At 40.3% G+C, this 144,179-nt stretch overlaps 6 protein-coding genes, 4 long non-coding RNA genes and 1 pseudogene across 13 annotated transcripts; 7 read left to right on the plus strand and 4 right to left on the minus strand.

The window, feature by feature from the left end:
• Positions 1-7,348: 7,348 nt before the first annotated feature.
• On the plus strand, positions 7,349-9,895 carry LOC134223716 (DCN1-like protein 3; annotated as a pseudogene).
• Positions 9,896-9,929: 34 nt separating this feature from the next.
• LOC134223717 (uncharacterized) lies at positions 9,930-11,641 on the plus strand. Its single transcript, XR_009982683.1, has 3 exons — positions 9,930-9,981; positions 10,040-10,824; positions 10,888-11,641. It is a non-coding gene; the product is annotated as an uncharacterized LOC134223717 (long non-coding RNA).
• Positions 11,642-27,529: 15,888 nt separating this feature from the next.
• On the plus strand, positions 27,530-46,818 carry LOC134226602 (WD repeat-containing protein 19). The gene is made up of 11 exons (XM_062707478.1): positions 27,530-27,703; positions 27,816-27,973; positions 41,925-42,677; positions 42,733-43,213; positions 43,272-43,400; positions 43,458-44,034; positions 44,344-44,626; positions 44,687-45,936; positions 46,000-46,286; positions 46,352-46,428; positions 46,487-46,818. Exons 1-11 carry the CDS (start codon positions 27,689-27,691, stop codon positions 46,596-46,598), a joined length of 4,122 nt encoding a protein of 1,373 aa, XP_062563462.1. The 5' UTR covers positions 27,530-27,688; the 3' UTR covers positions 46,599-46,818.
• Positions 46,819-58,720: 11,902 nt separating this feature from the next.
• Positions 58,721-61,247, minus strand: LOC134223719 (origin recognition complex subunit 3). Its single transcript, XM_062702908.1, has 5 exons — positions 61,119-61,247; positions 60,450-61,057; positions 60,121-60,394; positions 58,931-60,027; positions 58,721-58,873 (listed from the first exon to the last, which is right to left on the minus strand). The coding sequence occupies exons 1-5, from the start codon at positions 61,143-61,145 to the stop codon at positions 58,777-58,779; spliced, it is 2,103 nt and encodes a 700-aa protein (XP_062558892.1). The 5' UTR covers positions 61,146-61,247; the 3' UTR covers positions 58,721-58,776.
• Positions 61,248-72,052: 10,805 nt separating this feature from the next.
• Positions 72,053-74,170, plus strand: LOC134223721 (uncharacterized). Its single transcript, XM_062702912.1, has 2 exons — positions 72,053-72,543; positions 72,908-74,170. The coding sequence occupies exons 1-2, from the start codon at positions 72,422-72,424 to the stop codon at positions 73,632-73,634; spliced, it is 849 nt and encodes a 282-aa protein (XP_062558896.1). The 5' UTR covers positions 72,053-72,421; the 3' UTR covers positions 73,635-74,170.
• A 1,218-nt stretch (positions 74,171-75,388) lies between these two features.
• On the plus strand, positions 75,389-77,234 carry LOC134223720 (uncharacterized protein K02A2.6-like). Of its 2 annotated transcripts, none has more exons than XM_062702909.1 (2): positions 75,389-76,850; positions 76,942-77,234. In XM_062702909.1, exons 1-2 carry the CDS (start codon positions 75,419-75,421, stop codon positions 77,136-77,138), a joined length of 1,629 nt encoding a protein of 542 aa, XP_062558893.1. In that variant the 5' UTR covers positions 75,389-75,418; the 3' UTR covers positions 77,139-77,234. The 2 variants fall into 2 exon arrangements, with proteins under 2 accessions (XP_062558893.1, XP_062558895.1); XM_062702911.1 differs by having other exon boundaries at positions 75,389-76,823.
• An 809-nt stretch (positions 77,235-78,043) lies between these two features.
• Positions 78,044-79,102, plus strand: LOC134223722 (uncharacterized). The gene is made up of 4 exons (XR_009982685.1): positions 78,044-78,100; positions 78,166-78,575; positions 78,641-78,698; positions 78,770-79,102. It is a non-coding gene; the product is annotated as an uncharacterized LOC134223722 (long non-coding RNA).
• Positions 79,103-81,809: 2,707 nt separating this feature from the next.
• On the minus strand, positions 81,810-83,316 carry LOC134223723 (uncharacterized). Its single transcript, XR_009982686.1, has 4 exons — positions 83,188-83,316; positions 82,409-83,099; positions 82,113-82,318; positions 81,810-82,045 (listed from the first exon to the last, which is right to left on the minus strand). It is a non-coding gene; the product is annotated as an uncharacterized LOC134223723 (long non-coding RNA).
• Positions 83,317-84,487: 1,171 nt separating this feature from the next.
• On the plus strand, positions 84,488-107,096 carry LOC134226604 (pyruvate dehydrogenase E1 component subunit beta, mitochondrial). 3 transcript variants are annotated; one of them, XM_062707481.1, is made up of 6 exons: positions 84,488-84,620; positions 84,737-85,027; positions 85,794-86,142; positions 86,204-86,548; positions 86,626-86,706; positions 106,240-107,096. In XM_062707481.1, the coding sequence occupies exons 2-6, from the start codon at positions 84,842-84,844 to the stop codon at positions 106,341-106,343; spliced, it is 1,065 nt and encodes a 354-aa protein (XP_062563465.1). In that variant the 5' UTR covers positions 84,488-84,620; positions 84,737-84,841; the 3' UTR covers positions 106,344-107,096. The 3 variants fall into 3 exon arrangements, 2 of the variants coding, with proteins under 2 accessions (XP_062563465.1, XP_062563464.1); XM_062707480.1 differs by having other exon boundaries at positions 84,509-84,620; positions 84,704-85,027; XR_009983515.1 differs by lacking the exon at positions 84,488-84,620 and having other exon boundaries at positions 84,627-85,027; positions 106,240-106,496; positions 106,553-107,096.
• Positions 95,411-96,212, minus strand: LOC134223724 (uncharacterized). Its single transcript, XR_009982687.1, has 3 exons — positions 96,100-96,212; positions 95,920-95,987; positions 95,411-95,854 (listed from the first exon to the last, which is right to left on the minus strand). It is a non-coding gene; the product is annotated as an uncharacterized LOC134223724 (long non-coding RNA).
• A 2,811-nt stretch (positions 107,097-109,907) lies between the features above and the next one.
• On the minus strand, positions 109,908-111,846 carry LOC134223725 (uncharacterized). Its single transcript, XM_062702913.1, has 2 exons — positions 111,164-111,846; positions 109,908-111,090 (listed from the first exon to the last, which is right to left on the minus strand). The coding sequence occupies exons 1-2, from the start codon at positions 111,554-111,556 to the stop codon at positions 110,236-110,238; spliced, it is 1,248 nt and encodes a 415-aa protein (XP_062558897.1). The 5' UTR covers positions 111,557-111,846; the 3' UTR covers positions 109,908-110,235.
• Positions 111,847-144,179: the final 32,333 nt, after the last annotated feature.

Here is a 144,179-nt window from a genome sequence, read left to right on the forward strand (position 1 = left end):
ATTGAGTTCATTGGCCTTTGCAGCTAGTTCATTCACGTACTTCTGTGCTCTTTGGTTGACCATTTCTAGAGAATCTCCTTCGATGACAGCCGAAAAATCATCTGCAAATTGAACCAATTCAGTTCCCTCTACGTCTATATCATGTAATGCCATTGTGTAGACGTTAAACAACGTCGGTGATAACACATCCCCCTGGGGTAGGCCATCATTTACCGTGCGTGTTACCGTTCCTGTTGTTGACTGTAGCTGTACTTGTCTATCGATAAGGAATGAATATATCCAGGCGCATATCTCTGGTGGCATACCGATGCTATGTAGAATTCCTTCTAGCGTGCTGGTTATAACTGAGTTGTATGCATTACTCAGATCTAGAAATATGATTGCAACGATTTTTTTGCTACGTTTGATGTTGGCTATTTTGTTCGTTATGTAGCTTAGAGCTGTAGCTGTAGATCGATGTTTCCGGAATCCGAAAGAGTTTTGGGGCAAGATTTCGTTGTTACTAAGGAATGTTTCAATTTCTCCTAGTACCGCTGTGTTGATCACTTTGAGTATACAGTTGAGCATTGCGATTGGCCTCAGATTATCGATGACGTCTGGGTCGCGTCCGGGTTTGGGTACCGGTACTATCTTGATCAGTTTCAGCGAATCATTTATTTTCCCTTTCTTCCACATATCATTCAACTCCGTTATAATCATATCACGTACATCCGTTTTGACGTTTCTGAGCATTTCGTATGTTATTCCATCCGTGCCGGGTGCTGATGGTTTTTTCCTCCGATCCAGTATTCGGTTCCAGTTTTCTGTGTCCAGGATGTTCTCTGTTATTGGTATTAGTTGTTGTGCTGGGTAGTTCTCCCCTCTCGGGAAGTGCTTATCTAGGAACTCTTCTGCTGATGCCCGATCCAATGGCGCAGTTGTGTTGCTGAATTTCCTTGTTTTTCCTGTAAGTGATCCGATTTTTCGCCACAAGAGTTTAGAACTAGTGCTAGGATCTATACTTGCCGCAAATTCCTGGAATTTACTCTTCATTAGCTCGTTTTTTTTGTTGTTGAATATGCATTCTTTTTCTTCATATCAACAAGGTCTTGCAATGCTCCTGTATGGTTGAACTTCTTCCTGGCTTCTTTCTTGTTCTTCCATGCCTCCTCTACTTGCACACTCCACCAGTATTTCGGTTGATATCTGTTTTCTGTTTGCAGGTCCTAATGATCTTCTTTGTCACGTCCTGTAGTTCCTTCAAGTTGGTTGCTTTTGTTGTATCCAGTGTGCGAATCTCTTGCAGTAGTTTCTTTTTGTTGATGATTTTGCCCTCGGTGATTCTTGCATTCGTGTCTATAGTTGTTTTTATCGCCATGTGTCTGCTACCGATCCCATAGTCCAAAACCAGTATTGTTGTTTGTTGGTAGATCGCTGGGGAACACAAAACCAGATCTATGGTTGACGGTCGCTTGTTTAGTTCCGCAGGGAAAAAAGTGGGTTTCTTATCGTTGAGAAGAATCACATTTTCATTTGTAATGATCTCGTGCAACGCTTCACCTTTGTTATCCGCGTGATGTTCATCCCAAAGCTTACTATGTGCGTTCATGTCTCCGCCAATCACGAAGTTTTTGAAGACACTGACCTTTCGAATAATATCCTGCATTCCGTTCTTGAATTCAGCGATGGTGGCTCCGTAGATGCGTAGATCGATATTACTGCCAAATCCAGGCCCGTCACCAATCTTCCTACTGCTTGTATATTCTTCGTATTCTTCAACTCGATGTGTTTGCTTCTCAGCGACCTGTGTAGAATCATCATGGCTCCTCCGTATCCGTCGTCTCGTGAGCTGTAGTAGTTGTTGTAGTTTGGTATCTTGTATTTGTCATTTTCTAACTCCTTCTTTGTCCAGCACTCGAAATTAATGCTATTTTATATTGTTCTTGTATTAACACTCGCGTTAGTTCATTTTTGTTTTTCGATATACTTTGTATGTTACATTGAAAAGTTTAACTGATTCCATAGGCTAATTATTTATTTTCAGACTCTTATCATAGCTTTTCCGTATTAGTGTTTTTGTGACAACTGACTGGCTTACCTGCGAGCAATCGTTGTTCAGATCCATCTCTGCGTTTTCGCTTCCTTGCAGCGTTTGTGCTGGTTGTTCCGTTTGTTGCTGCATCTGGTTGATCTTCCATTGTAGTTTCTCCAACTCGTTTACTCGGTAGCGGTTGAAAAGCGCCACTCCGTCCTCTTGCTGGTTTTTCCGTTTCTTGTTTTCGTTGTAGATAGGTATCATTTCTCCAATGTTGACTTCCTCTGATGTTCGTTTCGTGGTATGGGATGTTCTTGCTCTGTTTGTTTGCGGTTTAGTTCTTGTTTTGCTCAGACTTACTTCGGCGTACGTCTCCGGTAGAGTGGGGTAATCTTCAATGTTCTCCAGCACGTCGTATTGGTTCTCTGTGTAGATTGGGTACATTTCTCTGGCTTCCTGCATCGTCAGGTTGGTTTTTGATAGGATGATTTTTAGGTTGTTTTGTCGCTTCCTTTCCGGACAGGCAAAGTCTCCGGTTCGGTGGTTCCCTTCTGTTTTGCAGTGCAGGCACTTCACTGAGTTCTGGCATTCTTCAAAACCTTCTTCGTCGTGGGACAGAGTACAGCTTGTGCACCGTTGTCGTGATCTGCAATTCTGCGTGCGATGGTTGTACCTTAGGCATTTTTCACAGAAAACAGCCTTGCTTACGAATGGCTGTACCGTGTTTGTGCAACAGAAAATCCTTACTTCTTTCGGTATTTGGTTACTGCGGAAGGTAACCCCAATCCGAGTGGCCGGTATTTTCACTTGATTGTCATAGCGATGTAGTCTCGTCACTTCCAGTATTGGGACCGTGCTGCTAATGTTGTTCATGATTTCCTCCGGTGTCATCTCAACTGGTACTCCAGAAACCACTCCAGATACTGTTAGAAAATGCTTCGGAATGTACGACGTGTAATTTTTTGCTTCAGCGATTCGTCTGCCTGTAACAGATTGGCCGATTGGGCTGTCTTCATCAGTACCATCAACTTCCTGCGACCTAGTGGTTTGACGTTGATCACATTTTGCTTGTAGTCTGCTTTCTTGCACAGGATTTTTCCCAGCGATAGCTTGTTGATGTAGAGGTTTCCATCGTTGTTATTCGTGAGCTCTACCAACACTCGATAGGGCCCGCTGTCCGTGTTTTTGTATGTGTACACAGTTCTTGGTTTCGGACCGTTTTGATTGCTTCGTGTCCGGGAGGGGCATCGTTGGCCGGCATCCTTACTTCTTCTCCTGCACTTTACTCTAGGCACTCAAACTTTTCTTCACAAACTCTACCGATAAATATTTACTGTTATTTAGCGTTTTTTATCGAATTTTCACCGCGCTTCTAAAAATAGCGTGCTAACTCTTCAAGATGGCCGCGATCCTCGATCATGAGACCTCTGAGAAATTTTGATGATGAGTAATGTTTTGATTTTGTTTTCAAAAGTCAAACAAAAGTATCACCAAGGGATACGTTCACGAATTAAGCCTTGCCCTCTACACTGCTAAAAAAAGTTTACACACAAAAGACTGAAGTATGCTCTTTTGACTATAAAGTATTTATTTAATTATGACTTCAAAGTACGCTCTTTCGTGGGAGAATGGGACTACACACAAAAAGGAATAAATATTATGCATAATTATGACTATCTTATATTCACAAATGAATAACATTTATGCATAAAAACAGGAAAGTGTGTAAAACTTATTCTTTTTATGCGTCAAATTTTACTCCTTTTGTGGGTAGTCCCATTCTCCCGGAAAAGAGTGTATTTCTGCCCAAAAGAGCATACCCGGTAAAAATTGTTTACTCATTAATGGGTACTTTTTGTCTGCTATCTCTTTCTCCCTGCTGAAAAATTTACCCATTTTGGGAGAATAAGTGGATTTACTCATTTAAATGAGTAGATCCACTTATTCTCTCAAAATGGGTAAATTTTCAGCAGAAAAAGAGATAGCAAAGAAAAAGTACCCATTAATGAGTAAACGTGTTTCTCCGTGTACTTTCAGCTGTGCGTGTACACCTGGGAGCTGCGGCTGCGGACTCGTTCGATTCTTAAGAGCGGAGCAGAATGGATACGTTTGCGTGCGTTTTGACAGTTTTCCCATGGCAAAACTGTCAAAACGCACGCAAACGTATCCATTCTGCTCAGCTCTTTATGGGTCAAACACAATTGATACGTTTGCGTGCGTTTTGACAGTTTTCCTTTTCAAGATATTTTGCTTGACACCCGCTCAGTGTTCAATGTACACGCTACGATTTTCTCACATTGAATTATCATTATGTTTATCCTTTAAAATTAATTTCAAAGATTTCGTCGATTTACTGCATTGCATAAATTATTGTGCCGATCGTAAAATCAGAGCTGGCATTTCCTCACATACTGTGCACAATGAGGAGATTTTAATACACACCACAGAGAGTGACGCTGATACTCATCGTGTAACAAAGCCAACACGGTGAGTGAGGACGAAGACGAAGAGTGAGAGAATCATACCGGTGCGAGCTGGACCAGCACAAAGTTGTGCCACTTAGTGCAATATTCTTCTCTTCCTCTATGAAGCTCGCTAAAATTTTTTGGAACACAAACATACTTCGCTTTTGAAAATTAGTTAACTAACGTCTCAGTTAGAAAGGACGAGGTTTTAATAAAGTTTGGCGCTCCATGCTAAATTGGCGAATAAAGATTGAATAAAAAGATTAAGAAGAAGAAGAAGCTAAAAGATATTTGAAAGGAATGGCACGGGAAAGCAAACGGGTAAATTTTGAAAACGCTTCTCGAAAATTCTAGGAGCAATTTAGATAAATGCGGTTAGCAGTACGGGGATGAACTTTCCTTATATTGTATAAAAACACATAATTTTGAATTTTATGTGATATTGCACTGATGTCTAGAATTTGTGAGAAGAGTTTTATAAATTTCACCGAGTACTTTCCCGTGCCATTTTTTTTTCTAATATCTTTCGGCTTCTTCTTCTTCATGCAACCTTTATTCGCCTGGAGACGGAAGGGGAATTAAAACTGTTTATTTTTAGCTTGGCGTAAATCAAACATCTTTTCTAAAACTATTTTACACAGAATTGTGTGAAAACTTTCATACGGCCGTGAACATTATTCTGAATGTTGTAGACAGCAGGAGTACATTGGGCATGATGCTAACATAAAGAAAAAAATTAGCACTGAAATGAAATAATGGAACTTTATATAAGTTCAATGTTTTCTGTTTTTGTTCCGAATTTAGAACCTTTATATTTACCAAGATTACCTGACGGAAATTGTATTTAGAAATCGTCTCGTCAGTAACTTATTTTAAAGCAGGTGGGGCGGTAGTACAATTGCTTCTAAATAGTTTTGCCCACAGACATCCACAAAAGCCAGCAAAAACAAAAATATCTTATTACGCATAAATAGTATCAACAGCTACATTTAACTTTCTTTGGCAATGTTTATTTTTATTCTGTTTGATTCATCGTTTTGTCAAAACTCATTGAGGAACACGGTGTGTTTATTTCATCATTTATCCTCAACTCTTCGTGTCTGACAAATGCATTCGATGCAGAGTAGAAACACAAAGAGGACTCACTGCGTTGTGGAAGAGAAAGAATGAGCGATAAGCGAAACACACTCTCTGCGGTTTTTTTGAGGAGTGCAAAAGACACCCACATTTCGACTACTCTGAGGAGTATGCCAGCCCTGCGTAAAATTAAATCAAGCTGTTCACTTATTAAATCTTCTCGATAGGTTTGAAATGACACCAAATAATTCAGTTTCGTTAGAAATAAACTATCTTTGGTATGAGTTGATTTACACGTGTGATTTTTTGACAATCGTTTTGACTCTCCGCAGCTCCCAGCTCTACACTGCTAGAAAAAGTTTACACACAAAAGACTTTAAAGAAAATATCTCGAGCAACATATGATTAGGGCCGAAAAATGCTGAACCGAAAAAAATGAGGTTCAAGTTTTCTATGACTAATTTATTGCAGTTGGCACTGAGTTCGCCAAATGCACGAAGTTGCAGCAAACATGCAAAAGAGCTTGCATACAGTGTTACTGATTAATTTATCTTTCAAGAATATTATGTTATAATCGAAGTCATAATGATTTGTCATTTTATTTAAGCAATATATAATGAGCTCTTACTCCACATTTAAAATATTGTGATAGAAAGTTATTTTTTTTACAGGAAACTATGATAAAACTAATAAATAAAGTGCCAATGTTTGACATACTTCCCCTGAAAAGTAAGTAAAACATGTTAGCACCACTGTTCCGATGTACACACTTTTTTTTTTCCTCGTTTGTCGGGTGAAGATCACTGCGTCCAGATTTTAGGACTATTGTGATATCCCGGATAAAAATTTACAGTACCTTGTATGGTTTGAACCAATAGAATACTGTAGATTGTATGGGAAACAAAACAATCTACTGTACATTTATTGTAGATTGTTACCGGTGGAAAAACACATATATTGTATATACCTTAAAACCACAATAAACCCTAATGTTACCAATGCATTCTATAATATTTTTATTGTCCGCCAATGTTAATAAAAAGTTTGATCAAAATTTAAAATTATTCTATTTTGTTGATAAGAAAAACATGTTTGATGTTAAAAATTATATGATTTTTAAAATATATATTATATCGAAGCAACAGTTGAAAACCATAAAATAACAATAACTTTCATTTTTGACTTTTTTTTAATTTTCAGTATCATCATAGTATTATAAATCCTAAAATGTTACTATAGTTAATATTAGTTAATATTAATAATAATATTTTACAAATTAAAAAAAAAAATTTGATTTATCATTTTTACTCGAAAGATAACTAGTTCCATTTTAACGTGTAATCGTCAACCTATGACGTATCACTTCGAATCGCATTTGTGTGAATTTTTGTGTTTTTATTTTATGGTTACTGCTAAAATTAAAAACCAGAAAATCTTCCCGTTTGTGCTCTTTAAAGTAAAACGTACACCGTGGTCGGCACACACAGAAAAAAAAAATTGTGCTTTTAAGAAAATTGCACTGTCATTTCAAAAGTTACTCAGTTTTGGTAATTTTGAGTAGCGAAACTTTTATTTTCAAAATAAAACTTTTAATTTGAAAGTTTTTTTCTGAACGAAAAATTGTGATTTCCAAAGTCAAAATTTTTCATTTGACAGATAAAAAATATTTAAATAGTATCCAAATATTCCTGAAGTTTGGCAACACTTGCTAAAAATAATATCCATTTGGCAACTAATTGTCCACCATAATAATAGTTCCCGCTTCGGGAGAAAATTTATTTCGATCCACTCCATAGTTCGGTCTAGTTTTTTGCCTTATTCAAAACTGCAGTCCCATCAACACAGATTATACCGGTGTGCAGTTCCTCCCGGTGGAATTTCAATAATCGCATCCGCCGTAAGGACAAGGTAAATAAACTTGAAAAACAAAAAAATGACGTGATTGAAGACGGATTTCCCATTCGAGAATCTAATTATATCATATTTTTATTGTCTCTACAGTGAATTAAAACCCTCATCGGCACTTCAAGTCTCCGATCGTACATTGGAACGCATTGGAACTCCATTCATCGGTAAGACTATACTTCCGTAAGACTACACGACTGACGGGAAACTCTCATCAGGATAGTTCACTATATGTACATAACAGCACCACCGACTACATAAAAATGCCGGAGCGTGAAATTTGACACATTCCATCAAACCTGCTGCGAGGTGCCGAGTACCAGTGCTTCTATCTCGGTTTCTGTATTGGGATACAAAAACACACTTCTACGATATGAAGCTGGTTCGCAGGGGCGCCGGACATTATTCATTTGATAAGGTAAATAAAAACTAGAACGGATAGACGTCTGAATGTAAATATTATCAATGCAGTAGAAACCCAAAATGTACGATTAGCGCAGTTGGATTTTTCTCACAATCCGTACGCTAAACCTAACTTCGGAAGTGGTGCGCTCTTTTCATCTCATACAGCGTATCAATTCGGCTAATTCGGTTTTCTACTGAATTGATATTATATCCCTTAAAACTCTGTTATTGACTGTCTTAAGCAATCTGTTGCCGTAAACGGAACAAGGAACCACAAAGTATACTAATCATGATCGATCAAATTTGCTCTTATTCTTTCAGGTGGCACGGCCCCAACAAAACGGAAGCTGTCTGACGTGCTTCAAATCGCCAGCAAATGCGACGGCGAATAACGTGGAAGAGATTTCCGGGGTGGTAGCCGGACCGGAAACGGCTATCACCGACACGGAAGCGGCTGTTAACGGAACGGATTATTTACTAGCTACCAGCCCAATACGTTTGACCTCAATGGGTTCTGAAAGGAAAAGCGGGAGTTTAAAAAAAACGAATGGATTACTTAACGGGAACATAAACGCACTACCGGATCGTGGCAGTTTTCCAGGCAAAGATCTCGCGACGCAAATCTCCGACAACGATCTGAACAAGCTGTTCGAGGAGTACAAGTATGGCCAGGAGGACGCAATCTTATAAGAAGGCATCGAGCGGCTGTGCTATAATATAGGTTATAAGCCAGACAACTCCACCATCCTGGTGCTGGCGTGGCCTCTGGACGCATCCCAGATGTGTCAGTTCACCAAGTCGGATTTCATCCAGGGCCTGCAGAAGATAAACGACGCCGACATCGACGACATCAAGCTCCGGCTGGAGCAGATGGTGGAGAAGCTGAAAACCGACTCCGAGGACTTCAAGCATCTGTAAAGATTCACATTCCGGTTCGGTCTGTGGCGGTTGGTGTTCACTTTGTGGATACCTGTGATGTTACACAGTACGATGATACCGAAGCGTGGCCCAGTTTATTCGACGACTTTGTCAAGTACGAACAGGAACAGTTGAAGCTGGCCAGCTCAAAGAATTTGGAGGGTGGCGGAGTTGACGGCACCGATGGAGTAGAAACCAGCGTTAGGGTCCCGGAGTACGACAACAATAATTCATAGTTTCGCAGTTCGAGGACAGCGCCATCAGATGCAAATCCCCGCACACAAAAAATGCGTTTCAAAATCTTTATTGCCTTTTGCTGAATTTCGTAGTGCTCGCGCGTGCGTTTAATGATCTCATATTTTTTTTATGTTTTCACCAACCATAAGCTTTCTGCACTCATGTCCATTGCATTTCGAACACACTTAAATTACTTAGAAAGGTTATGTTTTAGATATTATTTAGAAGTCCCTACAAATGAACAAGAAGAGGTCATAGCAATGCACAGTATGATTAATATTATTATTTTTGTGTTTACTCATATAGATCGAACATTTCGACTACTTTAATGTTGAAGCAGCAGAAAGCATGCATTTTCTGCGTTTGTCTTGTGTACAGTAAATTTTTTTGCTAAATTCTGTAAGAAAACAAATTTCATATCAGCTCACTAATGTTGAAGACGATGATAGAGAAGATCGATACAGTATCGAGTATAAAAAATATGTACTTACTATGTAATCAGTTCATGCTTACTTGCTATTTATATTCAGGAGAAAAATCTTATAAATAAATGTTTCGAATGCTTGTTTATTATTCGTGCAGTTCCATTTAATTTCACTATACTTGAAATCAAGTATATTGAAATTAAATGGAACAGTGAATTCGTTTCATAAATAACATTTTTGATTGAAAAGAAAACTATGAACCTAAATATACGCATAACTTTCATTCTGAAAGCGACAATATTCAATCTGAATAGCAAAAAACACACTTAAATTTAAGAAGAAAACTTGTAATTTGCTCATCGTGGAACAACATTTTTTTGTTGGTAAATTTAACAGTCGATTACTTTCTACTGAAAATCACTAACTAAAATTCTTATTTTTACCAACGTTTCTCTTAATTTTACCAACGATTTTTTTTTGTGTGCAACCTCTTGGCCTCTTCCTACTCGACACACGGTACCTGGTGATATTACAGGTATGTTGCATGAAATTCGAAATATTCTCTGTAATCTTTTTTTAGCTCAATATTACAGCTTATCCTGCTGAAGCAATTCATAATTTGGGTATTGCTGTTCGAAACATTGTTGATGTGAACGATTTACCGATGGAGCAATCAGGCACACCATTTCCCGGATACGCCCGGTTCCCGGATCGCTCCACATGCGGAGCCGGGTATTCAGATGTCACCGGTTTCGGTCTCATCTGCCTTTGTTGACCACAACTGAGTGTGCATCCCATAACGATACAAGCTTTCACAGTTCCAGACAGCTGAAGGTGTCCGACATCCTTATACTTAAGCGCATGGTTCCACCAAAGCAAAACCCCAAACAACACATAGTTCAAATACTGCCACAAGCACTGCTTTCGAAAGTGGACAGCAGTCAGTCGCTAGTGGATTGAACCCCGTCCGGTTCTTCAACAACATCGTCGGTCATGCATACCTGATTTATAATGGGAAAACGCAAGGATCGTCTTCTGGCAGAAACACCCCATGTGACGCCATCATCCAGTTCCCGATCTCGATTTTCTGGGGCTTCATCCAAAATGACATCCTTCTTGGCTTCACTGAATCCCGGCCGATGGGAACACCAGTCGTCATCTTCTCCGTCGCACTATTTGAATTCATCCTTTGCGAAGGACGGTTCAAATGCATTGGCTAAGAGTCAGTCTAATTCTGACAACAGTAATTGCTGCCGTTAACCGAGAAAAGACAAGTCAGTGAATCGCATCACCTTCGTCAATCGTTACTCGACGGATGGCGTTGCGGCAACAAGTAGTGCGGAACATCCGGCTTGTTCGATTCTATCCAAGTAGACGGGTAAGTGAGGTACTACTTCCGTTATTATTTTTTGTTTACTCTATAAAGTTTTTGTTCTTACAGCGTTCATAAAAAGAGATAAAAAGCTAGATGAAAACCAGAGTAACTGCATGTCAGCTCTGAAAGAGCTTCAAGATACGATCGAAAGTGACTTCAAAGGCAGACGAAATGGCAAACCACTACGGTTTGATGCGTGTTATGTTGAGCTACAAAGTCTTTGCCAACCTTCCGCTGGATGCTAACTTCTCGTGCTATGTGACGCCGACCATTAACCGTGCATCGTTCATTGTATTTGTGCCAAAGTTAAATGGATGCGTTAGACAGTTGCAGCAGTTCCCAGTCAACGTGCATAACTTTTCAGCTGACTTTGGAAGCCATTCGAAAACAGTGTTCTTAAATTTTTCAATACGTACCAGCTGTAGATAAAGCCTTTCTCTCGAATGAAATAGTTCAGACATTAAGTGATTATGTGTATCTAGCAGTATCTAACTTTCAATGACACCCCGAGTGTGCACAAATCTACGTCAAAGAAAGGAAGGCACCGTTAAGATAGATTAATTAAATTAAATTAAAACTTAACTTAAGAAAAAAAATAAAATTAAATTGAAATTAAATTTAACATTTCATAAGACGAGTTAGTACTATCTCACCCATTTCCACCACTTGATTGTAACTTCAACATAAACGCCGTCTTCAGTGCCTCGTACTAAACTCAGTGTCTTTTCATGCACTATTCCTGCGCTATACAATTTATTAATTGAATTAAAATTAATAGGAATAAATCAAAATTAAACCAAAAGTGAAGAAGATTAAATTTGAATTAAATTCAAATTAAATTTACAGTGTGATTTTTTGTTCTATGATATATTTTATTATAGGAAAAAATCCACATTTCCTGTGAGATGCAAAAAATTATTTATACCATTACAAAATATCATTACATTTTATAATATGAATTCATATATTATAAAATGTAATGATGTTTTGTAAAGATGTTATTAAAATAAATTGTAAAATATTAGATTTTACTGAATTTCTATTGTAATAACAGAGAAAAATTTATTCTTAATCCGATTGTATTTCTATTGGAAAACAATAAAAAAAGTAAGGAAAAACATTTAAAACACACTGTTTTCTATTGTTTCATTCGTAGAAATCATCCCATTGAAGAACCGTAAAATCAATTGTTTTGCTCTGAATTTTGTATGGAAAATTTTCAAAAATTTTATTGTAAAGATACATAACAACCCCTATTTTTTATTGTAAAAGTCCCATTTACCATTGATTTTATCGTGCAAAACAATTCATTCTTATGCAATTTTATAGTAAAATTTCCATTACATTCAGTGGTAAATATTTTGTTCCAAATGGTGTAGTAACAGTAAAATTTATGATTCTTCAATGATATTTTTTATCCGGGATACCCTTTTGCTGTGAAATACGCAAGTTATCTCAGTAACATGTTTGTCACTGAGATACCTTGGTATCGACTGAACTCAAGACCATCTATTATTGATGAATAGAGATCCTGAGTTACAGTATGTGACTCCCCCATTCGGGCGAGACTAGCTTTATGAAGCCAACCACGTCCTTGGGGGATAAGATCCATATGTCAGCAGGCCCTAAAAAGGGCTTGCTGAGAATTTTTAACCTACATTGGGTAAATGCACTGCAATAGCAGAGGATGTGTTCTGATGTTTCTCTCTCCTCGTCACAGAAGCGGCAATTTGAGGTTCGGATTGCTCCGATCTTTTGTAGATGGTATCTGCTGGGGCAGTGTCCAGTTATTAGACCGGTGTGGATGTTGAGATCCCTTTTGTTGAGACCTAATAGTTGTTGGGTTTTCTTGGGGTTAATCGTTATGAGCCTTTTGGATTGGCTCGTATGGGGAAGTGCATTCCAGTTTGATGTGATTTGACTGACCATATATTTGTTCAGTTCCATTTTTACAGAGCAGTCTGAGATCCCGCAGAAGGGCTCAGGGCCAATGAACCTTTCATTAGATCCATTCCTGGCTAGCTCATCAGCAATCTCGTTTCCCTCTAGACCCGTATGTCCTGGGATCCAATATAGGTAGATTCTACTAGCTTTGAGTTACAAGTGTAGTTATTAAGCGACTTAAGTGCCGCTTGGCTGTCAGAGAAAATACATATTTTGCAAATCTATACTTTCTCCTCAGGCATAATAACACGCATTCTAATATTGCATATATTTCCGCCTGAAATACTGTGGGCCACTGTCCTAAGTGGACAGAAATTTTTGTTGTAGGGCCATAGATTCCGGATCCTGTCAGATTATTCATTTTCGAACCATCTGTGAAGAAATTTATAGAGCCTGTTGGAACGCTGGGTCCACCTCCTTCCCACTCCTGGCGGGAAGGAATGAACACATCGTAAGGTAAATCATAATTGACTACCGTTTCCATCCAGTCACTACAAATTCCTATTGCGGGATTTATGGTAAATTCATTTGTAGTGGAAGAATCATAGTAGGCAAATATTGAGATGTCAGATAGTGAGAACCAACACTTAATTATTGTAACACAGAACACTCAAAGACACCGAATAAAGCAGACGTTATACATGAATGCTCCCTTGTTACTTCAATTTCAGAAGTGGGATGAACCTGAAACTCTGAACCTGTAAAGTCGTAAAGATTTTTTTTATCTGGCGCAACAGAAGTTTTTTTCAAGACCAGAAATGTTTCAATCAGGCGTCATCCAAATGTTTCTGCACCCTGAGGATGTACGAAATTTAATTCCCGAGTTCAATCCAAAAATGACAACAACAGAAAAATGGTTACGGAAGATTGCAAGTTTAGGAAGTATGTACGGTTGGGATGAACGTGCTGCACTGCATTATGCAGTAATGCGATTAGGACCGGTTCCAAGAATATGGTTTGAAAGTATTGAAGAAAATATTACTGCATGGGCTGATTTCAAGCAACGTATAATACGAGCGTTTCCTACTAGAATAGAATAGATGAGGTGGATGTTCACATTGAGTTGATGAAGCGGACGAAGAAGCCGAATGAAAGTTATGAAAATTTCGTTTATGAAATCGTTTCCAAAGCAAGAATTGTTGACCTGAGCATAACAGTTATAATCAAGTATATAATTAATGGCTTATTGGACTTTAATTTGAGGATGGCTCTGAGTACTATGAAATTTGCTGATGTGGAATCCTTACTGGATGCAATCTTACGTTATGAAAACCAGATGCAGATGCGTTCATCGCTACAAGATTCAAGTAACAGAAGATGTTATCCATGCGGAAGTTTAAATCGTGCGACGCAGGACAGGCTTCAAAGTAGTCAACAAAATTCTCATTCTCGGGATGTTGGTTGGCAGCAATCGAATACTCGAAACGTTGCAGCGTGGTCATGCTTCGACGGAGGAATTATCAATGAAGAACAATGTTCTACACGAGTAACACAACACAATCACGGTAGGGTTAGTATAGAACAAGTATATTTCAACATTTTAATAAGAATTAATAATCATTTAATTAAATCAGATGCTTTATTTGATACAGGTAGTCCTATATGTTTAATCAAAAGTAGTTTTGTTTCAGATAAAATTCAATATCATAAAACATTTTCAAATTCATATGTAGGTTTAAATAATTCAAAACTGAATATTTTGGGTATTTTTGATTCAGAAATTGTAATTGATGATTATATTTATAATTTACAGTTCAAGATTGTGCCAGATTCCACAATGCGCCCGATGTGTATTTTGGGATCGGATTTCGTTAAGCGCAATAACTTGATAGTTGGGTATGACGATCGAACATTGCAATTTGCAGTCAAAAACCAATTAATTACAGAAGCTTCTTCGAAGTCGGTGACTTGTGCAGATTATCCACTGTTTGAAATTAACAATATAGAGGTAAGTACAGACACATTCTTGAAAACTGACGTGGATCTATTAGATATTGGTGATGACGGAACTTCATTAACGGATATACGAAGCATCAAATCTCTATTCCTTGATAAATATAACAACAGTCGTTTAACTCCATCTAATCTAGATTTATGTTACTCAATGAATATTGAACTAACAGATAAACGACCATTCAATTTTTCACCGCGACGTTTGTCACATAGCCAAAAATAGAAGTTGAATCTCAAATTGATAAATTATTGAAAGACGGTGTTATTAAAGAGAGTAATTCACCTTACGCTAGTCGAATAGTTTTAGTAAAGAAAAAGGATAAATCATGGAGAATTTGTGTGGATTACAGGGAATTGAACAAGATTACCGTTAAAGATAGATACCCTTTGCCGATAATTGAAGAACAATTGGAGAGTTTAAAGAATGAAAAATATTTTACTACATTGGATTTAAAGAACGGTTACCACCATCTTCATATTGATAAAAATTCACAAAAATTTACTGCTTTTGTAACACATGTAGGCCAGTTTGAATACACACGCGTTCCGTTTGGACTATGTAACGCCCCTCTGCGTTTATGAGATTTATAAATACAGTATTCAGCATCTTTTAAAAAAAGGCAAAATCAAAATTTATATGGACGATATATTAATCGCAACTGAAACAGTTGAAGAACACTTGGAAATTTTGAAAGAAGTTTTTCAAATTTTGAATAAAAATCATTTGCAACTACAATTGAGCAAATGTTCATTTCTTAAAACTAGAATTGAATATCTTGGATATAAAATTGATGAATCAGGTATTCGACCAAGTGATAGACACATTGAATATATTAAAAAATTTCCAGTTCCCAAAAACATCCATGATGTGAATAAATTCATTGGTTTGGCTAGTTACTTCAGAAAATTTATCGCAAATTTCTCAAATTCCTCTATATGATTTATTGAAAAGAGATAAAAAAGAATTTCATTTCAAAGAATCAGAATTCACAGCATTTGAAACTCTAAGAGACAAATTAATAGCTGACCCCGTTTTGAAAGTATATTCTCCTTATGCCAGAACAGAACTTCACACTGACGCCAGTTCTCATGGATTCGGTGGTGTTCTGATGCAAGAGCAAAAAGATGGAAAGTTGCATCCAATTATGTATTATAGTCAAAGAACAAATAGTCATGAAGCAAAATTACATTCATTTGAGTTGGAAACACTAGCAGTGGTCAACTCTATTAAGAGATTTCATATTTATTTTCAGGAATCAAGTTTACTATTGTTACTGATTGTATTGCTTTAAAAGAAACTTTAAAAAGAAAGATATTAATGTTAAAATAGCACGATGGGAGATTTTTCTATCAGAATATGATTACGACATAATACACAGAAATTCAATTCTCATGAAACACGCTGATGTTTTATCTAGAATTCCAGAATTATGTTTTATTGAGGATGAAAGTAATTCTTTTGAACGGGCTATAATTGCAAGTCAAGTTCAGGATTCTAATATAGAAGCAATTCGTCAACTGTTAGAAACAAGAGAACACAAAGATTTTGAATTAAGAAATGGAATTGTGTACAAGAAAACCAAACGAAGCCGCTTGTTGTTTTACGTTCCCAAAAATATGATTGATCAAGTTTTAAAAATGTATCATGACGATTTTGGGCACTTTGGCAGTGAAAAGGTATATGAAAATATAATCAAGTCTTATTGGTTTCCCAAAATGAAAGAAACAATATCAAAATATATAAAAAACTGTTTGAAGTGCATTGTATTTTCAAAGAAAAATTTCAGTAAAGATGGTCTTTTAAATCTAGACCAACATTTGAAAAAGGCGTAACAGCCAAAAATTATTCCTTCTGATTCCTTGTCCACATACATAGCTATATATGTGGACGAAGAATCAGAAGGAATAAATTTTGGCTGTTACGCCCTTTTCAAATGTTGGTCTAGAAATATAATAGATAAGGGGAGTGTACCATTTCATACTGTGCATATTGACCATTACAGACCTTAACGGTTTATCCAATTGTAAATATAAATATGTGTTTGTTGTTGTTGATGCTTTCTCTAAATATTTAAAATTATACCCTTGTAAAACTACAAATACAAGCGAAGTACTAAAGCATCTAAGGTTGTATTTTTCTAATTATTCATTACCTATTCAACTAGTCTCAGATCGCGGAAGCTGTTATACATCAAATAGTTTTGAAGAATTTTTAAATGACTTCAATATTAAACATATTCTTACAGCTACTGCTTGCCCTCAAGCTAATGGTCAGGTGGAGAGGTTCAACAGGATACTAACTCCAGTTTTAGCCAAATTAGTAGACTCGAATCCTAGCAAAGGTTTTACTCCTATTTTGCAAGATGCAGAAAATTTTATCAATAATTCTTTTTGTAGATCGATAGCTAATACTCCTTCACAAGTTTTATTCGGAATTAATCAACGTTACTCAGCTAATGTAGATATTGAAAATGTTTTAAATGCAAACACATAAATGCAAAGAGATTTGACAAAAATTCGCGAAAAAGCTATAGCGGTTAACAAAGCCGTTCAAATTTACAATAAAAAGCAATATGACTCTAAGTGTAAAACCACATCAGTTTATCAAGAAGGTGATCTTGTATATATACCACATCATTCGAATTCCGGTAGGTCGTCAAAACTGAAACCGCATTTCAAAGGACCTTATGTGGTTAAGAAGGTTCTCGCGAATAATCGTTATGTTATTAGTGACATAGATGAATACCAACTATCTCGTCTGCCATTCACGGGTATATTTGATCCAACCAAAATGAAATTATGGAGAACGGAAGTCGATCAGACACATCGGGGGCGATGTGTTTGATCAGGATGGCCGAGCTGTAGTGGCAGAATCATAGTAGGCAAATATTGAGATGTCAGATAGTGAGAACCAACACTTAATTATTGTAACACAGAACACTCAAAGACACCGAATAAAGCAGACGTTATACATGAATGCTCCCTTGTTACTTCAATTTAATATGCTGAGGTGACCCGTAAGGTCTCCTGACAGCAGTGTTTTTGTTCTCTTTAACCTTAGAGCACTTTTTTCCGCTTCCAGCTTTATGAATTGATCTAACCGGGGCAGGTGAAGCATTGCGTCTAGGGCCAAAGTGGGTGTACTACGAACTGCACCAGTGATGGCAATGCAAGCGGTGCGTTGGATTTTGTTGAGCTTAGCCCTTGCAGCAGCCTCATTAGTTTTAGGCCACCAGACAAGGGAAGCGTAAGTTGTCCTGGGACGGACAATGGTTTTATATATCCACATGATCATACTTGGTTTTAGGCCCCATCTCTTACCAAGGGTTTTTGAACAAACCCAAAGTGTATTGAGACCTTTCTGCACAACTGATTGGAGATGAGAGTTCCAATTAAGCTTTGCGTCGAGTATGACACCTAGATATTTTACTTCACTTGAATAAACTAATTGTGTTTGATTCAAGAAAAGGGGTTTCAGTTGTACCTTTCTCCGTTTGGTGAAAGGGATAATGGAAGTTTTTGTAGGATTTATGCCTAGTTGATCCTTTTGACACCAGGAAAAAGTGTGATTTAGGGCAGATTGCATTCTTTCCACGATAACACTTTCGAACTTGCCTCGTACAATAATGACAACGTCATCAGCATATCCAACCACTTCGAAGCCTCTTCTCTCTAAGCTGTCTAGAAGCTCATCCACCACCAGTGACCACAACAAAGGAGAAAGCACTCCGCCTTGCGGACACCCCCTTGTTGCTTTAACAGTGATGTATGAACCGCTAAGCTCAGAGGAGATTTTCCGATTAGCTAGCATAGCATGTACCCAGGTAACAATGCATGGGTCGAATTTTCTCCTCAACATTGCTGACCCTATAGACGAATAAGAAGCGTTATCAAATGCGCCCTCAATATCAAGAAATGCTACATTAGTACACACTTAATCACGGCTTTCTTGTTCGGTAATTTTTTTTACGGTTTTCGAACCGTAAAACGTAAAAAATACTGAAAACTCGGTAATTCGACAAATTCTTTCCGACGGTCAGCATTAAGCAAAATTAATTACTGAATTCGGTAATGATTAATACCGACTTTATTGTAATAAGTGAATGTTTACTAATGTTTACTGAATAGATTAAAAAGTCAGTAAACACGAATACCGAAATTACGGTATTTTGATATTTTTCTACTGACAATGCGTTTCAAAACTAAACGTCAACTGAGCTCGTGGTTTGAAAAGGCAAAACTTCCATTTTCTCGCATTTTTTCAAGGTTCTAGAATCAAACGGTACAGTTGGTGTTTTTTCTTCGCAGGACTTTTGAGGAATCGTACAATCTTGAGCAGGCACCCTCGATAGCACCTTGATTTGAAGACCGGAATCGAAAAAAAATACCGCTGATAATTGCGCAGAAGTTTTGGTTCGTTTCGGCCCTTACATATATGCCGGTTGCTACTGTTTCCATTAGCCGTAAACTATCAGGTTACCAACGGAAATCCATTCCCAAGCAGTAGTAGGGATCCATACCCAAGCAGCACTTGGCAGTTTGGTTATTGTCGAGAACAAATAGACCTCCAGAATGGAATCAGAACCGAAATTGATTGTCAAATCTAGTAAGAAATTGTTAATTCACGTAAACTCATTTCAATGACTATCGTTGAAGTAACGATACATTTTTGTTCTTATTATTCTAACATATGTAGTCAATTTTTTTATTATATTCCACAAAATATTTATGATGTTTATTTATACAAAATAAACGAGTTCAATAACTGGACATTTCGGTAAACCCCAGTGAACGAAAAAAATTACCGAGAAAGTCAGTTATTATTTGACATTTCATGAGCTCGAATCTTTACCGACTTTTCAGTAGCATTTATGCTACGTTTAGACAAGGCAAGTGAATTGAGCAAGTCGCTTGAATCGAACGCGAATGGAACGTGTAAACACCGTAATTCAATTCACTTGAACGAAAAGAAAGTTGAACATGTTCAACTTTTGGCAAGTCAATTGAATTCAACTGAGTTGTTCAATTCACTTGCCCTGTCAAAACGTAGCATTAAAATTACCGAGTTAAGTCAGCTGTTCAAAAACCCAGTAAAATTTTACCGACTTCGGTAATCGAAACTAACAGTGTACACATCAAACTAAAACTAACGTGAATGCAATGAATAACACGCCTAAAACAGACAAATCACCATGAATTTTGACAGCTCGTTCCTGTGCAAGTTGCTTGCAGGTTGTCTGCAATGCTAATTTTATTTGCAAATCGCAATAATTCATTAATTGAAGTAGAAACTCATTTCATTGCCGAAACTAGAGTCCTATAAGAAGACCCGCATAAATACAAACTGTACATGGATATTTTCCCGTGCGGTCGACAACAGTATCCTTTACTGTTGACAACTGTAAATGAACAATCTCATATAAAGTTTTAACAGTTTGTGGTACGGTTATTTGACAAATAAAAAATCGTCTGTTTTCACGTGCAAAATTTTCGCTCAACAGTATGATAAATTGTTGACATATAATGCAGGAAATAAAGAACATTTTAGAGACAGCATGTTATATGTTGACATTTAGTGATGTTGTCGAGCAGTTATGGTTGAATCGATCGAAAAGTATTCGATAACCGCAACATAAACTGTGAAGCTATATCTTACATCGTAATAATGATTCCGACCATATAACATGTTGTTTTTTATTATGCGGGGAGTAACGTCATATTCCACTTTTGACAGGTCTCCTGCTCGTTTGGAACGCGCATTTGTATGGAACTGACAGCTGATTCTGTTCCAATTTTGACACTTGACGACACTGTTATTATAGTCACTGTAGCCGAAACTATGTCAATGCTATACGTAAATGATGATGATGATAATGATGATGATGATATTACTATCTATTGTAACAAGGCAACTGCCGATAGCACTGGCCATATCTGACAAACGATTTGATCATGATAATACAGTATACCCCCGCTGATCCGACAAATGTATGGCCGGACTATCGGGATTTCTCTCGTTAATCCGACTGTCAAATCCATACAAATGAACCAAAACAAAATCACAGCACAAATTTGAAAACTGACAGCATAATGTGTTTAAATGGGTGTTGATACTTTTTAATCCGGAAAATTCCGAATTAGCGAGATCCGGACTAACGAGCCGTCGGACTAGCGAGGTCCGGATAAGCGGGGGGATACTGTACTATTGTTTGTATTTCATCAGACTCCTGTATGAACGGCCAAAAATGGGTGGGGTGGTTCCATAAGCAGAAACACTTATGGGAATCCACGCACGTAAAAAAAAGCATTTGTTTTATTTATTAAATTAGATTCATATCCATTATTACGTATACCAGCATGAAATTTATTGCTCATCCAATAATGATCATTTCATATTTGAATGTTATGTATTTAGCATGTTGGTATATTGTATTTCATTTGACAATAAAAAGTATAAGTTTTGCCTAATGGCGAAAATGTATAAGGATAAACTTATACTTTCGACTCGAAGTGGAATTGCAAAAAACATGGCGCTAGAAACTTGCTGGAACATTACCGAGCATTTAAACAGGTAAATATTTTATGGAATCTAATGCTTATTATAATTGATCTATTTTAGCTTTGTTCGGCAGCCTTGGAGCTAACATTCGTAAACGAATATTCCAAATTTGCTTTTCCTAGTTAAAACCGGAACATCCTATCGAATCTTTAGTATAAAAACTCATGACAATATGTTGAGAGAAGCCAGCAGCTGAGATATATTATTTTTTGCAGCGCTATTGGTCCACCATCGTCCAGCAGCTGAATCGATAGTTACACTCGAGAATCCAGTAGCTCGTATTAGTAACAGCGGGAGCTTGATGTGCAAGGCTGCTCCTTCCGGCTGGTCACTGACTCAGTATAAAGAGTATCGTGATGGCTCAAAGTGCTCAGGAAAACGATTACTGTGACAATAAAAATGTTCTTAGCGTTCCTCATAATATGATTCTGTGCATCGGTGACTCACAGTAAATATGCCGTGAAACCCTCAAACTACGATGAAGTATGGAAAACTGAAGAACGAACTGCAGATTAAAATAATAAAAGTTGAAAACAAAACTATTAATTTGTTTATTTTTTTATTGAGCTAATTCTGAAGGCGGGAGAAACAGGAATATGACATGAACCAGTAAATGAAATTCATAAACGATTTCAATTATTTCATTATTATTTGTGTAATGACATTCATGCGACAACCGCATGAATGTTATTGCAAATCTAATATAAGATATTCGGAATGGACATGAAATGTATAAGTTTCATGTTATGAATATAATTCGAATGTCTCATAACCTTCATCTGAACAATGCATATGGTTTATACAGAAATCGCAATGGCAAAAATGTATGTGTATTGGCAAATATAATCATTAAGAAAATTTATTTTCGTGCGGGATGATTAGAGAATCTCCTTCCAGAAGAAAGTTCGTACATACAATATTATAATCTAGCCCTCGTTTCCCAGATTGACCCAATGCTATACGTAAATGGGTATATTATAACAGATAAAGATTAAGTGCCAAAACAAAACAAACAAAAATCGCGCCATTTACTCGCATTACCGGCAACACGTCTGGTTTTTAAGCCGTTTGCCCAAAGCTAGTAATACCATCGGATTTGTTAGCCACAGCATCTGCTATGCGATATATCGAAAACCTAGTAAGAATATACATTTTAAAATAATTTGGAGCTAGTTTTTCTAAATAAACAATATAAAGTGAATGGCCTAAAAACCAAAGCAAACATTCCGCATGGTAGTTGAGGGCGCCAACAAAGGGCTTAAAAACCACTATGGTGCAAATGGTTCATGAGATGTCCACTCAAAATAGCAATAAATGTGTTTTTTAGGAGATATCAAGTACGGCGTTTTACATAGGATGAAGAATTATTTACAAAGCAATCGTTTATGCCAGAAAATCAAAAATCATGGTTTTGATTCATAAGCCGTAATCATATGTTACGCGAGATATATTTTAGTTCAATACCAAATTTTCAAAACGACTTATCTGCTTTCGCAACCAAAGATTCAAACTTCGATTTGACGTATCTGATTGCACACCCACGCAAACCAACACCATCAATGGGCAGGTGAAAGCTTAAACTACCTGTTGGTGGTGTTGGTTTGCGTGGGAGTGCGATCAGATTCGTCAAATCGACGTTTGAATCTTTGTTTACAAAAGCAGATAGTCGTTTTGAAAATTTGGTATTGAGTCGAGCACCTCCACGGGAGTCCTCATCTGGGTCGCTATCGGTAATTCCGGGCCCTTTATAGGGACCCACTTTTACACCGGAGGTATCTAAACGGGAATGTAAAATAAGAACGTAACTCAAAATTAGCCGTGAGTTTCCAAATTTAGCGCCCCACACTGGGTTGTTAAATTTCCATATACAGGGTTGTTATTTTGTGAAACGTCACTTTGTTATTGATAAAAATTAGCAGAAAATCTGTTTTTCTTTTTCAGAACAATTTCAACGTAGATTAAATAGCAAAGGAATTATTCAATTTTTTGGATCTAGTGGCCCAGTTCAACTCCGCGAAGAAGATTACAGAAATAGAACAGCTATAATGAGGAGCGATGCGCACCGGCGCCCGCTAGAGCTCAAAATGTTAATGGATTTTTTGCGAAGAAAATTCTACTGTTTTTACCGTGGACCCCCGATAATTTGAACGGTACCTCATTCAAATTAACGAGGTTCATTTTTAATTTGAACTTCTGGTTACTCTATAAGCATCAGAAAACTGGTTCCTGGCTGCTCTCTTTGCTGATTTGTTTTGATTCTGCGTTCCGTTTCATGATGTTCAATTTTTCTTCTCTCGATTCCACGTGGTAAATGACGTTTGAATCATTTTTAATTTGAACGATGTTCAAACCAACGGGGTTCAAATTAAAAAGTGTTCAGATTAAAAACGGTCATATTACCGGGGGTCCACGGTATTTTGAAAGTTATTCCAGGGAGAAGGTCTTCCAGGAATCTCTCAGAAGGTTCCTTTAGTAGTTGTTCAGTATGTTCTTCAAGTAGTTCATCCAGAAAATCTCCCGCAAGTTTCTCTTTTCTGTCGTTCATTTAAACATGATTTGTTTTGGAAATTCATCTAGGATCTCGGGAGTTCCCCAGCAATCTTTGTGTTCTTTTAAGAATCTTCAGCAAGTTTCCCAGAATACTTTTCGGATTTCTTCCAGAATCTTTCGGGATTTTTTTATTGGAATATTGCCCTATAATTTCTTTTGTGGTTTCATTTGAAAATTTAGTTTTTTTTTTCAAGAGAATTCTCCGGATTCTTTCGGATGTTGTTACAAAAATCCTTCAGAGGAAAAAAAACTGTGGAAGCATTCCTGCAGGATTTTGTCAAGAGATTCCTGGTGGGAATTTCAAGGAATTTCCTCGACTGCAAGTATAAATCCCCGGAGGAAATTTCCAGGAGGAAGGAAGTCCAGAAGGAATAACGGTGAAAAAATTTACTACGACGGGTCTCCAGCTAGCCTCGAGTGGGCTCCTTTGACACCCATATATGCATTGGTTCCAGATGGTGCCAAGACCGGCTCCTCCTAGAAGGTCCTTGGAACCTGCTATAAGGGTGGCAGTGGACACTATCATTTTGGAAATGTTTCTGACGATGATTACGTCTCGCAAAGCCATGAAGTTAGATACTCATACATATTTGCATTATATTTGCATACATTCTGTTATCATTTCGTCATGTTTCCGGGACCGTTTTTACGGAAATGGCCATATCTCTGCGTAGTTTTGATGGATTCTCGATCTACAGCCACCATTGATCGGCATATTAGTTCTAGTTTTTGGATAAAGCATGAAACATGATGGAAGTAAACGTCACATGAAATCCATGAAATGACAAGCAGTGGAAAAAATGGATCTTGAATGTACCCTTGGAAAACCCGGAACATTACCGGTGGCCAAGGACCTATCTCAGGTTTGGAGATAGTGTACTAGAAGAGTTTCGGTTTTTGCCTTTCTCGTATACAAAGTATACGTAAAGGCTATATGTTCGCTCCAAAAACAAACTTTTTATAGGAGGCTCGGAGACCCATAGTGTTATATACCGATCGACTCAGCTCGACGAACCGAGGTGATGTCTGTGTGTGTGTGTGTGTGTGTGTGTGTGTGTGTGTGTGTATGTGTGTGTGTATGTGTGTGTATGTGCGCAAAAAGTCTAGCTTTTCAGGCACTTAGCCCTAACCGATTTGCTCGCAACAGATTGCATTCGACGCAGAATCCTGTCCCATTGTTTCCTATTGACAATTGGCCGGATCGGACGGCTCAGAAGTTATGGTCAAAATACTTTTTTTTAGGCAACAACGAGTGGAAAAGTCTAGCCCACTTTTCAGGCACTTAACCCTAACCGATTTGCTCGCAACAAGTTGCATTCGACGCAGAATCCTGTCCCATTGTTTCCTATTGACAATTGGCCGGATCGGACTATGGGCTCAGAAGTTATGGTCAGAATACTTTTTCTTTAGGCAACAACGAGTGGAAAAGTCTAGCCAACTTTTCAGGCATTTAGCCCTAACCGATTTGCTCGCAACAAGTTGCATTTGACGCAGAATCCTGTCCCATTGTTTCCTATTGACAATTGGCCGGATCGGACTATGGGCTCAGAAGTTATGGTCAAAATACTTTTTTTAGGCAACAACGAGTGGAAAAATCTAGCCAACTTTTCAGGCACTTAGCCTTAACCGATTTGCTCGCAATAAGTTGCATTCGACGCATAATCCTGTCCCATTGTTTCCTATTGACAATTGGCCGGATCGGACTATGGGCTCAGAAGTTATGGTCAAAATACTTTTTCTTTAGGCAACAACGAGTGGAAAAGTCTAGCCCACTTTTCAGGCACTTAGCCCTAACCGATTTGCTCGCAACAAGTTGCATTCGACGCAGAATCCTGTCCCATTGTTTCCTATTGACAATTGGCCGGATCGGACTATGAGCTCAGAAGTTATGGTCAAAATACTTTTTTTTAGGCAACAACGAGTGGAAAAGTCTAGCCCACTTTTCAGCCACTTAGCCCTAACCGATTTGCTCGCAACAAGTTGCATTCGACGCAGAATCCTGTCCCATTGTTTCCTATTGACAATTGGCCGGATCGGACTATGGGCTCAGAAGTTATGGTCAAAATACTTTTTTTTAGGCAACAACGAGTGGAAAAGTCTAGCCCACTTTTCAGGCACTTAACCCTAACCGATTTGCTCGCAACAAGTTGCATTCGACGCAGAATCCTGTCCCATTATTTCCTATTGACAATTGGCCGGATCGGACTATGGGCTCAGAAGTTATGGTCAAAATACTTTTTTTTAGGCAACAACGAGTGGAAAAGTCTAGCCCACTTTTCAGGCACTTAGCCCTAACCGATTTGCTCGCAACAAGTTGCATTCGACGCAGAATCCTGTCCCATTGCTTCCTATTGACAATTGGCCGGATCGGACTATGAGCTCAGAAGTTATGGTCAAAATACTTTTTCCTTAGGCAACAACGAGTGGAAAAGTCTAGCCAACTTTTCAGGCACTTAGCCCTAACCGATTTGCTCGCAACAAGTTGCATTTGACGCAGAATCCTGTCCCATTGTTTCCTATTGACAATTGGCCGGATTGGACTATGAGCTCAGAAGTTATGGTCAAAATACTTTTTCTTTAGGCAACAACGAGTGGAAAAGTCTAGCCCACTTTTCAGGCACTTAGCCCTAACCGATTTGCTCGCAACAAGTTGCATTCGACGCAGAATCCTGTCCCATTGCTTCCTATTGACAATTGGCCGGATCGGACTATGAGCTCAGAAGTTATGGTCAAAATACTTTTTCCTTAGGCAACAACGAGTGGAAAAGTCTAGCCAACTTTTCAGGCACTTAGCCCTAACCGATTTGCTCGCAACAAGTTGCATTTGACGCAGAATCCTGTCCCATTGTTTCCTATTGACAATTGGCCGGATCGGACTATGGGCTCAGAAGTTATGGTCAAAATACTTTTTTTAGGCAACAACGAGTGGAAAAGTCTAGCCAACTTTTCAGGCACTTAGCCTTAACCGATTTGCTCGCAATAAGTTGCATTTGACGCAGAATCCTGTCCCATTGTTTTCTATTGACAATTGGCCGGATCGGACTATGGGCTCAGAAGTTATGGTCAAAATACTTTTCTTTAGGCAACAACGAGTGGAAAAGTCTAGCCCACTTTTCAGGCACTTAACCCTAACCGATTTGCTCGCAACAAGTTGCATTCGACACAGAATCCTGTCCCATTGTTTCCTATTTACAATTGACCGGATCGGACTATGGGCTCAGAAGTTATGGTCAAAATACTTTTTCTCATAAAAAAGCGCGTAAAAATTTATAGCTCACTTTTTTAGCACTTACCCTCAACCAATTTCCTCGCAACAGGTTGCATTCGACGCAAAAACATGTCCCATTGTTTCCTATTCAAAATTGGCCAGATCGGACTATGGGCTCGATAGATATGCCCAAAATATGTTTTTCTTCATTCCTAAAGTGCGTAGAAATTACTCACTCGAAAAAAAAACGAGAAAGGCACCATCACCGCTAGGTGGATTAATCTGGGTTTTTAATAATTCGTTCGTCTATTTACCGTGAGGATTTTTTTTCAGATAATCGATATTAAATGATGATATGGAATATCGATATTTATTGATGGAAAAAATATTGAGCATCCCCAGATGTGAACCTGTCACGGTGTCGCGGTCAGGTCTGGCATGTTGATGCTTTTGCGATGCGATGGATGCGATGCGGCTACCATAGCAACCTGTCACTGTGGAAAGTGGTAAACAGAAAATTTTCACTAATCGAAGGATTTTCTAGGTTTTTATCAGCGTAATTGATACGGAATAGATAAAACTCTTGAAAAAATGTATTTGGATACGGCAATAGCATAAAACTGTGTAATTAGGATCGCATCTAGCAGACAACAATGAGCGGAGATAAGGTAAGTGATAATAATTGTTGATTTCCGTTAGTTTTGTGCTTGTGTTGCGTTGTACGTTTTTGAGCCAAGATGCAGCTCACTGGCGAATTTGATCAAAACTTCTGAATTTTAGGTTTTGTACCGGAACGAGGAACCCCATGGGCAGGGCGACGTGTTCTTCTTGTGGCAGACAGGCGGTTCTGCCCAACTGATGGCCACAACTGGAAGTGATGGGACGGTGGCGGTCTTCAATCGGCAGGGTTTACTTATAGAAAGGATAGTGCTTCAAGGGTAAGAAGTGAATTACATTTTATTCAAGATTGTAAACCAAATTGAAGGGAAGTAACAGGCTTCAAGGAAAACTGCATAATTTTTGTGTCAAGTCACATAATTATAAGATCTTGACGGTACAAAGAGTTGGATAAATAGACGTAGACCTACATAAGTATTATCTTTTCGGACAACCGTCTGCTGAGGTTTTTATTATTTCATCATTTTGATCATCTGAACTTCAATCATTTTTTGGGGCATGCGTAAAGGGTGGTATGGACTTCTAAAGTACTGTGCAAATAGATAGGACAAGTAGCGGTCAAGGAATGATTCTGCTGCTGACATTCCTTGAATAGTACGGAGCTAACAAGGAAATCAAATAATTTAACAATAGCAGGCGTATTGCAGTGAAGAAAACACAGGCTTACGTCTACTCTTGTGAAATAATGCACTGATACATTATTCCGCAAGAAAAGTGACGTTTTGCTAAATTTTTTTTCACTCTGTTTAATGTTTGTTTGCGATTCATTGCAGGTCCACTGTTTTGTCGGCTATGCTGATCTTTAGGTGTACCGAGATGGAAGGCCATGTTGGAAGTAGGTGCTGTGATTGGTCATGTTCTGGGAATGTCGAAATCAGTTAGGATTTTCTTATTCGTCAACCAAAGAGCGGTGAAGTTTCCAATAGTCGGTCTAAACTTGTCTTCCTGGTCATGCTGAGCGCTCGGCGTAGCTTGAGCAGTTGCCAAACCCGCGCTGCGTGTATAATATATTATCACCATCAAATATTTCCGCAGTGTGCATGTATCTCTGCATATCGTTCTTGTAATGAAATCTGTGCCCAGCTCGTGTATGTTGTCGCTACGATGTTGAATCCAGAAATATATCGGAAATAATGCGTGTTATTGTCGACTTGATGATGCTGAAAGATTTGAAGCTGCATGCGACTAGACTAACTTCTAATTACTAATTGGTTTGTTTCTAGGTCAAAAAGACAAGGCACCAGCTCACATAGACCTCAACTCTCTGAAATTCTAAAGAAGGATAGTTCACAGTGTTGCTTGATGTCCCTCACAGTTGGGAGCCGCACCTGCTTGGTGAACACTCGCTAGATTAGATTTACACCTCCGGAGAGAAGTAAACCCTCTTTTCCTGTCAGCAAACGATCAACGTTTCCACCACCAACCCTTTACCTGACCGACCGGCATCTTCGTGATATAGGAATAAAAGACGCAAGACGCTAAGGACCACTCAATGGTATGAACTGCGTCGAATTCTTCCAGAAATTACCCCAAAATCCATCATGGAATTCCTTTGTGACATTCTTCAACAATTCATCGGCACATTTCGTTATTAAATATCTTTGGAAATGCTTTGGGCTTGGATTGGTTAGATGTTGTCTGATAATACTTCGAAAAATTTCTGGAAGAACAGGATGTCGACTACCAGAAAAAAAAATCTGGAACTATCAGGGAATTACAATCAAAACTGAAAGGTCACGCAGCTCTCGGGGTAATCAGTAAAAACTGATGGTAAATGGTAATTAGAAAAACTAAATATGTTCTAAACATATCGTTTGTTCTAAGGTTCAAATAAGGAGTCGTAAAGACCCGTCTTAATGTCATAGGACAATGAGCCACAGACAAGTTGTCAAATAGCTCACCTCAAACTGAAGAAGATCATAAGGTTTTCCGTCGTTTAATATACTTCGAGTGCAAACTTATGCTATAATTTGTTTCTAGTAAGCTTAAACACTGAATTTATATGCCAAAAACTTTCTAAAAAAACTGATTTTTTTGCCAATGAAATAATTTCTAGAACTCCTGGAGGCGTTTAGGAATCCTTTAGAAATTCTTCCGAAAACCCTTAAGGTTCTCCTATGAAAATGTCTTCAAAATTCCTCCAGAAATGTTTCCAACAATGCTCCACGAATTATTTTAGGAAAATCTCCAGAAATTTCTTCAGGAATTCCTTTTTGGTCATTCATCTACAAAACAAAAAAATAGAAAATTCCTTCAGCAATTCCTATAAAAAATCCGTTAGGAATGCCATCAGAAATTCATTTGGAAGTTTCACTTCTAGGTATTCTTTCATAATTTCATTACAGAATACTTTTGAATAATTATTAATTGGATCGAATATTTCTTCAGGAATTCAGCGGATGTTCCTTTAAATTTAAAAAAAAAATCCTTCTGTGATTCCTTCAGGAATTTCTTCGGAAATTAATTTTAATAATCCCTCGTAAATTCATTTAGAATTTTCCTAGAAAATTTCTTTAGTCGTTGCAAAAGGATCTTCATCCTGGGCGATGTCCAGCTATCGCCTAAGCCTGTTGCGAAGTTAGATTTTGGTCGACTTCTTTTATTTCTTTATTGAGGCTGCGCCGTCTGGGTGAGTCTCTGCTGTGATGTTCAGCTGGGCCAGTCAAATGCTTGTTCACAGATTCGTTTCCGACCCAGTCCCACTTGTTTTCTTGAATTTCAGTTGCTATCGGTCTCTGGTGACAACTACGATGGAGCTCGTTGTTTAAGATCCAGTTGTGAGGCCACCAGGTACGAATAATGTACCGCAAGCAACTGTTAATGAATACCTGCAGCCGTTGAGTGTTATCCACTGATATACATCATATTTCGCCAGCGTATATCATCCCAGATTTCACGTTATGGTTAAAAAATCGTATCCTTAACACACAAAGGCAGCTCTTGCTTTCTTGATTCACCTATGTCGATCTCCGGAAGTCCTGAAGGAATTATTAAAAGATCCGAAGGAATTCCCAAAGGAATTTCCGAAAGAATCCCTATAGAAATTTTCGATGTAATTTCTATAGGAGCTGTCGAAGGAACTCCTAAAAAAGGAAGGAACTCTTGAAAGCATATTTGAAGGAATTCCTGCGAGAATTTCTGAAGAAATTACAGGAGAAACCTTCGTATAAATTCCTAGATGAACTTCCGGAGGATTTCCTGGAAGAACTTCCGGAGGAATTCGGAGGAAGTCTTCTGGATTCCGGAGGAAATCTTGAGGGTACTCCTGAAGGAAGTCCTTAAGGAACTTCCGTAAGAATTCGTGGAGGAACTTCGGTAGAAATTCCTGGAGGAACTTCCGTTGAAATTCCTGTTGGACCTTCCGTAGGAATTCCTGGAGGATCTTCCGTAACAATTCCTGGAGGAACTTCCGTAGGAATTCCTGAAGAAACCTCCGTAGGAATTCCTGAAAGAACTTCCGTAGGTTATCCTGGAGGAACTTCCGTCGGAATTCCAAGAGGATCTTGCATCGGAATTCCTGGAGAAACTTCCGTCGGAATTCTTGAAGGAACCTCCGTCGGAATTCCTGGAGGAGCTTCCGTTGAAATTTTTGGAGGAACTTCCGTCGGAATTCCTGGAGGATCTTCCGAAGGAATTCCTGGAGAAACCTCCGTAGGAAATCCTGGAGAAGCATCCGAAGGAATTCCTGGAGGAGCTTCCGAAGGAATTCTTGGAGGAACTTTCGTCGGAATTCCTGGAGGAACTTTCGTCGGAATTCCTGGAGGAACTTTCGTCGGAATTCCTGGAGGAACTTCCGTTGGAATTCCTGGAGGAACTTCCGTCGGAATTCCTGGAGGAACTTCCGTCGGAATTCCTGGAGGAACTTCCGTCGGAATTCCTGGAGGAACTTCCGTCGGAATTCCTGGAGGAACATCCGTTGGAATTCCTGGAGGAACTTCCGTTGGAATTCCTGGAGGAACTTCCGTCAGAATTCCTGGAGGAACTTCCGCTGGAATTCCTGGAGGAGCTTCCGGAGAAATTCCTGTAGAATAATTTCTGGAGGAGCTTTGGACGAATTCCTGGAGGAACTTTTGGTCAATTCCGGACGAACTTCCTGAGGAAATCTTGTGGAGGAATTTCTGAATGAACTTTCAAGAGAATTCTTGATGAAGCTTCTGATGGAATTCCTGGAGGAGCTTCCGGAGGAATTAGTGATGGTACTTCTTGGAAGATCTTCCGTAGAAATTCCTGTTGGAACTTCCGGAAGAAGTCTTGGGGAAGTTTTGGAGGAATTCGTGAAGGAATTTCCGAAAGAAGTCATGGATGAATTTCCTTAGAAATTCCTGGAGAAATTTCGGTAGGAATTTCTGGAGAAATTTCCATAGGAATTCCTGGTGGAATTTCCGTAGGAATTCCTGGAGGAATTTCGGTAGGATTTCCTGGAGGAATTTCGGTAGGAATTCCTGGAGGAATTTCCGTAGGAATTCCTGGAGGAATTCCCGTAGGAATTCCTGGAGGAATTCCCGTAGGAATTCCTGGAGGAATTCCCGTAGGAATTCCTGGAGGAATTCCCGTAGGAATTCCTGGAGGAATTCCCGTAGGAATTCCTGGAGGAATTCCCGTAGGAATTCCTGGAGGAAAGTTTCATCAGAAATTCTTCCTAAAGTTCCTTCAGGAATTTCTCCGGAAAAAGTTTTAGGAATGCTGAAATTCCATTAGAAATCGACCGGAAGTTCATTTGGGAATTCCTCCGATAGTTTAGCAATTGCCCCTAAAGTTCCTTTAGGAATTTATTCGAAAGTTCCTTAAGAAATCCTTCCAAAGTTCCTTCAGGTATTCCTTCTTAGGTTTCTTCAAGAATTCCACCGAAATTTCCGTCAGAACTTCCTCCAGAAGTTTCTTCAGAAATTCAAGAACTCCTCCCGTAGTTCCTATAAAGATCCGAAGAAATTCAGGAATTTCCTTCAGAAATTCCCGCGGAGGTTTTTTTCAGATATACTTCAGGAGTTTCATTCAGGAAGTGTCTTGAGGAATTCATTCGGAATTTCCTTCAGGAATTCCTCTAGAGGTTCCTTTAGGAAATTCGCCAGAAATTTCTTCAGATATCCCTCGGAAAGTTCCTTCAGGAATTCCGCAGAAGGTTCTTTCAAGAATTCCTCCGGAAGTTCCTTAAGAAAATCCGTCAAAAGTTCCTTCAGGAATTCCGCAGGAATTCAATCGTAAGTCCTTTTAGGAATTCCGCCAAAAGTTTCTTCAGGAATCCCTCCAGAGCTTCCTTCAGGAATTCCCGCATAGGCTCTTCCAGAAACTCCTCTTCCAGAAATTTCTCTGGAAGTTCCTTCACGAATTCATCCGGAACTTCCTTCAGGAATTCCGCCGAAGGATCCTTCAAGAATTCTGGCGAAAGTTCCTTCGAGCATTCCGACGGAAGTTCTTTAGAGAAATCCGCCATAAGTTCCTTTAGGAGGTCCGTCGGAAGTTCTTTCAGGAGCTCCGCTAAAAGTTGCTTCGAGAATTCATCAGGAAGTTCTTTCAGGAATTCCTCTGGAAGTTCCTTCATGAATTCATCAGGAAGTTCTTTCGGGAATTCTGCCGAAGGATCCTTCAAGAATTCCGGCGAGAATTCCGCCGGAACCACCTTAAACAAATTCGCCATAAGTTCCTCCAGGAATTGCATTGGAAGTTTTTTCAGGAGTTGCTGGAAGTTGCTTCAGGAACTCATCCAGAAGTTCCTTAAGGAATTCATCCAGAAATTTCTTCAGGAACTCATCCAGAAGCAATTTCAGGAGTTCCTCTGGAAATTCCTTAAGGAAATCCGCCAGAAGTTCCTTCAGGAATCCCTCAGAATTCCTCAGGAGGTTTATTCAGGAATTCCTCCAGAAGTTCCTTCAGGAATTCATTCGGAAGTTCCTTCAGGAAGTTCATCCGGAAGTTCCTTCAGGAATTCATCCGGGAGTTTCTTCAGTAATTCCCACGAAGGTTCCTTCAGGAATTTCTCATGAGGTTCATTCAAGAATTCATCCGAGAGTTCCTTCATGAATTCCTTTGAAAGTTCCTCTAGGAATTCCTCTTAAGGTTCCTTCAAGAATTCCACCGGAAAATAGAAAATAGGAAGCAGTTTCAGAAATTCTTAGGGAGATTCCTTCAGAATTTCCAAAAGTTCTATCAGGAATTCCTACGGAAGTTGCCTAAGAAATTCCTACGGAAGTTGCGTCAGGGACTCCTCTGGAAGTTCTTTCAGAAATTCCTGCAGATGCTCTTTAAGGAATTCCAACGGAAGTTCCTCCAGGAATTCCTACGGAAATTCCTTCGGAGATTTCTCCAGAAATTCCTTCGGAGATTTCTCCAGGAATTCCTACAGAGATTTCTCCAGAAATTCCTTCAGAGATTCCTCTAGGAATTCCTACGGAAATTCCTCCAGAAATTCCTACGGAAATTCCTCCAAGAATTCCTCCGGAGATTCCTCCAGAAATTTCTAAGGAGATTCCTCCAGGAATTCCTACGGAAATTCCTCCAGGATATCCTACGGAAATTCCTCCAGGAATTCCTACCGAAATTCCTCCAGGAATTCCTACCGAAATTCCTTTAGGAATTCCTCCCGAAATTCCTCCAGGAATCCCTCCGGAAATTCCTCCAGGAATTCCTACGGAAACTACTCCAAGAATTCCTACGGAGATTCCTCCAGAAATTCCTACGGAGATTCCTCCAGGAATTCCTACGGAAATTCCTCCAGGAATTCCTACGGAAATTCCTCCAGGAATTCCTACGGAAATTCCTCCAGGAATTCCTACGGAAATTCCCCAGGAATTCCTACGGAAATTCCTTCAGGAATTCCTACGGAAATTCCTCCAGGAATTCTTACGGAAATGCCTCCAGGAATTTCTACGGAGATTCCTCCAGAAATTCCTACGGAGATTCCTCCAGGAATTCCTACGGAGATTCCTCCAGAAATTCCTACGGAAATTCCTCCAGGAATCCATCCGGAAATTCCCCCAGGAATCCCTCCGGAAATTCCTTCAAGGATCCCTCCGGAAATTCCTCCAAGAATTCCTACGGAGATTCCTCCAGAAATTCCTACGGAGATTCCTCCAGGAATTCCTACGGAAATTCCTTCAGGAATTCCTACTCAAATTCCTCCAGGAATTCCTCCGGAAATTCCTCCAGAAATTCCTACGAAAATTACTCCAGGAATTCCTACGGAAATTCCCCAGGAATTCCTACGGAAATTCCCCAGGAATTCCTACGGAAATTCCTTCAGGAATTCCTACAGAAATTCCTCCAGGAATTCTTACGGAAATGCCTCCAGGAATTTCTACGGAGATTCCTCCAGAAATTCCTACGGAGATTCCTCCAGGAATTCCTACGGAAATTCCTCCAGGAATTCTTACGGAAATTCCTCCAAGAATTCCTACGGAGATTCCTCCAGAAATTCCTACGGAGATTCCTCCAAGAATTCTTACGGAAATACTTCCAGGAATCCCTACGGAAATACTTCCAGGAATCCCTACGGAAATGCTTCCAGGAATTCCTAAGGAAGTTCCTCCAGGAATCCCTCCAGAAATTCCTCCAAGAATTCCTACGGAGATTCCTCCAGAAATTCCTACGGAAATTCCTCCAGGAATTCCTCCGGAAATTCCTCCAGGAATTCCTACGGAAATTCCTCCAGGAATTCCTACGGAAGTTCCTCCAGGAATTCCTACGGAAATTCCTCCAGGAATTCCTACGGAAATTCCTCCAGGAATTCCTACGGAAATTCCTCCAGAAATTCCTACGAAAATTACTCCAGGAATTCCTACGGAAATTCCCCAGGAATTCCTACGGAAATTCCCCAGGAATTTCTACGGAAATTCCTCCAAGAATTCCTACGGAGATTCCTCCAGAAATTCCTACGGAGATTCCTCCAAGAATTCTTACGGAAATACTTCCAGGAATCCCTACGGAAATACTTCCAGGAATCCCTACGGAAATGCTTCCAGGAATTCCTAAGGAAGTTCCTCCAGGAATCCCTCCAGAAATTCCTCCAAGAATTCCTACGGAAATAACTTCAGAAATTCCTACGGAAATTCCTCCAGGAATTCCTACGGAAATTCCTCCAGGAATTCCTACGGAAATTCCTCCAGGAATTCCTACGGAAATTCCTCCAGGAATTCCTACGGAAATTCCTCCAGGAATTCCTACGGAAATTCCTCCAGGAATTCCTCCGAAAATTCCTCCAGAAATTCCTCCGGAAATTAATCCAGGAATTCCTCCGGAAACTCCTCCAGGAATTCCTCCGGAAATTCCTTCAGGAATTTCTACGGAAATTCCTTCAGGAATTCCTACGAAAATTCCTCCAGGAATTCCTACGGAAATTCCTTCAGGAATTCCTACGGAAATTCCTTCAGGAATTCCTACGGAAATTCCTTCAGGAATTCCTACAGAAATTCCTCCAGGAATTCCTACGGAAATTCCTCCAGGATATCCTACGGAAATTCCTCCAGGAATTCCTACCGAAATTCCTCCAGGAATTCCTACCGAAATTCCTCCAGGAATTCCTCCAAGAATACCTCCAGGAGTTTCTACGGGAATTCCTCCAGGAATTTCTACGGGAATTCCTCCAGGAATTCCTACGGGAATTTCTCCAGGAATTCCTACGGGAATTTCTCCAGGAATTCCTACGGGAATTCCTCCAGGAATTCCTACAAGAATTAATCCAGGATTTCCTACGGCTATTCCTCCAGAAATTCCTACCGAAATTCCTCCAGGAATCCCTACGGAAATTCCTCCAAGAATTCTTACGGAAATACTTCCAGGAATCCCTACGGAAATTCCTCCAGGAATCCCTCCAGAAATTCCTTCGGAAATTAGTCCAGGAATTCCTACGGAGATTCCTCCAGAAATTCCTACGGAGATTCCTCCAGGAATTCCTACGGAAATTCCTTCCAGAAATTCCTCCAGGAATTCCTACGAAATTCCTCCAGAATTCCTACGAAAATTACTCCAGGAATTCCCACGGAAACCCAGGAATTCCTACGGAAATTCAGAATTCCTAAATTCCTTCAGGAATTCCTACGGAAATTCCTTCAGAATTCTACGAAATTCCTCCAGAATTCCTACACCTCCAGGAATTCTCACGAATTCCTCCAGGAATTCCTACCGAAATTCCTCCAGGAATTCCTACGGGAATTATTCCAGGAATTCCTACGGGAATTCCTGGAGTAATTCCCGTAGGAATTCCTGGAGTAATTCTCGTAGGAATTCCTGGAGGAATTCCCGTAAGAATTCCTGGAGGAATTATCGTAGGAATTCCTGGAGGAATTCCCGTAGGAATTCCTGGAGGAATTTCCGTAGGAATTCCTGGAGGGATTTCCGAAGGAATTCTTGGAGGATTTTACGAAGGAATACCTGGAGGAATTTCCGGAGAAATTTCCGGAGGAATTCCTGAAGGAATTTCCGTAGGAATTCCTTGGGGAATTCCCGTAGGAATTCCTGGAGGAATTTCGGTAGGAATTCCTGGAGGAATTTCGGTAGGAATTCCTGGAGGAATTTCGGTAGGAATTCCTGGAGGAATTTCGGTAGGAATTCCTGGAGGAATTTCGGTAGGAATTCCTGGAGGAATTTCGGTAGGAATTCCTGGAGGAATTTCGGTAGGAATTCCTGGAGGAATTTCCGTAGGAATTCCTGGAGGAATTCCCGTAGGAATTCCCGGAGGAATTCTTGTAGGAATTTCCAGAGGAATTCCCGGAGGAATTCCCGTAGGAATTTCCAGAGGAATTCCCGGAGGAATTCCCGTAGGAATTCCTGGAGGAATTCCCGTAGGAATTCCTGGAGGAATTCCCGTAGGAATTCCTGGAGGAATTCCCGTAGGAATTCCTGGAGGAATTCCCGTAGGAATTCCTGGAGGAATTCCCGTAGGAATTCCTGGAGGAATTTCCGTAGGAATTCCTGGAGGAATTTTGGTAGGAATTCCTGAAAGAGCATCTGCAGGAATTTCTGAAGGAACTTCCAGAGGAGTCCCTGAAGCAACTTCCGTAGGAATTTCTTAGGCAACTTCCGTAGGAATTCCTGATAGAACTTCTGGAAATTCTTAAGGAATCTCCCTAAGAATTTCTGAAACTATTTCCTATTATCTATTTTCCGGTGGAATTCTTGAAGGAACCTTAAGAGGAATTCCTGAAGGAACTTTCAAAGGAATTCATGAAGGAACTCTCGGATGAATTCTTGAAGGAACTTCCAGAGAAATTCTTGAAGAAACTTACGGAGGAATTCCTGAATGAACCTTCTGAGGAATTCTTGAATGAACCTCATGAGAAATTCCTGAAGGAACCTTCGTGGGAATTCCTGAAGGAACTCCCGGATGAATTCCTGAAGGAACTTCCAGAGGAATTCCTGAAGGAACTTCCGAATGAATTCCTGAAGGAACTTCTGGAGGAATTCCTGAATGAACCTCCTGAGGAATTCTGAGGGATTCCTGAAGGAACTTCTGGCGGTTTTTCTTAAGGAATTTCCAGAGGAACTCCTGAAGCAGCTTCTGGATGAGTTCCTGAAGGAACTTCTGGATGAATTCCTTAAGGAACTTCCGGATGAGTTCCTGAAGCAACTTCCAGCAACTCCTGAAAAAACTTCCAATGCAATTCCTGGAGGAACTTATGGCGAATTTGTTTAAGGTGGTTCCGGCGGAATTCTCGCCGGAATTCTTGAAGGATCCTTCGGCAGAATTCCCGAAAGAACTTCCTGATGAATTCATGAAGGAACTTCCAGAGGAATTCCTGAAGGAACTTCCGGATGAATTCTTGAAGCAACTTTTAGCGGAGCTCCTGAAAGAACTTCCGACGGACCTCCTAAAGGAACTTATGGCGGATTTCTCTAAAGAACTTCCGTCGGAATGCTCGAAGGAACTTTCGCCGGAATTTTTGAAGGATCCTTCGGCGGAATTCCTGAAGGAAGTTCCGGATGAATTCGCGAAGGAACTTCCAGAGAAATTTCTGAAGGAACTTCGGGATGAATTTCAGGAGGAACTTCTGAAGGAATTACTGAATGATCCTCCTGAGGAGTTTCTGAAAGAGCCTATGCGGGAATTCCTGAAGGAACCTTTGGAGGGATTCCGGAAGGAACTTCCGGCGGAATTCCAAAAAGAACTTACGATGGAATTCCTGAAGGAACTTTTGACGGATTTCCTCTAGGAACTTCCGGAGGAATTCTTGAAGGAACCTTATGTGGAATTTCTGAAGGAACTTTCCGAGGGATATCTGAAGAAATTTCTGGCGGATTTCCTAAAGGAACTTCTAGAGGAATTCCTGAAGGAGCTTCAAAATGAATTCCTCAAGACACTTCCTGAATGAAACTCCTGAAGTATTTCTGAAAAAAACCTCCGCGGGAATTTCTGAAGGAAATTCCTGAATTTCTTCGGATCTTAATAGGAACTACGGGAGGAGTTCTTGAATTTCTGAAGAAACTTTTGGAGGAAGTCCTGACGGAACTTTCGGTGGAATTCTTGAAGAAACCTCCGGAGGAATACCTGAAGGAACTTTGGAAGGATTTCTTAAGGAACTTTCGAAGAAATTCCTAAAGGAACTTTAGGGGCAATTGCTAAACTACCGGAGGAATTCCCAAATGAACTTCCGGTCGATTTCCTAATGGAATTTCAGCATTCCTAAAACTTTTTCCGGAGAAATTCCTGAAGGAACTTTAGGAAGAATTTCTGATGAAACTTGCCGAAGAGTTCCTGAAGAATTTCTGTTTCTTCAGGATATATTCCAGAAATTTTAGCTTTGAAATTCCTCTGGAAGTTTCTCTAGAGATTCTTTCCTAGATTCTTCAGGTTTCCTACAAGAATTGCTCGAGAAATTTCTCCAAGAGTTCTTTGAAAAGTTTCTTCAAGATGTTTTTTCCGGAAGTTGCTTCAAGAATTCCTTCGAAGATCCTTCAGGGATTTCTACGAGAGTTCGACTAGGAATTCCTCGAAAAGATCCCTCGAAAAAAGAATTCTTCCAGAAGCTGCTGCACGAATTCTTTGAAAAGCCCGTTCCGGCATTCCTCGAAAAAAAACCACTGGTGTTGCTATGGAGCATCCTTCAGGAATTTTTCCGGAAGTTTCTTCAGGATTTCCTTCTAAAGATCTTTTGGAATTCTTCCGGAAGTTTCTTCAGGAATTCCTTCCTGTTTCTTAAGAAATTCCTCTGGAAATTTCTTCAGGAACTCCACCGGAAGTTCCTTCAGAAATTTCTCCTAAAATATCTTCAAGAAATATAACGAAAGTTCCTTCAGGAATAACTCCTGAATTACTCAGGAATCAGGGGAAACTGGAGTAATTTGCACCCCTGGGGCAACACGACCCTTTGGCATTTTTGAGTATATTCTCGGCAGTTTTTCATTAGCATTTACTACAGCGCATGTAGCTCGGATCTCAAACTACCAATCCAGTAGTAAAGGTCGTTTTGTTCCGGAGATGCATATTACCATAGTTACAACTACTCCGGGAGTTGATTCGGGAGTCAGGATTTCCTCAAGAAGTTCCTTAAAGAATTTCTCCTAAAAAGTTTATTCAGGAATAACTCGGTATGTTTCTTCAAGAATTCCTTCATAAGTTTCTTTAGAAATTTCTGGGGAAGATCCTCTAGGATTTTTTTTGAGGTTCTTGCAGAAGTTCCCCAGAAGTTCCGCAATAAATTCTTATGAGGTATGCTTCCAGGTATTCCGGAGGGAAATTAACTCTTCAAGTAACAACATGCACGTCTTAATTACGCACCGAGACTTTTGATACAACCTGAGATGATACAACTACCTAGCAATGCGCCGCAACACGATAGATGTGCCCCTATGGGTTACCTACACACTGATGGATCAGCCAAAGTGGCGATTAAATTCTCTCCCGTTTTCTGATACGGTTGTCACGAGAGCATGAGTGGATTTCCATATACAATATTTCAGGTTATATAATTTAGTACTTTCTACTGGTTCTATTTTTTTGGAATTGCTCTTCACTTTGTTCGTTCGATGAGTTGGTGTTACAATACTCGATCGTTGGTTTTGGTATTCTGGATAGCATCTCGTTGTTTCTCCTAATCGTTGCGTTTGGTAAACATGGTACGGTTTGGTGGTGGCATTGGCAGATGCGCGCAACTAGTAGAGCAGTGCAAAATAGAGTCCTCGTCGTCAGCCGCACATGGAAAACAAAGACCAGGAAGATCACTCGAGACAAGGGGTGATATTGAAAAGATAAATACCTTTCAATGAAGAAATACGCCTCGAGCAAGTATTGCACTGCTCTCTAATGATTATGGGGTACTGCAACAAGTTGTTATTCTTGATTATGACCAGAGACCATTTCGCCAGCGAAAGGGCGTCATCTTTAACAACTACAAGTCGTCTGGGTTTGATGTTGGTTGATGGCTTCATGAACGATGGTAGTGGTTTGCTAGCATAATGGAAAACGGATGTTTCGCGCTGAGAACGATAGGGTGCTTAATTGACTCAGCGAGATCTGCGTTATTCAGCCGACCTCCGACGCAAATTAGTTCGACTTATTGACCACAGCATTCCGCATCATTTAGTGAAAGACATCTTCAGCTGCAAAGAAAATAAGTTGCAGCTCTTATTTACAAATAGCTACCTGCTTGGTGACAGCACAAAACATGATTTTTCGCCTACTTTATCGACTACGTTTATCAGTAGTCAAAATTACTTTGGTAATTTGATCAAATTTTCCTTGACCTTTTTCCTTGAGAACTGCGTACTAGGCTTAAAGAGTTAACATAGCGGAGTTAAAATTATCTACAGAAAACTTAAATACAGTTAAACCTCCATGAGTCGATGTTCTATGACTCGATATCGACTCATGGAAGCAAATTATGTCATATTAAAAAATATTTTCTGGGTTACTGTGATGGTCCCTTCAAACAGCTTTCCAAAGATTTGCTATTCCTCATCTCGATATTTCCATAAGTCGATGGTCCCTTCGATATCGACTCATGGAGGTTTGACTGTATGTATGTAATCTTTTGATAGCGTAGGTGTTTATCCGAATTCGGAAGTAAAAACAAATATTGATATCAACTTTAAACATTTCTTTTTGCTAACTGGTGATATCGGATTGTTTATTAATTAAGTTCTATTACTTTTCCTATGTCAATTTTTCAAAAAATCCAACTACCAACCTAGGTTTACGTTTCCCTAATAAACAACAATTACAATTACCTACTTTCAAATAATTTGGGATTTTTTACCAATTGTAAATTGTGGTTTTCTTTTAAGCCTCTGTGCCGGATTCGCCTGGGATAAAGATGGAGACGTCCTGGCAGTGATCACGCAAAGCTCCCCACAGCTCATTGTGTGGGATTCGAATTCTCAAAAGAAGCAACACGTTGACATTGGTTTGCGCGATCCACCCAGCTGTATTATTTGGTCAACGAGGAATTCATTGCTCGCAGTTGCCACATCTAGAGGCAATCTCTCGATATACAACCATGCAACCACGAAAAGGATTCCGATTTTGGGAAAACATACCAAGCGAATCACATGCGGAGCATGGGGTTTTGCAAACTGGGGTTCGGGAAACCTGGGAATGATTCACATTCTAGCGCTCGGGAGCGAGGACAAAACATTGTCATTAAGCAATGAGGAAGGCGACACTCTGAGATCGGTGCAGCTGAGGGATAATCCTAGCGATATGCATTTCGCCGAAATGAAAACAGACGAGCGACTTCCGGGGGAGAATACAATAAGTATGATTTTAGGAAAAAGAACGTTGTTTTTGTACCATCTGCCGGAGCCGGATTCTCCCACGGAATTAGGATTTCAGCAGCGTTATGGATCGCTGCTACAGCATAAATGGTTTGGGGATGGCTACGTACTTTTGGGTTTTAGTTTAGGACACGTAGTAGCAATATCGACGCATCCTAGAGAAGTTGGACAGGAGCTTTGGCAGGTTAAGAATCACAGAGATTCCCTGAACAGCATTGCCGTTTGTAAAGAGCTGGAATTCATCGCATCGTGTGGCGATAACAAGTGAGATAATTATTAATTATTAAAACAAACATAATTGACAGATGATACTTTTCAGTATCAAAATTCATTCCATGAGCAACCTCCAGGAGACGATCAAAATTCTTACCCTCCATGATCAGGCGGCCTTGAAAAACATCGAGTGGAGCTCCGATGGACAGCTACTGGGGGTGACCACTTCTCAGGGCACGATTTGTGTGTTTGTAACCAAGCTGCATTCACTTTATGCAATTTCTCCGCCTCGGATAGCGCTACTGTCTAGTTTGGCGGAAGTTGCCATCTACCACTACGCTCCAGATAAGATCAAGTCCGCGCCGGTCACAATCGCACTGGAAGTGGAACCTTCTTTTCTAGCAGTGGGACCCTATCATATGGCGTGCGGTATGAACAACCATGTTTGGTTCTATGATCTGGGCCGGACGTTAAACGATAATCCACTGCTGTTGGGTGATCGCGAGTACATGTCGGAGATTAAGGAAGTGGCCTTGAGCTCCGAGTACTGTGCGGTACTTTGTGGAGGACAAATCATGCTGCATTCGGTAAGACAGGTAAATGGATAATGTATCAAATAAGTTTACTAAACCTCCAATCTTACAGATTGAAACTACAAATGAGTCGACAATGAATCGTGATCCTAAGATATTTCCAGACGAAGTTCGCGGCATGAATGAATCGGTTATCACCTGCTTGGCTTTGACGAACGATTTTCTCTGCTTCGCGACAGATGTAAATTATAAATTCTGATAGATTGCGAACTTAGATAATAGATTTTCTATCTTCTAGCTCGGTAATATTGTGCATTTCTCGTTGGAACGGTGGTCTCTTGTGGTGCAATTTCGTCACCAGGTAGGTATCAAAACGATCCATGTTGATTTGGATGGGACCCGAATGGTGTTCATCGATGACCACAACCACGGATACGTTTACATCTCGGCAAGCGAGGAAACGATACGGATTCCAGAATTTCCTAAGCATGCGGTTGGTGTTCTGTGGGATTTCTCACATCCAATTGTGTTCATTGCATTTGATCGAAGCAGTTGCGTAACGTATGCGCTGGTGCGAGCTTCGGTGGAGGGAAAACGTGTAGAAAAAGTTGGAGTTACCAGTTTGATTAGCGACCAAATGCCACTGATGCTGTACGACGGTGAGCTGTGCCTTCACGGAAGTGGTGGCCAGTTAACGAATATTGTTCTGGATACGCATGCGAATAAACCAGGCAGGGATGTGAAGGAGCAGCTAAGGGCAGTTCGATTGATGCGCAAACATAACGAATCCTGGGAGTTATGCAATTTGATGAATGACGTTGAAGAATGGAAGGAATTAGGAAGGGCAGCAATAGCAGATCTGAATATACCGTTTGGTAAGAAATTTTAATGTTGGAGTTTGAACTATTATTTTTTATTGTTTTGATTACCTGCCGGTGTTGCTTTAGTTGTTACAGAAATACTTTTTTTTATTCGTGTTATATTTCTAAAAGAACAAACATTTCTTGATTTGATTTGAACTCAACATTTATTCTTATTATAATACTACCTATGAAAGCAGATCTGTCTAGAATTTAGAGCAGCTTTTTTAATCCATTTCCCACCTCCATAAAACCAATTCGTTGATTAATTTGCTTAACATTTTTAACTACGATTATATTAAATTAATTTAATTTCACTTGCAGCTATCAAGGTTTATCGTAATATTGGAGACGTAGCCATGGTGTACGCCTTGGAAGATATAGTACAAATAGAGGACACGAATACCTTAGCTGGTTTCTGTGCCTTACTGCTGAATAAGGTTGATGAAGCGAAAACACTATTCGCTAAGAGTGGAAATCCACAAGAAGCGCTAGAGCTGTGCAGAGATCTTTTGCAATGGGAGCAAGCAATGGCTCTAGCTGGATCGTTGGCTCCTGAACAGTTACCATTTTTGGCGCGAGAATATGCTCAACAGTTGGAATTTACGTATGTTTAGTGTAAAATTGGTTTTTGGAATTGTAATGCAGTTAGTTGTTCGTTTTTCAGAGGAAGCCATGCCGAAGCACTTATGAACTTTGAACGAGGTTTGAAAAGTGACATTCTCCCCAGTTCGGACGGAGTTATTGAACAGGAAGTTCTCAACCAGCATTTAAATTTGTGTAAAGCAGGGATCGCCCGTACTAGCATTAAATGTGGAGACTATCGAAGGGGTGTTCAACTTGCCCTGGAGTTAAATGACAAGGAACTGTTCAATGATTGTGGTGAAGCTTTAATGGCCAGTGGAAATCTCAACGAAGCGGCCATCCTACTGGAGAAAGGTGAAAATTGGGACAAGTGTTGCGAACTTTACATCAATCTCAAGCAGTGGAAGAAAATCGACCACATTCTTCCGAATGTTACTAGTCTTAAGTTGCATGCAGCCTATGCCAAGGCAAAGGAAGCGGATGGACACTATGCGGACGCCATCAACAGTTACCATCAGGCAGGAGACCTAGATAGCGTCGTTCGGATCTACCTGGAATATCTGTCCGATCCTCACAGCGCTTCGGAGATCCTTTTAGAAACAAGATCAATTGAAGGGTCCAAATTGCTTTCTAAATATTTTGAGAAACATGGAGACTACGAATCAGCTATTCAATTCCTGATTCTATGTGGCTCCATTACCGATGCCTTTTCAATTGCTCAAAAACAGAATAAAATCCGTTATTACGGTGAAGTCTTAGAACAGAGTTCCAACGCTAAGCCCAGTGATTACCTAATTCTTGCCACGTACTTTGAAAACGAAAAGTACACACTTCTAGCAGGGAAATACTATTTTTTAGGCAAAGAGTATTCGAAGGCTTTGAAACATCTATTGAAAGCTTCTTCGTTCAGTAACGAAGAGAACACGGCGCTTTCTCTAGCAATCGACTGCGTGGCGTCAGCAAACGACGAAAAACTTTCAAATCAATTGATAGAGTACCTTCTTGGAGAGACAGATGGTGTTCCCAAGGATCCCAAACTACTGTTTCGTCTATACATGGCCAAGAGGCAATTCAAGGAAGCCGCCAAGGCAGCCATGATAATAGCAAACCAGGAACAAACTGCTGGTAACTACCGAAGTGCTCACGACCTGCTCTTCTCTATGTATCAAGAACTTAAGCGCAACAACCTAACGATAGCATCCGACATGAAGGCATCCTTGGCTCTGCTACATCGATATACTTTGGTGAGGACACATGTCAAATGCGGGAACCATCTACAGGCAGCCCGACTTTTGTTGCAAGTAGCCAAGAGCATATCGCAATTTCCATCTCGTAAGTGTGGCGACAGTTTTGAACACATGGCATCGAAATTCATTCTATTTTACATTTTTTTAGATGTCGTTCCAATCCTGACCTCCACGGTGATTGAATGTCACCGGACTGGGTTACGCAAGTCCGCGTTTGAGTATGCAGTGATGTTAATGCGATCGGAGTTTCGCGGTCAAATCGATTCCAAGTATGCCAAAAAGATCGAATCTATTGTCCGGAAAGCGCCTCGTGGTCAGCTGGAGGACGAAGGCGCATACGAGTCCAATCCGTGTCCGGTGTGTGATGCGAACCTACCCACGATGGACTTTATCTGCGGACAGTGCAAGACGACGTTGCCAGTTTGCATCGCTACCGTGAGTTCTGAGCTTCGATTATTCCCATGTAGAAGTAGTGAAACTGATTGAGGTTTCGTTTACAGGGTCAGCATATTGTTAAGGAAGACATAGTGGCCTGTCCAGAGTGTGACTTTCCTGCATTGAAAGTGGAATTTATGAAGTAAGACAGCTAATCGGTATCATCAGCATTTGTCAGTTTAAATTATTGCATCTTACAGAATCCTGGAATCGACAGACAACCAATGCACAATGTGTGGGGAGGAGATTGAAGCCTCTCGTTTGGTGGACATTGATGATATTCAACCGTACATTGAGGGTGCGGCGACGTGATCTCATATAGCAACTAGCTATAAAACTGATGCATGGCATCTTAAACTTGTGTACCTTTATTTATTTATAACTTCATCAAGTGCTTTAAATGACGGGTATTGTTTTGTTTTGTTATCGAACACTTTTTGTGAGTTACTAATTGTGTTTGTACCTTCATTTGTACCTGTTAAGCGTTTGTAATTGCTTCTTGTTTTTAAAACTATTAAATTTATTTCGACACCTCCAAATAGTAGTAGTTACCGCGGAGCAACTATATCTGGCAAATCGTTTTGTATATGTACATGTTTTAAATCAATTTAGAGTTATTTTGAATAGAAAATTATTTACAGATTTTTAGTTGAATCTTTTCATTTGTTAAAAGACGAGTTAGTATACCACTCAATTATATGTATCTGTAAAGGAACCGTACACATATTATGTAAGCACTTATAAGAGAAGGGAGACAGAAATCTTAAGTGGGGAAAGGGGGGTTTGAAAACCACAGAAAAAATGCTTACGGAATAAGTGTACGGCCCCAAAGTTGTAATCAAGCGGTGGAATTGACTCCAAAAGTCATAGTACTTTTTATGACAAGTGAAAATGAGCAAATCAAACCTAAAATCTGTTAATCAGATTTTATACATCTTGGTCCGTATGTACGTGGTTTTACTTTGACTATTCGCAAAATGTGTTCGATAACTAATAAATATTCCCACAAATCAAGAAGAAAAAATGATTAAACGTGGATAGGTTAATATTTGTCGAAACATTTATGTACAAATATTACATTCCATATGTTCGTTTGAACTTCTCAAACGTTCGGCGTACTCAATTCAGAAGCGTTTTTATTAATGAGTATCTCGATCGGCAAGATGTAGTTATTGCAACCAGGAATGTTGCCTATCTTCTTGCCTCTAGGCAACTATTCGTCATTACAAACGATTCAGTTATCGCTCAGCTTCTGAGACGAGTAGACGTGTTGTTTGATTCCGCTCTCCGAAAGTCAAGCGTTTCATCAGTGGTATCTCGCGCGTTTCTAGTGCTCCGCGATGAGACGAGAAATACTACTCGCGTTTCCCAGTGAAGCTCTCTTTCGAAAAGGTGCATGGCTTCTGCCGCCCAGTTCTAGGGCTGGAGATAGAGAATGTAGTGAGAATCCAGTGCCATCATGGTGAACAATGTGTGTTCGTCAAGGTCAAAGACCTGACTCCCGCACAAAAAATCGTGGACGATCATGACGAAAAACATGAAGTAGACGTTGCGGAGAAGAAGCACAAGCTCCGAATAACCATTGAAGATGGAAGTTTCGAAGTGAATGTGCACGATTTTCCGGAAAACGTATCCGAAGAAGAATCGTCGAGTTCTTCAGAACTTTCGGGGAAGTGATCTCGCTGCGCGAATTGACGTGGGATGATGGTTTCTAGTTCGGTGGGATTCCACTCAGGATTTGGTAGGCTCGTATACTGATCCAACGAAACATCGATTCGTGTGTCACGCCTCATGCAAACACTGCAAAGAACAGACCCACACAGGCGATGTTGAACTTAATTAAAATTAAAAAAACACCTTAACAAAGTTCAAAAAAATAAAAATAAAAAAAATGGCCCACACAGGCATTTCTTGTGTGCAAAACAAGAAACTGCTGGTGCAGAAAAGCTACGCGAACGTGACGAAGCACGTCGAGCTACGCCAACTACCAACGAAGACGAGTGGTGCGAAAACCCCGATCGTCAAACCGTCCGGCTAGCAATCTGTCGCTCCACCAACATCGCTGGAGGCCTTCCCCGAGCTACCGAAGCCGGCGCGTCAGCTCATCGTCGTCATCGCTACAAACACATGCACAGAGTTCCGAAGTGGTATTTGGTAGACGGCTTCAGAAAGCCTAATAGCGCATTTCGATCACATACCCGAACAGCTTGCAATTGAGACGGATGAATCGTCAATCTCCACTAGAAGTAGTCGAAGCCGGGGTCGCCCGCCCAGCAAGAAACAACGATACGAAGCCGATGACGATGAGCGGGACGAAGGCGCAATTCATAAACGGCTCTCACATCCTACAACCTTGCATAGATAAACATCACAACCATCACGAACCCCACGAAAATCCACGCGCTCTGAACCTTCATCAGCAGCCAAAGCCTCAATATCGTATGTCTGCCTTCTGCACGAAAGTCGAGAACGAACAGCTATCATTGCCTGGCTTTGTCGTTTTCGCGAAACATCCCGGTAACCTACATCGGAAAGAGTCTAGATGGCAGACTGATCCCGCTGAGAGTCCACGATACGACGATACGCTCCCTCCGGTACTGCGTAGCGAGCGGCCAGATATTTGTTTTTCAATGGCACGTTGGCATACTACCTCTGTCACCGCACCGCAAGCATCATCCTCGCTGGCGACTTCAATTGTGTTGTACGCGCATACGACTCATCCAGCCCAAACACAAGCCCGCCTCTCAAAACAGCCGTCCAACAGCTGCAGCTGCATGACACGTGGGAAAAACTCTGCCCACGTGCCACTGGGTTCACGTACGTCAGTCGGGAGGTGCAATCTCGACTTGAACGTATCTACATGTGAGCGCTGGTCTATGAATCAACTTGCAGTCCGCCTACACGCATGTCTGTTGTTTCACAGATCACAAAGCGCTGACGGTAAGAATCTGTTCCCCCCTACTGGGACACGAGCCCGGGCGCGGCTTTTGGGTCCTACGGCCTCATCTTCTTACAGAAGAAAACGATACCGAGTTCCATTAAGTGGCAATATTGGACTCGGCAGCGTAGGAACTATGGATCGTGAATGGAATGTTGGCTATCGTACGCTAAGCCCAGAATCAAATCGTTTTTCGAGTGGAAATCTGGAGCCGTTTTCGCTATGGGCTTGCCTTCGGCGCAAATTTGAATTTACGCAACCCCGTTACGGTGGTTACGGTAGATATGGGTTTCTGTGAAGGCAATCAAATTAACACACAGTGCAGTGGCTGCAAACAGCCAATGTGGTCAAAATGCTGAGTGCGCTGGTGGGAAAGTTTTCTGAACAGTTGTGATTGCAATCGCTTCGTACACTGACTCTGCATGAAAAGGTAATAATGCTAAACACGTTCGGTACATCTAAACTGTGGTACCTTTCTTCGGTGCTGCCTCCGTCTGGTATCCACACGGCGAAAATCGATGGGGACGTACCTGTGGAGAGGAATGCCTGCACGCGTTCCCATTATGCAGATGGCACGGAAGAAGGAGCACGGCAGCGTGAATCTACATACTATGGCGCTCAAAAGTCGCAGCTTGGCCACCAACAGGCACATCAAGGAGATCGATTTCCTATTACAAATCCTTTCTAGTCCACGCAAATCGCCGCACAGTAATTCCCATGGATCATCCTGACCAGGGAATCAATTTTTTTGGAATGCGCATGCGAAACAAGCGACAAAAGAGAACCAACGACAAAGCTTTGTTTTTGTCGGAGATAATAATGACAAAGATCCGAAAAATGTTGTCAGCAACAAAAAAGAAGACAATCTTGTTGCTAACTTTTCATCCCGTTATTTTGCATTATTTCTAGTGAAAATTTCGGTTTTATGCTATCATAGTTTCTTCTTTTATGGAAATATTCGAGAATCGAACAATGATTACAAAATTAGCAGCGTATTTTCGGAGATATCAGAGCATGCAATGCAAAGGATTCTTGTCATATTGTGTTCGGGTTCTGATAAAGGTTTGTCGCTAGGTGCGTTTGTCAGTAACAAACTCTGTTGATGACAAAGAGTATATTGTTAGGCGTTGCTCGAATATTGATTCCCTGATCCTGACACAAAATCAATCCTTTCAAATGTCTCCCAAATTTTCATCCATATCCGACAAAACTCCTCCGCCGATCAAATCCACCAGCACTTCGTCCAGCAAAAGGAGCTGCCAAAGGTAGAACGAAACAGTCCAGCAGTCAGCAGGCCACGCGTGTGGCGTAACATCGGAATGAAAGAGCTGTCATCTGTGCAGCGAACTCAACTTTTTTTTTACTGGTGAATGGTAAAACAGAGCAGCGAAGACTGCTGCACGCTGCACGTAATGCAACGCGTGACGGATGAGAACTGCCAATACTGGGGCACCCAAACAGCTGAAAAACTCCAACACAAATTTTATTCCTCGTGTCGGACCGGCATGGACGGTTCTCCAGTAGAAGCTTTTGGAATTAATGGGTGGATGGAGACGGCTTTCGTTTTACGATCTGATTAAACCTGGGGTGGTGCGCACCTCGACGGTTGTCCGACAATTCGCGGTAAAACATTCCGCGGTGTACCATCTCCCGGTCTGTACCATTTTGCGGTAATCTGTTTCGCGGTGTACCATTTCGCGGTAGTTAGCTTCCTTGTTTAACTTCTTTTTTGTATCTTTATAAGAATGATCAATCCCTTCCCTATTTTCTATCACGTATTAGCTTATGCTATTTTTTCTTATCTGCCAAAACTATATTGCATTTTTTTGCAATTGCAATTTTAATTATTTATTTTATATCGTATATTTTGAAATTGTAAATACAATAGCTCATTTATTTTGCAAAATGAGGGAAATACACTGTATAAAATCGAATAAGGTCAAATTTTCCGTTTGGCGTCTTTGCATGGCTTCTTTTAGCTTTTCCTCCTTCATTTGGAATTTCAAATTCGGTTGCTGCAAAAAATCGCCTTGCAGATTGCGCAGAAACTTTGCAGATGTTTCTTTCTCCTCCTGCTGGAAAGCCCGTAGAATTTGAAGTTCGTTTTGTCTTTGAAGAGTCCTGCAAACTTATTATGCCAACCTTCTACGGCATTCGATGTTCTCGGCAGGCCATCTTCGGTACTTGCCGCCACCGACCAGAATGCAGGAGCAAATCGAGGTTTTCCTCGACGTCCATTCGGTTTTAGTTTTCCTAAAACATATGTTTTTTCGAAATAGTCGAAGAATGGTTTCATGGAAATCGGTGATGAAGCACGGATGGCGGCTAGACCTTGTTCAACTTCCTGCGGTTGTAAAAAGGCCAAAGCCTCTGTCTGCCTAAATGCCATATGGCATTTGATGGATTTATTATATGTGCTGACAAGTCCCAACTTTTGAATATGCTTCCACATATTCTTGGCTAGGTGGAAATTGCATCCGCGCTTGGAGGCATCCGGGAAAATGCTCGTCACTGCATTAATCTCAGCAGTCTCGAAATCAATCAATATAACCGTAGGATCAATCTTGATCTTGAATTCTTTTGCTGCGCGTTTAAGCAGCTTGAATGCCTTTTCGTAAGTTGCTTCTTTTTTGTTCGGTAGCAAAAAATAAGCAAGCGGCACGAAAACGTTACCGTTTAGATTTTCCAACACGCCATGAATTGAGAAAAAGAGAGCTAACCGCGGTGGAGGTTGGTACTCGGATTCTGATGGCTTTTCCGCAAACGTGACCTTTAAGTGGTCTTGTTGTGTAGGGGTTATCACGCCTATCTAGAGAGTAGGAGGTTGAGGGTTCGAGTCCCTCCAAGACACGTGGATTCTTTTTCGCAAATTTCATATCAATTTGTCCATTTCGAAACATATGCTGTGCATATGCACAGCCAAGATATTTAACAAAAAAAAATGGTTTTCGTACGGCCGAGTTGCCGAATAATATGCAATTAAAATGAAAACTGTATTGAAAACTGCAATTGCAAAAAGGCTACATGTTCTAGCCCTCATGTTGTGCCTTCAAACAAATTGCATTCGTTAATTATTGGCTGCCGCATAACTTTGAGATTTACTGCAATGAGAATAGATAGAAGGTGAGGAAGAAGACCAAATGCAAGTGTATTAGTAGATGATGGAAAAAGTAAACAGCAAATGGTGACGTACATATTTGCACAGCTTCTTATGGGAGCTCGTTCGAATGTAGAAGTGAAAGCTTTTTCGCCATACACAAAAGGCACGCACACAATATATGGATTTCCATACCTTAGTATTTATTTTCATTGGATTTACTGCTAGTAAAAACCATGGCAGTTGTGTTGCTCTCGCTCTCGCGATACTCTCAAAGAAACTTTTTTCCAAAACGTCAACAATGCTTTAGGTGGGGATGATGCATAACGCACTACTGAAGAAAGCCAATTGTAAAACTTATTCAAGGCAATTCCTTGCTTTGTACTGTGCATTAACAGTTATAACTGTGCCAACTACCTGATATTATTACACAATTATTCATAAATACAATTATTGGAAGCTTGTTTTTAACTCTGCCTGCATTGAAGTTTCATGATTGGTACGTGCGTTTGATTCCACTCCTCTCTATATCGATCAGCTGTTGTGAATCCTCTCAAAACTCTCACGTGTTTCAACTTCCCGAGTTGAAAGAATACTTTTTCGGTATCATTTAACAGATCAAAATACTTTTTGCAAGCAATAATAAATCTAAATTATGATGAAGGTATTTGTCAAGTAATTTGACTTGAAATTATGCACATGAAATGACGTTGAAAGTTTATTTAATGAAACATACAATCCATTGTATCTTTCCATTATCAAATGAGAAAATGTTTGTAGGATTCGTGCGAAAGATGATAAAACTAAATATTCTTACACTAATTGAATCATTTATTTGCAAAATTATGAAGAAAATGATGCATCGAACCACGAAAGGTTGATGCTTGAATCGTGTTTGGAAGCCGTAAGGTAGGCAATTATTTTTGGTATGTTCTGCGAATGAAAGCGATTATATCGTGATTCGAGAAAAGCATCATGAGGGCCCATTTACAAACTACATGACGTTTTAGGTTGTGGGAAGGTACTTGTCTGAACGTAAAGGACTTTATAAATTTCAGAACCCTACCATACATGAAGCATTACTAGAGGCTTGGTGTGGGTTGAGTTTAGCGTTATGTAATTTGCGAATGAAACTTGACCGCTGAGTGGATTAACCTGTTTTTACAAAAAATCTTAGCAACCTAATCGCAAGCATCGGATATTCTATCTGCAGCTTTCGGTTATTTTCTCCAGTACGGGTTATTGGTGAGAATGTTTTGATTTTAGAGTTTCACCTATACTAACGTGGTGCTACAAATCGAAAGCGCATGCCACCATTTGGCTACGGGTGCCCCCAGTATTGTCCAAAAAAGTTTTGGTTAATTATGTCGCTTTACTAATGGAAATTGTGAAATAAAAATGATAGCTGAAATAGTGTGGTTGTTATCCATTCATCTGATGTTCGAAAGCAGGTATGTTCATTCAGAAAACTCTCAGAAAAATATATTAAGCTCTTTTAGTGGAATATATTAAACCGTCTAAGACGAATTAAGTACTGTCCATTTAATACTGTACTGTCCAGTCAAGTACAAGACACTGAAGACGACCACACAGTTGTGGTCGAAATACGTATCTGCAAAGATAACAAAAATTAACTGGTGGAATTAAATGGACAGTACTTAATTCGTCTTAGACGGTTCAGAAAACTCTTTTATTGGGCAAAAGAAAAACTCTAGCACAGCCAGCCTGCATAAGTCAACGAAACATGGCTGCTAAAAAACCGAGTCAAAGTGATTTTTCACGCAAGATAATTGCTTTTAATAGTTTAAGAAATGTTTAAATCTAGAGTTATGATACAGATATGTGTTTGATACACTTTTCTAAAGAAGCAGTGGTTAATATCTCCCTACAAATCGACGTATTATCGCTGAAATATTGGATTATTTGCGTGATGAGCCAATGTTACATCCAGGGCCAACATTACCGCCGGTTACCCTATATCCACTTTGTTGATAACTCTAAAAACAAAATTGATGTTAATGATTTAGTTTTTCACCTTGAATTAGACTTTTGAATTCCAAACAATATCGTGAATACTTATAAATGACAATAAACTGAATTTTAAACAAAAATAAATAAAAATAAATAAATAATAAAAATAATAATAGCCGCAAGTTGAAATTCTCCACGGGGTGCGACAGACTGTATTCTATCGCTTGTTTTTAAACGTGCGCGGACTCGCTTGCAAAACCGCTTACTGTATAGTATTCAATCTCTCGTTGACTTTCGGAGTGTTTCCGAATTACTGGTAACAATCATATAGTCACTCATGAGAAAGGCGACGCGAGGCAAGACATAACACAGTTCTTACAATCGTCAACAATTTAAAAAATATGGGGGGTCCCGATTTCCAGCTCATCCACCAAACCCTCGTCAGTCGCCAGAAGCGCAGTCCGTACGGGGGCATTTTGAGGAACGCGCCTCACCGACACGGCTGCCGACGACTGACCTCGATTAATGGCAACCGAACAATGCAACGATCACTGTATTCACCACATGGACAAATGAGCACAATGGACTTACGATGATATGGACTGGTAACGACAACGATAACGAAATATGGATATCTACAGATAGATTATGTGTGGATAGTCGATATCTCCCTCACATGATATTCTTTAAATTCGAAGTAATTTTCCAATGCAGTTTCACCTCGCTAACTCGATGGTGTCAGAATTAGTTCGCATGCACGATATAATTAGAAGTTAGAAGTGATAAGCAGGGTTTGAATCCAAATGAGAATGAGCAAATCACTCACTTTCATGTCCGTATACACTCTCGATAGGTGGCATACCATGAGACACGTTTTTCGATAGCTGTTACGATAATGAACAGATTCGGGGGGCTACAACCCATGATAAATTTCTTCCAATAAGCCACAAATGCGGAGGGCACCGGTTCTGATGATGCATTTCAACTTGTTTTAAACATCTGTGCGGAAAAAATATGGTCCCCAACATGAAATGAGCGAGAACAAAGCATTTTATCAAACCCCATCGGTGGGGGCCGCCTATCCGAATCAGTTTTTATTCCAACTTGTATTATACAAGTGCAAGTGGGCCTTCCTTACCGTGTGGTAAGACGCGCGGCTACAAAGCAAGACCATGCTGAGGGTGGCTAGGTTCGATTCCCGGTGCCGGTCTAGGCAATTTTCGGATTGGAACTTCCCTGGGCATAAAAGTATCATCGTGTTAGCCTCATGATATACGAATGCAAAAATGGTAACCTGGCTAAGAAACCTCGCAGTTAATAACTGTGGAAGTGCTTAATGAACACTAAGCTGCGAGGCGGCTCTGTCCCAGTGTGGGGATGTAATGCCAATAAGAAGAAGAAGATTACAAGTGCAATAGTTTTGTTTTCGTGGCTTGTTATGATTCGAAGAGGTTTTTGCCTCTCTTTTATCGTTATCTATTGAGAGCGATTTCTGCAATCCCTGGTGATAAGCGATAAGCGAAAAGTGAGAAATGAGAAGTGGGAAGTACGAAGTAAGAAGTGATTAGTGGGAAGTGAGAAATGAAAACTGGAAATTTTAAAGTGCGAAGTGAGTAGTGAGAAGATAGAGGTTAGAAGTGATAAGTGAGAAAAGTCAGAAGTGAGATATAAGAAGTTAAAAGTGAAAAATTGGAAGTTAAAGAAATAAATAAAGCGAAGTAAAAAGTGAGAAATGAAAAGTGAGAAGTTAGAAGTGAGAATTTAGAAATGAGAAATTCGAAATGCGAAGTGAAAATTGATAACTAAGAAATAAGAAGTCAGAAGTAATAAGTGAGAAGAGAAATAAATAGTAAGAAGTGAGAATAGAGCAGTGGGAAGAGGAGGGTGAGAAATGAGGAGTGAGTTGTGAGAAGGGAGTAAAATTAAAGCTTTAAAAAAAGGAAGAAGTGTGGACTAGGGAACGAGAAGCAAAACCGAGATTCTCTTTCCTCCTTTCTTTTCTTCTTCTTCCTTCTTTCTGTCTTTTATTTCTCCACTCACTTCTCACTTCTCAGCATCTTGCTTCTCACTTTCCAATTATCATCATTTCGTTTCTCACTCCTTGCTTCTGTTTATGTCATTAATCACATCCTACTTCTCACTTCGCAACTATCACTTCTCACTTTTCATCACTGACTTCTCACTTCTCATTTCTCACTTTACACTACTCACATGTTACTGCACACATTTCATTACTCAATACTCACTTCCGTTTTTCAGTATTCACTTTTCACTACTCTGTACTTGTTGCGAATATCTAATTTCTCACTTATCAGTTCTCGCTGTTCACTATTCACGCCGAACATCTCACTTCTCACTTCACTTAATAAGGAAACAAATTTTAACTACTCGGACGAATATAAATGTGTTCTCTATCTCGATACCTCCCTAACCTGATGGTCCCTTCAATATCGAGTAAAGGAGATTTCACTGTAACTTTATCAGATACAATTGATTTCTGAACAGACGGCGATGTGGCAGTTTTGAACTTAATGACGGAGCAGGCAAAATTCAATGAAGTTGAAGAGAGGGCGTCCGAGGTGCGGCAATCGGTTCTGTGCAGAAGTAACGATTGACGTCAAAAACGCATTTAACAGTGCCAGCTGGGAGGCCATTGGGAGCCGGACGTGTCACTGGCGGTCTCTGATTGTCCACCACTTTTTAACGGTCATTCGCTTTTGCGGGCGATCGCTCCTGTCAAATAAGCTAAGACACAACTCCGCTGCAATGTTAATACACATAGGTTGGTGACTGAGCTACGAAAACTTCGCGAGCCATTATGGGGGTGGCGGCAGTGTTCGATGATTTTTAAACATGGCGTTGTGGGCAGCAAATTTGAATTATTTTTCATGGGGTGACACGCCGGTTCGTCGGTGGTAGCGCCGCAAGGCTAAACGCTGTGAAACGTTATGTACAACGGGGTGTTAAGGTTCAAATGTCATACATAAAATCGACTTCTTTTTCTTGCTGTTCGCTTCTTTTTTTTGCGGAGAGCCTACTCATTCGCTCAGATCTGATTTTGTACAAAGTACACAAACATTTCAAAAGGTATCAAACTCTATATATTTCCACAAAATATTAACGTCCTTTTCAATACCTGTACAGCGCACAGATTATAGTGATACGCATAAACAACCTCAAACATGCATCTGAGATTGATTTGTTGTGCATCCTTCTCCTAATTACACAATTTCCTACATGCATTTTACATGAATGTAAAATTATGATGCAGTTGGCTACCTTCTCAAATGTTCGTCCAGATTCAATGGATTGTTTACATGACCATATGATCGGTCTTCTCTTTGTGTACATGAAAAGTGATGCCATTTTAGCATTACATTATTATTTTAGCATTACATTACATTATCAACACTTGAATTATGAAAAAAATAAATAACCTGCGTTGCTTATGAATGCTTGCATTTTCACAGTTCTAGCTCACATCTAATATTTAGTGTCAATATATAGCATGAAAAGCATATATAGCAAAAAAGTAGAAGTTGCCCTAAGGCGTGAAGATCTTCGGATTCGCGGATGATGTCGCCCTAACGATAACCTGAGAGTAGCTGGAAGAAGTAGAAATGCTAATGGCGGAGATGAACGAATGACGCAGTTGAAAACTGGATGAATGGAGTCAAGCTGCAGCTTGCTCACCAAAAAATAGAAGTGATGATGGTCAGCAACTGCCATACTGTTTGTGCGGGCTTTGAGGCATCAAGGAGTTATGATCAACGAACCGTGCCGGCGAACCGGAAGTCTTTTGCTAACCTGCAGAAGAAAGAAAAAGGAAGCACTTCGGGTATGTAAGATATCGCCAGTGCGGAGGTCATTCTCCACCGGAACTGTCGGTCCGCATCTGCAACCCGAAGTCGGCGCGATGCGCGAAAACATACCCTGCGAAAGCCGCTGGAAGTTTCCTTCGCGGAACTGGTGGACAACCTTTGACGCCGGTAGGAGTGTCAGGAGGATTCAAGTAAGGAAGTATGTGGTACGAACGCCGAGAAGAGATCAAGGCAAGGAGAAAAAGGGACCCGGCTAACACCTTTTCGAGGGGAAGGAGCCCAAGCCTATTCACCTTGAGCAGTGCTCGTTGTCTGTCCCAGATTTTTGAAGGCCTTGTGGTTGGCGACGTGCAGCCATGGACCGAGCTGAATGAAGAAGATTTTTATGCACTGCACAGGCCGCTCCGGCCTTAGTCTGATAATAAATAATAAACCCTTGTAAAAGAAAAACACACACACAGACGCACATTCACACACGTTTCTATTAGTTCATTGTCATAATGCTATCAATTTGTAGCATTGTATTCTTCATTATATATGTATTTATTATATTATTCAGCTAAGAACTTTTCATGAAATTTCTCTGTAAATATTTGTACAGCACGTGCCCATTAATAAATTACGAAGCTTTATTCATAAAACAAATTATAGCAAAACTAAAACTTACCAGGTTAACCGGGCGACATGATCGGTTTTCCGCTTCGACGATTTTATAAAGCCTAAAAACTGCAGTTCGGCCACTGCCCTTGTAAACCGTGCTCTGAAAGTGATGCCAAATTTTGAAATGGGAAATATTATTCGTATCATACACACTCACTGTATCTTGGGATCAACCTGTCGCTCTTGAGTGTCATCAGCTCCAACTTCATCGACAACGGAGCGGAAAGCCTGCAGCCAATCGAACAGATTGATCATCCGTCCGCACTCCAGATGCAGTTTGTACGCCACCGACAAATCCGGAAGCGTCGGAACTAAACTGCAATCTTCGTCCAGTGCGCAGCATTTGCAATCCAGATAGTAGTGTGGATTGTTGAGTGCCGTATGAACTGCTCCACGTGGCGCTCCTACTATGTGCCGTCGAATCGTAGCCGAGTCGCTGTACACAAACAGTTCTATCAAGGGAGGGCCTCGATTGAATGGACGTAGATATTTTCGGAAAATGTCGTTGGTGAGGTGCGAAATCATACTACTGATCGACCTCATGAATGGAGATTCCACTTTCGGTTGACGAGCAGCATTCAAGAGTTTTTCTTTCAACTCTTGACGATTCATTTTTGGCGAAACGATCGAGGATCCGGTCTCGGATGCGTCTATCAAAACTCGTTCCATACCAGCTGAACAAATTTCCTTAGTAAATCGTTCCAAATTATTGTAGATCGTCTCCAATGCTTCCAGTTCAAAAATTGTTTCTCCGTTTATCGAAGCCTCATCGTTTCTTCTCATATATTTGTCGATCACTTCCAGCATCTTAAGCAGCTTCGAGAGAATTTCTTCTTTGGACATGAATGACACAAATTGAATGCATTCCCGGTATTCATCTGTTTGGGTTACATCCGTGGTTATGCACTGAGAGTAAAGTTCTCTCAATTGTTTTCCCAAAGGAGCTTTAGGTAAGTCCTGAACCAGGACCAGTAGCACCTCCAGTGTGCAATGAAAGGTGAACCAGAAGTTGTGCACTTCTAGTAGTATCGATGGTAACATTCGACGTAGGTAGTCATCTTTTGTCAGATAATCCACCACTTCCTGGGGATTATTTAGGGATTCGATCAGCCGTCGAAATGATAACAACTGCCTGATGTCTTCCAAATCAGCAGCACTCAGCTGTTCCACAATTTCTTCCAAATCTTCTCGATCACTAGTCACGCTGCATAGAGCATACATGGATCCACGGCAATAATGTTCCATGAGAGCGTACTGAAAATAAATAATAATTAAAAAAGATTCAACCGTGTAGGTACATGCGAAAAGTAGAAAAGTCGTGTTAAGTGTTGTCTTGTGGTTACTCACCTTGAATCCCTCAATGAATCCTTTCACAGAGAAATCATAAAACAAAAATATGTCAGTCAAAACTTTATACATTTTGCCAGACAAATGAAACGGACAGTAGGGTGTCAGTAAAACATTCTCCAGTACCTTGTTCAAATTCACGATCGATGGTTCGGTTTGAAATATGCTTAGCTTGATTTTACTTGTCACATGGTATGGCAACACGCTGTGAATTGTTGTCACCGACGTAGCCACGCCGAATATCAGCACAAATGGTAATTCCGCTGCATACGAACTGGAGATACAAAAGTCAACATCATCTAATATATCTGAAGAAGTACCAAACTTACTTTAGTACCAGCAACAAATCCTGCAGCACTTCCGGATTAAATAGCTCAAAATCCGGCACAATTACCGTGAGATTAGGTTTTCGGTCCAGATGTTCGTGCTTCTCCAGATACCATGCTCGCAACACCCCTAGATTCAGCTGATTTCTTCTCAATCGACGACTCTCGCTATCGTCCTCCTCCAACGTACGATTGTCTTCAACAAAGCCGGAAACGAGCGTCTCCACGGCAGCCTTCATGGTGGGACAATCCCTAGACTGCAGTAGCACTACCAGCGAAAATGTGTTGTTTCGAATTTTCCCGGCCAACGTTCCAAACTGAACCATATGATCGATTTGGTTGATCCCGGTCAGCAGAGCGGCCGTTGGCAGGACGCCACCATATTCCAAGCTTTGGTAGCTTCCCTCCACGAAGCTGAGCAAATCGTCTAAAATTTTGCTATAACTGCCCGACTGGAGCCTGTCCAGTTGGTCTCGAATCTTAAGCCATAGTTTCCGGTAACTTCGATACCACAAAGCGTTCGTCGTCGCACGATCCAACAGGCTGTTACATTTTTGCCGTTGACGGCGGGTTTTAGCCTTGGTGGCACCGTTTTTGAACACGAAGACGCCCTGAACGATGGAATGTTGCAGCGGTTGAGAATTTAATGAATAAATGCTACAAAATACTCACCTTTGAAACTGAAATTGTGGAGTCCATCGTATTATTTCTAATTAATTGATTTTATCGAAATTCAACCAAACAAAAACAATTGAATTCACATTATTTTGCGCGCTTTCAAACTGCTGTGAAGCTGAGACTGTGAAGCAGGGATGCCAGATGATATTTTCATATGTCTTCACAGTCGTTTAAAAATGTCTTCAAATGTCTTCAATATTAAAATTATGATTATCAGCGAGAAATTTCAAAATCAAATAGGTTTGTAAATTCAATAATCTCCTTGTTTTACTGATGTGGAATAATGTTAATTTTCTAAACATACAATTTCAAGAGAATATTCTTTAAAATTCTTTAATTTTTTTATAACGAGTTTCCCCTGGATTTTGCACTGATTCGGATGTTTTAATTGAATTTTCACGTGGAATTCTTCCAAATTTCTTTTTAAAGAATATCCTTTTGGGATTCCAAACTTACTGTGAAATACTTGAAGAAACACCCAGACTACTGGAACTACTGGAGGAATTCGTGAAGGAACTACTGAAGGAGTTCTGGAGGATCCAAATGAATTCCTGGATGTTTTTTCGGAAAAATCCTTGAAACTTCCGGACCATTGTCTTGAAGGGATTACAGAAAAAATACCAGGAAGATTTTTGGAAGAAATTCATAGAGGAATTCGCAGAGAAAATACTGGAATAATGTTCAAAGATATTTCTAGAAGAATAATCAAAAGAATTCAAGGAAGAATTTAACGAAAGCACAGAGAACAGACATGGAGGCCCATACAAAATTTTGTTGAAAACGTATGTAAAGCTCCGCAGCGCCGCCAACGCAGACTGCCCGACATACAAACTCAATTTCACCAAGCGATAGCGTTGGCTTACACTACGTAAACAAAGTGATGCTGCCATCTAGTAATGAATAGGAATGAACACTAGCGCTGAAAAGTAAAATACGGCTAATTTTTACCAACATTATCAGCACACTAGCACCGCGTAACGGGGGCATAACGACATACTTCAAAATGACCAGTACAAAGCTTTACACAACCACACGATCAAAGATGAACGTCTGTTCTCTGTGACGAAAGTGTGTAGCAAGTTTCCTCTGAATTTCTTTTAGGGAGATTTTCCCGTAGAAATTTACCATGAAAATTATGAGAAATATCCATTTAACACCAGCACAATTTCAATTTCCACAAGAAAATTAACTCCAATAATTTTCATAGAAAATTCTTACGAATATCGAATTTCGAATTTCGATATTCGTAAGAATTTTCTATGAAAATTAATGAAGTCAATTTTCTTGTGGAAATTAAAAGGGGATATATTGTGGGAGTTGTAGAAATTTCATTTCTCTTGCTCATAATTTTCATCGGAAATTCTCTTTATTTTACACGAAAAATTCTTTGAAATTTCCATAGAAAATTCTTTCAAAAATTCACGGAAAATTCAAAGAGTTTCCCGTCGGATATTTAGAGGAAATACCGAAAAGATCAAATGAATTCAGAAGGAGTTTAGAAAAAGTTCAGGTTCTAGCTCAACGGTTGAATAGATTGAATCAAGCCATAGAAGAGCTCAATTTAGTTTTGCCGTAAATTAGATCGGTCATTGCGCTCCGATATAATAATCGAAATATCTTTTTACATACACGCCATCGGGATTTTTTTTAACCAGCGCTCAACTCAAAGTTAAGTGCGTATGTGGTCTAAAATGCGTTGGATTTATCAGCCAGCTAGTGTGAATGTATTTTTATGTTTGAGATTCTATGCCCGAGACAAATATTATTTTTATTTTATTTTGTATAATTTACATATAGAAGTATTATAAGTAAGTAAGAAATACAATTATATTTTCTCACGCTGGCTTATTGATTGTCTTCAAGTTTCTTCAAACAAGTAGATAAGTCTTCAAATATTTTGAAAAGTCTTCAAATTGTCTTCACGAAATAAATGTCTTCACAGAGATTCAAATGTCTTCAAATTGAAGACATGTCTTCAAATCTGGCATCTCTGCTGTGAAGGTTATTGTGCAGACAGTTTGTACTAAAATTTCTCGGTCTATTTTCCACTTCGACGTATATTGGCCCTGACAGCAGAGCAAAAACAAATGGGAGCTGGCACCAGGGGACTGAAGAGAAGGCTAATACGCCTACTCACCATTCGTTCAATATAGCGTACAATGTTTTTGTTTTAATTTCGTTGATTCCATGATATTGTACGTGGATTTCCCTATTGGACCCGACCGTTCGAAATAAGCGCTCCATGAACGGTCGTTGAAATCGCCGTTTTCACCTTCACACCCGTCTTCATAGTAAAATCTGTCAAAACTGACAAGTCTGCCACGTGCTTTTTGCTGTTTCTCTCGGACTTCTCTTTCTTTTTCCGATGTTTTGACATCTGTTTTGATAGACCGAGTGATAGACAAGGAGCAAAAAACAAGGTAATCTACCAAACATTTATTAGTGCTGTCCAATGAGCAGCTCGAAGTAGCTCGAAGTTGTTCCCGTCCTGCTCGTTCTTTTTTGTCAACAAATGGGCATGAGCAGGACAGAGAGAAACTTCGAGTTACTTCGAGCTCTCATTGGACAGCACTATTGAGTTTGGCAAACCTTGCTGGGAAAGGGAACGTTTGAAATAGGCAAGTGAACCGACCTTCGAATCCATTGGTCAAGTAAATCCACAATAACAAAGATTCGGAAGTATCGACGGGCTGTTTTTCGACATAAAAAAGCCATACAAACCTGGGTGGTGCGAATGAAGGGTGCTTGGTGGCCTTGTGTCACTGCTTCTGCCTCATAAGCAGGAGATTAAGGGTTTGATCCCTGGCCCTTTCCAATTTCCTATTAGATAATTTCGTTAATCATATAACTCAATCTCTTTGCAAATCAAATTCTCATTGCTACCAAGTATGATTCTAAATATAGAATTGTTATAAAAAGCTGCCTGTTACTTAGTAGCAGTAAATAAAATGTAAAAATAGATTGGTATTCATTTGTACCCGCATACGAATGCTATATACGGTCGCTATGCTCGTGCAGGCCTCATACAAGTAAGAATGTGTGAGGTTGATGTGCGGGTAGCGATGGTGTGGTAGACGTGTGCGTGGTATTAGAATCCAATAGCATTCAAATTCTAATTGTAAAAATGAATCCCATTAGAATTCACTTTAATACTTTCTCATTACTCTAGTACTTCTAATTCTCATTCATATATTCCTATCCCATAGATCGCATCACTTACCAAAGTGAATCCAGATAAGCTATCCCTTCGTACTAACCCAATATCCTATCCTAAGACTATCGTGGAGATGCAGAGGTATACTCGGTCTCTAGTAGCAACGAGAGTTGAACTAATAATCCTTCCTTCCCTTGATGACCGTAAGGACGTGGCCGGCGCCGTAATTGACTTAGTAAAATGCATTGAATTTCCGAAATTTGCACATTGAGAATGCTAGCTAAACCCAAGCTCCATTCAATTGGTTCCCTGTGCAATTTCGCAAGTTCTAATCAATCACGGAGTAGCAACTACGAATTGTACGGTTATCCTGCTCATGCTCATGCTCATAAAAAAGCCATACAAACCTGGGTGGTGCGAATAGAATCGATTTGGTTGTCATACTGAAGCCAAATTTTTCTATTGTGCCGGAGCCAAACATTGAAGATTGTGGTTATGTTCGTTTCAGATCCTATATTGAGAAGTATTGTTATTATTTGGGAAAAAAATAAAAATAAACTTAGATTGAGTTTTGTATTCTTTGTAACAAATATTTTCATATTATATTTCGAGTTGAAAATTAGTAGGAATGCAATTAAAAAGCACTCGTTACGAAATTTCACGACATTCAACAGCTGATTGAAGCAGGAATGTATGTAAACCATCGTAAAGTCATGTAGAGTCTCGCGCATTTGAGCGCCTTCATGCAGCATGGAAAGCGAAATTCGAAGAGCGGGAAATGTTTGACAGCCAAGTAACTGCAAAATAATTTTGCTTATGGGATTGATTTCAAAATATCCCTCTACTCGCTTGAGAGCAGAAAAGCGGCTCTATCCGCAGCACCCAGATACAAACCAAGGGGTGGGATGCTGAGCACAATTTAATTTGTGTTCATCACACTTCTTGTAATTCTTGGTGCCACAGTGTGTCATAACTTGTGCCTCACCTTAAGTATGCGGCACATTGTCATGTTGACAGTCAGAAATATCTGGCAACACTAGCGACTGCAAACATCAAGAGAGTGAAACGTCTGTCAGAAGAAATTACCAAAACTTCCGTTAATTAGCATCGGTATCAGTATTTATTTTATCCCAATGATTAGGCAGTGGCAAAAATATAGGCTCAAAAAGACACAAGAACATCCATAAATTACGTGACGCTTGGTGGGAGGAGGGGGTTGCCTGAAGTGTGACGATCCATACAAAATTTTCAGATGATTCGTGCAAAAAGTGTGACAGGGGGAGGGAGTTGAAAACTGCCATTTTTAGCGTTACGTAAGTCCCCAATTAGGCTTTCTGTGAGCGTGTACGTACACACACATTTCGCTCACACTTTTACTTAGTTTGTTTGCAACCACAAGCAGCTGTCATGGCAAAATCAAATGGGATTGTTTGAAACCACGAACCGTGCGTTCGTTTTGGTGAGAAATGTCGGAAAGACCCTAATTGGAAGTATCATTTCGAGTATCATCAAGCTTCTCCAATGCGACAATTTTATATGTTGTCAAAAGCACAGCACTTTTGAAAAAACGATTTTCTTTCAAGAAAATCAGTGATTTGCATGATCGACTGTTTTGTGATTTTCGTATAGTCTCCTCAAGCATTGAAACAAAAAGGTAAAACAAAAAAGGTAACACTATCTTTTTACTTCCTTTCCTTTAATTATGTTGTCCCCATGCTCCATATGAATAAATGTAAACATTGTCCCCTTGTGAATTCACTCGTAATTTAACGCGGTCGAAATATTGTAAATGTAAATGTAAATGTAAATAATGTAAATTTTGTTTTCATATCACGTCAGGTGACGTCACGCTACACTCGTTTTATAAGTCAAAACAAAAAATTGGCAATGTTGCCAGAATTTATTATTCTGATCATTCAAATGTCAAAAGTGTGCCACAGTGTGGTGCCACGCGGTGCCACACTTATGAGTAAAAATCTTTAAAATGTGTGCTTGGAACATTGTGCTTAGCGTCCCACCCCTTGGTTCACAGCCTAAAAAGCATTTTGTATAAAACAAATTTTCACGAGATTATTTTCAGGGGGGGAGTAAGCCTGTCCACGAACAAAACAAGCCTACCTAAGGGTCTGTCTCAATTGGATAATTAAACTGAAATTAAACTTAAAAGTGACATTTCAATAATTATCAAATAACCCTGCTCGCAGAGCAAGATTACTTTTGACAGATATCGAATCATTTTCCATCGATGTCCTATTGGAATTGCTGGGTAGCACCAACCATTCTTATAACGGGGTGATTTTTTAATTTTCGAACTGTCACTTTTAAGTTTAATTCTCCAAATGAGACAGACCCTAAGAGTGAAATCAGTAGTGATCCAGTTTTATTCCAAATTTTCGACCACTATTCTAGTTTGAATCCGCAGCAAAACAGAATAAACTCGCTGGTTTCCCCAGCAGTGTTCCACTCATGTTTTTCAAATTTTCATTTAAATAAAATCATTATTGTGGTATTTTGAGTTAAGAGTGTATCTGAGGGGGTGAGTGTGTGAGTGCTGATGAGTTGTAGATTAAAATGGAGGATTGTGTTTTATTGGAAAATCGTCTAATCATTTCTTTGACCAGTTATCACATTGGCGATCCTGCCAAAATAGTTGAAAATTCATTTATTGCGAAACGTGTGTATCGGACTTGCTTGGATTGTTACCACTAATGGTAAGTTTATGTCTATTTATATATGCAAAAAAAAAGGAAGAAAATCGTATGGTTTCAAAGTAAATTTTACAGAAGTGTTGCCAAAATTGCAGAAGTCGTAATGCTCATGATGCATGACGCTTTATTCTTTTCTTTTTTTATTTATTTTTGAAATTTGCGGTGAGTCGGGTTAAGCCCAAGGCCAGCTATTGTAATTGATTTTGGAACTATTGGGTTCCGTCAAAGTTGAGTCGGGTTAAGCCCAAGGCCAACTATTGCAACTGATTTTTGAACTGTTTTGTTCCGCCAAAGTTGAGTCGGGTTAAGCCCAAGGCCAGCTATTGCAACTGATTTTTGAACTATTTTGTTCCGCAAAAGTTGAGTCGGGTTAAGCCCAAGGCCAACTATTGAAAATAATTGTTGAATTGTTGAGTTTCGTGAAAGTTGAGTCGGGTTAAGCCCAAGGCCAACTATTGCAAATGATAATTATTGAGTTCCGTCAAAGTTGAGTCGGGTTAAGCCCAAGGCCAGCTATTGCAACTGATTTTTGAACTGTTTTGTTCCGCCAAAGTTGAGTCGGGTTAAGCCCAAGGCTAGCTATTGCAACTGATTTTTGGACTATTTTGTTCCGCAAAAGTTGAGTCGGGTTAAGCCCAAGGCCAACTATTGAAAATAATTGTTGAATTGTTGAGTTTCGTGAAAGTTGAGTCGGGTTAAGCCCAAGGCCAACTATTGCAAATGATAATTATTGAGTTCCGTCAAAGTTGAGTCGGGTTAAGCCCAAGGCCAGCTATTGCAACTGATTTTTGAACTGTTTTGTTCCGCACGGCAAATGCTGGGTAAAGCGTACCATTGGTACTTCGCGTACCTGAAGGAATAAAATAGACCCCATCTCGCGGTCCTTAGCCTCTTACCCAGCAACTCCTATCCCTACCTCCCCGCGGTGCTGGCCGGGATACGAGCAACCTTAGGGAAGATCGGGTAACCAACCCCGGTGGGAACTATGGTCGTATGCTGACAGGGAAGGGGGTTTGCTCCTTCCGGAGGTGCAAATCTTATTGAGCGTCTGTTCTCCATGTCAGGATCGGCTCACAACAGCGTCTGTTCTCCATGTTAGGGGCGGCTGATCATCGTCCGAGTGCCAGCGAGGACTCTATGAAACTGTGCACCATGGTCCACCGGAAATAAGGAGGAATGGTCCTCCGGAAATTTAGGGGTTTGGTGTCAGGCCCTGCAAGCCAGCCTTTAAAAATCTTAAGCAACGAACAATCAACAAGAGAGTACGGACCGGAACCATCGGCGAAGACCACTGCGACGAAAAGGGACTAGCGATTGGAAACTCGGTTCGTGGAACTGCAAATCTCTCAACTTCATCGGGAGCACACGCATACTCGCCGATGTGCTCAAGGACCGTGGATTCGGCATCGTAGCGCTGCAGGAGGTTTGTTGGAAGGGATCAATGGTGCGAACGTTTAGAGGTAATCATACCATCTACCAGAGCTGCGGCAACACACACGAGCTGGGAACAGCTTTCATAGTGATGGGCGATATGCAAAGGCGCGTGATCGGGTGGTGGCCGATCAATGAAAGAATGTGCAAGTTGAGGATCAAAGGCCGGTTCTTCAACTTCAGCATAATCAACGTCCATAGCCCACACTCCGGAAGCACTGATGATGATAAGGACGCATTCTACGCGCAGCTGGAACGTGAGTACGACAGCTGCCCAAGCCACGACGTCAAAATCATCATAGGAGACTTGAACGCTCAGGTTGGCCAAGAGGAGGAGTTTAGACCGACTATTGGAAAGTTCAGCGCTCACCGGCTGACGAACGAAAACGGCCTACGACTAATTGATTTCGCCGCCTCCAAGAATATGGCCATTCGCAGTACCTACTTCCAACACAGCCTCCCGTATCGGTACACCTGGAGATCACCACTGCAGACAGAATCACAAATCGACCACGTTCTGATTGATGGACGGCACTTCTCCGACATTATCGACGTCAGGACATATCGTGGCGCTAACATCGACTCTGACCACTATCTGGTGATGGTTAAACTGCGTCCAAAACTATCCGTCATCAACAATGTTCGGTACCGACGACCGCCGCGGTACGACCTAGAGCGACTGAAGCAACCTGATGTCGCCACTGCATACGCGCAGCATCTCGAGGCAGCGTTGCCGGAAGAGGGTGAGCTCGATGGGCCCCTCTTGAGGACTGCTGGAATACAGTCAAAGCAGCCATTAACGACGCAGCGGAGAACAACGTCGGGTATATGGGTCGAAGTCGACGGAACGATTGGTTCGACGAAGAGTGCAGCCAAATTCTGGAGGAGAAGGACGCAGCGCGGGCGGTCGCGCTGCAGCAAGGTACCCGGCAGAACGTGGAACGTTATAGACGGAAGCGGAGACAGCAGACCCGCCTTTTTCAGGAGAAGAAACGCCGCCTGGAAGAAGCGGAGTGCGAGGAGATGGAACAGCTGTGCCGTTCTCAAGATACACGCAAGTTCTATCAGAAGCTCAACGCATCCCGCAAAGGCTTCGTGCCGCGAGCCGAAATGTGCCGGGATAAGGATGGGAGCATCTTGACGGACGAACGTGTGGTGATCGAAAGGTGGAAGCAGCACTACGAGGAACATCTGAATGGCACTGAGAGTACAGGCAGTGAAAGTCAAGGCAGCGGAGGAGATGACAACGTCAGTTCAGCGGACGATGGAAGCCAACCAGCCCCCACCTTGAGGGAAGTTAAGGATGCCATTCAACAGCTAAAGACCAATAAAGCAGCTGGTAAGGATGGTATCGGAGCTGAGCTCATCAAGATGGGCCCGGAAAAGCTGGCCACTTGCCTGCACAAACTGATAGTCAGAATCTGGGAAACCGAACAGCTACCGGAGGAGTGGAAGGAAGGGGTTATATGCCCCATCTACAAGAAAGGCGACAAACTGGAGTGTGAGAACTTTCGAGCGATCACCATCCTTAATGCCGCCTACAAAGTGATATCCCAGATCATCTTCCGTCGTCTGTCACCATTAGTGAACGAGTTCGTGGGAAGTTATCAAGCCGGCTTCGTTGACGGCCGCTCGACAACGGACCAGATCTTTACTGTACGGCAAATCCTTCAAAAATGCCGTGAATACCAGGTCCCAACGCACCATCTGTTCGTTGATTTCAAGGCGGCATACGACAGTATAGACCGCGTAGAGCTATGGAAAATTATGAACGAGAACAGCTTCCCTGCGAAGCTTACCAGACTGATCAAAGCAACGGTGGATGGTGTGCAAAACTGTGTGAAGATTTCGGGCGAACACTCCAGTTCGTTCGAATCACGCCGGGGACTAAGACAAGGTGATGGACTTTCGTGCCTGTTGTTCAACATTGCGCTAGAAGGTGTCATGCGGAGAGCCGGGTGTAACAGCCGGGGTACGATTTTCAATAGATCCAGTCAATTTATTTGCTTCGCGGATGACATGGACATTGTCGGCCGAACATTTGCAAAGGTGGCAGAACTGTACACCCGCCTGAAACGTGAAGCAACAAAAGTTGGACTGGTGGTGAATGCGTCAAAGACAAAGTACATGCTTGTGGGCGGAACCGAGCGCGACAGGGCCCGCCTGGGAAGCAGTGTTACGATAGACGGGGATACCTTCGAGGTGGTCGAGGAATTCGTCTACCTCGGATCCTTGCTAACGGCTGACAACAACATTAGTCGTGAAATACGAAGGCGCATCATCTGTGGAAGTCGGGCCTACTACGGGCTCCAGAAGAAACTGCGGTCGAAAAAGATTCGCCACCGCACCAAATGTGTCATGTACAAGACGCTTATAAGACCGGTTGTCCTCTACGGACATGAAACATGGACAATGCTCGAGGAGGACTTGCAAGCACTCGGAGTATTCGAGAGACGGGTGCTTAGGACCATCTTTGGCGGTGTGCAAGAAGACGGTGTGTGGCGGCGAAGAATGAACCATGAGCTCGCCCAACTCTACGGTGAACCCAGTATCCAGAAGGTAGCTAAAGCCGGAAGGGTACGATGGGCAGGACATGTTGCAAGAATGCCGGACAGCAACCCTGCAAAGATGGTGTTCGCTTCCGATCCGGCAGGTACGAGACGGCGTGGAGCGCAGCGAGCGAGATGGGCAGACCAGATGCAGAACGACTTGGCGAGCGTGGGGCGTATCCGAGGATGGAGAGATGCGGCCTCGAACCGTGTATTGTGGCGTCAAATTGTTGATTCAGTGTTATCTGTTTAGATGTTAACTAAATAAATGAAATGAATGTTCCGCCAAAGTTGAGTCGGGTTAAGCCCAAGGCCAGCTATTGCAACTGATTTTTGAACTATTTTGTTCCGCAAAAGTTGAGTCGGGTTAAGCCCAAGGCCAACTATTGAAAATAATGGTTGAACTGTTGAGTTTCGTCAAAATTGAGTCGGGTTAAGCCCAAGGCCAGCTATAGCAAGAGATTGTTGAATTATTGGGTTTCGTCAAAGTGTAGTCGGCCAACTATTATAGTTTGTTGTTGTTCTTCTTCTTTGTATTACATTATGTACAGTCAGAACTCAAGCGAGCGAAGCCCAGCAGAACCAACGCCTTTTATTTTGATCACATCAGATATCTCAATGCCAACGTTTTTACAATTAGCAAAACATTTACTAATATTAAAATAAAAATATAGCAAATAAAAGTTTGTTTGAGATTTAAAAAAACTGGTAACACTGCTTCCGCACGTAAAATGCAGGGTAGAGCGGCGGCACGAGTGACGGGTGGTGCTGGAAAAATGAATGCATATTTTCACGTGAACACGCATATAAATACAATTGAAGAAGCAGTACGGAAACTACTGAGTGAGTTTCTGTAGGTACGGTAAAAGAAACAAAAAGTCGAAGTAGCTTACGTGTTCGTGTGTTTTTGTTTTGTTTTGAAGCATACGAAGCATCGGAGATGCCGGCGATCAAAGAGGTCAAAGCAATCTAGAAAGTAGCTGCTGGCGGCCAAAAGCCAGGATGATGCGTGTGTATGTGTGGTTTTGTTTAACCAAAGAGCGGATCTGATGTTTTAACTAGTGAGTGGCTTGTACTGGTGGAAAACGGTAACGCCGAAAAGTGTGCTGGAAGAATTTTTTAATGCATAAAGCTATTTGGATAAATTTTTGTTATGATGAGTGGATTGTGGACAGTGAGCGATATTCCGTTGCCGGATGATTTAATTGAACAGCTTGGGAGTGATGAGAATGTGGAATCTGTGGTGAAAATGTCTGTCCAGAGTAATAGCGAAGTGAAAATTGCTGAGAATATGGTGACAAAGGATGAGAAAACGTAACAAAATGGCTGTCGGGTTCATGGCCGTTGCAGCCATTCGATGAAAATCTACCTCTCAACAAACGTAAAGCAGAGTGGGTTCGTTTTCGGAACCAGTTTGAGCGCATCGTTGCCTGTAAAGAACCAGTTGGAGCTGCTATGCGTTTGACCGGATTAAAGATCTTCGCCGGTAATTATTTACTGAGCGTGATCGAAACTCAGGAGCTTCTGTGTGCCGATGCAGGGAACATCTACAGTGCAACGATATCAGCACTAAACAGGTAGATTTATTTTACATTTTCTTTTTTTTTCTTCTTTCTTTCAATTTTTTACTTAACCGAGATTTGAAATTACGATTTTTTTATTTGTTAAGTTTAATTTCATTGAAGAAAAAAAAAACACCAATCAAACGAACTTTACAAATTTTGGAGCATGACAATTTACAATTTACATGAAGGGAATCACCAGTTAACTAGAAAAGGTTAGCTATAACAAGATATAATAAATGTCTACCAGTTGATTTTTTTTAAATATGAATTGCGCTAGAACTGCATTACGTTAGTTATTTTTGCCTTTTTTTTATCGATTGAGAACCAGCATGATTGAAGACAAGTTTTCATTTTTATTTGTCTTCTATTGCGATAGGTATTTTGATCAAACGTGCGATTATACGAAAGAAAGAATGAAGTTCCGTGAAATGAGAATGACTGCATCCGAGCCATTTGTTGATTGGGTATTGCGATTGGAGAATCAAGCAAAGTTTTGCGAATTTGAGGCAGAACAGCGTAAAGAGGAATTTATTCAGGCACTGGTCAGACGTTCTGTACCAGCAATCGCATCAAAGCTTTATGAAATGAGTAATATATTTAACAATGATCTGGAACGTATTATGGCCCATGGTAGACATCTTGACTATATTCGGATGGATACAGAAGAGGGACATCAAGCTATAAAGGTGGACGATAGAAATATTGCTGAGGAAGTAGGTGAAGGCTGTGTGGTGAAACCAGTAAGCGCTGTATTCGATCGGAAATCTGAACTTGGTCCAATGCACTATAATTCGCGGTGTGGAGTAGGTATGCAGAGAGACAGGGGAATGTTTGACAGGAATAATCGGTACCGGGGCGCAAGGTTCTCGAACAATGCGGGCCGCTACAATGGCTTAAATAAATATTGTTCAAAATGCGGAAGACTTCATGGCCCTAAGGAATGCCGGGCCCATCGTGTAAAATGCTACAGCTGTGGAAGAGAAGGGCATTTTTCCGAGTTTTGTTTCTCGAAAAGCGAAGATTCAGCTAGAAGCCGGCAAAGCTGGTCTGATAGAGATGCATCGATCAAGACGGAAGCTCGAAAAATAAATCAGGTAAAGTAATCACGTTTAACTAAAATTGTTCGGCATACATTGAATGATTACAATAATAAATAAATAAAAAGCTTATTTTGTTTATAATATTTTAACTATTTTTTTTCTGGTATTTATGATCAATTCATAAAGTTGATAACTGGCACCAAATCAACTGGTACACAGAATTACAAAGATTCCAGATTTGTCGATTGTAAGATCGGAAACGAAGTGTTTCAATTCTTGGTTGATACTGGCGCTACTGTTAACACCATAACGGTTAATGGATGGCAGAAGATCAAGCGTAATTGTCGATCGGTGATACAGGATTTTGTTCTCCATCCAGAAGAAATTTTACGGAGCTATGGGAATGAACGACCGCTTGAAGTGGAGTGCTCATTTAAAGCATTCATTGGTGTGAGTAATCATCCGTTGCAGTTGGCCAAATTTTTTGTGGTTAAGGGAACTGATTTATCGCTGCTCAGTTACGAAACAGGGCGATTGTTGGACTTGGTTCACATTGGCCCAAAAGATCCGAGTGGATCCAAAACTCTTTGTTTGCCATATCTGACACCAAGTTAGAGCCCAAGATAACCATTGCGCATGAAAACGAGCAACAGGAATTTCCGAAGATTCCTATTACCGCCGTGAAATTCAAGGTAGATGATTCGGTTATGCCAAAGCAAATCATTCGATACAACATCCCGAAAGCATTCGAAGCTGCTACTAATGAAAGATTGCGTGTGATGGAAGAGAGATGTATTATCGAGAGGGCGGATAAAGAGAATGATATAATATCATTCGTTTCTCCATTGGTATTAGTACCCAAGGGTTCTTCTGATTTCCGTATTGTTATTGATTACCGTGAAGTTAACAAGGCCATCATCCGTGAGCCATATCCTATGCCATCCCTCGATAAGATTTGGACGGATATTCCCAATGGAACGATGTATTTTTCTAAACTCGATCTGAAAGATGCATATTTTCACATCGAGTTAGATGAGAAAATTCGACATTTCACTACTTTCATGACCGCTAACGGACTAATGCGTTTTCGGAGGCTTCCGTTCGGATTGTCCTGCGCTCCTGAGCTCTTTCAGCGAGTAATGGAGATGCTCTTGATGAAGTGTAAGAATTTAATAATCTACCTCGACGACATCCTGATCTTTGGCGATAGCTTGCAGGAGTTGGAGCAAAATGTGGCGGAAGTGAAAAGAATTTTGCGTGAGAATAATCTCACAGTTAACGAAGAGAAATCGATGTATAATCAGAGTACGGTAGATTTTCTTGGTTTTACGATCGATGGTACTGGCATTTTACCTATGGAAAACAAAATTTCAGACATCAAGCTTTTTGTACGGCCAAAGGATGTACCTGAATTGCGTAGTTTTTTGGGTATGCTGACGTACATAAGTCCATTTATTAAGAATTTTTCGCATAAAACCAAATTGCTACGTGATCTTCTGGTCAGCAACGCTAGGTTTGAATGGACCGAGAAACACCAAGAAACATTTGAGAACCTCAAGCACGAAGTCGAGAATGACCTGATCAAGAGAGGATACTTCAAAGAAAATGATCGAACAATTCTATATACAGATGCATCCCCGTGGGGTCTAGGGGCAATCTTGGTGCAAGAAGAAGAACAAACAGGAGAACGTCGGATAATTGCTTGTGCTTCGAAAAGCCTGACAGCAGCCGAGTGTCGATATCCACAATTGCACCGAGAAGCGCTAGCGATTATTTGGGCGATGGAGAAGTTTGCGTATTACCTATTGGGTCGACGATTTACGTTGCGGTCAGATAATGAGGCACTCATGTTCATGACAAAGAACGGAAATCGTAAAGATGTTGGGAAAAGGATCTTATCACGGGCGGAAGGCTGGATGCTAAGAATGGACCACTTCACCTATGACTTTGAACACGTTTCAGGGAAGGACAATATTGCAGACGCTGCATCAAGAATTGGAGCCAAACGAGAAATGCCTCAGTTTGGTATCGAAGAGGAACCCCACGAGCTATTTTCTGTGACGGCTAGTCCAAGTATTATAAACAACCAGTTGTTGGCATTAACTAACGCCGACGTTAAAAGGGCATTAATTGAAGATAACGAACTGCAAACTGTCATTGAGTGGTTGGACAAAAACGAGAAGTGGCCGACACAAATTTCGAAATACCAGGCATTCCAGGGCGATTTGTATTTGAAAGGAGAAATGTTAATGAAACGGGAAAAAATGGTTTTACCGTCAACACTACGAGATCGAGCGCTTCGTTTGGCCCATCGAAGTCATCCTGGGATGTCAACCATGAAAAATTTTTTAAGACAAGGTTTGTGGTGGCCTGGTATAGACCGCGATACAGAAGAGTTTGTTAGGAGCTGTCCTGAATGTCAACTTGTTACTGTGTCTTCACATCCAGTGCCCATTGTGATGACAGAACTTCCTCAGAATCCATGGGATTACGTATCAATGGACTTTGCCTCAGCATCGGAAGTTAACAACTGGAAAGCGTTAGTTTTGACGGATAATTATTCTCGGTTTCTTGTCGCTGTGCCGCTTGATAAAACGGATACTGAAGCTGTAAAAAGAACCCTAAAGAAAGTCTTCAACACATACTATATTCCAAAAACTCTAAAAGCCGACAACGGACCACCTTTTAACAGTGTCGAGTTGAAATCCTGGCTAAGTACAACTTGGGGAGTGCGCCTGATCAATAGCACACCATTGAACCCTACAGAGAATGGTCTTGTAGAACGGAGTATGCAAGGTATTAACAAGATCACTGCGATTGCCAAACTTGGGAAAGTTAGTTGGAAGGAAGCCTTAGCTGATTATGTAGCAGCATATAACTCGTGGCCGCACCATGTGACAAAGATTGCACCGGCGGAGTTGATGTTTGGACGAACTGTGCGGAGTGTGTTGCCGGATCTGCGTACTGATCAGCAACAGTTTTTTGATGCAGAGCTAAGAGATCGAGATCAACAGGCAAAATTTTGCCGCAATTCAAGAGAAGACAGCTCGCGTAGAGCTAGATCATCCGAAATCGACGTAGGAGATACAGTGCTCGTCACTCAACAAAAACGGGACAAAGCTGACACTTCGTACAAAAATGCTTTTCATAAAGTCATCAAAATCCAAGGAGCTGGACGAGCCACTATTGAGGACTCCACTTCAGGAAAGACATACGATCGCAACATAAAGCATCTGAAGAAATACGTAGAACGTAAGCCAAGTGTTATTGGTAATGATGGTAAAGTAGAATTCTTTTGTTTTTCTTCTCAATTCTTTCATTCAATAATCTGTATCGTTATTGTTTTTACTTTTTTTTTGTTGTTTTATAGCACCCTCGGAGGAGGAGGTATGTGTTCCGGGACAACAATTGAACGATCATTCTCAGTTGATGGAATCTGATTCGGTGCAGAATGGTACAAAACGCTGCACCTCTGAAAACGAAGGACCGATTGCAAAACGCCGCGATACCCGGTTGATTAAAAAGCCAAAGAGATACCTCAATAGGGTTGTGTTATCAGAAGATTGAATATCAATACTATATCGCTCTGTAATATTGTCATTTTTATTATTGATTGAGGGGAGGATGTGGTATTTTGAGTTAAGAGTGTATCTGAGGGGGTGAGTGTGTGAGTGCTGATGAGTTGTAGATTAAAATGGAGGATTGTGTTTTATTGGAAAATCGTCTAATCATTTCTTTGACCAGTTATCACAATCATGTTGGCGCCAAGAAAGGCGCCGTAATTGCAAAGTGGATTGATCCGTAGATAAAATGACGTATTCATACACCAAAACAATTGGAAAATATTTGAATCTCGTGATTCAATCGTGGTTCAAATCTGCAGAAAATAGAACGGAGCGTTATACCAGTTTTATTTTTTTTGACATTTGACTGGTATAAAAAATGAATCTAGAACAGCTGCTGGGAAAATGAATGTTTCAGATTCATATTCAAACTGACAGCCCCGAACGATTTGAATCACTGCTGATTTTACCCTAAGATGTATTATCCGGGCCTCGCCGCTTGGGAAAGGCGGGCCACCCTGGGCCACCCCGCTTGGCAAGTGTAACATTTTTCGAACTGGAATCTTGTAGGATATTGGTTAACCTACACTACTGCTGACTAACGAAAAAATTGTGGGATTGTTTATTTACAATTGCTTCATACTACACAGAACGAAAAAAAGTTGTGATTTTAACATTTTCTATATCTTATATTGAAAGTTGGTGAAATTTGGTATTTTTGAGTGCTAAAATATTGAAATCAAATGCAAAATGTTTAATTTGACAGTTTTTTCCTCAGGTTAAAATTGTTATTTTAACAGTAAGAGCACTCCGATCAAAACTTTTAAAATAGTCGAAATAACTTTTATATTTCGTATTTCTGGCAACACTGACAAAATAAAATTAAACTGGCAGCTCGAAACGATCTGTCAAAACCGAAAATAAAAACCGCGAAAAATGTTCCTGTTTCAAAAATTTTTGCGACAAGTAAGTTTTTATTTGCTGTTTAGATTTTTCAGTGAATTTGATTGGGAACCTATACTTTATTTCAGAAGACAGCATAAAGGTGCCAGTCTGCTGACCATATACACTGAGCCCAAACATCATCCTCTAAGCGTAGGATTTGTCATCCTCCCAGTCTTCTTTATACATCATCTGGATTCCATATTACGAAAACGATAGAATGCCTAACCGTCAATCTATCAAAAGAAAATAATCCCAGATGCGGATGATTGTCTTTTGATTTACGCGTGGTTGTTCATTTCATGCCTGAAACGGTGAGACTGCAACTGAGGTTCATCCTATATGTGGATGAATTGTTTATAGTGCACGCCCCTTAACGAAAGTCATTCGGAAAGAAAATGTTGATGCTTCTGTTGTTGCCGCCAGTATCTCGAAATTATTTGTTTTCAATCGGTAACGGTCGCGGGTGGAAAAAATATACTGTTAATGAGAATTTAAAGTAAGTTTCGTATAATTACAGCAGAAATCTGTGGAATATACACCGATAATCTATTTTCTTTACAGATTAAAACGTAGTTCGAGGTTTTGCTGGCGTAATCTGGCCAGGTTTTATCTGAAGCTGGTAAGCATGCGTATAAATCTTATAAATGGAAATGATGTTGAGCAAAAATCTTTTTTATGTGCATCTTTCAGGAATACGTCAAATGAATGATACAAAAGTTGCGTATTATTTGATCCGATTACGTCCAAAACCAGCAAATGATGTTGATCCAGAAGCAACACAGCGGAAAAGCGACGGAAGCTGCACCTTTCGTTTCGGAGTTTAATAGATTGCCACGTGCCATCCGGATGATTGGGAATCCGGGAACTGACCATTGTTTGCTGCCATTCTGACGAAGAGCAATTATCTTAAGTGATGTTCCATGCTGTCTTCCGGTAGCGAAAATCATATTAAACTCTCATTTCTACAGTGTTATAATTTGTGATCATGATTGACGTTTTTGTTAATTTGTAGTTGGCGCGATTATTGCGTAACAAATAATAAAATGTTTTACGTGCGAGATTGTTAGTTTTTTTTTTCTTTCAGCGTTTATCTTCCAATGGTTCATTAACTGCATTATTAGGTATACTACATGAGAAAGGATATGTATGTCATTCCATTTCCATATCTTTTTCCCCCGTATATCATTTAACAAATCATTCGATTTCCTTTCGACAAACTATTTTGGTTTTGGAATGGCTAGCATTCGGTTTTCGGATGATTCGCATCTAGCTGCTTGTCATTTGACTTCGACATGACCGAATGCGAATCATCCGGAAAGCGGATGATGTTCGTTAAAGGGCATGAGCAAAATACGTTTCAGTCGCTTAAGAGTTGAAGCTTTGGTTCAGTGTAGCATCCGAAAACTCATAAGCATGTTCCTGGAGGAAGTTTTTTCTGAGATAGATTGGCATTGGTATGATGTTTTAATAGCAGAAACACGCAGGTCAAAACACCGAAGAAGCTGCCTTTGCTTGATCGAAACAGATGCGCCGAATGACGATCCAGGTGCTGCAAAATCGAGAGAACTCGAAAATTTTAATCTGTCCGCTCGTTGGGTCAAATTAAGTGCCTTGGACGTCCCATATGTTGAGTCGATACCGAAGGTAATAAAATTTCGATTATTATGCATAGCGAGCTTTAGTACTATCTTTCCCTCGATCTTTTCTATGTAGAAGCAACATCGCTAAACTGTGCAGCAATGGTGCCTTCTGGAGTCGGGAGAATGCATTCCAAAGCGGAGGCACACCACTGTTATATTGCTGCGACATTCGGAAAAGCTGCTCCAAATCATCAACACAGCGGATGGAAGCGATGCCTGTCGGCTTGTTCAGATTCATCGAACCCATTAAAAATAAATGAAAATAGAGAATAAATAGAAACAAAATAATTAATCATAAATATGTTTTCATTTTTGACAAATTTGAATTGAAAATCTCGTTGAAAAGGCACATGTGGAATCAAGAATGGAACAACTTGTTATTTTGAAAGTTTAATTAGTTGATTCTATTGTAAAATTTCATGTCGATTTGAGAGGAAAATGTTATTTTGAAAAGTTAGCTCTTGTAAAAGTTCTTGCCGATGTGACATGTTTTGAATTGTAGATTTAACAATTCTATACTTTCTACTGAAAATCACTAACTAATTTTCTTAATTTTACCAACGTTTTCTTAACTTTACCAACGATTTTTTTTTGTGTGTATATGCAGAGAAGGCGCGATGCACCGCATATTACCCCCCTCAGGCACAGCTGAAAGTATGCTCTTTTGGGCAGAAATACACTCTTTTCCGGGAGAATGGGACTACCCACAAAAGGAGTAAAATTTGACGCATAAAAACACCCCCCTGGCGTCCTATAACTACCACAAGGGGTTTGACAATAGCCACCATGTCCACGGACGGTAGCTCATTACCGTCCGTTGTTATTGTACGAAAATAAACATTATGTGTTTTGTTTACTATTTGTTTTGGTTAAATCTGAAAATTGTTTTCGAAATAATTTGCAAGATTTCCATCTTTGACCATGGGAATTATGTTATTTGATGATAAAATATAATAAACTAACGAATTGGAGTGAATCGATAGGTGAAATCAAACGCTACACGAAATCATATTTCGTAACTTGTTCTCCTGCCCGAATCAAACAAAAGATATTATTATTGTTTATACTAGTATCACAGTTGAAATGGTCCGGGGATGCAATTCGAACAACATTCAATAGAGATGAGTGACGTTTAACGCTCGCACACTGATGTGCAATTCGGCATGTGTAAATACATGTTTGTTTTCCTTCTGCTCATAACCTCAAAATAGATCGAGGCATCACGATGGTTGCGAAGGAGTCAAAAAATATATCTCAGGTACTTATTCAAAGGACGTATGCGATTTTTGTAAACAAAGATTCAAACGTCGATTTTTCCAATCTGATAGAACTTCTACGCAAACCATCACCACAGACAGATAGTGGAAGGCTCCGGCTACCTGTTGGTGGTGTTGGCATGCGTGGGAGTGCCATCAGATTGGCATTGGACAAATCGACGTTTGAATCTTTGTTTACAAAATCACATACGTCCTTTTGAATAAGTACCCGAGATATGGAAATATACTCATTTTTACCCAATCTTTGCTGAGTTGCACCATCTAGGAGTATTTTTTTCCTGATGAAGGATCTTTTTCATCATTTTTTTTAACATCTGAACATTTGCTCAATGCAGCAGTTCTGAAATACATCTTTTTTAAACAAGATGTTCAGAGATCTTCCGAGCGGGTTTTATCGCCACCACACCTGCTCGGAAAGATCTCCTAGACATCTCCCGCGATATCTCTGAGACAAAAAAATTAGTCTTCTAGATATTTTTCCTCGATGTCTAGTAACTGTCACACCTCAAATATGCCTCAAATGCAACAACCGTTTCTACCTCAATTTTAAACCGTTTGAGCCGATAGCGATGACAGATAGACTCTCTTAGATAAGGCAGAGATATCTACTAGACATGGATACGACCATTCTTCTAGATTTTTGCTAGATATGACGGAGATATGGGTACCTTGATTCTTCTTCTTTTCATTTTTATTTATTTTTCGGATGTTATTTATTTTGAGTTATTTTTAGAAGCGGTTTGAACCATTTTTTCTTTTTATTTGATGTTTTCAAATAATGAATTATATTTAAATGTTCGCTTCATACAATAACTCTGTTTTCTGTGTAAACACACAGAGATCGACGAGTGCGACAGCAAATGGAACCAGCTGCATTGAGCATCGACCGATGGAAGCCCTGGAATCGAGCCTGGATAAATCAGGCATTTAGCCCAAAGGTTCCATTCTCGGTCTTGCTGCGAAGGACGTCTATTGTAAATGCGAAGCTGGAATTCGACTGGATGAATGAACGGTCACAGTAGGTGCATGCGAGGGTGCATGCATGTGGTCTGAAAAAACGAATCAGTATTTTTTTTTATCTATTAGGGGCAGAGGGAAGTGAAACTTCATAGCTACCTAATTCCGGTGTAATTGCATGTGGTGGACAAGCTTGTTCGATCAAAGAATTCTTTTCCGTAGATAGTGTACAATCATGCTGGTGTGTTCGACGGTGATACGGCGAATCCAAAGAACGTGGGAAAGTCTGTGAATAGAAATTCACATCGCTGAAAACTCTTGCATAATGGCTTGGCAGCTCTAGAAAGCGCTTAATGAGAAATACCCTAAAAGGTACATAATTAAGTTATTCTACTTAGTACCTATAATTATATGAAACTAATAAAATTACTGCACTCGGTGCGGTTGATATTTACCTTATTGCAAATGTAACATTTGTTCGGCTACTCGTCGGTATGTCGCTGCAGATGAATTATCAGATTGTTCGAGTTGGAAAATACGCGGCTACAATGCCCACGCAATTGATTCTGCTTCTCCTGCTTCTCGATGACATTATCCTCCAGATACAGGAAGTGCACAAGTATTTCTTCTGGCGTAATACAAGCTGTGCTCGGAAGCCCTCGTGAGTATTGTCGATAGGCAAACAGTTCTTTCGATTTCTGATGATCTTAAGCGTGATGCATGATTTTTTTTCTCCGGCAAAAATTTTGACTACACAGTCCACATATGTTCTCTGCGAACGATCCCTTCAAAAGGTTCCTCCTCATTCTCCATCTCTGAATCGGAGTCACTCAGTTCTTTTCCATCTGGATCTACTATTTGATGGAAGCGGCAAACGTCCAACTTGCAAACATGTTGGACCAGATAATCCAGATAGTTCTAATAAAAGTGCTCAACAAATACGGTTTGGTGTGGACGTACGTTAACGTCGGCAAAAGATTTCGGATCCGCATGGGTTCGAAGATGACTCCGCAGCTCGGCAATTCTATACAATGCCGTATTGCAAATTCGACAGATTGCTTCTATCTTGCGCCGCCTCGCAAGCATATCTGCCATTAGAGCCAGGTCCACATCGGTCAATCCTATAGTTCTTTTATTTCATACTTCCTGTGCCATTAGAAAATAGAAGATAATTCATAAAATTTAATTAACATATGACATAAAATCTTCAAAACAAAAACTATATTTTGATTACCTGGGGTGTTTTATTATTTCCTTTGTTTATTACTTAATTAGACGGCAATGCACATATAAATAATTTAATTTCACGTTCACCGGTGGAAACGAATTATTATAAATAAAATGGCGATGCAAGATCATGCGGGCAGCGCTTACCAGACTACCCGGAAGGTAATGAGAAATTTTTTGACAGAACCGCTTCGGTTCACAGCAGAGTGTGAGTGTATGGGTAAACACACACACATGAAAAGGCTTAAAGGGGAGTTGGTTCGAGCCTAAGATGAAAATGAATCTTGACTAATGTGGTTTGCATCTTGTACAGGTAGATTCCTGTTCTCTTTTAGACATCCTTCCATGCGGGCACATTCGGACGTGAGAATCTCAATAGTGAAATTGAAATAGACGAATCCAAGTAAAAATAAGAAGAAGACACACGACGGTGTTAACTTTGACAGATCCTACAGCTCAGCATAGGGAGATGATTTTAAAATGCTTATAATAAATTCTAGACAAAATGTAATTAAAATCTGATTGATGTACGGTACGGAAAAAGTTCCGAATTACATATCTGGAAGCTTATCTCAATTTTTTTATTTTTTTCCAAAAACGTATCTATCATACAGTTCGGAACTTTTTCCGTATCATACATCAATCAGATTTTAATTACATTTTGTCTAGAATTTATTATAAGCATTTTAAATTGTTCTCCCTATGCTGAGCTGTAGGATCTGTCAAAGTTAACACCGTCGTGTGTCTTCTTCTTATTTTTACTTGGATTCGTCTATAAAATAAATGGTGTGCAGAAAGATGTTTTAGGATTATATTTACATGCCCATAATAGCTGGTATTATTTTTGAATAATTTGAAAATATGTAGCCAACAATAGTTTGGATAAAATGTAGTTGCTTGTAAACGCACGATTCGGGAGAAGTACTTTTCAAAATGTATGCTGGACATATTCATGAAGATGTTCGCTACGCTGAAAAGCATGTCTTGCCACGGGGTTGCATAAAAAGAATAAGTTCTACACACTTTCCTGTTTTTTATGCATAAATGTTATTCATTTGTGAATAAAAGATAGTCATAATTGTGCATAATATTTATTCCTTTTTATGTGTAGTCCCATTCTCCCACGAAAGAGAGTACTTTGAAGTCATAATTGAATACTTTATAGTCAAAAAAGCATACTTCAAAGTCTTTTGTGTGTAAACTTTTTTAACAGTGCTGATTATTTTGCGAGTTGTCAGTGAAAAAACATGTAGATAGGTGAATACTGTCCTCAAATGCATGGAATCAAATTTAGCACATATTCCGTTATTTTAGTACAATTTCCGCGGAGGAGAATGTCAACATTCGCGACAGCACCCACCCACAATCGCAGGAGTGTCAGGCTCGTCAGTCCAGCTGTCGACGGAATCTCATCCTGAAGCAGAAATTCGCGTGTTTCAGGTTTGTGTGCGTTTGACTTTCATTGATTGCCTGTCGTGCGGGTATTAGGGTTTCACATAGAATTGATTGCATTTGTGCCGCAGTCTCATCTTTCGCGATCTCCACTCCGCTTCTAGTTGCTCCGTGTTAGGACGAAAATAAAAAGCAAACGATTCGACGGACAGCTTCCCCCGAGGACCATTACCTAGTTTCAGGGTGCCAGCAGGACAAACGCAAGGAAGATGATGCTCGCTACAGTTGCCGTGCGCGGATTGACCCGCCGTTCATTTTCGACCTCGAAAGTCCTTTCCTCTCAGCAGCTGACCGTCCGCGATGCCCTCAACTCAGCCTTGGACGAGGAGATGGAACGGGACGAGCGGGTGTTTCTGCTCGGCGAAGAAGTGGCCCAGTACGACGGTGCCTACAAGGTAAGTTTGAGAGACCCCGCGGGAAGCAGGTGGTAATCTATTTTTCGTCGGCTTAAAGTTGATCTCCATGTCTTGTTACGTAAACATTATTTTTGTCGTCGCTGTTCGTGTGGATCTCCCACGATAGTACAGATTTCTTGACGATTAGGAGGGTGTGTGCGGAAATTGAGTGGGCCAGGGGGACAGGAACGTACGCATACACTTGAAGGTTATCAGGCGGCGACGGATGACGATTTTTGTTTACAGTTGGGAGGTTACATTTTGCGTGGAAATGATTAGCTGCATAGAGCATCATATTTTACAAGTTTCTTGATTGTGATCAATAAGAAAAGTAAGAGTTCAGCATTAAATTGATTAAGCCGTATGTTTTGTGTAACAATGAAATCAGTTTCGTAACTAAGACACAAAGAGTGTAATCGAAGACATAACTGGGATATTCTTAATATACAAAAACACAATTCATATTTAATTCGCTTTTAAAAATACTTGTTCCAACAAAGAAAATTAGAAATATTTACATTATGACAATTCTAATCAAACCTTTTTTTTATGGCAATTGATAACACACGCTATTTGCTCGTGAAACTGTACTTGGTCCTTTATAGTCCTTCATAAGAATTAGGACCGTGTGTCGTAATTAATCTTTGCGGATGAAGATTTGAAACATTCACTGATAATTAGGTTCTTTATGTTCCAATAGAACATACGAATGATTGATTAAAAGTATGAAACCGAGTACTACTTCTTTCTTTTTTTTTTTCCTCAGGTATCACGTGGTCTGTGGAAGAAGTATGGGGACAAGCGAGTGATCGACACGCCCATCACTGAGATGGGATTCGCCGGTATTGCCGTTGGCGCTGCCTTCGCCGGCTTACGTCCGGTGTGCGAGTTTATGACCTTCAATTTCTCCATGCAGGCCATTGATCATGTCATTAACTCGGCAGCGAAAACTTTCTACATGTCTGCCGGTACCGTAAACGTTCCGATCGTTTTCCGTGGCCCGAACGGTGCCGCTGCCGGCGTAGGAGCTCAGCATTCCCAGTGCTTCGGCGCATGGTACTCACACTGCCCGGGACTCAAAGTTATTTCGCCGTACGACAGCGAAGATGCCAAAGGTACGCTTTAAATTAATTTGGCCATTTTTTTTTTCTAAATATATTAATTGCTTTATTACAGGACTGCTCAAGGCTGCCATTCGTGATCCAGATCCAGTGGTGTGTTTGGAGAACGAAATGCTCTACGGTGTCGGATACCCAGTGTCTGATCAAGTATTGGACAAGGAATTCATCCTTCCCATCGGAAAAGCCAAAGTCATGCGACCAGGAAAGCACATTACCTTGGTGGCACACTCGAAAGCCGTGGAAAATGCCCTTCAGGCGGCGAACGAGCTGGCGGGCAAAGGTATCGAGTGCGAGGTAATCAATCTACGTTCACTGCGCCCGCTGGACACTGAGACGATATTTAAGTCCGTGCAGAAGACTCACCACCTAGTAACAGTTGAGCAGGGTTGGCCGCAAAGCGGTGAGTAGATCTTCCCATACAAGCAAACTGTATCTTTTATTTCGCATCGTGAAATTGTATTTTTAATTTATTCGCAGGAATTGGATCTGAGATTTGCGCGAGAATTATGGAACATGAAACATTCTTCCATCTGGATGCACCGGTATGGCGTGTAACAGGTGAGTTCGTTTATAACGTTTTACAAATGCTAGTTAATACACTTTAAACATGCTAGTTAAACAACAGTGCTTTTAATACTGCATGTACCATTAACATGTAGTATTAGAAAGATGCTACAGAACATATTATAATACCTGGAGCCCGAAAATCTCGGAGCGTTCATGAAAAAAGTTAGTCCCCTGTAATTATGATTGAGTAATAGATTTGTCTCGCAAGCAAAGCGCGATGAGATCGGTTCACACATCTATCAATTTGGTTTGGAATAGGCGATTACATTCCAGTCCTAAAGCAGACCTTTCGGACAATAACGACAGCGCCCCCAAAATTGCTGCCACAATGAACGTGCCGGCTGTTACCTTGCGTTTTTGTTGGCGCTAATGTCAATTTATAAATGATGATACGCCCACGTTACTTCGTGTATATTGCAGATGTGCAAAGATGAAAAAACTGCTTTTCGCTTGCATTTGGAGTTATGTGCCCCAGAAAGCATGATGTAGTTTTGTAGTAGACCGCAATACGTTTACACCTAAGATTTTACACTACTGCGAAAGTCCAGAATGTCTTTGACGAGGATAGCGTAGGAAGCGTCGTTCGTGGTGGAAAATCAGAAAGCAAACTATTTCAATTGATGGAAAGAATTTATCTTCGAAATATACACAGCAAAACAGTATGCAGACCCCTAGCCAAGTTCACGGGGGTTGCCGGCACTGTAGATAATATTCATCTGTGTAACATATCACATTTAGAGCACTTCAATACGCCTCTAACGATTTACAGTGGATCGGCTGCTTTACAAAGTGAGCCCCTGAGCGCATGTCCCGGCATACTTAAGAGGTATTATAGCTCTTTAAACATAGAGGATCCGCTAGGTCTCAGTAGTACTCTCAAAAGGGGTCGGGAAATTAATTAATTTCTCGACAACTGGACGTAGCGAAGCCACAGGTAGGATTGGATAGGTTGTAATATAGATTGAAATTGAGAAGTCATGATTACAATAGATCATTCTTAAATTTTAGAGACATTAAAATTTCATAAAATCTGGAATTACTTCTACACTCCGAATTATACAGACTTGAAAAATGTCGATGCAATTCGATATATTTGAAAATAGCTCTATGATAGGAATCTGAATTTATGTTTCTGCATAACAATGAATATTTTTTACATAAACTTTGCATTGGTTCTGATAATAAGTCTTAACTTCATAGCAAATCAGAAATCAGCCAAGAAAAGAACGAAGGATTGAAAAATTAGATTGATCATAAAATGAAATAATATTGAAATTCATCTTCAGTCGACTCTCTACATCTCAATGTTCTGTATCTCGATATCTCTCCCTATGTTGGTCCCTTCGATCTACATATATTTGGGCACATCTCGATAACCTCCCTATTTCAATATCTCTATATCTCGATGTGATCTGATCACATTTCACCCTCCTTTTGTCGATATGTTCAAATTTTTAGGCTACTAGACCATCTTCGGAGAATAACAAACATATCAACAACAGGAAATGACATTTGTTTTGAGGTCGTTTTTCATAGCAACGAGCTTTTTGAATCTAGTACCCATTTCAGTTTTCCTTCAATTCCTTGATCTCTCCCTATCTTGGTACTACCAACGACGCCCATGCGTCTGTGGCATGGACGTCCGTACGTCCCGTGCCAGCTCACCTCTTGGGGATCTCAGGGCCGGCACAATACCGCACTAAGGAAGACTTACCTGTTCTTCTGATCTGTTCTCAACCTGAAAATCAAACGTTTGATGCATGCAAATAATGTTCGCGACACAAGGTAATTTATTGTTAATGGTTTAATCAAGCGCATTTATTGAAAGCTAATTTAGATAGGAAACACTCCACTGTTTTGTTAACTCACTGTTCCGTTGGACCTGCGTCGTCGGGAGGGCCTGGGTACCGCTGCGTTCGGCCGGAAGGGATGGGATCAGGCTTGGCCGGATTCGGGAACCACGATGTCGGCTTCAATACCGAGAGGCTTCACCGTGAGCGAAGAGGCAATCACGGACTTTTGGGGACTGCTTTGTAACGTACAGTCTTGTTCCACCTTCTGGGAAGCGTGCACCACGTGGCTGGCAAACCACTCAAACTTTCCGATGTGATCGTGTCACTATGGTGATCACTGTACTAGTCTCTTCAATCGCGGATCTTTTAACGTTCACACGCGATAACAGGGCAAACACTTGAGCTGAGCGAGGAATTACTCCTTAACTTTTAGCTCCCACTACTCAAGGCCGCAAAAATGTGCGAGATAAACTCTTTTACAATTAGCACTTTCAAAAACTTTTTGAAAATATACTTCACTTCACGCTATCCCAGGATTAAGAGAGCTCTCCTCCCTTGGGATGGGGCTTTTATAGCTCAGTGGGCGCTGGTCGGGTTGAGTCGTCCGTTCAGTTTGTTCACCCCATCAAACGATCAATCAAACGATCATCGGGTTCGGACCTTTGCGCGCTTCGTTGTTTCGAGCAGTTGGATTTTGGTGTGGATTACAGTAAAGCAATATTGAGTCTATCTACTGCATGTGATTCGTGAACGAATTCCGTTTATTTAGATTTAAATTGAACGTTTTTTTATATAATCAAAATCATTATATTGCATGAGGAAATTTACTTTTACATATGTAGGGGTAATGACGGCTTTGGCAGATTTTGTTCTATTATTGGCAGGGGGTTTTTTTATGACTGATTATGTTCAAATTTGGCCCAAACATTCTTTGCATATCAAAGAATATTGTGGCCAAATTTCATAAAATTCGGTCGACAAAAACCCCCCTGCCAATAAAAGAACAAAACCTGCCAAAGCCGTCTGTTCCCCTATATTTATTTATTTTCAAATTAAAAGTTCATCAAATTTTTGAAAATAAGTTTGAAAACTTTGGAAAAGGCTACAATCTCGATGGTCCCTTCAATATCGAGATGTGGAGAGGCGATTGTATTTAGACAGGATTTTTTTATTCGTTTTTGAGAAATTGTGTAGAAAGAAGTTTAGTGTACTATTGAATAGAAAAATATTAAATTTTAATTCTGAGACAGAAGAGAGACAGAAAAAGAAAGTGAAGATTGTGATATAAAAGAGAATGATACCGATACCTGATACTGATATTGAACCCGTCAAAATGTTCAGTGATAACATTTACACGCAGTCGAAGTCCGATACTTCACAATTACTTTCTGCATGAAGCATCATTGAAAAGAGAAACGGTGGTAAAAGATCTGGGAATCATACTGGATTCAAAGCTCACGTTCAAAGATCATATTTCATATGCGACCTCTAAAGCATCGGCCAATCTCGGTTTCATCTTCCGTATTGTAAAGTCATTCAAAGATGTTTATTGCCTGAAGACATTCTTCATTGGGTCGATCAATACTCGAATATGGGTCGGTAGTATGGTCTCCATTTTACCAGAATGGTTGTATGAGGATCGAACCTGTGCAGAAAAAAAAATGTAAGGTATGCCTTGCGATTATTGCCTTGGAACGACCCAGACAATCTGCCGCCCTACGAGGATCGGTGTCAGTTAATCAACCTGGATCTCCTTGGAGTGAGCAGGAACGTATCTAAAGCAATGTTTGTTTCTGATCTTCTGGCTAACCGAATAGACAGTGCGGGGGTACTGAGCCAGATCAACATCAACATCCGAAGAAGAATATTTAGGAATAATGAATTTCTGCACATACCGGCTACAAGGACTAACTATGGCTTTGAGCATGTGTCGAATTTTTAATAAGAGTTTCAATGTCTTTGATTTTAATTTGTCTATGGAAACTATCAAGAAAAATGTTTTGCGTTTACTGTGTCGTGGTTGATTATTATGTTTTGTTAAGTATATTTCAGCGTATTTAGATATAAGGTAAATCTGTCATTAGGAATGTATGATTCTGTTGGTAGAAAAGATGAGAAGGTTTAGCGCTCTCTTGAGTAAGAGTTTACAATATTCAACTCAAAAGAGCTTTTCCCTGCTCCTAAATAAATAAAGAAAATAGATATTAATGAAAGGATAAAGCAGATATTGATAGATAGATAACTTGACTTGGTAATTCTTTTGAATTTTAATACATACTGCATCTTCTTCTTCTTATTATTATTATTATTGGCATTACATCCCCCACTGGGACATTGCCGCCTCGCAGCTGTTCATTCAGCACTTCCACTGTTTTTAATTGCGAGGTTTCTTAGCCATTTTTGCACTCGAATATTTTGAGGCTAACACGATGATACTATTATGCCCAGGAAAATCGAGACAATTTCCAATCCAAAAATTTTCTAGACCGGCACCGGGAATCGAACCCAGCCACCCTCAGCATGGTCTTGCTTTGTAGCCGCGCGTCTTACCGCTAGGCTAAGGAGGGTCCCTGCATACTGTATTTAACAATGACTAATACACTTATAAGACAAAGTTATATCTAGACCAACATTTAAAAAGGCGTAACAGCCAAAATTTATTCCTTCTGATTCTTCGTCCACATATAAAGCTTTATTTTCATATGTTGGTCTAGATATTGTAGGGTCTGAACAGAAACATATAAACCTTGATTCCCACCTTTCTTATTGAACGTATGCAATTGCACGAATGACGACAACCGAGTAAGACGTTCAGCTCAGGCAGAAACAAGAGGCACAAGTGGTGTGACTCTTGCAGTGAACGGTGTGCTCGGTCGAGTCAGTAGCGAGTGTCATAATTTAACTAGTGAGTGTTTTCAGTGATTGTTAATCCACCCGAAACCCCCTGTTCGATCACGAACTGCGCTCATCGACGTAGCTGCTGTTGAAGCACGACGACAGTGCAGCGTGTGAGCTGCTATTCATGTGTGTTTTTGTTGTTCTCTGTTCTCGCGCCAACTGCTCGCGTTATGTGCGTAGCAGTTGGCGCGCTATAAGTCCAATTAGAATTTAAATTTGAATGTTTGTGCACACGTCCCCAATAATTGTAATACATGATAATAATTGTTTTGCCGTACTAAGAGTCGCCTATAAAAGGCGATTCTACACTTAATGTATCGTACAGTATTCGTTATCGTAACCTCCGAGCTGACACGCTGCCTCTCGGAGGCAATAAATTCAACAGTTGAAGTTCAGTCTGCATTTGTTTTTATTTTGATCGCCGCCCGGAATCCCAATAGAAGTGAAACACAACGTAGGGTCGTCCCACCCTGGACGAAACACCCCCTTTGAAAATCCCTACATTTGGCGACGAGCGAAAAGGGAACAATAAGGTATTTATTTTTGATTTAAAATGTGCGTACTAATGCGAAAAACCGCCTGAAAATTGCCGAAGAGAAAAAAAGATGGCTGATTTTCTTGTTCTGATGTGGCATCATTCTGGTTATTCTGGTCGGCCATATTGAAAATGTTGGAATTATTGAAAAAGATGCATGGGGTGCAATTTAAAGCGGGACCTTGTTTCAGCTAATTAAAAGCAAAGGAGAAATATGCATGGAGTGATTTAATTTTGTTTGTTTGCTGCGATTTGAACCCAAAATAAAGGGTGGAGTATACCTTTTTAAACTAATCATTGATTTTGATTGAATAATTCAGAATATGAACCGAGGCAGGGTGCCCGGGTGATGTCACCAGTTCCATGGGAGTTAACAAATTGGGATTTAGGAAGTAAATAATATCCGGGTTTTCAATTAAATTTGGTAGTCGCAAGATTACATAGCATTGAAATGGCCCGTGCCAGGGCACCACGTCTGTTGCAAGTATCAGAGAGCCTATGAAAATGAACTGTGGTAGGGTGCCCAAATTAGAGTTGCCAGTGTCTAGAGACCAAGAGAGATGAATCGAAGCAAGCGTGCTCAATTGATGTTCATGATGCTAGAGAACGAGATGAGACAAACTGTGGTAGGGTGCCCAGTTGAATTCAATAGTGTCCGGGGAAGCTAAAGAAGTAAATTGTGGCAGTACTCGATTGGACCGCGGCAGGGTGCCCGATGGAATCGGGGCACGGTGACAGATGGAATTGGCAGGGTGCCCGATTGATTTGTGGCGGAGCGCCCGAAGGATTCGAGGCAGGGTGCCCGATGGGATCGAGGCAGGGTGCCCGATGGGATCGAGGCAGGGTGCCCGATGGAATCGGGGCAGGGTGCCCGATGGGATCGGGGCAGGGTGCCCGATGGGATCGGGGCAGGGTGCCCGATGGGACCGGGGCATGGTGCCCGCTGGAATCGTGACAGACTGTTCGAAATGATTTATGGCAGGGTGCCCAGTTAGAGCTACTAGTGTAAGAGGACCTAGAAAAGTTAATCGATGTGGGGTGCACGATGGGAATTGTTTGTTTCAAGGAATCTAATAAATTGAAATGTAGTAGACTGTCCAGTATATGTTTCGAGCAGTGTTGGTAAAAACTCAAAATCTCAAAACTCATGGATGATTCAAATCAAGCGTGAGTTGAAACGCACCCAACTCAGCACCTAAAAACTCATGGATGAGTTGAATCATCCATTTGAATCATCGTAGGTTTTCTTTTGTTCTCCTTCGTTAAAAACAGTGAATTGACGTTTGTCGCATAAAATATTAGACACTCTTTTATGTATAAGCAATAAATTGCCCCAAATTGATTTCAAATGCGTTTTTAAACCAAAATGATTTTTTGGCAAATGAGTGAAATGATGCGTTTTAGCATGAAAAATTCAAGCGTGATGCATTCCTTTAAAATCGCAGACGATTTCGTTCGCACGGGAGCGCTCGTTGATTGAGATTTATGAGTGATTTTACCAACACTGGTTTCGAGTATGAAAATTGTTTGAATGAATAAGCATACAATACAAAATTGCAGAGTTATTAACCATGTGGAAAAGTGCAAAGATAAGGCAATGCGTTTCACTTTTTTTTTTCATTGCGAACGCTCTGTCATAGCGTGGTTTCAAATGGTAATGTGAATTCCACGTTTCCTTTTATCTTATTGTAGATGGAAGAAACCCGATCTATTCCGATGTTCAGATGTGAACAAATCGAGAGTGGAAAGCTTGCTAAAGAGTGCTAAGAATGGAAGCGCTCATTGGAATATTACTTTGAGGCATGTCAATTGCACGATCAGAAAATGATGCGTTCTAAGATGTTACATCTTGGCGGGCCACAGCTTCAGAAAGTTTTTGGCACTCTTGAAGGAACTGAAGAGTTCCCTCTGCTAATGCTAGAGAAGCGTTGGTATGATGTCGCAGTTGATCGCTTAGATGCGTATTTCAAGCCGCGTAAGCAGGATGTTCTAGAGAGACATCGTCTGCGAAGCATGAAACAAGGAACTAATGAACGATTCGAACACTATGTCTAACATACTAATGAACGATTCGAACACTATGAACACTCACATAAGGTGAAAAGCGTTTTAGAAGAAACTATGCTGATCGATGTGATTGTTGAAGGCTGTATCTCCCATGAATTGCGTCGGTAGATTCTTGAGAAGATCGGGAAAAGTGGAACTGAGTCAGGATTCAATGAAATTTGTAAGGTCCAGAACGTGTTGAAGTCAAGGAAGGAGCGCAGAGAGGATCGTATTGTGAGTCGTTTCGCTACACCGGCGTCTAGTTTGAGCAAGGATGTAAGGATTTGTTTTGCATGTGGTCGTCCGGGTCACATGTCCAGGTCACCTTTTTGCCCTGCGATGGACCAGATCTGTCGACGGTGGAGAAAAACCGGCCATTTCGAAAATGTTTGTCGTAAACAACCTGAGTCACGATCATCGGCTCCACCGAAGAAAGTACAAATAGTCGAAAATGTACAAGATGACATCTATGATTCACCGCAACCGGTACAGCAGCCGGATCCGCAGCCGATGACTCATCGCACCGCTGCTGAAAGAAAAGTTTACTATACCTTCTACACTGGAGGTAATACGAATGTATTCGATTGTACGGTTGGGGGAGTGAAGATCGACATGTTCATCGATTCTGGATCAGATGTGAACTTGGTCACATCCGATGCCTGGGAAAAAATAAAAACACAACAGGTTGTTGTCTCAAAATGTGAACGTGGCAGCAGTAAGATATTGAAAGCATACGCATCAAGTGAACCACTCACTATTCTGGGAACCTTTCGAGCGGAAATTAAACTAGGAAGAAGATCCATCAATGCGAAATTTCTGGTCATTAAGAATGGACAGCGTAACCTGCTTGGCGATACTACTTCGAAGGAGTTAGGAATCCTGAAGATTGGGTAGGAGTCGAACCGAGTTACGGATGATAACAACCGCGTCTCTCCATTTTCTAAAATCGTCGATGCTAAGGTACGAATTTCTATGGAACCATATTCACATCCCGATTCCTCTAGAAGGAGCGGTTGTAACCGTTCAAGAAAACACTCTGAAGAAGTGCGACAAACGCAGTGGCTTAAGCGCCACCCTCGTTACCGAGAGACCACTGGTCGTGTTAAGGATTGCCCGACTAAGCTGTTTTAAGCATGAGCGCAATCTTCTCAGGGTTATCGAACGGTTGTTAATTTGATTTGATTAAACGTAATGGCTAGAAATAAGATCAGCAATGCAATACACTGGGGGTATGTAACAAAGCGGAGAATAGAAACGTGCTCAAGATCAACGTAAAGTGAAACGCAATACGACAGACACCCGGGCGGACAAAATTACCACAGGGCTCAGCGCGTAAGAAATAAAGAGAACATAATTATGTTGAATTCATTTTATGTATTCATTCGTTTTCGTTTTTTCAAATATGCATGTGTGGAGTGTGTGTGTTGTATCGTGTAATCATCATGGCCATGACTCACATACCTGCGCAGGATTTAGAACGGTGCTGGCGGTCCGGGAGTTCATCGGACGAGGGGTGCACCAACATCGCACGATGTTTTTGCCAACAGTGGCGGCGAGGCAAAAAAGATCCTCGGGTGGGCGTTGCACGCTGCCACCGATCGTGCGGAAATAGCTCCAATCCTTGATGGCCGAAATATAGATGCGGGGGAGGGTATCGGCTGGTCCAGTACGCTACCAGATCATTCGTCGCCGAACGCAGGAAGGCTGGAAAGGGTCCACTCCGTCCGTTTGACTGCCAAGGAACTGGCGGGCCAGGATGAGCACGGTCGTCACCGTAATCGTCTTCACGTGGACGAATTCCAAAAAAAAGATGGCGGGAAAATGCCAACGAGCTTGTCGCTCGGATAAAAAAAGCGCCCGTTGGACGCTATGTTCCAACGAGAAACGAAATTAAAATAAATTCCAATAAATGAATTCACTTGTCATAATTACCTTTTGTACAGATTTAGAATTGCACAAGAGCGCAGAGTTTTCGCTTCTTGTGATACTCTAGTCGGAAACTAATTTAATAGGGAAAAATTAAATACAATTATTGTTTTACGTTTCACTCATTAATCACTTGAACTTTTATCCTTTTTTTTTTAATTAAATTAATTGAAATTGAAAACCAACCTTTAATTAGGAAATGGAAAAACACTATCACTGAAACTAACAGTCCGCACTCTAGCCGATATAATTTAGAAATGGCTGAGTGGAACTTTTAGAAAATCTAAGGAACCTTAAAATATATGTCCATTATGAAAATTAAACTAATACAACTAAATGATATTTTAGACGAGTAAACCACAGTTTATTTCATTGCAATATTAAGAGGCCATCTACGTTTAATCCGCAAAGTATTCATTAGTTTGATATAAATATAAAGCTTTTATCCGATATAATTGAGCTTTTTTTTTATAACAGACATTTATTCTAATGGTGCTGTTATGTAAATAGTTCCTAAAATAAATATTTTTTTCCGTTGCTTAAAATAATTCATTTTTTTGTACTGTTTAGAAATAGTTTTATATCGACAAGTGGCAAAACGTTACACCACACGACGCTATTTTATGAAAATTTGATCAATGTGATATTGATCAAATTTTCATAACCCTAAAATTTACGTTAAATAATAGCTTCTTCCAATTGTTACTCTTTGAAGTTTAATCGCCCTGTCGTATTCTCACTGTATTGAACCCAAACATTAACTCAATATCCTATCTTCATCTACTTCATTGGACCTAATCCAACCTACATATAGATCACCTTCCATTAACGTAACATATTTCCAAACGTAAACATAGCATTATGCCCATCTGCCTCATCAGATTTGTCCGACCACATGCAAATGTGTACACAAGCTACCAAAACTTTGCTGGAAATCAACAACATCAACCATTTAGAATTGACTCAAAGCGTTTACTTCTCAGCCTCACATCACATCAAAATAATGAACCATATCAATTTGCTTCATCAACCATTTGTTGACATTAAATACAAATAGTTCTGGAATTCATTCGTACGTATCATAGTGAATATTCTAATAAAAACATCGCAACGAATGAGCAATACTGAGTTCAACCCTGCGTTACTTTTGACAGAGCGATGAACCTGAATGAACTATGTGAATCAGATCAGAACAAAAAAGCGAAAGTGTCAAATCGGAGAGCAAGCAACATGGAATCGCTACTACTAACTTCGAAAGAAATAAAGATTATTTCTGCTGAAAATCCGGGGAGTATTCAAAATATAATGGAACTACTATTGTACTTATGTCTTTTATCTATTTTTGCAGGTATTTGCGGCAATGGATCATTATTGGAGTTGGACGCCAAACCAATTTGGAAACATAGAAGCGGTATCGGTATCAGCTTTAGCTACACTAATACCTTCGGAGTATACTACGAACACAGCGATGAAAACAAATGAATTTTATGCTGCCTTTTCCTAAAAGTGATGTTTATTTTGCAAATGAGGAAGTAAATTATCAAAATTTCCAACTTATGTTTATGATTTGGATTCAAAGTGAAAGTGAATTATGTTTATTTATGGTTATCCTACCTATTGTTGTTTATTTACATATTTACAATGATTGCCTGTTATTTTATCAAAGTGCCGTTTTTCTGGATTTATCCGAACGTGTTTTCAAAGGGAATATCACCTGTAGTAAACTTCATAATGAACGATTCATAGCTTTTTCATTTATTTGTGTTAGAATTTCTTGATGAATGACGCGTGAAATATACCTAATCGTCTACCGATCTCATCAGCTAATTCATAACTGTCTCCTAAAACTTTTGTGACCACTGCTTCCGTGTATTTGGGGGCAAGCTTGGCACAAAAATCTTTACCTTTATCTGAAAGAAAAGTGCTTTTTTTCAATACCTTTTCCCCTATTGTATATTTAGGTGCTTTTGAGTTCGATCTCAGGTTATAGTACTTTGCCTGTTTTGTGTATGCCTCCCGTTATCCGTTAATATAGTTTGTGGTACTCCGAACAGTAAAAAGATTGACTGTTCAAGGAATTTAATCAATGAACTGGCCGTTGCTTGTTTGAATGGTTGTACAAGAACAAATTTTGTAAATATATCTGTTACAACGAGCAAACATGTACTTTGGGCTTTGCCTGACGGTGGAAATGGACCTAGATAGTCCAGTGTCAAGAATTGCCAAGGGTGGTCACACCCTTGTTTTTGGGAACCCATAGGAGGGGTACTATTTATATTAGAACTTTTGGACGTTTTACAGGGTATGCATGATTTACAAAACTGTTTTGTCTCAAGGGCCATTCTAGGCCAATAAAATTTTTCTTTTAATTTTGCGATAGTTTTGTCATATCCTAAATGAGCTGGGTTGTGGGCAGTTTCGATGATTTGTAGTCTCTCTTGATTCGGAGGATAGTATTTCCAAAGAAATCGTTTGTCTTCCACTTTCGCATCGTTTTGGACAAACTTGAGAAGTTTGTCACCCACAATTTTGAACTCGGGATATCTTGCTGGATCATTCAAGATGCTTTTTTGTAAGTCTTTATATTCCTTGTCTACTACCTGAATCGTTTCGATTCTCGACAAACAATCGGCAAGTACATTATCTTTGCCTTTTCTGTACTGGATAATGAAGTCGTATGATTGGAGTTTTAAGGCCCAACGGAGAAGCCGAGAATTCCCGTTGGCCGCAGTAATGGTGAACAGCCATGTAATGCTTTTCGCATCGGTTATTACGGTGAAGTTGGTTCCTTCAACGTAGTGTCGAAAATGTTCAATTGCAAGTAACACTGCAAGACATTCTTTTTCCGTAGCCGCATACTTGCGTTGCGTGCTAGTAAGTTTTTTGCTAAAGTATGCAATTATACGCTTGCCGTCAGTGTGTTCTTGCAGCAGTGCAGCACCGACTGCAAGTTGTGACGCATCGGTCTCAACTATGAATGGCCGATCATATTGGGGATTAGCTAAAACTGGAGAAGAAGTAAGCACAGATTTTAACTCATCAAGTGCATGCTCCGCTTCTTCGGTCCATTTGAATTTCTTAGACTTTTTAAGAAGGTCTGTAATAGGAGCCGTTATGTGACTATAATTTTGAATAAATTTATGATAAAATCCCATCAAGCCCATAAGCCGTCGAACCTCCCGTATTGATTTTGGACGGGGGTAGTTCAGTATAGGTTCTAGTTTGGTGCTGTCAATGGCTAGTCCATTCTCAGTTAGAAGGTATCCTAAATACATGACTTGTCTTCTACAAAATCTGCTCTTTTGAATAGAGATAGTAAGCCCAGCTTTCTCTAAACGTTTGGCCACCTCCTTCAAAAGGCGAAAGTGCTCCCCCAAGGATTCAGTAGCTATTACGATGTCATCCAGGTAGATAAATACGTAAGGCTCTAAATCAAAACCTACAGCTTTATTCATCAACCTGCTCATTGTGAATGGAGCATTCTTTAGGCCGAACGGAACGACCTTAAAGCGAAACAGCCCCTTTGGGGTTCGAAAGGCGGTAAAGTTTCTAGAACTTTCCTTTAATGGCACCTGGAAGTAGGCATCTTTCAGGTCGATAATGCTGAAGAACTTGGCTTTCTGTAGTCTATGAAAAATTTCATTCATATTGCGCATAGGATAAGCGTCTTTTTTAGTTATTGAATTAATTTTTCTTGAGTCTAAACAAACACGGATGTTGCCATTTGACTTTTTAACCGGGACCAAGGGACTTGCATATTCACTCGTGCATTCTTCTATGACATCGAGTTTTTCATAACGTTCCAACTCTTTTTCAATGCTCTCCCATATGCTGGGTGAGTATCTGTACATAGGCATATCGCGCATTTTCGCACCTTCAACTACTTCGATTTCATGCTCTATTAGGTTTGTCCTGCCCAAATTATTTTCGCTAGTCCATTGAAAATATTTGAGTGTTTCGGTTAGTTCTTTTCTTTCGTTCTCGGATAAGTCGTGCTCTGTTTCAATTGTTTCAATAGCTGAGATCGGATCTAGAGGTAATTCTAATGATGGCACGTCCAACGACTCATCTTGTTCTGGTTGTGCCTTGTGCGTTTAATCCGCCATCTACGTTTAATCCGCAAAGTATTCATTAGTTCGATATAAATATAAAGCTTTTATCCGAAATAATTGAGCTTTTTTATAACAGATATTTATTCTAATGGTGCTGTTATGTAAATAGTTCCTAAAATAAATATTTTTTTTCCGTTGCTTAAAATAATTCATTTTTTTGTACTGTTTAGAAATAGTTTTATATCGACAAGTGGCAAAACGTTACACGGTTAATCAGAAGCTTGATGAATTGCTACGCAGGGACATAATCGAACCGAAGGAAGGTCCAGCAAGTTGGGTATCACCATTGGTGGTCGCCAACAAAGCAAACGGTACCATTCGCCTATGTGTTGATTTACGCCGTGTCAATCAAGCCGTTATTCGCGAAAGACATCCTATGCCAATTATTGATGAGGTTTTGGCGAAAATAGGAAGAGGAAAGTTTTGGAGCGTCCTTGATGTTAAGGATGCATTCTTCCTATTGGAATTAGAAGAAGAATCAAGAAATATTGTGATGTTTATCACACACCGTGGGCTGAATCGTTTCAAACGGCTGCCGTTCGGGCTTGTATCAGCCCCAGAGATTTTTTTATTTTTATATTGTATTTTATTTTATATTTTATATTTTTATATTGGTATCTGGACGACATTGGGGTAGAAGGCAGTACAATTGAGGAACACGATGCGAGACTGGAAAAGGTTCTTAAAAGATTCGAGGAAAAAGGTGTCATTTTGAACTGGGAAAAGTGCAAAATACGAGTAACGGATTTTGAGTTTCTTGGATATCATATTAACCCACAAGGAATCATGCCATCTGATTCAAAACGTAATGCGATTTTGTCATTTCGTCAGCCACAAAATGAAAGTGAAGTTAGGAGCTTCCTGGGGCTTGCTAATTACATGGGGAAGTTTATCCCTGAGTTGGCGGCTATAGACGAGCCTCTGAGGCGACTGACTCAGAAAGATGTGAAATTCCATTGGGGCGCAAAAGAGGAATCTGCGTTTCATGCCATTAAACAGAAATTGGCCAGCGCTGAAAGATTAGGGTTCTATAAGTTAGAAGATCAAACATCTGTCATCGCCGATGCAAGTCCACATGCCTTAGGTGGCGTGCTGGTTCAAACTGATACAAGTGGCGTTTCACGTGTCATCTGCTATGCTTCCAAGTCTCTGACAGATACAGAGAGACGATACTGCCAGACAGAAAAGGAGGCATTAGCACTAGTCTGGAGTGTAGAAAGGTTCCAGATCTACTTGATTGGTAGAGAGTTTAATCTGTTAACAGACTGCAAAGCATTAACTTTCCTTTTTACTCCTGTGTCTCGTCCATGTGCACGTATCGAGCGATGGGTTTTACGGTTGCAGAGCTTCCAATACAAAATTGTGCATATCTCAGGACACACCAATATTGCTAATGTGTTGTCTTGTCTATCGACATCTCTCCCTATACCGTTTGATGAAATGGAAGAATTAGTTGTCAACGAAATATTTACCGCCGCAGCAAAGATGATTGCAGTCAAATGGGAAGAGATAGAAAACATAAGCCGCGATGATCCTGAAATCATGGAAATTAGTCAAGCACTGAGATCAGGTATGCTTGACGATTTACCACTGCCATACAAAATCATATCCTCGGAGCTATGTATGGTGAGCGATGTATTGTTGCACGGTGATAGGATTGTGGTGCCCAATAATTTACGGGACCGTATCCTCCAGTTAGCCCATGAAGGTCATCCGGGAACACGAGTTATGAAAACTCATCTTCGTGGAAATGTTTGGTGGCCTAAAATGGACCTTGAAGTTGAACGACTTGTCAAAGCTTGCCGAGGATGTACCTTGGTATCAGCACCTAATGCACCGGAACCTATGCTGAGAAAGGAACTTCCAGCACGGGTTTGGGAACAAATTGCGATTGATTTTCTTGGCCCATTACCTAATGTAGAGAATTTACTGGTCTGTATTGATTACTACAGCAGATTTCTTGAGGTAGTTGAAATGGATGAGATTACTACATCAGCTACAATTAAAGAACTACTAACCATTTTCTCTCGGTATGGATTACCAGATCCTTCGTGCTGACAATGAGCCACAATTTTCTTCGGAAGAGTTCCGTTCGTTCTGTGAAGAGTACGGTATACATCTAGAGAGTACAATCCCTTACTGGCCACAAATGAATGGAGAGGTGGAAGGTATATTCTGATAACCGACGAAAAATAAACCCAAGCGCTATCAACGTTGGCGATCTTGTTTTTGCGAAAAGGACAAAGAAAGATAATAAACTACGCTCCGAGTTTGCTCCGGAAGAATTCAGTGTAGTTCAGAAAAAAGGGAATGATGTTGTTATCCGGTCAACTGAATCTGGTAGAGAATATAGAAGAAGCGCAGCTCATTTGATAGCCGTACCAGCAAGAGTACATGACAGTACAGATCAGACTTCGGAAGCATATGAACAGGAGGAAGCTGTGGAAGAATCATCAATCCAACGTTCGATAGAAGGTAGTTCACCAGAAGAGGTAGCAAGGGCTTCTAAGCGGATCAGGACGGAATCTAAGTTACTTAAGGACTATGTTATATATTAATGGTAAATGATTGTTTGTAAAAATAAAAAAGAGGTAGGGTGTAGGGTCTGAACAGAAACATATAAACATTGATTCCCACCTTTCTTATTGAACGTATGCAACTGCACGAATGACGACAACCGAGTAAGACGTTCTGCTCAGCCAGGAACAAGAGGCAGAAGTGGTGTGACTCTTGCAGTGAACGGTGTGCTCGGTCGAGTCGGTATACCGGTATACCGAGCTATAGCGAGTGTCATAATATAACTAGTGAGTGTTTTCAGTAATTGTTAATCCACCCGAAACCCCGTTTGAAAAACCCTACAGATATAAGACCTTTATGCTGAAACTTAACAGACAACTGACACAGTGACAATAATAGATTTAAAATATAGAAGACAAGTAGTGTTATACATTAATTATACAACTTACAACTATAGAGATGACTCAATAAATAATCAACGCCTTACTAAAAAGGTACATACGAACAATACTGACATATTCAAATTACAGTTTTACTTACTGATCTGATTGACCAAACCACATTCCTGGAAGTTTTCAAGAGGATTTTGTGAGCTGATTTCCACAGCCAAATTCAAAGTAGACTAGTCCTTCCGGCATAATCACTTGTCAACTTTCAAAAACCCACCCCGATCATAGCAATCCTATCGAAAAAAAGAAATATTCAAAGCAAAACAGTATGCAGGGGCAGGGCTTATGCATCTATATGCAACTGTGGGTGGTTTTCATTGGAAGAATTCAGTAAGGCTAGACAAGCGTATATCAAGGTACGCTAGGATAAAATTAACGAAAACATAACCCTAATCTGAAAAAAATAAGCTCTTTTTGTGGAATGTCTTCAACTGTCATCTTTACCTTTATTGATTTATATAGCAACACTGCCGTAATCTGAAAAAGTGACGTATACGCCATTTTCCAAAAATGGTGTTAACGAGTACTACTCATCGAGCTCTTTAACAGAAAAATGAGAAACATGCATGTTGTAAAATGGCTGTTACGTCACTTTTCCAGATTACGGCAGAACAGGCATTCTAGTGCCCCAATGATGTCTGGTCTTTGGTCGTATTCTAATCTCAATTATATTTGTCAAGTCAAATCGACACACAATTAAAAAAATAGTCGATTTTCCAATCTCCAAAACACACTGAAGAATCGTCAACGAAGCGTTTGACGAGAAACTTTAAAATCAATCAAAAAAATCAAAATCAAAAATCTAATTTTAATCAAATAAAGAGGCCTCCCGGTTAACCCTTATGCGGCCAACAAAAAAAAAACGCGTGGATGACCGACAGGGTACCCGTGTTCCCATAAATTTATATTCTCATAACTTCAACAATTTTCAACCGATTTGAATAATTTTGAGTTTTGGAAAAATAAACTCATATACTTTTTGCCATTTGTCAAGGTTTATATTTTATGTCCATGGTTATACAAGAAATCTTAAATAAGGCTAAAGAGTCTACACGCGTAACCAAAGGTCATTCAACCAGTTTTAAATATGCTACAAGCTCTTTGCGCTTCTTAGAATAGTCGGTGTTCACAGTATATGGTTCGGGTAATGCAAAAAATCTCTGAAGTGAGGTCTTACTCATCCGAGAAATATCTGGAGTAAAGCCTAAGGATCTACTCTCGTAACCAAAAGTCTCTTATCCAAATTCAAATACGGTACATGCCCTTTGTGGCTTTTTACAAGGGATAATGCATTTACAACACCAAACCAGCACTCGTGCATTGTAGTTGCCAAACTACCATACGGAAGTGTACTGGAGTGTCGGACTCGACCGTACCGACCGGTAATACCGACTAAACTACCTTGGGCTACGCCATCGTTTCCCCCAGGAACTACCTCCCAGTACTACTTCTGGGGGATGATGCTCTTTGTAGTCTGTAGCATAGAATGCGTTCACAGTATATGTTCCGAGTCATCCAAGAAATCTCTGGATAAAGGCCTTAAGGTCTACACTCGTAACCATGGGTCTATGGATTTGTCTCAAAGGCGGTACATGCTCTTTGTGCTCCTTCCCTCAATTACTCACCTGGAAATCAAATGTGATCACTATACATATGTTCTGCGCTATCGAAGAAATCTCTTGGATAAGTCCTCAGTCATACAAGAAATCCCTGGAGAAAGGCTATATCGTCTACACGCGTAACCGAAGGTCTGTCAATTGGTTTCAAAAGTGGTACATGCTGGTACATGTCCTTGAAAAATACACCCGATTCTGTTTTTACACGGCCATGTAAAAAAAATCCCATGCAAATTTTTTGCAAAGTTGCTCCATTTTGCATGATTCGTCGAGAAATCATAAAACTTTTTTACACGGATTTTCAAATTTTGAACTGAAAACTTTTTTACACGGAACGCATCCCCGTGAAAAAAAAAATAATCGGGTGTAATACGATCAAAACATATGTACTGCAAAACCTCTTTTTGCGCCAAAAACGGGGGAGCGTAAATGGAATCAGAGCGTAAAAAGAGGGAGCGTTATTTCGAATTTAGGGCGTAAAAAGAGGGAGCGTTATTTGGAATTTTGAGCGTAAAAAAAGTTTGCCATCTTTTAGGTAAGCAAAGTTTGATATTTAACTTACTTTTAGTCTTAAGATGTGTCTTTTACCAATTTCGGTATTAAGGTCGTCCAAATTGTTTTCGTTATCATGGTCGTCCAATTTTTTGAGTGCTGAGGCCTTAAGATGTTCTTGGTACGCCGAGAAATCAAGAAGTCATAAGGTGTGCGATCTTTTATGACGCACAGTAAGACGTTCATTATCATTTTCAAGTACTTAAAGTTTTTCGAGATCCTCCTGGAGCTTGAACCCACGTGTTTTGTGATAAATAGAATAGAGCGCCTTCATTGCACATGTTCATGTTATCTACACGCGTAACCAGAGTTCTTTTAGATTGTTTTAAAAGTGGTATATGCCCTTTGTGGTACATAGAATAGAACGCCTCCACTGCATATGTTCATGACCATATAAGAAAATCCTGGGAAAGGCCTTTAGATCTACATGCGTAACCAGAGATTTTTCGGATTATTTCAAAAGTGGTACATGCCCTTTGTGGTACATAAATTAGAAAATGCTAGAATAGGCCTCAGGATCTTCGCACGTAACCAGATACCAGGTAACCAGGATTGTTTCAAAAGTGGCATAGAATAGACCGCTTTCATTGCATATGTTTATGGTTATCCAAGAAAACCCTTGAACAATCCTCAAGAACTTCACGTGTAACCAGAGTTCTTTCGGCCTATTTGAATAGTTATACATATAATTATAGAGGTGTCATTAATATTAGTACATTAAATGATACTAGCGTTTCACGCTGTAAATATTAGTCATAGAACAATGTACCCTTAGACAAAGTTGTAGAGGAAAATTATCGCTAGAAGTCCGCCATACAACGCTTTTCGGAATTCCGCTTATGGAATGAGTCATTGGCTGAATACTAAATGATAATGAAATGATAAGTTCAATCCCTGCTTAACAGTGACCATTTGAGCAACGTAGTTTAGAAAATTTAATAACCGTGGGTAATAACAGGGATTGATCCGGATTAGAGTTTTAGTCGAGAGACTGTTAACGGGTTACATGAAAAAAAAATTCAATAATTTAAAACCCTAGACCAAAATACTAAACAATTGTTTTCTCATTATTTCTTACAGGAGTGGACGTCCCGATGCCTTATGCCAAATCGCTGGAGATTGCGGCACTGCCACAGACTGCCGATGTGGTCACTGCAGTTAATAAAGTGTTAAATGTTAAGTAAACTTGATGGTGGGGGGATCGATCGAAAAAACCACTAATGAGTTACTACGCCGTACCAAGTCACAAGAGGTCCGCTCTGTAATCGTGTCACCCGGGACCTCAGTTTCAGTGCACAGTGACATGAAGAGTGAGGGTTTCAAAGACGTTTCGCTAGGTTTGAATGATTTCGTTTTAGTTGATTGGGTTTTTCTATCATTTATATTTATTTAGGTGCGTCAAAATCAAAACGTTCGATCGGATGGCTGAATATATTGTAGGATTCTAAAGTATTCTCCTTTCTAAAGGCGTCGTGCGATTCTCTGTTATGCGCAACTCAAATAAACTAAAACTTTTTACAAATCGGATTTACTTTGAAATTGTTAATTTTATTTATTAATCGATTGGACTGTCTCATTAGATTTCTGTATGTCATCGTTTTATCAGAAGGAGACAGCTGGTAGACTAGCGCCGCGCTACACAGGAAACATAAAATATTGTGCTTACCGAATGTCAGGATATTAAATAATTACGTAGTTGATAGTTGAATGTACATAGAAATGAACAAAACAACGATATTGTTATTAGGAAGAAAACAAACAAAACAAACAAATCAGCCATTTCACCAACCAGATAACCCCATAGTAAAACTACACCCACTGATAGTTGTCCATTTTCCCGATTGTTTCCTTAGCAAAATACGATTCGCTCACGTTATCTGCGATGACATTTGGGAGACATTGCCAACACGAAATAATACAATTTTGAAAACAAATAAGTTATTTTGAATCCGATTAAGTAATATATCACTCTGTCCATTAGGTTTTGCCGATGTTTATCACCCTGAATCTGTATTAGGTACCTACATTTTTTTCAGCTCCCTCTTTTGGTAGGAAGGGAAGGGGGCGCTAAGCCAGGGTGGCCACCGAACCGGGAAAACGGGAAATTGAAGTCACCGGGCAAAAAAAGCGGGAAAACCGGGAATTCAGAATATGTACCGGGAAAAAATAAATTTTTGTCAAGTTACATTCAAAGCTCTTCAGATTTATTATTTTATTGTTCATTACTCAGTCGCATTCTAACTGAATGGCTACCCGACTTTGACATTAATTTACTATGTTTTGAAAACTTAAATGTGAATATGTACACATTTTTTAATTTGAAAAATGTATTTGAGGTAACCACTTTCCTTCGATGGAAATCGAACACACGATCCTCAGTATGCTAGACTGGTGCTTTCAACCAACTAAGCTACGAAGGACCTCCTGTCTGGCCATTATACTGCCGTTATACGCACAACTGTCCCATGTATATAGTGAATACCAAACATGGGACAAATATGCGCATGACGGCAGTATAGATATGGACACTACAGAACCGATCGGCGTGAAAATTTGAATACAGGAATTTTGGGGCCAGGGAAGGTTCTTATGATGGGTTCGAGATACCTACCCGCTCTAGGAGAGGGGCTCCCGTATGAATAAAACGCAAATGTCTGCATAACTCGAGAATTATTTGAGCAAATGGAACTAAAATTGACCTGTCGAGGTTTTTGAAGACAAGAAATGTTTCTGCGATGAATCAAGTCCCCTCCCGCTCTAAAACGAGGCTTCCATACTATTAAAACACACATTTCTGCATAACTTTTTAATAATAAATTCAAGATTTTATTTTAATAGATAGAACTGGAAATAAGAAAACCAAATTCTAGAAATTTTAAATGTAAAATTGATTACATTACGAATGCCTAAAATTAACCAAAATGTGGGTAAATCTATTTTTGAAAACAAAATAATGATTTGGATCGGAAATAAAGATTTGAGTCGTCAGATTAAACTGTGGCAAAAATTGAAAACTTCATCAGCTGCACAAGAAGGTCTTCTTTGAAATAGTCTGAATAAGATCAAATAGAGAACTGAACATTGAAAATAGTTCGGCTGTACTATAAGATACTATACGTTTGTACTGCTTTCTGTGATCATTATGCACTAAGAAATAAAAATAAAACTGGCATGCATTGGTTCTGTCAGAAACCTTTGAAATTTTTGCAACCAATAAAAGAATAGAAACTTTGTAATAAAGTACTAATGTGGTATTGTGGTGATTTAATGCCGGTTGACACTACCATTATATGACCATGAAGCGCACAATTGAAACGCAGGCTTGACAAAACTCCTCACACTCGCTAGAGTCAAATAAAATCATCATCAGCAAAATGGTGCCTTCGCATCCTCACAATTGAGTGGAAGCGTAAAGAAGCAGAGGTACAAAAAAGCAGAGTGAGGAAGTGCAAAATAAAAACACATGTGAGTGAGGCGTCGGGCGAAAGAGCACTCATTGACCCTCCGGAGCGACGCTTTGTGTGTGAAAAAAATCTTAGAGCCTGTTTTGAGTGTGAGTGTAAGTGAGTGACGCACCACAAGAACAAGAGGAACAGATAGACTCGCTCTTGTTTTGCGACGCACAAGCTCGGGTTTAATGATGCACAATGTTGTGAGTTTTGATGCTTATTTCTGCTCCTCAAAAAAACGCTTGCTCTTGCTCATTTTCTACTCGGCGAGGAGTTTTTGGCAAGCCTGTTTAAACGTGCCTGCGGATTAAAATATTTCGCATTACACGTTGCTGGTAATTATATGTTTTTTCTCAAAAATTCGTTACAAATTATCAGTCACTTCAATATAAAACTGACCTCTGGCTTTGTCAGAAAATAAAACACCCAATTAAAGCTTTTTTAAAACTCTTACCCTGTTTTTTAAAGTTAAATAAAAACCGGGAAAAATCGACAAAACATATCGGGAAAAATCGACAAAACATATCGGGAAAAGCGGGAAAAAACGGGAATTTGAAAATCGAATTTCAGTGGCCACCCTGTAAGCAAACACTGCTTTATTGTCTTATTTGTGACGCTATTCATGGGTATTTTTACATTATGCATCACTTGTCATAAGACGAGTTTGTACAATCCTATTTAATTCCACCAATTAATTGTACCTTGACCAGGCTTGTAAAATGTCATCTGCATGTCATTTGACTAATTTGTTAATAACTTTCTTCAGAAGTAAAATTCACATCATAATTTTAGATGTACTCATAACGCTTGAGTAGGGCTATATTTTTGTTCCAGGGTACATTGCTCTAAATATAACATCTAAGGCTGGAGAGTGAAAACTCTCCAAAATGTCACGTGTCATTTGACATAATGTCATTTGAATGACATTTTGCCTCCCACGCCCCAGATTACATATTTACAGCAATGTCTTGTTAGACAAAGTTGTAGGCACATTTAAGAGCTATAAGTTTGTCATACATCAATAATCAATATACAACTTATGAAAAAAGTTCTGGAAAAATTATACAAACGAATGCAAATGACATTTTACAACACTGACCTTGACAGATACGTATTTCGACCTCAACAGTAAGACTTTATAAAATAATTTTTATAAAATAATTTTCTTAACATTATGCATCAGTTAAACAAGATAGCTAGTTGATGCCATTCAAAAATTGTCAAAAATCTCAATCATATTATTTTCGGTTTTCCGACCTTCCCATACACTATTTTGAAACTTTTTTCGCCTAACCTACACTGCCCATAAATGCATAAGAGTCCCACGTGATTTTCCATCAAAATCGAGATAAATCCAAAAAACGACTATAAATCGCTTCTTCTTTATCAGTGTCATCAAAATAAAAAAAAAAGTTCCGCAAATTAAAAAAAAAATTCTTGCACGACCTGTCCCATGTTCAAAATAAATGCATAACAGTCTCACAGAAGAATATGATGATATTTCCTTATTTCGGTCACACATAATAAGACAACGTCAAGGCAAATCATCAACGAAGAACAACGTATATTTTTCCAAGTTTATTTGATTAATTTATTTAAAAGATTTTTGAAGAAATTCAATAATTATTCATTTATCCTCATCGGTATCAGACGTCTCCTTCTCTGCCAGAGTTTTCCAATACTCTTTTTTGTCCTCTTCAATTACTGGGAAAATTACCTTTAATAATGCTGTTTTACGCTTTAACTCGATCCCTCGCGGAAGCTGTTTAAAATGTAAATCTTGAAACAGATCGAAACTTGTAGACGACACCACTTTAAGTTGTTTCTTAGTGAATAGCATAACACTGCCCAACACAGCACCCATGTTCAACGAATCGCCGTACTTCAAAGCGTAGCTTCCTTTTTGGATTACAACCTGCTTCATTTTGTCCATATAAGGCCGAGGATGGATATTCTTGAGAGCGTACTGAGATATCTGCTGCCGTGTTTCAAAAAAATCCTGATGATGCATTTGGAACACTGTTACATTTTTCTCTGCACATTCCAACACATCCTTGAAATCGTCGATCGTTACCGGTGCTTTAGTTTTCATTTTCTTCTCGACAGCTGCGTGATAGCTATCAGCAGCCATGAAGGTGTGTCCCGTCTCAAAATATTTTAAAGTAATTTCCTGCACTTCAACTTCCTTACAATTTACCAGAAGAATCAAATGCAAAAACAAGTTCCAGTTTTTGTTTTGTGCCGCGCAGTTATCCATCCAGAAAGTGATCTTCTTCATTTTACTATAATGCAAAATTACCTTTTGGAACGTGCTGGTAATGTCATTTGCAGAACGACCCGCGGTAGATTCGTCCCATGTACAAGCCACAACCGGAAACGACTTTGTATATTTCCCAGCGGGAGCAAAGGTTTGGTTGAACGCCAGGAGCCGTTGTGAGAATATGATGCTTTTCAGACCTTCGATTCTTGGTAACTGTATGACCTAGTGGTTGAACAAAACAAAGTTTTTAAGTTTAAGATGTGACCAAATTTAAATTAAGAATCATGCAATTAACCTTTTGGAGATCTACAGCCAAAACCAAAGTATCTGGCAATGCTGTCTCCCCATCTGAACGGTACGCAACGCGACACATTTCGGCAATGCGCTTATGTTCGTTATAGCTTGAACATGTCGAACAAATTTCGGTGGCAATAGTATCCGTATGTCCCATGTTTTTTTGATGTTGAATTGTAGTAACGCAAAGCTCACATTCTTCTTTTCCCAACTTTACCAACGATATTTTCATTTCTCGCATTTTCTTGCAGTAGAGGACGTATGTTGCAGCAGTATCTCCGTGAATACTTTGAAAATCCTTATACATATCTGTCGCGGACAGATCGGAGGGGAGGTAGTAACGGTTGGGAGCGTGTTCTCGGCGATAATGCGATACTGTAGGACCATATGACATAATATGCTTCTCTATGGCATCTCGTTTCTCCGTACTTCTTTTGTACTTTCCTCGCTGGGACTCTTTCAGCTGCTCACCTTCAACACACCGATAAATTATGTTACTGTTGGGATGAATTTCAGCTTGGCATAAATATTATTTAAACCCTTTGAAATATATTTACTTACCCACAGTGATCACTGTACCCCAGAGTATTCAAAAAAAACTTCCGACATACTTTGAAAGAAGAATCATTAGAATCCATCAATTGAAACACGAAGGTGTTACTTTTTCTTGGATCTTCACCGTCTTCAAACGACGACGTTTTTTTTATCTCCACGCGTTGGACGTGTTGGCGAATATACTCTTTTTGTTGCTTTAGATCTAGCGTCCAGAACAAGGTATTAATACGGATTCTGTCGTCTTTAGAAAATAGTACATCGCACTCTCGCTTACATTCGCAACCGACAAGCCCCTACTTGGTGTGAAATGCGGCGCTTTTTTGCAATGCTTCTCGCACGTTGCTCTCTTTTGGAAGTTTTTCGCTTCTTAGCACATTCATCAACGGCCGTATAGCTGCCATCCGAATCAATTGCACTGCTCACTGAAGATTCTTCTAGAGATTTCACATAACTCACCCAAGGGTTAGGAAAATCTTTGGGTGGGAATAAATCATCGGTGTCATCGCCAAATCCCGCAAAATCATCTTCCGAGCGTGCAAAGTCGTAACGCACCGTGCTGTCCTCGTCCATCTCATTAGCTTCCTCGTCAGAACTATCACCGCTATCACCATAAATTTTGAGATATTCAAGGACCGACATTTTCAACATTAAACACGAGCACAGAAACTGACAGAATAATTATGCCACGTGCAAGAACACCCGATGCATCATAGTAAGCGCTGATACTGTAATGCATTTATTCACGTATAATTAGGTGACTAATAAACGCATGTCAGTTTCACTCATATATTTCGGCATTTTAAATAATAATTTTGAAAATAAAAATTAAATTAAAATGGAACACTATATGATACAGTGTGTAGCGTGGTTAGGATGCGAAATCCCAAAACTAGAACTTTAATTAGAGACAAATAAACAGGAGAACCGTTGATACTTAAATCGCGTTTTTCTCGATTGCTCGGTTTTGCAAGTGGGACTAATATGCATTTATGGGCAGTACAGGGGATGTCCAAAATAACTGGGATAGGCAAATTTTGGGCATAATTAGATGTGTTGTAACTATGTCAATTATTATCCGATTTGGACAATTCAGGAATGCCTGAACTAGAAATTTAATATAGTTTCCCCATATGTTCATGGAACCGACCATGGCCATCGGATACCGGAGATATTCCGGGTTTTTCAAAGGTAGGTTCAGAACCCTTAGTTTGTGGTGGGTATTAGGATAAGTTGTGCTTAAAACCAGAATAATAATAGTAACCACAATTAATGTAGGGCTCTTTCTGATTGGAACCATATGTTGAAATTCGAAATCGGACCAGAATCAAGTTAGATATGGCCATTTGTTTATAATCGGTGCCTATCGGGAGTTTTAAAAGGGCCACAAATTCATTTGAATCAAGCTTTTTGGCCGATATTCCATTATGATTACATGCCAGAAGTCTTCTGTCACGTCAAGGATGAAAAACCAACCAAAAAGACGGATTCTGAAGTCGCTGGGGTGCCCCCGGGGAAGCCGTAGAGGGGCATTTCAGTTTTGGCACCAAAGCTGGTTATTCGACGGCTCGTTTTTCATGGTTTTCTATCAGGAAGCAAGGTATGAGTATAAAATGGACCATTGACGGCTTTGACCGCTTCCGAGACCTACGGATTGTCCCCGGGGAACCCGTAGAAGGGACATTCCAGTTTTAGCGCCAAAACTGGTCATTCGATGGTTCGTTTTTCATGGTTCTCTATCAGGAAGTGAGATATGAGTATAAAATGGATCATTGACGGCTTTGACCGCTTCCGGGACCTATAGATTGTCCCCGGAGAACCCGTAGAAGGGGACATTACAGTTTTGGCGCCAAAACTGGTCATTCGACGGTTCGTTTTTCATGGTTCTCTATCAGGAAGCAAGGTATGAGTATAAAATGGACCATTGACGGCTTTGACCTCTCTCCTGGAGCAATCCGTAGGTCCCGGAAGCGGTCAGAATCGTCAATAGTCCATGTTATATTTAAACCTTGCTTCCGGATCAAAAACTATGGAAAACAACGGTCGAATGATTAGTTTCGGTGCAAAAACTGGAATGCCCCTTATATAGGTTTCCCTGGGGCAGTTGGTAGGTGCCAGAAGTGGACAGAGTCTTCAATGGTCCATTTTATATTCATACTGCGCTTCCTGATAGACAACCTTGAAAAAAGAGCTGTCCAATGATTTGTTTTGGCGCTAAAACTGAAATGTCTCCTTCATCAGACTTCCTTGGAGCAATGCATAGGTTCCGGAAGTGATCATAATTGCTAATATTCATTCCTTGCTTCTTAATCGAAAACCTTGAGAACAGAACCCTCGAATGACTTATTCTGGCGCAGAATGTGAAATGTCCTCTTCTACAGGTTCCCCGGGAATAATCCATAGATAGAAATACTATGATAGAAAACTATGAAAAAGATCCGTCGTATGACTAGTTTTGATGCTAAATCCGAAAAAACCCTTTTTACAGGTTTTCCTGGGAGTAATTCAGAGGTCCCGGAAGCGGTCAGTATCGTCAATGGTCAATTTTATATTCATAACTCGCTTCCCGATCGAAAACCATGAGGAACGAGTCGTCGAATGACTAGCTTTAGTGCATAAACTTAAATGTCCCCTTCTACGGGTTCCCCGGGGGACTATCTGTAGGTCCCGGAAGCCATGAAAAACGAACCGTCGAATGGCCAGCTTTGGTGCCAAAACTGAAATGTCCGCTCTACGGCTTCCCCAGGGGCACCCCAGCGACTTCAGAATCCGTCTTTTTGGTTGGTTTTTCAGTCTTGACGTGACAGAAGACTTCTGGAATGTAATCATAATGGAAGATCGGTCAAAAAGCTTGATTCAAAGGAATTTGTGGCCTGGTCCCTTTTAAAACTCCCGATCGGCACCGATTCTAAACAAATGGCCATATCTCACTTGATTCTGGTCCGATTTCGAATTTCAACATATGGTTAAAATCAGAAAGAGCCCTACATTAATTGTGGTTACTATTATTATTCTGATTTTTAAGCACAACTTATCCTAATACCCACCACAAATTAAGGGTTCTGAAACTACCTTCGAAAAACCCGGAATATCTCCGGTATCCGATGGCCATGGTCGGTTCCATGAACATATGGGGAAACTATATTAAATTTCTAGTTCGGGAATCCCTGAATTGTACAAATCGGATAATAATTGACATAGTGACAACACATCTAATTATGCCCAAAATTTGCCTATCCCAGTTATCCCCTGTACATAGTTTTAGATCTAGTTTTGTTACGGACATCTTAATGACGATAAATATGAGGAAAACCACAAAAGGCGTTTTTCCTTGGTGGGGGGGAGGGGGGGATGTCTGGGGTGCACCTTGGGGCCTCTTCCCCTATTCAAATTCTCACAACGTCAGAACGCGCCTCACCGCATCCTACTCTTTGGATTTATTAACCCGCAAAGTAATTCAAAATAAAACAATTAGGGTCTCGCCGATATTTCTCACCAACACGAACGCAGGTTCGTGGTTGCAAACAATCCCATTTGATTTTGCCGTGACAGCTGCTCGTGGTTGCAAACAAACCGAGTAAAAGTGTGAGTGAAACGTGCGTGTACGTACACGATCGCTGAAAGCCTAATGAGACTGGAATAGGATGGTAGGATATTGCTTTCTCCGGCCAATTATGTTTTACCACTCTTTCCGATTCGAATAAATTAGATTATCTTACTTTCTGATTACGTTTCCATCGATTACAACAGCTCACTCGCATACTAACTTCATTGTCATCGCAATCACGTACGGTTGCATTCAATTCTACTAACTTTAGGTGCTCCACTTGGTGCGGATCATCCCTCGCCATCGTTGCTTTCGATTGAACAAAGTGATTTGAAACTTCAAAATTGCAGAAAAGAAACCCCAGCACACACACGCCCGATCTGGGATTTAAATTCCAGTAACGTCATGCTCTGATTTCGAACAAACGTCCATCACACATACTTGGTGATTACTTACAACGAGAGATTCTTTTCCTCGTTCCTAGTTTCAATGCCATACAATGTAACGGCACCGGGCGGAGGTGGCGGATGTGGCAAGCTTTCGTCCGGAGCGTCCTGCACTAACGAAGGTTCTGTGAAGTTGTCAACTTTTAGAAATGTGTAGGTAGTCCACTCGATGGAGACTCTTGGTCCCTCACTCTCGAGTCGGTCGGAAAGTGGAATGGATGATGTGTAAACTATTTCTATAGGCTAACCACGTCCAATAGTTACAAATTGATACAGCAGGCAGAGGCAACAAAAGCAATGACAACATGTGCTGTAAAACTTCGTGTGTGGCGTCTTGCTCTTAAGAAACATTGTTTGAGAAGAGTTCCTTGTGACACTTGGTTGTCAGAGTGTATTATTTAAAGTTTCTAACCTATACTTCTAACTTTATGCGTATATTTTTTCTGCTGATTGGTTTCACGATGTCTAATGTAAAATCTTTATTTTAAGCTTCAGAAAGGAATGATTTATTTGAAAAATACCAACGTGGCTATACATATCCAAAAAATAAGAAAGAATTAAAGTTGTGTACAATTAATAACTATTTAGTACTATTGCGTTTATGAAATTAGAGTCAATATATTATTTTACAATAAATTAGAACAAATTTAAGGTTAGAATTTATTTTTTCAAGTGAAATAATTAAGTTTGCTTTCATGAACGCACTAACATGAAACAGCTATTCATTTTACAATACTTTACTCTCTTCTGCATAAACTTGCTGGGAATTAGTCAGCAAATTTTCCCTTACATGATCCCGGTCATGTCAGGTAAGCTCAGCTGCATACCTTCAAGCATATTTATGCATGATTTCCCAATCCGTACACTGCACTGCCGCTATCCTAATACGATTAAGGTACCTCGCGTCAGCTGCCGGCGCCATCATATTCATGAGACCGGTTGACATTATCGCTACTGACTGTCGGCAAGGATCAGCCATCAACCGCAGCAGCGCTCGATAATCATGTGAGAGCATAAAATTTTCACGACCTGCGAGGCAATGACGGTGCAGCGCAGTGTAATAGTTCCTAGGAATATGTTGCTGGTCCAATATGTAAATCCCCCGGCGGGGTGGCGTGGAAGTATCTCGCACCAACGGATTGACATCGAAGGATTTTGCCTATGGTGTGCTTAACGGTTTTCCGACCAAGGGCTGACTGGTCGAATAGTTTTGCGCATATTCTTTTATAGGTGCATGTTGTCTAAAAGTTTGTCCAATGCTGCAATTTGAGTGAAAATAACGTTTTATATATAGGTACGTATGTGTACAATTAGGGCAGATGAACTTTGGATATTTGTATGGTCTGTTGTCTTAAATTGACATTGACTATGCTTCAATTCGAATCATTTGCCACTTGGCTTGATCGTGAATCGAACTCGTGAAAATCGCTGTACAAGTCACTTGAATGTATAATCGCCATTAGCAAGGAAATATAATTCAATTGAGTTTATCAAATAATTTTCAAAATCTAAACTTAACTAACTTATACTAGTTCTGAAATCAAAGTTTTCTAGGATAAATATTGGCAGACTTAGGTACCTCCGGTTGGTTCATTTTGCTTGTGCTTTTTCCGCTATCCCCTAAATTAAATCAGAAAGCAACCACACGGCATAGGACGCTGTCATCGTTATGATCTCCCACATGGTTTGAGTGTGACAGGAAAGTTTTTAATTATACCGGAAAATGAGACAGTAAAACACATTACCATGCAGCCTTGAGCAGCCACGTGTGCAATTTACGAGTGCATCTTATAAAAAAACGCAAAATGGGTGTCAAAAGTTGAGAATTATGACGCTGTCTGCCCTCAAGATACGTTACCGTGGCTCATTAGGGCTATTCAAATTGAGCAAAAGTGAGTAAATCTAATTTTGTGTGCACATTTCTATCGGCTTGTTTTCAAATTTCAAGCAATTCGGGAACGATTTAATGAAGATGCTATTTGCAGATTTAATATACAAATCCTTTTTTTAATATATTTTAGGAAATTTGTAAATTAAGCAATTCAAACTTTGCTATCCATTCAATAATTCCATTGGTACTTACTAATATATTATGAAACACATTTACTTTATTCAAAACTTGAACAAGAATTTCAGTATTATTTTTTATCTTCCCACACAACATAGTTGCAGCTAGAGACTATTATTTCAACATTATTATAATTTTTCGATAAAATGCTTATATTTTATTTTCAGAGATGTTCACAGTTCATAGTTCATATCTAGGTTCAATTCGACTCAGATCGATGAATTGAGCACAATGACATAAGATTCTGATTGCGATCAAATGTCAAATCAAAAATATTTAAGTTACAGTCAGGTTAATAAATTTGAGCTGCTCTAATGCACGGCAGAAAAAGCTAAAGCGAGTAAAGCTGATGGCGACGACAACGGTGCTATCTGTTATCATCATTATTATCATCATTAACACCTTTTACTGTTGCCACATCGTCTGCCCGAAGGTGGCGGTTGGTAGGTCTGTCACTCAGCGTGTGCAATTTGACGTTGTTGGTTTTCCGGATTTTCCCTGCGGATTTTTGCACAGCAACATTTTTCGGGCGAGGCAAAATGTTAAGCGGGAATTTTCACTTTTGCTGAGGAAGCGTTTGCTAAATTTTTGCACTCGCTTGATAACTCCATTCCTTTCTGGGACAAGCTGGCATGACATGGTGTTTTCTAGGGGGACATTTTGAGATTGAGGGAGAATTGTGGGATAAACAGAGTAGAAAATGACTGCACTTATAAACAGGTACAACAGTCGATGACATTACGTCGTGCATAGATATAATAGTAAAAGCAGAAGTATAAAACTTCTGAGCCGTTGTTATACCATACGAGATCTTGACCAGTAAGATTCAACCAAGGTAGCCTAGGCTTTACAGTAAAGTCAAATATTTTCAATGCTACTGGTTTATTGTGATAAACACTGAGAAACTTCTGTATTTCAAGGAACACCGATCAGTATGCATGGTCATGACTCATGAGTCATGAGATGAATGTCACGAGATTTGCAATGCTTATGCGCTGACTTACTGAGACAGAGTTCGAAGCAGAATTCTGAAAGGATTTGAAGCAGAACTCCGAAAGGATTTGAATCAGAATCCTGGAAGGACTCGAAGCATAATCGTGGTAACTTAATATGATGGTCTTGGTCGTTCATAGTGCTACATAATAAGCTTTCGTCGTATTGCAGATTCCGTGCTTTTCGATTACCATTGCAGGAACCACTCTACAACGTGTTGATCATATAAAAGATCTAACATCAGCTTGTCTGCTGTTTTGTCAACGTTTGAACTGATATTTTTACAACAGATCTTTATTTTTAAAAGAGAAGATGACAAAATCCCCGAAGGATTCAAAGCAGAATTCTATAAGTATTCAAAGCTGAATTCTGCAAGAAATTGAAGCTCTATCCTTAAATGATTCAAAACAGAATCTTGAAAGGATTCGAAGCAGAATCTTGAAGGGATTCATATCAGAATTCTAGACTTTTTTAAGCTTTATTTTCGTGATATTTTATTACTTTGTAAGTTTATCACGTAAAAGAGAATACTAGATGGATTCGAAAAAGAATCCTGAATGAAGCATAATCTCAAAAGGATTCGTAACAGATTCCTATGAAGATTTAAATCAAAGTCCGGAAATGATTTGTAACATTTTCCTGAAAAGATTAGAAACAAAATACTGAGAGGAGAGTCGAAGTAAAATCCCGAAAGGATTCAAAGCAAAATTCTGGAAAGATTTGAAGCAGCGTCCTGAAAACATTGATAGCATAATTATGAATTTGAAGCAAAATCCTGGATGGATTCGAAGCAGAATATTGGAAGGGTTGAAGCAAAATCATGAAAGGATTTGCTTGGTGATGACCCTTTGGACTACATCCCTGGGAATACTTTACGTTCGTTTCATCTGTCTCTAGTCAGTTATCCACAAAATACCTCATACCATGATACGCAGCATCACGATAGAACAGAGAATATCTACGCTAGTGGTTCGTCATCGGCTGTTATCAGCTTATGTGATATGGAAAGCTGGGAGAATTGAGGTGTCGGAGTTCAACCGAACTGATGATAGCGAGAGTGGATTCGAGCATTATCGGCAGATTAACAAATCCGTAGTTAGTGTTGTCCAGGTCACCGACTAGAACGGGTTAGCTACCGAGTGTAGAAATAAGTTTCAATTGTTTAGAGTTAAGTTCAATATGTTAGTCTTAGACTTTTAACTTAACTTTTGTCTGTGTAATAAATTTCCAGTTTGTCCACGAATATATGTAGTTTGAAACAGTTAAAACGTGTTTGGTGTATCAAGGGAAGAAGAAAAGGACCAAATTAGACGTGTAGGAGCTACAAACTGAAGGGAGCGCTTGTTTCCATCATTGCGAGGCGATGTTCGTTTGGCTGTATGAACATAGCAGGAGCTATTTGAGCAATCGGATGTAAAAAGGGCAGAACTGTTCAGGATTCGAAAGACAGAGCAGAATCTCGAAAGACTTCATAGCAGAATCCTGTAAAAAAAATATTCAAATTCCTGAAAAACGAAAAATTCTGGAACGATTCGAAGCTGAATCATGGAAAGATTTGAAGCAGAATTTAGAAAGGGTCGAAAAGGAATCTCGAAATGATCAAAGCTGAATTTTGAAAGGATTTGGAGCAGACTCTTGGACTTATTCGAAGCAGAATGCTGAGCGTATTCGAAGGAGAATCCTGGAAAGGTCGATGCAGAATTTTGTAAGGATTCAAAGTCCTGAAAGGATTGTCCTGAGTCCTGAAAGAATTCGATACAGAACCCGTAAAGCAGCGGTTCTCAACCTGGGGTACATGTACCCCTGGGGGTACCTTCGCCGGGCCCAGGGGGTACCTCCGACAAAAATGCATAATGGCGGATGAATTCCAATTTTAATCAGAACTTATTGATAAAGTTTTGATAATTTAGTATTTTTTTTATTTCGAAACTTTGTCTTGTACATAATATGCACGGCGATCAGTAAATCATGGCCTATTGAATCCTGCCCTGCACAACCAGTACAATGGATGAAGGGCTGTGTCACAAAAGACCAAAAGGGCAAAACCTCGAATGAACAAATTTAAAAAATCTTCTATGCAATCCACCTGATCAAAACAGAATGTTCAATAATATGTTAAGAATATGTTTCCTAACTTAAATCTAGAGTCTATAGATTCAGAAGCCTCCATTTGAGAGACATGGAGGATTTTTCCTTGAAAAGCTCAGCTGCTTCGTTGCAAGAAAATTGGAAGCATCCTTCTACGCTTCTCGGAAGCCTCCTTCCAAGCAGCTTGGAGGACTCTTTTCAAAAGGTTCAGAAGCCTTTTTTCAAGATCCCCGGTAGGCTCCTTTCAAGAGACCCGGAAGCCTCATTTTAAGAGGTTCGGAAACTTTCCTTCAAGGTGCCCGGAATCCTTCTTTTAGGCTTTTCCAATAAACTTTCTTGTTTTTTTTCTGCTTCTTTTAAAAGCCTCGGAAGGATCTTTTCAAGGGGCTTGGAAGACATTTTCAACAGGCTCGAAAGCCTCTTTTTAAAAGGCTCGGAAGCATACTTTCAAGTGGCTCGGAAACCTCCTTTCTAGAGACCCTGGAGTCTTCTTTAAGCTTTCATCTTTAAACTTTCTTTTTTTCTTTTCTCCTTCTTTTAAAAGGCTCGGAAAGCTCTTTTCAATGGGCTCGGAAGCCTTCATTCAAGAGGCTCGGAATTATTCTTTCAAAAGGCTTGGAACCGTACTCTCGAAAGCCTCAGAAGCGTCCTTTCAAGATACTCAGAAGCCTAAGGAATTCTTTTTTCAAGAGGCTTGGAAGCGTTCATTTAAGATACTCCGAAGCCTCCTTTCAAATGGCTTGGAAGCCTTCTTTAAAAGGCTCGGAAGACTCTCTTACTGCTTTGGCTGCAGCAGCACTTATGTGACTCGATTTGGTCGTATACAAGTTACAGAATCTTGTGTATGACAAGTATACTACTCATGCTCTTTTAAAACTCTCGAAAGCTTCCTTTCAATAGGCTTGAAAGCCTTCTTTTCAAAGGCTCGGAACTCTTTTGAGAAGCCTTGGTAGGCTCCTTCCAAGAGCCTCGGAAGTCTCCTTTCGAGTGGTTCGAAAGCCTCCTTTCGAGTGGTTCGAAAGCCTCCTTTCAAAAGGCTTGAAGCCTCCCTTTAGGAGGCTCGTATTTTTTTCCTTCAAGATGTTTGGAAGCGTCCATTTAAGATACTCCAATGTCTCCAATGCTCAAAAGTGTTTATTCAAGATACTCCGAAGCCTTCTTTCAGGGGGCTCAAAAGCCGGCATTCAATAGGCTCGGAAGACTCTTTTCAAGAGGCTAGAAAGCCTCCTTTCAAGAGCTCGGAAACCTCCCATCAAGATGCTTGGAATTCTTTTTTAAGAGGTTTGGATGCGTATTTCCAAGAAGCTCAGAAGCGTCCTTTCAAGATACTGAGAAGCCTCCTTTCAAATGGCTCGAAACCCTTTCATAAAATGGCTCGTAAAGTTTTTCAAGAGGCTTACTACTTTCTACTTTCAAGACGCTCGGAAGCCTCCCTTGGAGGTGTTTAGAAGCCTTCTTTCAAGAGACTCGGAAACCTCTCTTCATGGGGCTCGGAATTATGTTTCCAAGAGGCTTGGGAGCATACTTTCAAACAGCTCAGAGGCGTCCTTTCAAGATGCTCGCAAGCCTCCTTTTAAGTGGCTCGAAAACCGCCTTTCAAGAGACTCGGAAGCCTTTCTTCAAAAGGCTCGGAAGATTCTCTCGGAGGAGGCGCGGAATCCTACTTTCAAGAAGTTCGGAAGCCTTCAATAGTCAAACAAAAGTTCTGTAGGAAGCTCGATGGACGAACTTAATTTGAATTGAGAAGTTTCTGAAAAACATAGGGGTACCTCATTTGAAGCAATAGTTCTGAGGTTCGTTGAGAACCGCTGCCGTAAAGGATTCATAGCATAACCCAACAAACAATGGAAACTAAATGAGCGCTTATTCAACCAAACATAGTCTTCTTCAGTTGAAAACTAGCTTATTCAGCTTAAATTGTTTGTTGCTCTGAAAGGAATCGAAGCAGAATCTTGAAAGGATTCGAAACAGAATTCTAGAAGGATTTGGAGCAAAATCCTGAAAGGTTGCGAAGCAGAATTCTGAAGGCATTCATAACAGAATTATGGATCAGAATTCTGGTAGGATTTGAAGCAGAAAAGGATTCATAGCAGAGCAGCATTCTGAAAGGATTTGAAGCTGATTTCCGGAAGAATTTGGAATAGAATCTTGGATGGATCCGAGGCAGAATCCTGGATGGGTATATTGGAAGCATTTATAGCAGAATTCTGCAAAGATTTAAAGAAGAATTCCAGATGAACTCAAAACAGAATTCTGGAAAGATTTGAAGCAGAATGCAGGATGGATTCGAATCTGAATCCTGGATAGGTTCTAAGCAGAATCCTGGATAGATTCAAAGCAGTATCCCAAAAGTATTTTAAGCTGAGTCCTGAAAGCAATTAAAGCACGATTCTGAAAGGAATCATTGCAGAATGCTATAATGATTCGAATCCGATTTTGGAGAGGATTCGAAAAAGATTTTGACTTGAAGCAGGTTCGAATCAGAATCCGGAAAGGATTCATAGCAAAAATCGAAAATAGTTAAAATTAGAATCTTGAAAAGATTCAAAGTAACGTCCTGAACTGAAGCGATTTGATGCGGAATCCTGAAGGAATGCGATGCAGAATCCTGAAAGTGTTTGAAGCAATATCTTGAAAGAATTCGAAGTAGACTCTTGGAAGCATTCGTGGCAGAATCCTAAAAAGGACTCGCATCAGAGTCCTGAAAGGATCCGGCAGAATTCTGAAAGGATCCTAAACTGTATCCAAAGCAGAATTCTGGAAGAATTTAAAGCATAATTCTGGAAGGATTTGAAGCAAAATCATGAACAAATCGTAGCTGAATCCAGAGAGGAATTGAAACAGAATCCTAAAAGAATTCAAAGCAGAATCCTGAATGGATATGATGCAAAATTCTGAAAGGATTCATAATCCTCAAAGGAAGAAGCAAAATGCCAAAAGTATTCGAGGCATAATCGTGAATGGATTCGAAGCAGAATTTTGAAATGTCTCCAAATAAAATACTTAAACAACTTGGACCAGGATCCTGGAAGGATTCGAAGTTGCTGCCTTAATTCAAAGCAAAATTTTAAATGGATTCGTAGCAGAATTCCAAAAGTATTTCGAAAATCATGGAAGGATGTAAAGCAGATTAAAAAAAAGATTCGAAGCAGAACCCTTTAAGGGTACGAAGAAGATTGCTGAAAGAATATGAAGCAGAATCCTTAAATGATTCGAAACAGAAACCTTTAGAGATTCGTTGAAAGGTTCTGATTGCATATGAAGCAGAATACTGGAAGGAAGCATTTGAAAATGACTTCGGAAAGGATTCAATGCGCAGTGAGTGAAATGATGAGTTTTTTTTTAGATTTGTTAATGATTTCACCAACACTGCTTGTGCGCCCCGGTTTTCCCATAACCATTTCCTAAGGCTGTTCCCTCTGAACTGTTTGCCTTTTTCTGCATTAATGACGATTACCATCAGCGAAGATAGTGCTATGGTGAGAGAGGTATGCGAGTAAGAATGGAATACAGTGAACTCTCCCTTACTCGATATTGAAGGGACCGTCGAGTAAGGGAGGTATGGAGATAGGGAACACATTTATATTTGGCCTAATTCCATTTGGCCGAATATTGTCAGATTTTCTGGATGTGATACTTGCACAAAACTTGCACAAAACTTCACGCGGCGAATTACTGTGGAAAGATACGGCTTCGCCAAACGATACACCGCAATGTTATTCACCCATAAGAAACAAGAATACGGGGTGCAGCAAGCGCGGCGGTACCTTTCCTGAAGGGTACGCCGCATGCAATTTTGAGAGAATTGGGCAATAATTTAAATTTGTTTCCTTCTTGAGCGATGTGAGAAGTCAGATTTTCGAAGTGAATAGTGAACAGCGAGAACTGAGAATTGAGAAATGAGATGTTACTTATAACTTCTTATATCTCACTTCTGCCTTCTCATCACTTATTAACTTTCACTTCTCACTTCTCACTACTACTTCGCACTACAAATTTCTCACTTCTCATTTCTCACTACTACACTTACTTCGAATTTCTCACTGCTCACTTTTAACTTTTCATTTCTCACTTCTCACTATTCATTTCTCACTTATCACTATTCGTTTCTCACTTCTCAGAAGTGAGAATTGAGTAGTAGCAAATGAGAAGTCAGAGAATCGAAGTGCGAAGAAAGAGTGAAAATTGAGAAATGAAAAGTAAGAAGTTATAAGTGATAAGTGAGAAATGCGAAGTCAAAAGTGAGATATAAGAGAAAAGATGAGAAGTGAAAAGTGAAAAAAGCAGTAAGAATTACGAAGAGTTGCGGAAATTTTATATTTATTTATCTCTTATATCCTAATTTCTTTATTGGCAATTTCCTAATTGTTTATGGAAAATTTCTAATTTTTCATAGAAAATTTATTTTGCTGCCGTTAGATGGACACCTACTTAAGAAAAATGCAGAGAACTCTACGACCTCTCATAGGTGCCACGGGAGGTTTTGGAATTGTTAGTATGGATGGTTATAACAGAAGGAATCGTTTTGGCTAGAATGTGAAATACAGAAAGAACTAGGATAGAAATACAAAGTAGGAAAGGGACGAGCCTGGAATTGAACCCACGATCCCCTGCTTATAAGGCAGAAGCGGTAGCGCGAGTAATTTCGTTCGAGACGTCGTGGAGAGTGGTGAGCACGGATGGCACACGTAGCAGTCAAGTGAATCTTTCTTTCAAGATTCTTATTAGGTTTTGTTGCTGTTCGTGATTAGGAAGGCGCATTATTTAAAATAAATCTGTTCTTTGCAAGACCAACTTTCTATACAAAAGAAAGCTGATCCGAGAACAAACTTCTTCGATGTACAAAACACAGTCGCTTAGTTACGGCAGAAAAATCAGTCGCAACGATGTTATTATGTTATCCAACGTCTACCTTGCGGTCGTATCTAGTGCATAACCCTTCTGATTTTTATTTAGGTATTCTTTAGCAATTATGATCTATTCCTACAGGGAAACTGAAGCAGTCCTCAAGGAATTGTTGTGAGAACGGTAAGGAATTGTTAAGAATTCCATCCATTTTTTTTCTAGAAATTTCCATTAATTGGATAATACACCCATAATTTCAGAATAATTGCTCTGGGGTATCTGAAGAATACCTTCGGGAATTTTGGAGACTATTTCCGAACACTTTGAATATTTTTTTAGGAACTCCCCCAACCCTTCTGGAAAACTTTGGAATTACATATAAAGACATCATCTCATTTCGTCAAGCTGAGTCGATTGGTATACAACACTATGGATCTCTGGGCCTTATATCATATGCTCGATTTTTGAACATTTACGTTATCTTAGTTTAGGAGAAAGTCAAATAATGAGTTGAACACATTTTTTCATATATTAAGTTTATTTTTCCCAATATCTTTTTTTTAGAAGTTGACTGTGAATGATTGGATTCAATAATATTACTCTTAATGAAAGACCTGAGACAATATCGAGCTTTAAAACAAATTTAAGTTAAAGACATACTAAATTTGAATTATGTCATTCCCAACATTTGTCGTTTTCTCTGTATGTTTAGATCTGTTTTCATCATTTACCGACTGAGTTTTCCCAAATTAATCGTCTGTCTCGCTCGATGAAATCTGTATCTTAAAGCATCTATTTTGCCCAGCAGCATTGAATTAATAAATAGCATTGTTCTTACCTCTCACTTGTTCGCCATTTTGACTGAAATATGGTTTAATTTCAACCCATTGAATGTTTAAGGAGCGGATATTTATTATTATAAATGATTATATGAAAAAACAATACTAAAATACATTAATCGTGTTTATAATGAGAAATTTTATTGAAAAAAAAAACGCTGTACGCTCAATTTTGTCACATCTAACAGGCGTATTTTGAGATTATTTTCAAATAAATAAACTTTAGAGAAAAAATTTCAATCATTTTATGTACGCATACATTGAAAGAAGGGATGAATATTGAAATGCATTAAAAACAACCGAGCGAAAAATTTTATTTTCATTTGAAAATTTTCGAATGTAGTCATCTCATCCATACTGTACGATCAATTTTGAGAGTGACTGTATAATTACCCTACTCGTAGACGAGGTTCGATAATTTGCAGTGGAGCGCCGGCTTGAAATTATGGTGGTGATGGTGCTAAAAAATCGTCGGTGGGCTTTGGAACAATAGTTAGTCGATTGATCATTTAATTTTGCCATGTTCAAATGGAAATGGCTCACATTGGTATGTAATAATTTTGAGAGCTCCTCCAGGAATTAATTCCAAGAATAATTAAAAAAATACGCCAGGATTTCAAAAGGAATAAATTTTGGCTGTTACGCCCTTTTCAAATGTTGGTCTAGAAATTATTAATGAATGAAATAGAAAATCCGAAAGGAATTTCCGGGAAAAATTTCTAACGGAAATTTAAAAGGATTTCCTGTAAAGAATTTCTTAAGAAATTTCTGAAGATTTCTCGAAGGAATTCCGAAAGAATTTATTAAGATTTTCTGAAGAGATTCCCGAAATAATGCTCAAAGGGTATTCCGAAGATATTTCAAAAGGAATCTCCGAAGGTCTCTTCCCGGAAGAGTTGCTAAAAAAATCCGGATGAATTTTCGATTTTTTTTTATAATTGCAATCTTTAAATTTTCGAAGGAATATTTTGAGGAATATCCATTGGTATCACCTAATTTCAATTTGCCTTCGAAAATATTTTTCGAAATATCTTAGACAATTTTTTCAGTAGTTCCTTCGGAAATTCTCCTAGGAATTTCTTCGAGAATTCATTTACAAATTATTTCGGATTCTTTTTTTGTAATTGAAAATTTGTTTGAAGTTCCAACGGAAAAAATTTAGGAGAATTTTTTTTATGAATTTCTGAATGAATTTGTTTGAAAATTGCCTTAGGAATTCCTGCGAAAATTGAACTAGGAAAGATTTCATTTTTTAAAGGAATTGCATAAGCAATTATTTCAGGTTGATAAACAATTTCTTCTAGTAATTCCTCAAAAAATCCCTTTCGAAACTTCAGGAAGAAATTCTTGGAATTCCTTTAAAATTTCAATTAGGAATCCATTCAGAAAATTTCATTTTGGAATACTTGCGGAACTTTAGGAAGAATTCCTCAGAAAATTTAATAAAAAACTTCTCAACGCCTTTGGATATTTATTAAGAAATTCTCTTGGGAATATCTTCAGAAATTTATTAATATATTCTATTACGAATCATTCAGAAATTACTTCAAGAGTTCCTCGAAAAAAATATCTGGAAATACCTTTAATATTTCCGTTAGAAAACCTTCCGAAAACTTCTTAGGATTCTATTTCATTCCTACCTCAAAATCTACCAACAAAATTTCCTGAATAATTCCTGCATGAATTTTGTATGGTTTTACTAATTTCTGGATGAATTAACGAAGGCCTTTCCATAAGATTTTCCGAAGAATTCCTGGAGGAAATGGATACGTTTTCTAACTTATTCCTGGAGTGGAAAACAATTCTAAAGTAGACGAGTATAGTACTTTCCACACGGGTAAAATTCCATTCTCGAAAATCATAAATATGACATGATGTCATGAATATAGTGCGTTTTCATGTTATGAACATACACCATGATTATAAATCATGAATTCATGATTTGTTTTATGATCTGTTTTCCAGTAACGCACTGATGCGTTACGGTTTTTCTACCGACGGCTAATCATAATTTGGATCATGAAATCATGAGTCATTCGACGACTATAAGTTCAATTCATGAAAATAGGAGCTTTTCTTATAAATGCGGGTTCCATCCTTCATCGAGTTGTGAATCGATTCATGATTTAGTTCATGAAATCATGAGTCATCTTACCTGGCTGAAACCATGAGTTATTCGACCTCAAATCATAATTTGAGCTCATGAAAATGGAAGATTAGTTTTAAAATGTGGGCTCAGCCGATCATCGAATCGTAGGACGGGTCATAGCAGCATGAGTTGTTTAACTTGAAATTATGGATTGAATTTACGAAAATGGAACAATTTACTTGAACTAGAGCTCGTCCCATATTTAAGATTAATGAAATACGTATAAAAATTGAAATCAGCACTTATGAATCCGCCAGATGTGCATTGCTGCTACACATTATAAATAGAATATTCTTATGTTTGGCATGTTCTGCATTTCAGTATTCAACTACACAGGGACATAGGGTACATTTTAATACCGAAGTCGTGTTCTTTTGAATTCAAATCAAAACCTATTCAAAATATATTTTTTTTTTAATTTGCCAGCACCATCTCCTGAACATAAATAAAACAACGCCACCGCCGATCGACAGAGACAAATATTAATGATAACAATTGGACACAAACTTAGCCAGTGTTTCGCAATAAAGCCGCAAGGGCGCTCTAACTTAACAAATAATAGATTATTATTAAAATACAATTGTTGATTAAACCTCATTACTTACAGAACATGTTTTAAATTAGAAAAACGCCGCCGCTGAGGATTATGAACGCCACAAATTTATTGCCACGGTTTGACAGATAAAGGTAACGCCTGTCCCATTGATTTCATAATTTCCTGATTCACATTCATGGCAGCGGTAGCTTTGACTCATGATTTCATGAAATGAGATAGATCATGAATTCATGATTTTTAAATCATGAAATCAGTAACGGATTTGTTTCCGTGCATTTAATTTCACCACGTTTTGGAGAGGAGAGGACTATATGAGCGATCATTAACAAGAGCACGCTTAAAATCAATAACACAGAGATGTGTTTGCTTCACACAAAACGGACCTAATGCAGAACATCCCCTAGATGAGCGACAGTTACACAGCCACAAAAATAGCTCGTGTGGTTTTATTGAAGCTTGGATTTCAATATTTTCAACAGTATTTGGTTCCTCATGAAACAAGGAATCTGTACAAACGTTTACATGTTGAAAAGGACCGTTATCACGACCGTACGAGGCATTTTTGTGCCTGTGTAACTGTCGCTCATCTAGGGGATGTTCTGCATTAGGTCCGTTTTGTGTTAAGCAAACACATCTCTGTGTTATTGATTTTAAGCGTGAGGATAGGACCTTATCGCTGAAAAGAGTTTCGGTCCCATATGATCAACACATCACCAACCAGCTACGCCCTCGACTAAGGAAATTTGGCATCGATCTAGTATTCTCCAGTTGAAGCAACCAACTAAAGTCTTTATTGGGTTCAACGAAGGATAAAGTAGAAATGTTGAATAAGGCCAGCGTTTGTGAAATAAGTTGTTCCCAATATGAAGAAATTTCAGAATGAATTCTTAAACAAATTTCTAAAGGAAAGAATTTTTTTTCTGATAGATTTGGCTAAGAAATTCTTACAGTAATTTACGAAATACCGATTGGATTTTGCACAGAAATTCCTAGAATTTCTTCTAAAATTCTCTAAACTTCTAAAAGTTCCTTCGGAAGTTTCTCCAGGATTAATCAAAATTCTAAGAAAATCATTTGTTTTTCTCAATACAATTTTGGCGCATATAATTAAATTTCAGAGAAATATTCGATTTGGTGGGTCACGTGCTTAATTCCGCCAGTGATGGTCAGTGTGCATTTTTTTTGTTTGCTCATTATAGAAAATTAAACAAATGAGGCTCAAAAGTCCTTAATCATGGTCAAGCCGATTCAGAAAGCTCTTTTCATCGCCTAACTTTTCTTGAGCCTTAAACAGAGGTGAATTAATCGGCTAAAAGTTTCCAGTACGGCGATTTCTTATTATTTTTGGCTATTACTTTACGTGGAGGCGCATGGTATATAATAGGTTTAAGTCGTTATAGCTTTTTGCATCGCTTAAACGTTAGATATTTCATCAAAATGTAAATGTCTCAATTTCTTATAGGTACCTTTCTGATGGTTATTTAAATGTTTTGTTTCAACGTTTGTCATGAAGAAAGCTTGTAGTCACTCGCTCAGTGAAAGCGACAGTCGCGTCGCCTATAGGCATAGGGGATCTTCATATGAGACACATTTTGAAAACTCTACCGTAAGATGCTTCAAGTATGGTAAATTTGAGTGCAATAATGGAAATAAATCAACCGAAAAAAATCTCCCAGTGGCAATCGAGTCAAACACATTTTAAAGAATATGTAGATATGAGCAAACTGAAAACGACGATGAGAGTAGTGTAGCAATGATAAATGACTCCGGTGTATCGTCGTTGGAATCACGCTACATACGTTATTCTCTCGCCTGACATTGGCCAAAACATTGCTCCTACTCGGCTGAAATTTGCTTTGTGGTGCTGTAAATCTTCGATGCCATCGCAATTGAAGAGGAATATAATAGCGTTATGAGATAACCACCCATGTTGGCAACAGCTTAGGATTGCATCGACAATGCCAGAGTTTGACACATTTGAAGAAGTGATGATTCTTGACAAACATTTAACAATCAAAAAAATGAATAAAGATCACATTGAGTAGGGTAACAAAAAGAATTTGAGTGCTTTCCTGCAACTTTGCTTTGAAGAAAGTGATTCCACAATATTATGCGCCTATTAATTGTTGTAATTAAAACCAATGCTTATGCTGGCAAAACCAATCGTTGTGTAAACATAAATTGAATGTCAATATAACTCAAAGATTTTATTCAAAACCATCATCGGTTATCATCAAACTTCATTTTGATCCACCCTTATGTGTATAAGCCGTATAGGGAAAACATATTTTAAACTAGCTATTGAAGCACCCACATCGTAGGTTTATCACGTAAGGTCATAAAGAAAATGTATTTTATTCCCACAATGAAGAAAAAATACTTTGGAACAATCTCACAATGAAGAAAACACATTCAATTATTATGGTCGCTGAAATACACTCTATTTATTTATTTATCATCAGACTAAGGCCGGAGTGGCCTGTGCTGCACATAAAAGACTTCTCCATTCAGCTCGGTTCAAGGCTGCACTTCGCTAACCACGCAGTCTGCGGAGGGTCCGCAAGTCGTCCTCCACCTGATCGATCCACCTTGCCCGCTGTGCACCTCGCCTTCTTGTTCCCGTCGGATCGTTGTCGAGAACCATTTTCACCGGATTACTGTCCGACATTCTGGCTACGTGCCCGGCCCACCGCAGTCTTCCGATTTTTGCGGTGTGAACGATGGATGGTTCTCCCAACAGCTGATGCAACTCGTGGTTCATTCGCCTCCTCCACGTACCGTCCGCCATCTGCACCCCACCATAGATGGTACGCAACACTTTCCTTTCGAAAACTCCCAGTGCGCGTTGGTCTTCCACGAGCATCGTCCAGGTCTCGTGTCCGTAGAGAACTACCGGTCTTATAAGCGTTTTGTAGATAGTCAGTTTGGTACGGCGGCGAACTCTATTCGATCGGAGCGTCTTGCGGAGTCCAAAGTACGTACGATTTCCAGCCACTATGCGTCTCCGAATTTCTCTGCTGGTATCGTTATCGGCGGTCACCAGTGAACCCAAGTACACGAATTCTTCAACCACCTCGATTTCGTCACCACCGATAGAAACTCGTGGTGGGTGGCTCACATTGACCTCTCTTGAGCCTCTTCCTATCATGTACTTCGTCGTCGACTAGTCCAATCCGTTTAGCTTCGCTTTTCAGTCTGATGTAGGCTTCCTCCATCCTCTCAAAGTTACGTGCCATGATATCAATGTCGTCGGCGAAGCCAAATAACTGGACGGACTTCGTGAAAATCGTACCACTTGTGTCAATCCCTGCCCTTCGTATTACTCCCTCCAAAGCGATGTTGAATAGCAGACACGAAAGACCATCACCTTGCCGTAACCCTCTACGGGTTTCGAAGGGACTCGAGAATGCCCCTGAAACTCGAACTACGCACATCACCCGATCCATCGTCGCCTTGATCAACCGTATCAGTTTATCCGGAAATCCGTTTTCGTGCATTAGCTGCCATAGCTGGTCCCGATCGATTGTATCATATGCGGCTTTGAAGTCGATAAATAGATGATGTGTGGGCACGTTGTATTCGCGGCATTTCTGCAATACCTGACGTATGGCGAACACCTGGTCTGTGGTAGAGCGTTCACCCATAAATCCCGCCTGGTACTGCCCCACGAACTCTCTTGCAATTGGTGTTAGTCGACGGCATAAAATTTGGGAGAGTACCTTGTAGGCGGCGTTCAGCAATGTGATTGCGCGGTAGTTGCTACAATCCAGCTTATCGCCCTTTTGTAGATGGGACACACGACACCTTCCATCCACTCCTGCGGCAGAACCTCATCCTCCCAAACCTTGGTAATCACCCAGTGCAGCGCTCTAGCCAGTGCTTCACCACCGTGTTTAAACAGCTCTCCTGGTAGTTGGTCAACTCCAGGGGCTTTGTTGTTTTCAGCCGGCCGATCTCCTCCTGGATTTCCTGGAGATTCGGAGCCGGAAGTCGCATGTCCTGCGCGCGTGCTCCTAGGTTCATTACCATACCGCCACCGTTGTCTGCCATATCGCCATTCAGGTGCTCTTCGTAGTGCTGCCGCCATCTTTGGATCACCTCACGCTCGTTCGTAAGAAGGTTCCCGTTTATGTCCTTACACATATCGGGCTGTGGCACGTGGCCCTTACGTGAACGGTTCAACTTCTCATAAAACTTTCGTGCGTTATTAGCGCGGTACAGTTCCTCCGTCTCTTCACGGTCTCGATCTTCCTGCTGGCGCTTTTTCCTCCGGAAAATCGAGTTTTGTCTGTTCCGCGCCCGTTTGTATCGTGCCTCGTTCGCCCTCGTGCGGTGTTGCAGCAATCTCGCCCATGCTGCATTCTTCTCCTCAACTAACTGCTCACATTCGCCGTCATACCAGTCGTTTCTCTGATCCGGAGCCACCGTGCCTAGTGCAGCGGTTGCGGTGCTTCCAATGGCGGATCGAATATCTCTCCAGCCATCTTCAAGAGATGCTGCGCCTAGCTGCTCTTCCGTTGGGAGTGCCACTTCCAGCTGCTGCGCGTAGTCTTGGGCTAGTCTACCGTCTTGTAGCCGCCCAATGTTAAGCCGCGGCGGACGACTCCGACGCGTGTTGATCACCGTCGAGAGTTTTGAGCGCAGACATACTGCGACGAGGTAGTGGTCGGATTCAATATTCGCACTGCGGTAAGTGCGTACGTTCGTGATGTCGGAGAAGAATTTACCGTCGATTAGAACGTGGTCGATTTGGTTTTCCGTTACTTGATTAGGTGATTTCCATGTGGCCATGTGGATATTCTTACGGGGGAAGAAAGTGCTTCGGACTACCATTCCGCGGGAGGCTGCAAAGTTTATGCATCGTTGGCCGTTGTCGTTCGATACGGTATGCAGACTATCCGGTCCGATGACCGGTCTATACATTTCCTCCCTTCCTACCTGAGCGTTCATGTCACCGATAACGATTTTGACGTCCCGCAGTGGGCATCCATCGTATGTCTGCTCCAGCTGCGCATAGAACGCTTCTTTCTCGTCGTCGGATCTCCCTTCGTGTGGGCAGTGCACGTTGATGATGCTATAGTTGAAGAAACGGCCTTTTATCCTCAGCTTGCACATCCTTGCGTTGATTGGCTGCCACCCAATCACGCGTTGGCGCATCTTTCCCAGCACTATGAAGCCGGTTCCCAGCTCGTTGGTGGTGCCACAGCTTTGGTAGAAGGTAGCCGCTCGATGCCCGCTTTTCCACACTTTCTGTCCTGTCCAGCAGATTTCCTGCAGCGCTACGACATCGAAGTTGCGGGGATGCAATTCATCGTAGATTATCCTGTCGCAACCTGCGAAGCCAAGCGACTTGCAATTCCATGTTCCAAGCTTCCAATCGTGATCCTTTATTCGTCGCCTAGGTCGTTGCCGATTGTATCGAGTCGTATTATCTTCTATGTTGTTCGTAATGGTTGTTTTTAAAGGCGGCTTATTGGGCCTGCGCAAACCTCCTGTCTCGTCGGAGGGCCGTCGTGTCAGGGCTGTTTAGCGTCCCACCTAACACCAGGGCTTGGGCTTAAATACACTCTGCATTGATATTAATATGAGAAGAATTTTCTACGAAATTAATTTCAGAACCGCAACTACACATGGACTATGCATGCAATCTTCGAAGGTGTAGACTGTAGAGACCAGTAAATTGGTATCATCATGATCATTTATTGTCGTTAATTATCAATTGTGAGCGAATTCTGCAACCCTTGCCAGTGGAAGCTACGTACGCCGTACCGGGATTCGAGCCTATATCACGGTCACAACATGGTGGCGCATCGCGTAACAGATTCGTGATGTTGATGGTGAAAAATTTTATTTTTCAATACTTTACACACGACAATGAGTTTTACGTTGCCACAATAGCCAAAGAATCGTGACGGCAAGTTCCATTAACTTGGCACTGATATTGCCTGTTAAGCGTAGCAATACTAATGGTGCTGGGTTCGATTAACAAACTAGATTTGAAAATATTGAGCTGGATATTCCATCATCGTAGTTAATTATTATAAAAGGTCTCTAGAGCCTTTAGCTACTAAGCTGCAATACCCTGCCAGGGAAATGTAATGGGAAAAAGAAGATAAGATTTTCAAAGAATCTGACCAATGTTGCAGAACGAAGAGCATCCTTTCTAGCTGGTCATTATTTCTGCTACCCTCACGTAGTTGGACATGAAGTACGAGCATTGTTCGCCTGAGCTACACTCATGAGGTTGCATTAGAAAGCAGAACATCGAATCATGCACCACTCTCTGGGAGCCGCTTGTATCCGTCCGATGTTAATAATATAAGCTGAAAGGAATTGGTGCACATTTGCAGGCTCTGCCCGTACTCATTGAAGATAAAAAATAAATTGCACTTCACAAACTCGACCGAAGTTCAAGCTGAGACTTTATCTAATGTTTGTTTATCCGCAGAGTGTGAATTATATTAGTTCTCAAAACCGATCCAGCCGAAAGTTCGGAGCAAAGAAAAACTTCTCAACCAGAAACCACACAGCACTTTCCATCCCACAATAAGGTGCATCCACACCGCCGCCGTTCAATATCCTGCTTTCTAAGATCGAGAGTTAAAGTGTGAAAGTTTAGCAAGTACTCGCGCTAGGGAATTGCCAAAGTTTCAACTCATTCGCAAGCGAATCGGGGTGATGCTTCGGAACAAGGGATCCATTCGGTATAAGGAGCGAACAATTCAACAAACCGGGAGTACGATGCCAAATGCATTTATGTAACGCCAACTGGATTGAGCATCTCCAAATTGCTGATTCCTGATGAGGATGGTTCTTTACAACGAGGGAAATAATGAGTTTTCTGTGAGGTACCTATTTTGCGGGTTTCTTTCCATTCTTTGGGATAGCAAAATGAACTCTTTATAAGAAATATAATCTTAGAAGCAAAAAAAAAATCCAAAGAGCATAAAAGGGCTGTACACCCATTTTTTACATGGTTGATTTTATTGATTTCTCAGTTAACCTGAACTTTCACAGCTTTTGAAATACCACCTGAATTTTTTCGTGGGGTAAACTCATAGTTTCATTGACGCCAAAGGTCATAATCGGCAAAAACACAACCGTGTAATAAAAAAACTGGGCGTATCAATAAATAAATGAATATAATATACATACTACACCCAGAGATTGCAGCATTTTATTACAATCTTGCATTAATTCCGCGTATAGTTTGCCATGATTTGCGACAAATGTACATATTGCATTCAGTCCACGAAGTCATAAGAAGTTAAGAACTGGTTATGTGTCACCCTTTTTGTGTACCTTCACTAAGATACCTAGCATTCAGTCGACCAGGAAAGTTGCGGTGTCCCAGATATTACGAAATAAACGATGCAGTGATTGAGCGGATGTCATAGGGTCAGCTTTGAGCATCTCGGCTGATATGCGATCGACCCCTGGGGCTGGTACTTGAAAAAGTTGTTCGAAGTGCTCGAACCAGCGTTTCAGCTGGATATTTGGGTCGGTCAATAACTGTTCATTCGCGTCTTTCACAGGCATCGTTGCATTCATCTTCGCCCCGCTTAAGCGTCGTGAGATATCGTAGAGGAGGCGAATGTCCCCGGTTGCTGCGGCTCTCTCTTCTTCGTCGACCAGAGAGTCTGCCCACGCTCGCTTGTCCCGTCGACATGAGCGTTTTACTTCCTTCTCAAGAGCCGAGTATCGTTGACGGGCTAAGACTTTGACTCCTCTGGTTTTTGATCGCTCTATCGCGGCTTTGGCTTCTCTTCGCTCCTCTATCTTCCTCCAGGTCTCATCGGTGATCCATTCTCGCTTAACTTTTCAAAAGGTCCTAAGTAACATTGTTTTCATGAATTAATTTGAATAGCGCAATCAACAGACAAATATGAAAACTTTTGATTGCAGTACTCAAATTAATTCATGAAAAAAATGTTACTTAGGTCCTTTTGAAAAGTTAAGCGAGCATTGTTTTCTCTGGGTGCGCAGTTCGCCCAGACTTTTTTCGCTGGTGGCGATGAAGGCATTCTTGATGGCGGTCCATTGGTCATCCACGCTGCGACCTTCCGAAATATCTGCAGCACGCGTCTCCAGTTCTTCAGCGAAGGACCGTTTCACCGTGGCATCTTCCAGTCGGCGTGTGTTGAACCGTCGTCCAAATCTCTCCTCCTTCCGACGAATCCGCGCAATGCGCAGGCCTATTTCGCCGATGAGGAGGTGATGATCAGACGCGATATCGGCACTACGTTTATCCCGTATTTCAAGAAGGCTCCGTTTCCATTTTCGACTGATGCAGATATGGTCGATTTGATTTTCTGTAAAGGCGTCAGAGGAGACCCACGTGACCTTGTGAACCGGTTGATCAGGGAAGAGCGATCCCCCGATCACCATGTCGTTATTACCACAAAATTCTGCCAGCAGCTCGCCGTTTTAGCTCATTTCTCCGAGACCATTGCGTCCCTTAATGCGCTCTTGGTTCGAGTTGACGGATCCAATCTTCACATTGAAGTTGCCCAAATAGATCTTGATAATACCCTTCGGAATTCTATCTACGACGGCAATGAGTTGACTGTAGAAGTTCTCTTTGTCTTGCAGATCGGCAGCATCGGTTGGTGCATAACATTGGATTATAGTAAGGTTTCGGACCCGTGTTCTAAATCTGGCAAGGATTATACTTTCACTTATAAGTTGCCCTTTCATAAGCGCAGAGTATGCTTGAGCGCTTAGCAGGAAGCCAACTCCGCGAAGCCGGGGAGCGTGTTCACCTAGTAAACCAGAGTATAGCAGAACTTGTCCCGACGGCGTTCTGTGTTCTGTAAAGTTTGGCCAACGGACTTCACTCAGTCCCAGGATCTCAAGCTTCATGCGGGGTTCCGTCATTGGCAAGTTGTGCCAATTTACCCTGCTGAGCTAGGGTTAAAACGTTCCATGTTCCTATTCGTGTCCGTTGTTTCGCGCTAAGAGTCGTCGCCGTAAAATCAGTCCGTATTCTTTCATTATCGGATTCTCGAACAAATTGATGTTTCGGGAACAGTAGGTTGTTGGCCCAAGGTTCCCTATCCACCGGGATGGGGCTGCCATCTTAGGTACAGCTTCCGGGGAATACTATTTCATACTCAGCCGCTGGATGCCAGAACAGACGCTGTTGGAGCCGGTGCGGCTCCTTGGTGAACAGACGCTCGGTCAGTCGGGTCAAATTTGTTTAAAGTCCCACCCAACACCAGGACTAGGCTAGTGCGCTTTAAGCGGCACACGGTCGCTTTGATAGGGCTTGCTTGGGGCCACATGCAGCTTTTTATAGAAGTTCAGCAGAGCCCACTGTCGAACCCCACCACATCCTAGGTAGAGCCCACAGGACGCACCCTCTCACTCTAGCTGGTGTCAGAAGGACAGCAGTGCCCAGGCTTCATTACCAGCTAAGTACGCAACCCTTAGCTGGCGGTCAATTGTCATCGGAAGACTCGTGGAAGCGTGAGTATTGGAACTTGTGAGGACCAGAGCTATGTTAGACGCTCCTTCCCCGATGTCAACTCACCATTTCGTAGCCCAAAAAAATCGGATGTAAGATGGCGAAAATACGACCAAAAACTTTTGCCTATATTTTTCGAGGGTGAACCCAAACTTTTGGCCGGGAGTGTATACGCGAGCGTCAGCAAAGCTGGCCGTGATGGAAGTTGAAGGAGGTAACCCTGAGCCGGAAGTGGCCGCCGGGACAGAGTTACGGGCTGGGGCATGTTCTGGCAACCCTGTCCAGCCAAACGCAGCTGCGACACAACCAATGTTTGGACGATTAGGTGATATGATAGAGAGAGTAAATGAGAAAATAAAGCTAGAAGAACATGCGTCAAAGAGGGAGAAGAGAAAAATAGAAACAAATGGCAGAATTGAGAATAGTTGATTGGTAGCGAATCTTTTACAAGATTAAAGAAGTAGTTTAGAAGTTTGAAATAAAGATAGTATTAGTAGTTGGAGTGAATTAAGTAGAGTTTGGTCAACAAATCACAATTACCCACATTCTGACTGAGGAAAATACTGCCGTCATACTCATATTTGTCTCATGTTTGCTGGGATTTCCTATACACATGGGACAGTTATGCGTATAACGGCAGAATACAGTGGTGCTTAAAATATTGCGGATAGCCCACGGACCAGTAAGACGATAAAGCTATGTCCATTTAGAATCCGGAATCATTTATTGTATTGCAGCGGCACGGAAAGTGACCGCTGCAAGAATTCTTTTACAGCGGTTTGTCTACCTAGGCGCCCACTTGCTGTGGTATAAATTTCACGATGTTTCGTGCAGCGAGTCAAAAATTATTCCAGATGGAAGCCGAAAGGAAAGAAAAAAAATCTGCACACCCACGTTGATAATTCTGCTCATCGACGATGGAACCTACGTCAAAATGGATTTCGGACAGCTTCCTAGCCAAAAATTCTACATGGCGATTGCACGAGGAGTAGTTCCTTAGAAGTTTAGGTTTGTTTTTTGGACAGACTTGCAAAAAAAAAACAGATGATTTTGGCAAGGGATATGCAGCTGCGGAGCAAAGACCTAAGTGTTTGTGACGAATAAGAGATGGATTCGAAGCTGTACAAGGAGGAATGTCTCAAAAACCGCGGTCTACCTTCCATAAAGCCCATAAAGGTCCCGTGAAGTTTTGACCAGATTTGGCGAGTTGCCACTACAGCCGGGAAGTCATCCAGTGGTACCGCGATAATAACGAAGATTTCATCGATAAAATATATCCACGCAACTGCCCACAAATAAATCCACGCAACTGCCCACAGCTCCGGCCCATCGAGACATTTTGGGCAGTAATGAAACGGAAGCTTAAGAAAAGTGGAAAAACAGCTCGGGACGCGACTCAGATGACCAAAATGTGGAACAAATGTGCCAAGGAAGTTGACTTCGGAGGTGTGCAACTTTTGATGAGAGGAATAAAGAAGAAGGTGCGAATTTTCACTAGAAACAAAAAGAAATTATTTGCATCATATTTTTTTCCTTAAAGTACAGTAAATTACCTTTGTTTTGATGTATTAACCTTATTTCTACACCAACATTTGAAAAGGGCATAACAGTCAAAATTTATTCCTTCTGATTCTTTGGCTACATATAAAGCTTTATATGTGGAAGAAAAATCAGAAGAAACAAATTTTGGATGTTACGCCCTTTTCAAATGTTGGTCTAGATTTGTACGTCAATCCGTTACCGAGATACAGATGATTTTAATATTCCGGATTCTAAATGGACATAGCTTTAATTAGACGAACGACATAAAAATCAAGTGGGATAAAAAACAACAAACTAAACATTTTAATCATCCCTTTGGCTGCTTACCAATGATAATAAATAGAAGGTGAGGAAGAAGAACAGCAAATGGTGACGTATATATTTGCACGGCTTCTTATGGGAGCTCGTGCGAATGTAGTAGTGAAAGCTTTTTCGCCATACGCTAATGGTACGCACACAAAATATGGATTTCCATATCTTAGTATTTATTTTCATTGGCTGCTTACCAAAAACGATTTTGATTTGAATGATATACACATTGGCGTAACTACAGGGGGGTTAGAGGGGGCTATAGTTCCACCTAGCACTAAATTAGCCCCCCTAGAATTTTTGCCACTTTGCATGAACATTGTACTTATCTAGCACTCTGATGATATATAGGCGTAACTGCCAGGAATGAGTTCTCTTCATTCACATATCTCTCTCTACGAAACATTGAATCTATGTTAACAAATTTTCGAACTTCGAACAATTGTTATATCTTACGATAGGAATGTGAAACAAGAAAAATAGTACGCTCCTTTGATTCTACAGCGCCATATATCATTACTTTAGGAAATTGGAGTAGGAACAGTGGTTCCATGCTGGTGCAATGCTGATTGAATAAATAATAGAAGCAACAGACTAAGCAATCAAATACAATTTCTAAAATTTTAATTGGATAAAGAAAGTGGTATACTGAACTGTCTGTATGGTCTTAATATTGACACAGCATAAAATGTTGGACACATTGTTAAAGGAAAACAGGGTGCTTAGCTTATCGGCATATTTCTAAAAAATCCTGGTTTTCTCAGCAAGTATTTAATCTTTAAATATTTTAAAGTTTTTACAGAGCTTTACGAATATACTTATTTAATTAATCCTAGCGTGTTCATAGGTATCAAAGATGCATGGCCTTTCTGAAAGAATTATCAAAAGAATCCTTTCGAAAAAGTGAGAGCCAAATACTACGTATCATATGTCTGAATCGATCCAGATATTTTGAAAGCATTTTTTTCTGTATTTCCAGAAAACCAATAAAATATTCCAGAAAGGCAAAATCTTGAGTTTTCACGAAGAGGTAACAAAAATTTAAATGAGAAAGAGATTGGATTTTTTTTCGGATGGATAAAACTCTGCCGGCGTCTAACGTCTAATTGTGGCGAAATAAGCTCTTTATCAGCCTCCAATGCTTGTTGGGTTTCTAATCGCATGAAGAGTTTTTGCAATCTGACGACAGAAAATTCGTCAATTACACTCAACCTCCTGTGAAATGGTGGTTCTGAGACGAACCGACAATGCGCCTTTCCAATCACAGGCGAAACTAGAATTTTGAAAGAAAATTTCTTTTGTCTACTCTGACATCAACGTCAGATGATTTGCCATCCATGGGAAAAAAAAACTTCTGCAGCGTCGCCAAGCGATTATGATTTGCACTTTGAGGTATGTTCGCCTCGGCTCAACCTCCTCTAGTGAATCTGAGAAATACTGATTTGTTTTAAATAATGTTCCTTTCCGATTACAAACAAAAATAAAATCTGAATTTTGAATGAAAATATCACTTGACTGCTACTGACGCCAACGTTTCTACGGCATTGCTTTCCGACGAGCGTTTGTGATTTTGTTACTGACGAAAACTTTTTTCAGTATCGTGGGAAGGCAACCGACGCCATTGTTTGCTATCAACCTCTCCTTTCCACAAAATGCTGGTCCTGAAATAGTCGATTTTCAATCCACAATGCGTCTTTCGAATCACTCACAGCAATCATACGTTAATCCGAACCTTGTGTTGTGCTGCTGCTGTCCGACGGCCGCTCGATGATTTTTCGCTAAGACGCTAAGAATAAAAGTTTAGCACCGCCACTGATATCCCGAGACCGCAATCGACGCCTAAGAAGAACAGATTTTCTTTCCACAAAGCGCTTTTCTAATCACTGATAGAAGCGAAACGATAGTCTGAGCATTGCGTGGATATTTCTCTTGAGTATTGCTACTTTCGGCGACGGCCAGCGCATTCTAATCCATTGTTTTTAATAGTTGGAGAAAATTTAAAAGACTTCGTTGATCGATTGATACCAAAATCTTGAAAATCAGTAGTTTTTGTGAAGGTCTCAAATTTGAATATGCAGAATTACCTCCGTATCTTCGCAAAGGACGTAATCCTACGTCAAAAATAAGCCCCCTAGAATTTTTCGTTAGTTACGCCAATGGATATACAAATAACATTTATCAAACAGTATTGTTTTGAAATCAATTTCCAGGATGTTATGTCCTTCCTTACCATATTCATGGGTAGGACAATGCTTTGACTGTTCCACCCAGGAATATCCATGCGTAGAACATGTCCCACGTGTCCTACGCACTCCCGGCGCTAAAGTTGCTAAGTTGAAGAACCGGCCTTTGATCCTCAACTTGCGCATTCTTTCATTGATCGACCACCACTTGATAAGGCGTCTTTGTATATCGTCCATCGCTATGAAAGCTGTTATCAATGTTACATGATGTCCTCATGATATTTCAGTTGAAAATATTGAAATTATAGTCTGATCTTTTATTTCTTATATCAATCATGTCCAGGGAACAGCAGGGACTTCGTTCAAGGGCTTGACGATCCCTCCCTAGGCCTTCTGCGAGTTGTGGCGCCTGCCTAGGATGTGACAGTGGGCCCTGTTAAACCTCTATAAAGAGCTGCATGAATCCGCAAGTAGGCTCCGCCAAAGCGACCGTGTGCCGCTCAAAGCGCACAAGCCCAAGTCCTGGTGTTAGGTGGGACGCTAAACAGCCCTGACACGACGGCCCTCCGACGAGACAGGAGGTTTGCGCAGGCCCAATAAGCCGCCTTTAAAAACAACTATTACGAACGACATAGAAGATAATACGACTCGATACAATCGGCAACGACCTAGGCGACGAATAAAGGATCACGATTGGAAGCTTGGAACATGGAACTGCAAGTCGCTAGGCTTCGCAGGTTGCGACAGGATAATCTACGATGAATTACATCCCCGCAACTTCAATGTCGTAGCGCTGCAGGAAATCTGCTGGACAGGACAGAAAGTGTGGAAAAGCAGGCATCGAGCGGCCACCTTCTACCAAAGCTGTGGCACCACCAACGAGCTGGGAACCGGCTTCATAGTGCTGTGAAAGGTGCGCCAACGCGTGATTGGGTGGCAGCCAATCAACGCAAGGATGTGCAAGCTGAGGATAAAAGGCCGTTTCTTCAACTAAAGCATCATCAACGTGCACTGCCCACACGAAGGAAGATCCGACGACGAGAAAGAAGCGTTCTATGCGCAGCTGGAGCAGACATACGATGGATGCCCACGGCGGGATGTCAAAATCGTCATCGGTGACATGAACGCCCAGGTAGGAAGGGAGGAAATGTATAGACCGGTCATCGGACCGGATAGTCTGCATACCGTATCGAACGACAACGACCAACGATGCATAAACTTTGCAGCCTTTCGCGGAATGGTAGTCCGTAGCACTTTTCCCCCCCCGCAAGAATATCCATAAGGCCACATGGAAATAACCTAATCAAGTACGGAAAACCAAATCGACCACTTTCTAATCGACCATGAATTCTTCTCCGACATCACGAACGTTCGCACTTACCGCAGTGCGAATATTGAATCCGACCACTACCTCGTTGGAGTATGTCTGTGCTC

Source organism: Armigeres subalbatus, chromosome 3 (genome assembly GCF_024139115.2).
Source record: "Armigeres subalbatus isolate Guangzhou_Male chromosome 3, GZ_Asu_2, whole genome shotgun sequence".
Lineage (NCBI taxonomy): Eukaryota > Metazoa > Arthropoda > Insecta > Diptera > Culicidae > Armigeres > Armigeres subalbatus.

Excerpts from the sequence above, each read along its gene's own strand:
- LOC134226602 (XM_062707478.1), top strand. Across the intron at positions 42,678-42,732 it reads GCATCGTGTGGCGATAACAA|TATCAAAATTCATTCCATGA; the intron begins GTGAGATAATTA and ends GATACTTTTCAG. Across the intron at positions 43,214-43,271 it reads GACAAATCATGCTGCATTCG|ATTGAAACTACAAATGAGTC; the intron begins GTAAGACAGGTA and ends CCAATCTTACAG.
- LOC134223719 (XM_062702908.1), bottom strand. The coding sequence starts at position 61,145 with ATGGACTCCACAATTTCAGTTTCAAAG. Across the intron at positions 60,395-60,449 it reads GATTTGTTGCTGGTACTAAA|TTCGTATGCAGCGGAATTAC; the intron begins GTAAGTTTGGTA and ends TTGTATCTCCAG. Across the intron at positions 60,028-60,120 it reads GATTCATTGAGGGATTCAAG|TACGCTCTCATGGAACATTA; the intron begins GTGAGTAACCAC and ends ATTTATTTTCAG.
- LOC134223721 (XM_062702912.1), top strand. The coding sequence starts at position 72,422 with ATGCGTTTGACCGGATTAAAGATCTTCGCCGGTAATTATTTACTGAGC. Across the intron at positions 72,544-72,907 it reads ACGATATCAGCACTAAACAG|GTATTTTGATCAAACGTGCG; the intron begins GTAGATTTATTT and ends CTATTGCGATAG.
- LOC134223720 (XM_062702909.1), top strand. The coding sequence starts at position 75,419 with ATGTTCATGACAAAGAACGGAAATCGTAAAGATGTTGGGAAAAGGATC. Across the intron at positions 76,851-76,941 it reads AAGTGTTATTGGTAATGATG|CACCCTCGGAGGAGGAGGTA; the intron begins GTAAAGTAGAAT and ends GTTGTTTTATAG.
- LOC134226604 (XM_062707481.1), top strand. The coding sequence starts at position 84,842 with ATGATGCTCGCTACAGTTGCCGTGCGCGGATTGACCCGCCGTTCATTT. Across the intron at positions 86,549-86,625 it reads GCAGGGTTGGCCGCAAAGCG|GAATTGGATCTGAGATTTGC; the intron begins GTGAGTAGATCT and ends ATTTATTCGCAG. Across the intron at positions 86,707-106,239 it reads ACCGGTATGGCGTGTAACAG|GAGTGGACGTCCCGATGCCT; the intron begins GTGAGTTCGTTT and ends TATTTCTTACAG.
- LOC134223725 (XM_062702913.1), bottom strand. The coding sequence starts at position 111,556 with ATGTCATATGGTCCTACAGTATCGCATTATCGCCGAGAACACGCTCCC. Across the intron at positions 111,091-111,163 it reads TGGCTGTAGATCTCCAAAAG|GTCATACAGTTACCAAGAAT; the intron begins GTTAATTGCATG and ends TTCAACCACTAG.